Below are 144,179 nucleotides of genomic sequence, written 5' to 3' on the forward strand. Positions count from 1 at the left end.
CCAGGGGAAACCCAACCCCCGAGGAGGATGCGGATACAGCGGGGTCATTTCCACCCTCGCCCTCGTCCATGACAAACACTGGATCCTGCCGACTACGCCAAAAATGTAATGACCAGAGGTCCGAATAAGATCCAGTGAGTCACAAACCAAGACCAAGGCAGAAATCTCCAACGGTATTTACTCAAAGGCAAAATAATCAAGGTAATATGGAGAATATTAAGGCAGATGCACCCCAAAGATACACTAATTCAGCAGCAGCTGAAATCACTGTGCCACTCAAAGGTCTCCTGAGAACTTTGTACTACAACAGACTAGTAAGAAATTTACCTAACAGACAACTAAAAACAGGAACAAGTGTAAATTGAATGTAGTGTTATTAAGGGAGCCCCTGGAATGGCACATTGAGTATAACTTACACAACTCTAATATAAGATACACCTCTAAAGTAACAACTTAACACTCTGAGCAGAGATAGATTTCCTCTCAGGCAGGAATCCGCACAGGCTGTAGCCAGTCCATATCTTCAGCGCCAATAAGTTACAGCAAGCTCCTCTTGTCTTGTCGGCCGATGCCGAGCCCAAACGCCGGGGACTTAGTTAGTGGTCTCACGATGTAGTCTCTGCTTCTGTAGCTCCTAGGAATGGTTCCACGACAATCCGTCCGTCTCTGTATCAGCAGTCTGTCCAGACTTGTTCCTCCACTCAATGCACAGGGAATCCACAGACTTCCAAATTCGTACTGGGTTCTTAGCAAAGTCTCCGTCTTTTCTTAGATAAAGGGTTAGCTCCTCTCCAGGAAACGTTAGCAACACAAGTCTCTCACAGAGTTAAACAAAAGGTTAGCTCTTCTCCAGGGGAACGTTAGCAACAAAGTCTCTCAAAAGCTTCTTTTCCTCCAAAAACACTTGCAGTAAATCCACACAATCTCTTTTTAAGATCTCACAGCAGCCTCTCCTTTTCTTCCCGCCTTTTCTCTCTCAGCTCTCACTTCCTACTTTCACTTTACACTCGAGACACTAGACCCCACCCCGCAGCACACATTGTCTCTGGGAGGTCTGTCCTCTGCTGCAACAGGAAGAAACCACAGGGTCCTAGTGCCCTCTCAGTGGGACTACAGTTCACCCTCTTACAAGCTCAGCCCGTTAGCATACTAATAGGAACTTTATTCATTAGAAAAGGTGGGGGCCAGAAGCACTCCTCTCTGCAGACCTGTGACCAGGAAACAAAATGGAGTCACGCCAATCTCTGTTAGTATGCCCGTTCCAAGATGGCGGCTGTTCCCTCATCACACTGCCGTATCATACAGAACTTCATAACATAATAATGCCTAACTTTGGGAGATTAGATGTTCCCCGTTCCTTAACATGCCTTTCCCCAGGCATGGGACATGGGCAGTAAAAGCTACACATGGCAAAGAAAACAGGTTAAGGCAAATTGGACACAAGTCCACAAAAAAAAAACCAAAATGGGTTGGGCAAAATTTTTGGCACCCTCATCTTAATATTTGATTGCAACCATTGATTTATTTCAATCGCTTCCTATAACCATTAACTACCTTCTTGCACCTCTCATCTGGAATTTTGGACCAGTCATCTTTTGTAAACTGCTCCAGGTCTCGAATATTTGAAGGCGCCTTCTCCCAACAGCAATGTTAATATCTCTCCACAGATCAATGGGATTTGGATCCGTACTCATTGCTGGCCACTAGGGTTGAGCGAAACGGGTCGAGATTTTTCAAAAGTCGCCGACTTTTGGCAAGGTTGGGTTTCATGAAACCCGACCCGACCCCAGTGTGGGGGCGGCCATGAAGTCGGCGATCTTTTGAATCTGGAATCGGAATTCCGATACCGATTCCCGATATGTTTAAGATATCGGGAATTGGTATCGGAATTCAGATTAAAGTGTAAAATAAAGAATTAAAATAAAAAATATCGCAATACTTACCCTCTGACGCTCCCTGGTACTAACCGGCAGTCTTCCTTCCTTAGAATCAGCCTTCCATGACCTGGCGGTGACGTCGCGGCTTGTGATTGGCCGCGCGGCCGCCCATGTGACCGCTCGCGCGACCAATCAGAAGCCGTGACGTCACCGAAGGTCCTTCAAGCGCTGATTCTTAGGAAGGAAGTTTGTCGGAAGGAAGCAGGGCGCTTCCGAGGGTGAGTATATTCCTATTAGGTATATACTCACCCTCGGAAGCGCCCTGCTTCCTTCCGACAGCCTTCCTTCCTAAGAATCAGCGCTTGAAGGACCTTCGGTGACGTCACGGCTTCTGATTGGTCGCGCGAGCGGTCACATGGGCGGCCGCGCGGCCAATCACAAGCCGCGACGTCACCGCCAGGTCCTGGAAGGCTGATTCTAAGGAAGGAAGACTGCCGGTTAGTACCAGGGCGCGTCAGAGGGTAAGTATTGCGATATTTTTTATTTTAATTCTTTATTTTACACTAAAATATGGATCGCAGGGCCTGAAGGAGAGTTTCCGCTCCTTCAGACCCTGGGAACCATGGAAACCCAATGCACTGCATTGGGTTTCGAGTTTCGGACGACCCCGACTTTTTTATAGGATCGGCCGATTTCACTCGACCCGACTTTTGAAAAAGTCGGGTTTCGTGAAACCCGACCCGATCCTATAAAAGTAAAGGTCGCTCATCCCTACTGGCCACTTCAAGAAGCACCCAGAAATGGATGGAAACAAAGTTCTGGAAAGTTCTGAAGTATGTTTGAAGTCATTGTCTTTCTTGCCCTGTGTTAAGGACCGGCGGAACGCACCAAGTATAGATGATATGAAACTAGGTGCGTTCGCAGTCCGAGGTCCACCGTGCAGGTAAAAGACCCTGCTGCTAGTAAGACGGACTATATGGCGGTACTAAGAATACACACATGGGTTAACTTCACCCTGCATGAAGGAAGCGATCCTGTTGCGTCACAGGAGAGCAGTACCGCACATAGTACGCGAGCAAGGAGTCAGCGAACTCAACCCCTACACAGGATTGAAGTCCGATTAGACACTTGCTGGCACAACACCGCAACTGGGTGTGTAAGGAAACTTATTAAATAGAATCTATAGGCACGAGAGTGCGTGCGGTGCCGCACTGACGGACGCCACTAACCACCCAGGCTTGGGTAAGGAAAGCGCAGAGGAAGCGCACGGCGCCGTACTGGCGGACACAGCAACAGGATGCTGTGAAGTGTGTTACGTGCAGATGGCTAGTTGGGCGCTAGATAGCTACCATCATCCGCGAGCAGTCAACAACTCTAGGGAGGGATACTTAGGAGCTTTCATCCATCGACATACATCCATCTACACACACACATAATATCAAGACAATACTAGCGCATGGCCGTGCGGTCATGCGCAGTTTATATAGTTGCTGCACAGGAAGCAGCTACAGAAGTTTTGCCCTTTCAGGATCTGCCAAGAGGACCAATGGGATGTGCTGCAGTGCCTGAGCATGTGACCCTCGATCTCCAACGGGAGATCTTGCCCTGGGCATGCTCAGTGTGTGCAAATAAGGACTTAGTCCCAGAGAAGCCCGCTCGCCGCAGATCAGTGCAGGGTACAACAGGAGAGCCAGAAAAGGCAGCAGTAACCTCCTGCACAGAATCAGTCACAGCAAGAAGCTGGGAGCGATGCCTCCGCTGAGCAGAGCACACTGCGGCCGAAGCAGAATGGGAGACCGCAGCAGACACGGATCGAGATTCCCCCTGTGCAGCAGAGGAAACTCGACTCCTAACATTACCCCCCCTCCTAGGGCCCCCCCCTCCTTGGGCCTCGCTACGCTCGAAGGCAGCAATAAGCTGCGGAGCCCGAATGTGCTCAGCAGGCTCCCAGGACCTATCCTCAGGACCGTAACCCTTCCAGTCCACCCCAAAAAATTTTTTGCCACGTACCACCTTGCACCCCAAGATAGCGTTCACCTCGTAATCGTCCGTAGACGAACCCGATGTCTCGGCAGATGACTCTGAAAACCGGGACATGTATACGGGCTTAAGAAGGGACACATGAAAGGTGTCGGTGATACCAAGGCGTGGAGGAAGGGCCAGACGGTAGACCACAGGATTAACCTGTTCGAGGACCTTGAAGGGGCCCAAGTAGCGAGGAGCAAACTTCGTGGACTCAACACGCAGCCTGATGTTACGGGCGGAGAGCCACACTAAGTCGCCAGGAGCAAAGGTCGGAGCGGGGCGCCGATTAGCATCGGCGGAAGACCTCATTCTCTCCTTAGAGGCCCGAATGGCATCCTGAGTGTGGTCCCAAGTATCCCGTGCCTCCACAGCCCAGTCTGCCACCCTGGAGTCTGCGGAAGACACGGGCATAGGCACAGGTACCCGTGGATGCTGACTATAGTTGAGGAGGAATGGGGTTTGTCCAGTGGAGTCGGCAACGGCGTTGTTCAGCGCAAACTCTGCCCATGATAGCAAGGATGCCCAGTCATCCTGCCTGGCTGAAACAAAATGTCGCAGGTATGTGACCAAGGTCTGGTTGGCCCTCTCTACCAACCCATTCGTCTCGGGATGATAAGCGGAAGAGAGATTCAACTCAATGCTGATAAGACGACACAGCTCTCTCCAGAACCGAGACGCAAACTGGGGACCCCGGTCACTGACAATTTTGTCAGGCATACCATGTAGGCGGAAGATGTGCTTAATGAACAACGCTGCCAAGGCCCGTGCAGAAGGTAACCGTGGTAGCGGCACCAAATGCACCATTTTTGAGAAATGATCGGTGATGACCCAAATGATTGTACAGCCGCGAGACTTGGGTAAACCCACGACAAAGTCCATCCCGACCATCTCCCAGGGCCTATCTGCCACCGGCAAGGGATAGAGCAACCCAGCTGGCCTTTGACGTGGAGATTTATTTTTGGCGCAGGAGACACACGCCAGAATATAATCCCTGACATCCCAGACCATATGCGGCCACCAGTACGTCCTCGCCAGTAGCTCAGATGTCCTTTTTGTCCCAAAGTGTCCACCCACCCTGGACGAATGAGCCCAAGAGAGAACCTCCGGTCGCAAATTAATGGGCACAAAAGTCTTGCCCGGAGGCACAGACTCTAGCGAAACCGGCGCGACGGTTTTCAGGCTCTCAGAAGGGACAATAAGCCGAGGCTCCTCTTCCTCCTCCTCAGTTGACATAAGGGAGCGAGAGAGAGCGTCGGCACGAATATTCTTCTCCCCGGCGAGATAATGCAGAATAAAATGGAACCGGGAGAAAAATAAGGACCATCTGGCCTGACGAGAATTCAGCCGCTGGGCTGTGTGTAAATACACCAAATTTTTGTGGTCCGTGAAAACCTGGAAGGGAAACCGTGCACCTTCCAGAAGATGTCTCCACTCTGAAAAGGCCAACTTCATTGCTAGCAACTCCCTATCCCCGATGGAGTAATTTCTCTCCGCTGATGTGAAGGTCTTAGAGAAGAAGAAGCATGGATGCTTCCGACCTTGAGCGTCCTTTTGATAGAGGACTGCTCCAGCACCAACGGATGAGGCATCCACCTCCATTAGGAATGGCTTATCCACATCGGGGCGATGTAAGATGGGAGCGCCAGCAAAATGAGACTTAACAGAAGTGAAGGCCTTGGAGACCTCTTCTGACCACAATTTGGGATTCGCTCCCTTCTTGGTGAGGGCCACCAAGGGAGCTACCAGAGTTTAGAAGTGGGGAATGAACTGGCGGTAATAATTAATGAACCCCATAAAGCGCTGCACCGCCTTAAGAGAATGGGGTTCCTGCCAGTCCATCACAGCCTGTAGTTTGGCAGGATCCATAGCCAATCCCTGGGCGGAGATGATATAGCCCAGGAACGGTAAAGACTCCTGCTCAAACATACACTTCTCCAACTTTGCATAGAGAGAGTTTGCCCGTAAGAGGTCGAAGACTCTGCCAACATCTCTCCGGTGGGAGTCAATATCTGGAGAAAAGATGAGAATATCATCCAGATAGACTACAACCGAGGTGGAAAGCATATCCCGGAAGATGTCGTTGACAAAGTCTTGGAAAAAGGCTGGGGCATTACAGAGCCCGAAGGGCATCACCAGATACTCATAGTGCCCATCTCTGGTGTTAAACACCGTTTTCCATTCGTCCCCCTCACGGATGCGAATCAGGTTATAAGCACCCCGCAGATCTAATTTAGTAAACACTCTAGCTCCCCGAAGCCTATCGAAGAGCTCGGATATCAAGGGCAAAGGATACTTGTTCTTAACGGTGATAGCGTTAAGACCCCTGTAGTCTATGCATGGACGTAGTTCCCCATTCTTCTTCTGCACGAAGAAGAACCCTGCCCCAGCAGGTGACACTGACTTCCTGATAAACCCTCTTGCCAGATTCTCTTGAATGTACTGAGACATGGCCTCCGTCTCCGGGAGAGATAATGGATAAACTCGACCCCGGGGAGGCTCTGCACCAGGCAAGAGATCGATAGGACAGTCATAAGGGCGATGGGGCGGAAGGGTCTCCGCCGCCTTTTTGGAGAACACGTCTGCATAAGACCAGTATTGCTTGGGGAGAGAGGAAAGATCTGCGGGTACCTCAGTAGTAGCAACCTGAACGCACTCTCGGTGACACCTACCCCCACATGATTCACCCCATCCCAGAATTCTGCCTGAGGACCACTCGATGTGAGGAGAGTGGAACCGTAACCAAGGGATCCCCAACAGGACCTCATCAATCCCCTCGGGAATGATGAGCAGAGATATGATCTCCTGATGGGATGGTGACATGGACAGAGTAAAAGGGATGGTCTGATGTGTTATCTGTGCAGGGAGTGTCGACCCATTCACCACTCGTACCGTTACTGGTTGAGGTAGCATAACCAGGGGTATAGCGTGACGTTGGGCGAAGGCAGAAGACATAAAATTGCCTTCCGCCCCAGAATCCACGCAGAGCTCTACCGAGTGGGAGGATGAGCCAAAAGTTATTGTCCCCTTAAAGGACAATTTGGAGGCAAACGTCGCCGTGTCTAGTGCACCTCCACCTACTACCACTAGACGCTGACGTTTCCTCGACCGCTGGTGACATCTGGTGGCAAGATGTCCTGACTGTTGGCAAACATGGCAAACCTGGAGTGCACGAGCGGTCCGGGACTTAGATCCCGCTCGAGAAACTACCTTAGGTTCATGGGACTCAGGAGCCTGGACTGGAGATTTCAAAGGTTTGGCGAAGGTGGGAGCCAGCCGAAACCTCTGCCTACACTGGGCTCGCTCTAACCTCCGCTCGTGAAAACGGAGGTCAATACGAGTAGACACTGTTATTAATTCTTCCAGTGTGGCGGGAATCTCCCTAGTGGCCAAGGCGTCCTTAACGTGGTCAGCCAGCCCCCTCCAAAATATAGGAATAAGAGGTTTATCCGACCACTCCAGCTCAGATGCTAGAGTGCGGAAGCGGACAGCAAAATGGCTGACCAAGGACGAGCCCTGAGTCAATGCCAACAGTTGGAGCGCCGTATCATGGGTGACACGAGGTCCTAAAAAGACCTGTTTCAGAGTGCTCAGGAATAACGGAGCACTCTGCACCACATGATCGCCACGCTCCCACAGCGGCGTAGCCCACTGCAACGCCCTGTCCGACAGTAATGAAACGATAAAGCCCACCTTAGCCCGCTCTGTAGGGAAATGAGAGGCCAGAAGCTCGAGATGTATTGAGCACTGACTCACGAAACCCCTACAGGACTTACTGTCACCAGAAAATTTCTCTGGTAGCGGGAGGCGAGATAGCGTCGGTACAGGGGCGGCAGTGGACAAGGTAGCTGCAGCCACACTTGCAGCCTGAACAGCGACAGCAGTAACATCCACAGCTGAGGTTGAACGCTCAAGAGCCGCCAACCTTCCCTCCAGCTGCTGGATGTACCGCTGTAAACGCTGATCGTCCGTCATTACTAGCCAGACCTTGGCGCTAGTATTATGTTAAGGACCGGCGGAACGCACCAAGTAAAGATGATATGAAACTAGGTGCGTTCGCAGTCCGAGGTCCACCGTGCAGGTAAAAGACCCTGCTGCTAGTAAGACGGACTATATGGCGGTACTAAGAATACACACATGGGTTAACTTCACCCTGCATGAAGGAAGCGATCCTGTTGCGTCACAGGAGAGCAGTACCGCACATAGAGCGCGAGCAAGGAGTCAGCGAACTCAACCCCTACACAGGATTGAAGTCCGATTAGACACTTGCTGGCACAACACCGCAACTGGGTGTGTAAGGTAACTTATTAAATAGAATCTATAGGCACGAGAGTGCGTGCGGTGCCGCACTGACGGACGCCACTAACCACCCAGGCTTGGGTAAGGAAAGCGCAGAGGAAGCGCACGGCGCCGTACTGGCGGACACAGCAACAGGACGCTGTGAAGTGTGTTACGTGCAGATTGCTAGTCGGGCGCTAGATAGCTACCATCATCCGCGAGCAGTCAACAACTCTAGGGAGGGATACTTAGGAGCTTTCATCCATCGACATACATCCATCTACACACACACATAATATCAAGACAATACTAGCGCATGGCCGTGCGGTCATGCGCAGTTTATATAGTTGCTGCACAGGAAGCAGCTACAGAAGTTTTGCCCTTTCAGGACCTGCCAAGAGGACCAATGGGATGTGCTGCAGAGCCTGAGCATGTGACCCTCGATCTCCAACGGGAGATCTTGCCCTGGGCATGCTCAGTGTGTGCAAATAAGGACTTAGTCCCAGAGAAGCCCGCTCGCCGCAGATCAGTGCAGGGTACAACAGGAGAGCCAGAAAAGGCAGCAGTAACCTCCTGCACAGAATCAGTCCCAGCAAGAAGCTGGGAGCGATGCCTCCGCTGAGCAGAGCCCACTGTGGCCGAAGCAGAATGGGAGACCGCAGCAGACACGGATCGAGATTCCCCCTGTGCAGCAGAGGAAACTCGACTCCTAACACCCTGCGTCCCAAAATCCTTTTTGGCAATGTAATGGCCAAGCTTCAGATTTCATGATGCCTTGCACAGTCGAGGCACCCAGTGCCAGAGGCAGTAGAACAACCCCAAAACATCTTTGAACCCCCACCATATTTGACTGTAGTTACTGTCCTTTGTAGGTCTCATTCTGTTTTCGGTAAACAGCAGAAATAGGTACGTTCTCACCTGTCCAAAAGACGCTTTTCCAGAACGATTTTGGCTTACTCGCATACATTTTGGCAAGCTGCCGTCTGGCTTTTTACATCTTTCAGCAGTGGGGTCCTTGTGGATCTTCAGTCATAGCTTTTCATTTCATTCAAATGTGGATGGATAGTTCATGCTGACACTGATGTACTCCGAGCCTGCAGGTCAGCTTGAATTTCTCTGGAACTTGATTGAGGCCGCTTAATCACCATCCAGACTATCGTGCGTTGCAGCTTTTAGCTATTCTCCCTGGATGTGGAGAGCAGAGAAATTAAAAGGGAACATCAGATCTCCGGAGGTGGCTTGTAACCTTCAGATTGTTAATATTGTTCAAGGGAAGTAGATGACTCTTTGCATTATCTGATTTTTATATTGGCCAGACCTTTTGCTTGCCACAGCTAGTCTGAATAAGCATCATATTTGTTGTTTACCCACAATTTTGGCAAGGTGCCAAAGATTTTGTCCAGCCCTTATTTCGGAGTTTTGTTAAATTATGTCCAATTTGCCTTTTTGTTATACACGTTTGTTTGCTTTTTGTAATGGAATGAACATGTGTAATTGCAATAATTTTCTGGGCACCATTGATGGTTTTTCCAGAAAAATAATCATTTCTCCAACACTTTTTAAAGGGAAGGTACTGCGTTTTGTAGATCATAAATAAAGAAATCAATGTAATGTAGCAGAACATGCTGTTATAACCAAGTTTTGAATGCATATGAAACATATTTTGTGTATTGAGCTTAAAGAAGGCACTAGGCGTTATCTTGTTTTCACAGCAGTAGCAAGACACTATCGGTGTCATAATACGGCACTCCATGGTCATAGGAGATAACAGACCGTGCTGACTCTCTAAGGGTACCGTCACACTATACGATTTACCAACGATCACGACCAGCGATACGACCTGGCCGTGATCGTTGGTAAGTCAGTGTGGTCGCTGGAGAGCTGTCACACAGACAGCTCTCCAGCGACCAACGATGCCGAGGTCCCCGGGTAACCAGGGTAAACATCGGGTTACTAAGCGCAAGACCGCGCTTAGTAACCCGATGATTACCCTGGTTACCAGCGTAAAAAAAACCAAACACTACATACTTACATTCCGGTGTCTGTCCCTTGCCGTCTGCTTCCCGCACTCACTGACTGCCGGCCGTAAAGTGAAAGCACAGCGGTGACGTCACCGCTGTGCTCTGCTTTCACTTTACGGCCGGCAGTCAGTGAGTGCGGGAAGCAGACGGCAAGGGACCTGACGGACACCGGAATGTAAGTATGTACTGTTTGGTTTTTTTTTACATTTACGCTGGTAACCAGGGTAAACATCAGGTTACTAAGCGCGGCCCTGCGCTTAGTAACCCGATGTTTACCCTGGTTACAAGCGAACGCATCGCTAGATCGGTGTCAAACACACCGATCCAGCGATGACAGCGGGAGATCCAGCGACGAAAGAATGTTCCAAACGATCTGCTACGACGTACGATTCTCAGCAGGATCCCTGATCGCTGCTGCGTGTCAGACACAGTGATATCATATGGATATCGCTGGAACGTCACGGATCGTACCGTCGTAGCGACAAAAGTGCCACTGTGTGACGGTTCCCTAACATTGCAGCCGCATTAGCAGTAAACTGGGCACGCCTCTGTGGGCTGCAGTTCACTGCTGTAGGTGTGGCTGGCCGCCATCTTATTATAGCCCAGTGCTATCTGCCGAGCTCCACTTACTCTATCACAGGAGAGAAGCGCTCACTGGAGGATGGAGAGTGCGGGTGATTTACCTCTGTGCTCCTCTGTCCTGTACTCCAGGCACTGCACTGTGCATCCTGAGCAGACATCCTCTGCTCACACGCTGCCCTGTGTGCTTCTCCTACTGTCTCTGCCTCCCACTCAGTCCCAGTGATCTCCGGTAAGGCTACTTTCACATTTCCGTCTTTTGTGTTGCAATCTGTCGATTTTTGAAAATGCAGGATCCTGCAAAAAAATTTGTATTGCCAACGGATCGTGACGTATAGCCACACGTTGCGTCCCTCGTGCACTGGATTGCGTCGGGTTTTCGTGGACTGTTGTCACAGAAAATCGTTCAAGGGAACGTTTTTCTGTAAGTCGCATCCAGTTTTCCCGACTGCGCATGCCCGGCAGACAATAGTGTTCACAAAACAGGGGAGAAAAGTAGCGTGCACACAACAGGGATCATTTATCCTTCCACCATATATCTCCCTCTGTGCCCCCCCCATAGACCAGCACACTGCTCTCCTGAAACACTCTGTGCTCCTGTCACCCTGCTCCTTCCCCCATACATCTCCCTCTGTGACCCTGGAGGCAGGGCCGGACTGGGACTAAAATTCAGCCCTGGCATTTGAAGGTACACGCCCACTTGTCACATGGTGACTGTATAATATATTTGTACACTTGTGTTACACTCCCCTCACTTCTTGTAACCTACAACTATATAACATATAATCACAGCTGTATCCAGCATTACAGCTCGGTCCTATTTATGGCTTTTAGTTGCAGTACCAAGAAAAGCCGCTACTTTACCTACATAACTGGATCTCGTAGATAATGAAGGGATGAGACGACCAAAGGCTATCGACCCTCATTCTGATTCTCCATAAACTTTGCCTACAGCCACTTTTGGTTCCGCTGCGCAGCACGAGACCCGGTGACTCTGAAGAGCGGCCGGTGACATCAGTAACGTCACTGCTCTTCAGGTATTCAGTGTCTTGCGCTGAGCTCGGCGACTGTGAAGAGCGGTATTGTTACTACCGTCACAGCTCTTCAGAGTCGCTGGATCTCGCCAGGTCTGGGCTAGTAGTGGGGGTGTCTGATAGACACCTCTCCATTACTTACACCAGGGATTCATAGCAGCTGACATCAACCCTAAAAATCATTACACATACCAGAATTAAATGCTCTGGCGGCTGGGAAAAGCAGTAGAGTTGGCGCTATTCCCAGGCGCCGGGTGCTAACTACAACTGTCATCATCCTTGCCTGGTCTCCCTGCGAAGCATTTCTGCTGTATTTACATGCGCTGATCTCAGGCCACTAAACGAGTGTGATCGACAATAGTTAAGTCGTTTGCTTGTTTCCCGGCCTCTTCGCACCAACTTAGAAAGAATGAAGGGAACAGAACAATCGCAATTAGATCAATCTGTCACCATACAGTATCATGTTATCAGCAGCACATCTGCAGTTTACACCAGCAATGTGCTGCTGAGAACAAGGATTTCTGTTCCCACATAAACAATCCAATCACTCAATGAATAGGCAGCATTTTGCTTGATTAGTATAATACACCCCATAGTCCTCCATCTATTATAATGTGCACCTCAGTCCTCCATATAGTATAATACACTCCTCAGTCCTCCATATAGTATAATGCACCGCCATAGTCATCCATGTAGTACAATTCACTTCCCATAGTATAATGCACTCCATAGTTCATCATATAGTATAATGTATTCCCCATAGTCCTCAATACAGTATAATATAGTATAATGCAGCCACCCCACAGAATATATTGTAGCCCCGAGTATAATACAGCCCCCTCATATAGTATAATGCAGCCCCTGAATATATAATATATGGTAGCCCCCTCATAGAGCATAATGCAGCCCCCATAGAATACAATGTAACCCCTCCATAGAATACAATGCAGCCCTCCTCATATAGTATAATGCAGCTCCCCATAAAATATAATGTAGCCCCCTCAGAGTATGATGCAATCACCCCTCATAGAATATAATACATTTAATACATAGAATACATTTAACCCCTTCATGACCCAGCCTATTTTGACCTTAAAGGGAACCTGTCACCCCGTTTTTTGAGATTGAGCTATAAATACTGTTAAATAGGGCCTGCGCTGTGTGTTCCTATAGTGTATGTAGTGTACCCCGATTCCCCATGTATGCTGAGAAATAACTTACCAAAGTCGCCGTTTTCGCCTGTCAATCAGGCTGGTCAGTTCGGGAGGGCGTGGTGACATCGCTGGTTCTTCCTCAGCTTTACGTTGGTGGCGTAGTGGCGTAGTGGTGAAGACACAGCGCGCGATCTGCGCTGTCATCCCTTTCGTCGGTGGGGGCGGCCATCTTCCTGGGGCCGCGCGTGCGCAGATCGAGTGCTCTGCTGCACGGGGCTTCAGGAAAATGGCCGCGGGATGCCGCGCGTGCGCATTAGAGATCGCGGCGGCCATTTTCCCAAAGCCGAGATGCAAACGTAAACCACTGTTTGGGCGCACGGCAGGGCTTGGATGGGAAGGAGCGCCATTTGACTTTTTGAATCAAAAATTGGCTCCACTCTTTAGCGGACACCATGTCACGTTTGGAGAGCACCCGTGTGCCTAAAAATTGGAGCTCCCCCACAAGTGACCCCATTTTGGAAACTAGACGCCCCAAGGAACTTATCTAGATGCATAGTGAGCACTTTGAACCCCCAGGTGCTTCACAAATTGATCCGTAAAAATGAAAAAGTACTTTTTTTTCACAAAAAAATTCTTTTCGCCTCAATTTTTTCATTTTCACATGGGCAGTAGGATAAAATGGATCATAAAATTTGTTGGGCAATTTCTCCCGAGTACGCCGATACCTCATATGTGGGGGTAAACCACTGTTTGGGCACTCGGCAGGGCTCGGAAGGGAAGGCGCGCCATTTGACTTTTTGAATGGAAAATTAGCTCCAATTGTTAGCGGACACCATGTCGAGTTTGGAGAGCCCCTGTGTGCCTAAACATTGGAGCTCCCCCACAAGTGACCCCATTTTGGAAACTAGACCCCCCAAGGAACTTATCTAGATGCACATTGAGCACTTTAAACCCCCAGGTGCTTCACAGAAGTTTATAACGCAGAGCCATGAAAATAAAAAATAATTTTTCTTTCCTCAAAAATGATTTTTTAGCCTGGAATTTCCTATTTTGCCAAGGATAATAGGAGAAATTGGACCCCAAATATTGTTGTCCAGTTTGTCCTGAGTACGCTGATACCCCATATGTGGGGGTAAACCACTGTTTGGGCGCACGGCAGGGCTCGGAAGGGATGGCATGCCATTTGGCTTTTTAAATGGAAAATTAGCTCCAATCATTAGCGGACACCATGTCACGTTTGGAGAGCCCCTGTGTGCCTAAACATTGGAGATCCCCCACAAATGACCCAATTTTGGAAAATAGACCCCCAAAGGAACTAATCTAGATGTGTGGTGAGGACTTTGAACCCCCAAGTGCTTCACAGAAGTTTATAACGCAGAGCCATGAAAATTAAAAAAAAAATTATTTTCTCAAAAATGATCTTTTAGCCTGCAATTTTTTATTTTCCCAAGGGTAACAGGAGAAATTTGACCCCAAAAGTTGTTGTCCAGTTTCTCCTGAGTACGCTGATACCCCATATGTGGGGGTAAATCACTGTTTGGGCACATGCCGAGGCTCGGAAGTTAAGTAGTGACATTTTGAAATGCAGACTTTGATGGAATGCTCTGTGGGCGTCACGTTGCGTTTGCAGAGCCCCTGATGTGGCTTAACAGTAGAAACCCCCCACAAGTGACCCCATTTTGGAAACTAGACCCCCAAAGGAACTTATCTAGATGTGTGGTGAGCACTTTGAACCCCCAAGTGCTTCATAGAAGTATATAATGCAGAGCCGTGAAAATAATAAATACGTTTTCTTTCCTCAAAAATAATTATTTAGCCCAGAATTTTTTATTTTCCCAAGGGTAACAGGAGAAATTGGACCCCAATAGTTGTTGTCCAGTTTCTCCTGAGTACGCTGATACCCCATGTGTGGGGGTAAACCACTGTTTGGGCACACGTCGGGGCTCAGAAGGGAAGTAGTGACTTTTGAAATGCAGACTTTGATGGAATGGTCTGCGGGCGTCACATTGCGTTTGCAGAGCCCCTGGTGTGCCTAAACAGTAGAAACCCCCCACAAGTGACCCCATTTTAGAAACTAGACCCCCCAAGGAACTTATCTAGATATGTGGTGAGCACTTTGAACCCCCAAGTGCTTCACAGACGTTTACAACGCAGAGCCGTGAAAATAAAAAATCATTTTTCTTTCCTCAAAAATGATGTTTTAGCAAGCATTTTTTTAGATTCACAAGGGTAACAGGAGAAATTGGACCCCAATAATTGTTGCGCAGTTTATCCTGAGTACACTGATACCCCATATGTGGGGGTAAACCACTGTTTGGGCACACTTCAGGGCTCGGAAGTGAGGGAGCACCATTTGACTTTTTGAATACGAGATTGGCTGGAATCAATGGTGGCGCCATGTTGCGTTTGGAGACCCCTGATGTGCCTAAACAGTGGAAACCCCTCAATTCTACCTCCAACACTAACCCCCCCACACCCCTAACCCTAATCCCAACTGTAGCCATAACCCTAATCACAACCCTAACCACAACCCTAATTCCAACCCTAACCCTAAGGCTATGTGCCCACGTTGCGGATTCGTGTGAGATATTTCCGCACCATTTTTGAAAAATCCGCGGGTAAAAGGCACTGCGTTTTACCTGCGGATTTTCCGCGGATTTCCAGTGTTTTTTGTGCGGATTTCACCTGCGGATTCCTATTGAGGAACAGGTGTAAAAAGCCGCGGAATCCGCACAAAGAATTGACATGCTGCGGAAAATACAACGCAGCGTTTCCGCGCGGTATTTTCTGCACCATGGGCACAGCGGATTTGGTTTTTCATATGTTTACATGGTACTGTAAACCTGATGGAATACTGCTGCGAATCCGCAGCGGCCAATCCGCAGCCAAATCCGCACCGTGTGCACATAGCCTAATTCTAAAGGTATGTGCACACGCTGCGGAAAACGCTGCAGATCCGCAGCAGTTTCCCATGAGTTTACAGTTCAATGTAAACCTACGGGAAACAAAAATCGCTGTACACATGCTGCGGAAAAACTGCACGGAAACGCAGCGGTTTACATTCCGCAGCATGTCACTTCTTTGTGCGGATTCCGCAGCGGTTTTACAACTGCTCAAATAGAAAATCGCAATTGTAAAACCGCAGTGAAATGCGCAGAAAAAAACGCGGTAAATCCGCCATAAATCCGCAGCGGTTTAGCACTTCGGATTTATCAAATCTGCAGCGGAAAAATCCGCAGAGGACCAGAATACGTGTGCACATACCGAAACCCTAACCCTAGCCCTAACCCTACCCCTAACCCTAGCCCTAACCCTAGCCCTACCCCTAACCCTACCCCTAACCCTAGCCCTAACCCTAGCCCTAACCCTAGCCCTAACCCTAACCCTACCGCTAACCCTAACCCTAGCCCTAACCCTAACCCTACCCCTAACCCTAACCCTATTCTAACATTAGTGGAAAAAAAAATTTTCTTTATTTTTTTATTGTCCCTACCTATGGGGGTGACAAAGGGGGGGGGTCATGTATTATTTTTTTTATTTTGATCACTGAGATATAATCTATCTCAGTGATCAAAATGCACTTTGGAACGAATCTGCCGGCCGGCAGATTCGGCGGGCGCACTGCGCATGCGCCCGCCATTTTGGAAGATGGCGGCGCCCAGGGAGAAGACGGACGGGACCCCGGCTGGATCGGTAAGTATGATGGGGTGGGGGGGGACCACGGGGGGGGGATCGGAGCACGGGGGGGGGGATCGGAGCACGGGGGAAGGAATCAGAGCGCGGCAGGCGTGGAACGGAGCACGGGGGGCGTGGAACGGAGCACGGGGGGCTGGAACGGAGCATGGGGGGGTGGAACGGAGCACGGGGGGGTGGAACGGAGCACTGGGGGCTGGAACGGAGCACGGGGGGGTGGAACGAAGCACGGGGGGCGTGGAACGGAGCACGGGGGGTGGAACGGAGCACCGGGGGGGGTGGATCGGAATGCAGGGGGGGGGGGTGATTGGAGCACGGGGGGGTGATTGGAGCACGGGGGGAGCGGACAAGAGCACGGGGGGGAGCGGAGCACAGGACAGAGGGGAGCCGGAGCAGTGTACCGGCTAGATCGGGGGGCTGGGGGGGCGATCGGTGGGGTGGGGTGGGGGCACATTAGTATTTCCAGCCATGGCCGATGATATTGCAGCATCGGCCATGGCTGGATTGTAATATTTCACCCGTTATAATGGGTGAAATATTACAAATCGCTCTGATTGGCAGTTTCACTTTCAACAGCCAATCGGAGCGATCGTAGCCACGAGGGGGTGAAGCCACCCCCCCTGGGCTAAACTACCACTCCCCCTGTCCCTGCAGATCGGGTGAAATGGGAGTTAACCCTTTCACCCGATCTGCAGGGACGCGATCTTTCTGTGACACAGCATATGCGTCACAGGTCGGATTGGCACCGACTTTCATGACGCATACGCTGTGTCACAGGTCGGGAAGGGGTTAATATAGAATATAATAGCCTACCTCCCCATAGATAATGTAGCCCCATAAGAGTATGATGCAATCCTCCCCCATTGAATGTAATACAGCCCCCCCATAGAATGTAATGTAGCACCCCCCCAATAGCCCCACAATCCAGTCATCTCTCATTGATATATTTAAAAAAAAAATACAATCCTCCCCTCTCCTTGTGCCCCGCACTGCTCCTGCCTCCAGTCTCCGGGGCTGCAGTCTTCCCGGAGCAGTCTTCTACAGCAGGTACACGATAATATGACGTCATCGTGCACCCGCAGTGTCAGAGGCAGAGCGGGGAATGATGGGAGCGTCAGCAGACGCTCTCTCCTCTATCATTGCATTCAACTGTATCGGCATCATGGACTCCAGTATAGTTGAATGCGGCGGCGCTGGCAAGGGGGTCAGTCAGTGGGGGAGTCAGCCCAGTGGCCGAGCGTGCAGGGATCGAGCGGCCCACTACTGGCACCGGCCCTTCTGGCATTTGCCAGAAGTGCCCGATGGCCAGTCTGGCCCTGCCTGAAGGTGACTGTCTCTCCCATGTGTGCTCTCCATCCCCCTGTACCTGGTCACTCTCGCTCCTATGCACTCCTCTCCCCGTGTGTCGCTCTCCCCCTATGCCCTCTTCTCCCCCTGCATCTCTCCCCATGTGTTGATCTCCCGCCTATGCACGCCTCTCCCCCTGCATGTGTCGCTCTCCCCCTATGCACTCCTCACCCCCTGCATTTCTCTCCCCATGGGTTGCTCTCCCTCCTCTCCCCCTGCATGTCTCCCCATGTGTCGCTCTCCCTCCTATGCACTCCTCTCCCCCTGCATGCGTGGTGCCCCAGAGTCCTGGTCATCCCAGTAATGTTTCTTTCCTCATGGGGAGAGTGATGTTACGTTTGGAGGCAACGAAGGAGAACTTTGTCAGGTAACACAATACATGCAACATGTTAACGCTCCAGACCAGAAGGGGGAGCTCTAAGCCTGTTTAAGGTGAACTCCCCAATAAGAACATCCTGCTCTGGAGGGAAAGGGTTCAGTTCCTGTCAGAGACAGAGGGAAAGGAAGCAGAGGAGCCGTGTAGCCTGAAGTGTTACAGCTCCTGAAGGAGACATTTCAGTAAGCAGAATACGTTGCAGTGAGTGTGCTGGAAAGCAAAACACAAGAAAGGATACCAGAAGGAGACCAGCCCCGAGCAGGCTGCCTCCTTCTGAGGCGCAGAACCCAAGTAGCCGGAATACCGAGGTAGTAAGGACATCTACGCCTTACTTCAGAGACCGGCAGGACAGCTAATTGCACGTTACTTGTCCGCACCTACACCCAGGAGGCACGGTGGCACCATACCATCTTGCTGCCATAACATCACCCCAGCGGACCCCTTAAAGCAGCATCGGTCACCCTGACTGAGTACCACAGGTGACATCACGAACATAAACCTTATCGCTTTAACGACCTTTCCCTTTTATACGGACGTCCCAGGGCCACGGACAGGGTCAGCCACCGTGACATCCCCCTGTGAACACCAGACACGGTACCGAGTAACCCCTTGCCCTGACAGGGCTCTCCACATGTCTTTCCTCTTTGCACACACAGCTCAGTGCGTGCTGTAACAGGAGCTGCGGGGGTCAGGCTATCACATGTCAGCGTCAGCCTACAGCTGTTAATGACACCCGCGGCAACGCTAATGCGGTACGGTCGGTCACAGCGCTGCGGGATCATGCTGGCAGATGTCAGCTGACTGTGACCTGCAGTAAAAAAGCAGGCGCGGACCAATGAGACTACTGCTTCCATTGGGCTATGTCTGATGGTAGAGTAGTATCTGCCGATAACTGTACTCAGTTTTAAAAAAATTACATTACATACATTCACATAAATAAAAAAAATTATACTCCCGGCGGCGTAGTGATCCACTGCAGAGGGCGATCACCTCCTGTCAGTGTATCGCCGGCTGTCTTTTGAGAGGTCATATCACTGATGTGACTGCTCTCAGTGATCAGGATCATCGTGGGACATTATGGATTATCTTCTCGGTGGGAAGGTGAGGAATATCTGTGGTTTATTTTATTTTTGTTGCTGGAGACGAGGGAGTCAGGGATTATGCGTTCACTAAGTATGGTTTAATTAAGATTAAGAAACGACTTTATTCTGGCTGTCGTTTTTTTTTGTTTTGTTTTTTTACAACTATAGGATTAGTAATGGATAGGTGTCTTATAGACTCCTCTCCATTACTAATAATAGTAAAGGTGACATCAACTCCACAAATATGAACCCCATTTGCCACCGCTATAGGGCAAGTGGGAAGAGCCGGGCAAAGCACCAGAAAAGACACATCTAAAAGATGCGCCATTTCTGGGGCGGCTGAGAGCTGATGTTTTTAGCCTGGGGGGGCAATATCATGGCCCTTTCCAAGGCTATTAATATCATCCCACAGCGGTCTGCAAAGCCTCTGCTGGTTATTAATTATAGGGGGACCCCAAATTTTTTTTCGGGGGGTCCCATTTTAATAGCCAGTAAAGGCTAAGGCTCTCCTGAAATACTGTGCTCCTGTCACCCTGCTCCCCCCATAGACCAGCACACTGCCATATGGATCACACATAATGCCGCCATATCTACTTATCATGTAATACTCCCATAAAGACCACACATTATACCGCCATATATATTATATAGTACTGCCATATAGACCACACTTGATGCCACCAAGAATTGTGTGATCTGTATTATGGTATTGTGTGATCTGTATGGTGGTTTTATGTTTGATCAGTGTGGTGGAATAATGTAAATATATGAATGTGTTTGATGAGAACTACATTGTGGGATTATGTGTGATCTATGTGGCATTATATTAGAATTATATGGTGGTTTTATGTGTGATCTACATGGCGGTATTATATGAGAACACTATGGTGGTGTGATCTATATGACGGTATTATGTGTGATCTATCTGGCGCCATTGCATGATCTATATGGCAGTATTGTGAGAACTATATGATGTTTATAGCCTAGGAAGGGGTTAATACCCTTGGATCTTCCCAGGCGATGAATATCAGCCCGCAGCTTCATATTTAGCCCTTACTGGCTATTAAAATAGGGTGACCCCCCCCCCCCCAAAAAAAAAAAAAAGTGTGGTTCCCCTATAATTAATCAGAAAAGGCTATGCAGACAGCTGCTATTAGCGTAAGAATGGTCCATAGATATTGCCCCCCCCCCCTTCCCTGGCTACAAACACTGGCACTCAGCTGCCCCAGAAATGGCGCATCTCTAAGATGCACCAATGCTGACACTTAGCCCCTCTGTTCCCACTTGCCCTGTAGTGGTGGCAGACGGGGTAATATTTGCAGGGTTGATGTCACCTTTGTATTGTAACGTGACATCAAGCTGGCTTAGTAATGGAGAGGCGTCAATAAGACACCTATCCATTACTAATCCTATAGTTAAGGGGCTAAATAAACACAGCCAGAATAAAGTATTTTAATTAAATAAAACACTTGTTACCCATCTTTATTATTCAGCTAATCCATGCAATGCCCTCGATCTCCTGTTAAAAACAAAAAAACAAAAAAAAAAACCACAGCAGTATACTCCGTTCCCGGACACATACATGCAGATGCACACAGGCCCGCACATAATCACCGCTCAGTCTCCAGCCACACACTCTTCCTCCTCCCTATCTGCAGTGTTTATCGCACGCAACTCCGCAGCAAAACCGCAGATTATTAAACCTGCGGTTTTGCCTGACTCAATGGTAGTAAATGGGTGCAGAAACACTGCAGATCTGCAAAAAGAATGGACATGCTGCGGAAAATAAAGCCCTGCAAATCCGTGCTTATTTTTCCGCAGCATGTGCACAACAATTCTCAATTTCCCATTGACTAGCATTGGTTGTGCACTACACTGCGGATTTGATGCAATTCCGCGCATCCAAAAATGCTGCGGAAAAGCATCAAAATCTGCAACGTGTGCACATAGCCCAAGTGTCTCACGCCTGCTATTCCATGTGTATCTCTCTCCCCATCACTCTCCTTATGTCTCACCCCTGCTATGTGTCTCTCTCCCCATCACTCTCCTTATGTCTCACCCCTGCTACATGTCTCTCTCCCCATCACTCTCCTTGTCTCACCCCTGCTACATGTCTCTCTCCCCATCACTCTCCTTATGTCTCACCCCTGCTACATGTCTCTCTCCCCCCATCACTCTCCTTATGTCTCACCCCTGCTACATGTCTCTCTCCCCCCATCACTCTCCTTATGTCTCACCCCTGCTACATGTCTCTCTCCCCCCATCACTCTCCTTATGTCTCACCCCTGCTACATGTCTCTCTCCCCCCATCACTCTCCTTGTCTCACCCCTGCTACATGTCTCTCTCCCCCCATCACTCTCCTTATGTCTCACCCCTGCTACATGTCTCTCTCCCCCCATCACTCTCCTTATGTCTCACCCCTGCTACATGTCTCTCTCCCCCCATCACTCTCCTTATGTCTCACCCCTGCTACATGTCTCTCTCCCCCCATCACTCTCCTTATGTCTCACCCCTGCTACATGTCTCTCTCCCCCATCACTCTCCTTATGTCTCACCCCTGCTACATGTCTCTCTCCCCCCATCACTCTCCTTATGTCTCACCCCTGCTACATGTCTCTCTCCCCCCATCACTCTCCTTATGTCTCACCCCTGCTACATGTCTCTCTCCCCCCATCACTCTCCTTATGTCTCACCCCTGCTACATGTCTCTCTCCCCCCATCACTCTCCTTATGTCTCACCCCTGCTACATGTCTCTCTCCCCCCATCACTCTCCTTATGTCTCACCCCTGCTACATGTCTCTCTCCCCCCATCACTCTCCTTATGTCTCACCCCTGCTACATGTCTCTCTCCCCCCATCACTCTCCTTGTCTCACCCCTGCTACATGTCTCTCTCCCCCCATCACTCTCCTTATGTCTCACCCCTGCTACATGTCTCTCTCCCCCCATCACTCTCCTTATGTCTCACCCCTGCTACATGTCTCTCTCCCCCCATCACTCTCCTTATGTCTCACCCCTGCTACATGTCTCTCTCCCCCCATCACTCTCCTTATGTCTCACCCCTGCTACATGTCTCTCTCCCCCATCACTCTCCTTATGTCTCACCCCTGCTACATGTCTCTCTCCCCCCATCACTCTCCTTATGTCTCACCCCTGCTACATGTCTCTCTCCCCCATCACTCTCCTTATGTCTCACCCCTGCTACATGTCTCTCTCCCCCCATCACTCTCCTTATGTCTCACCCCTGCTACATGTCTCTCTCCCCCCATCACTCTCCTTATGTCTCACCCCTGCTACATGTCTCTCTCCCCCCATCACTCTCCTTATGTCTCACCCCTGCTACATGTCTCTCTCCCCCCATCACTCTCCTTATGTCTCACCCCTGCTACATGTCTCTCTCCCCCCATCACTCTCCTTGTCTCACCCCTGCTACATGTCTCTCTCCCCCCATCACTCTCCTTATGTCTCACCCCTGCTACATGTCTCTCTCCCCCCATCACTCTCCTTATGTCTCACCCCTGCTACATGTCTCTCTCCCCCCATCACTCTCCTTATGTCTCACCCCTGCTACATGTCTCTCTCCCCCCATCACTCTCCTTATGTCTCACCCCTGCTACATGTCTCTCTCCCCCATCACTCTCCTTATGTCTCACCCCTGCTACATGTCTCTCTCCCCCCATCACTCTCCTTATGTCTCACCCCTGCTACATGTCTCTCTCCCCATCGCTCTCCATATGTCTCACCCCTGCTACATGTCTCTCTCCCCCCATCACTCTCCATATGTCTCACCCCTGCTACATGTCTCTCTCCCCATCGCTCTCCATATGCCTCACTCATCATACTAAATGTCTCTCTCCCATCAGTCTCTCCCCCCTCCACAATGCCTGGCCATTCACTGCAGACCTGGAGCTCCTTCTTATCTTACTGGTGGATGAGTCAGACAGCTCCGCTCTGATAATGCTGCTCCATACACACCACATGTCTTCACTCTTCCTTGGGTCCATGATGCTGCTGAGTCCACCATCTTCTGCTCCTCTGTAAACAAGCTGTGCTTCTGATGCAGTAACTACTGGAGATAGCAGATCACAGGGCAGTCACACACAAAATGGCACTGCCCTGTGATGCTACCCTTCATTCTGCCCCAGGGGTACTAGACCACCCAAAAGAGGAGGGAAATGGTGATGTCAGTAGTTACTGCCCCAATTTTCCAGCTAACAGTAAAGCTGGTAACTCCTCTCTCACATTTCCGTCGGTACGGGCCCGTCGCAATGTGACGGGCTGACATACCGACGGACGTTGTGAATTCTCTGCACGACGTGGGCAGCGGATGGACGCATCCGCTGCCCATTCGGCAGTCCGGGAAGGAGGGGGTAGAGTTTCGGCCGCGCATGCGCGGCTGAAAATGGCGGACCCATCGCACAAAAAGTTGCATTGAACTTTTTTTGTGACAATGGTCCGCCAATTACCGACGCATCCAGTGTACAACGTATGGAACGTGTTTCCATACGTCACGATGTGTCAGTAATTCAAGTCTATGTGCAAAAAACGCATCCTGCGGGCAACATTGCAGGATGCGTTTTTTGCACAGAACGACGCATTGCAACATCTTCAAAAAGACTGAAGTGTGAAAGTAGCCTTAGTCTTACTATAGCTGCTGGAGGTCTAAAACAGAAAATGCTCCCCCTAGTGGTAAATATAGATTTGTAAGAAAATATGTAAGATTTTTCATCTAGAAATGTTTGCAAACGTTGCATTAATATATTTTATTTACTATTTTAACCCCTTAGTGACAGAGCCAATTTGGTACTTAATGACCGAGCCAATTTTTGCAATTCTGACCACTGTCACTTTATGAGGTTATAACTCTGGAACGCTTCAACGGATCCCGCTGATTCTGAGATTGTTTTTTTGTGACATATTGTACTTCATGTTAGTGGTAACATTTCTTCGATATTACTTGCGATTATTTATGAAAAAAACGGAAATATGGCGAAAATTTTTAAAATTTTGCAATTTTCAAACTTTGTATTTTTATGCCCTTAAATCAGAGAGATATGTCACGAAAAATAGTTAATAAATAACATTTCCCACATGTCTACTTTACATCAGCACAATTTTGGAAACAAAATTTTTTTTTGTTAGGGAGTTATAAGGGTTAAAAGTTGACCAGCAATTTCTCATTTTTACAACACCATTTTTTTTTTAGGGACCACATCACATTTGAAGTCATTTTGAGGGGTCTATATGATAGAAAATAATGAAGTGTGACACCATTCTAAAAACTACACCCCTCAAGGTTCTCAAAACCACATTCAAGAAGTTTATTAACCCTTTACGTGCTTCACAGGAACTGAAACAATGTGGAAGGAAAAAATGAACATTTAACTTTTTTTTGCAAACATCTTAATTCAGAACCATTTTTTTTATTTTCACAAGTGTAAAAACAGAAATGTAACCATAAATTTTGTTATGCAATTTCTCCTGAATACGCCAATACCCCATATGTGGGGGTAAACCACTGTTAGGGCGCACCGCAGAACTTAGAAGTGAAGGAGCGCCGTTTGACTTTTTCAATGCAGAATTGGCTGGAATTGAGATCTGACGCCATGTCACGTTTAGAGAGCCCCTGATGTGCCTAAACAGTGGAAACCCCCCACAAGTGACACCATTTTGGAAACTAGACCCCTTAAGGAACTTATCTAGATGTGTGGCGAGCACTTTGAACCCCCAAGTGCTTCACAGAAGTTTATAACGTAGAGCCGTGAAAATAAAAAAATCGCTTTTGTTTACACAAAAATGATCTTTTTGCCCACAAATTCTTATTTTCACAAGGGTAACAGGAGAAATTAGACCACAAAAGTTGTTGTGCGATTTCTCCTGAATACGTCGATACCCCATATGTGGGGGTAAACCACTGTTTGGGCGCACCGCAGAGCTTGGAAGTGAAGGAGCGCCGTTTTACTTTTTCAATGTAGAATTGGCTGGAATTGAGATTGGACGCCATGTCGCGTTTGGAGAGCCCCTGATGTGCCTAAACAGTGGAAACCCCCCACAAGTGACACCATTTTGGAAACTAGACCCCTTAAGGAACTTATCTAGATGTGTGGCGAGTACTTTGAACCCCCATGTGCTTCACAGAAGTTTATAACGTAGAGCCGTGAAAAAAAAAAAATCGCATTTTTTCTACAAAAATGATCTTTTTGCCCACAAATTTTTATTTTCACAAGGGTAACAGGAGAAATTAGACCACAAAAGTTGTTGTGCAATTTCTCCTGAGTACGCTGATACCCAATATGTGGGGGTAAACCACTGCTAGGGCGCACCGCAGAGCTTGGAAGAGAAGGAGTGCCGTTTTACTTTTTCAATGTAGAATTGGCTGGAATTGAGATCGGACGCCATGTCGCGTTTGGAGAGCCCCTGATGTGCCTAAACAGTAGAAATCCCCCACAAGTGACCCCATTTTGGAAACTAGACCCCCCATGGAACTTATCTAGATGTGTGGTGAGAACCTTGAATGCCCAAGTGCTTCACAGAAGTTTATAATGCAGAGCCGTGAAAATAAAAAATATTTTTTTTTTCCACAAAAAAGATATTGTAGCCCCCAAGTTTTTATTTTCACAAGGGTAACAAGAGAAATTGGACCCCAAAAGTTGTTGTCCAATTTGTCTTGAGTATGCTGGTACCCCATATGTGGGGGTAAACCACTGTTTGGGCGCACGGCAGAGCTCGGAAGGAAGGAGCGCCGTTTTGGAATGCAGACTTTGATAGAATGGTCTGCGGGTATTATGTTGCATTTGCAGAGCCCCTGATGTACCTAACCAGTAGAAACCCTCCACAAGTGACCCCATTTTGGAAACTAGACCCCCCAAGGAACTTATCTAGATGTGTGGTGAGAACTTTGAATGCCCAAGTGCTTCACAGAAGTTTAGAATGCAGAGTCGTGAAAATAAAAAATATTTTTTTTTTCACAAAAAAGATTTTGTAGCCCCCAAGTTTTTATTTTCACAAGGGTAACAGGAGAAATTGGACTGCAATAGTTGTTGTCCAATTTATCCCGAGTACGCTGATGTGCCATATGTGGGGGTAAACCACTGTTTGGGCGCACGGCAGAGCTCGAAAGGGAAGGAGCGCCTTTTTGGAATGCAGACTTTGATAGAATGGTCTGTGGGCATTATGTTGCGATTGCAGAGCCCCTGATATACCTAAACTGTAGTAACCCCCCACAAGTGACCCCATTTTGGAAACTAGACCCCCCAAGGAACTTATCTAGATGTGTGGTGAGAACTTTGAATGCCCAAGTGCTTCACAGAAGTTTAGAATGCAGAGTCGTGAAAATAAAAAATATTTTTTTTTTTCACAAAAAAGATTTTGTAGCCCCCAAGTTTTTATTTTCACAAGGGTAACAAGAGAAATTGGACCCCAGAAGTTGTTGTCCAATTTATCCCGAGTACGCTGATGCCCCATATGTGGGGGTAACCCACTGTTTGGGCGCACGGCAGAGCTCAGAAGGGAGGGAGCACCATTTGACTTTTTGAGCGCAAAATTGGCTGTCGTGTTTGGAGACCCCCTGATGTACCTAAACAGTGGAAACCCCCCAATTCTAGCTCCAACCCCTAACCCTAATCCCAACCTGATCCATAATCCTAATCACTAACCCTAACCATAATCACAACCCTTACCCCAAAACAACCCTAATGTCAACCCTAACCATAACCCTAATCAAAACCCTAAATCCAACACACCCCTAATCCTAATCTCAACCCTAACCCTAATCCCAATACACCCCTAATCACAACCCTAACCTTAACCCTAATCCCAAACCTAACCCTAATCCCAAGCGTAACCCTAATGCCAACCCTAACCCTAATACCAACCCTAATCCAAACCCTAAACCTAATCCCAGCTCTAACCCTAACTTTAGCCCCAACCCTAGCCCTAACTTTAGCCCCAACCCTAACCCTAGCCCTAAGGCTACTTTCACACTTGCGTTGTTTGGCATTCCGTCGCAATCCGTCGTTTTGGACAAGAAACTGATCCTGCAAATGTGCCCGCAGGATGCGTTTTTTGCCCATAGTATTGCCGACGGATCGTGACGGATGGCCACACGTCGCGTCCGTCGTGCACTGGATCAGTTGTGTTTTGGCGGAGCGTCGGCACAAAAAAACGTTCAATGAAACGTTTTTTTGTACGTCGCATCCGCCATTTCTGACCGCGCATGCGTGGCCGTAACTCCGCCCCTCCTCCCCAGGACATAGATTGGGCAGCGGATGCGTTGAAAAACTACAGCTGCTGCCCACGTTGTGCACAATTTTCACAACGTGCGTCGGTATGTCGGGCCGACGCATTGCGACGGCCCCGTACCGACGTAAGTGTGAAAGAAGCCTAACCCTAAATTTAGCCCCAACCCTAACCCTAAATTTAGCCCCAACCCTACCCCTAACCTAACCCTACCCCTAACCCTACCCCTAACCTAACCCTACCCCTAACCCTAACCTAACCCTACCCCTAACCTAACCCTAGCCGTAACCCTACCCCTAACCTAACCCTAGCCCTAACCCTACCCCTACCCTAACCCTACCCCTAACCCTACCCCTAACCCTACCCCTAACCCTACCCCTAACCCTACCCCTAACCCTAACCCTACCCCTAACCCTAATTTTAGCCCTAACTGCTGTTCTCCTGCCGGCCGGCAGATGGAGACAGATGGCGGGCGCACTGGGCATGCGTCCGCCATGTTCTTCTGCCGGCGGCCAGGAGGAGCAGCAAGAGGATCCAGGGACCTAGGTGAGTATGCTAGGGTCCCCGAATCCCCCTATTTCTCTGTCCTCTGATGTGCGATCACATCAGAGGACAGAGAATTACACTTTACTTTTTTTTTTTTTTTTTTGCGGTCGCCGGTAAACAGTTAATTACCGGCGATCGCAAAACAGGGGTCGCTAAAACCGACCCCCGATCATGCTCTTTGGGGTCTCGGCTACCCCAGGCAGCCGAGACCCCAAAGATTCTCCCGGTGCCGGCCGGCGGGCACACTGCGCATGCGCCCGCCATTTTGAAGATGGCGGTGCCCACCGGGAGACACGAGGAGCATCGGGGGAGCTAGGTGAGTATTGGGGGGCCACCTGGGACCCCTTTTCTCTGTCCTCCGATGTGCGATCACATCGGAGGACAGAGAAATTAAAAAGGGATCGCTTTTTTTTTTTTTTTTTGCGATCGCCGGTAAACGGTTAATTACCGGCGATCGCAAATGCGGGGAGGGTTAAAAACCCCCCGAATCATGTTCTCTGGGGTCTCGGCTACCCTCGGCAGCCGAGACCCCGGAGAAAATCGGCCTGTGGGGGGCGCTATACACTTTTTCCACAGCGCCGTTAATTAACGGCGCTGTGGTTTAAGTACCCTTAGCGGCCGCCGTTAAAAGGCGTATCGGCGGTCGCTAAGGGGTTAAGCTTAATTGCACAAAAAACAAACTACAAGAAAACTGGTGGCACCTTCCCTTTAACAGTAAAACACAATGCTTAAAGGGAACCTGTCACCCCGTTTTTTGAGATTGAGCTATAAATACTGTTAAATAGGGCCTGCGCTGTGTGTTACTATAGTGTATGTAGTGTACCCCGATTCCCCACCTATGCTGAGAAATAACTTACCAAAGTCGCCGTTTTCGCCTGTCAATCAGGCTGGTCAGGTCGGAAGGGCGTGTTCACAGCGCTGGTTCTTCCTCAGCTTTACGTTGGTGGCATAGTGGTGAACAAGCAGCGCGCGATCTGCGCTGTCATCCCTTTCGTCGGTGGGGGCGGCCATCTTCCTGGGGCCGCGCGTGCGCAGATCGAGTGCTCTGCTGCACGGGGCTTCAGGAAAATGGCCGCGGGATGCCGCGCGTGCGCATTAGAGATCGCGGCGGCCATTTTCCCAAAGCCGAGATGCAAACTCGGCTTTGGGAAAATGGCCGCCGCGATCTCTAATGCGCACGCGCGGCATCCCGCGGCCATTTTCCTGAAGCCCCGTGCAGCAGAGCACTCGATCTGCGCACGCGCGGCCCCAGGAAGATGGCCGCCCCCACCGACGAAAGGGATGACAGCGCAGATTGCGCGCTGCTTGTTCACCACTACGCCACTACGCCACCAACGTAAAGCTGAGGAAGAACCAGCGCTGTGAACACGCCCTCCCGACCTGACCAGCCTGATTGACAGGCGAAAACGGCGACTTTGGTAAGTTATTTCTCAGCATAGGTGGGGAATCGGGGTACACTACATACACTATAGTAACACACAGCGCAGGCCCTATTTAACAGTATTTATAGCTCAATCTCAAAAAACGGGGTGACAGGTTCCCTTTAAGTGTACTAGCAAAGAACTGAAGGGGCCTAGAATGTGTCTCAGAATAGGGGACACCATTTATAGTGTGGGGCCCAAGAGGAAGGGACATTACAGAGGTGCCAACCACAAATGATCTGTCTTAAGTTTTTACTGCTTATTGCTTTTTTTAAATTTTTTTTTAACATGCTTTCTTTTAGGGTTTACATAGCTTAGAGTAAAAATACCAAAACCCCCTAGCATCTTTTAGACGCATCGTGAGCAGGAGATTTCCAGAAATGGGTCCACTTTTCTTAACCAACTTGGGGTGTGTTCACATGTAACGAAAATGGTGTTTTGTTTTTTTTTTAAAGAAATTCTGCTGCCTTTAATTGACAAAGCAAAGTGCGTGTGATTTCATGAAGATTGCACCCACACTACCCCAAATGGCACTGCTGAACTGTGGGGGGGAAAAAAAAAGCATTAAAACTGCAAGCACGTATAGTCACTGTACATACGCCCACCATAACTGATGCCAACATGGCGGATCATCTAATAATGTACCATCCGCAGATTAGAGTTTGTGGAGACAAGAGGTCAGCACAATAACCAAGATGGTGCAAAATTACAGTCTCACTCATCTGCTGGCTCGCCAGTATTAGAGCAGCTGCAGCTTCAGAGCTTTCAGGGCCGCCTGCCCCCACCTGTGACACTCTGCTTTTAAGGGGGCATCCACAGAGAGGGTAACAAGAAGCTTAGGAAGCTGACACTATTGAGGCACATAGCCAGGTGACCAGATGTTCACAACCTGCCTCTCTGAAGGTGACCGGTGGGTCCCAATCTTGGCTTCTCCAAACATATCCATAGGACCAAATGCCTGCAAGGTCCCAATCCTGGCTTCCTCAAATGTATCTCGATCCCCCGCCAGGGCCGTGGGGTACTCGGTACCGGGTCCAGTACTTAAAGGGATGTGTCACAGTGGCGGTGACCTGGTCCGTGGCCCTGGGCGCCCAAGTAAAAGGGAAAGGTCTTTAAAGGGGTTTGAATAAAGTTTGTGTTCGTAACTCCACCTGTGGTTCTTGGTCAGAGGTGACCCACGCTGCTTAAAGGGGTCCTCTGAGGTAGTGTTGTGGCAGCAGAGCTGGTATGGCTTCCTACAGGTGAAGCTGGGTCCCCAGGGCTCCCGGTGTATAAAGATGGTGAATGATGTAGCGAGACTGCAAACCTGTGTCCTCCATTTCTTTTTACCTGGTTAACTGAAGGATTCAGACCGCCACAGTATAGGGCAGGGGTGTCAAACTGCATTCCTCGAGGGCCGCAAACCATGCGTGTTTTCAAGATTTCCTTAGCTTTGCACAAGGTGCTGTAATTATGTGTGTAGGTGATTAAATTATCACCTGTGCAGTACAAGGAAATCCTGAAAACATGACCTGGTTGCAGCCCTTGAGGAATGCAGTTTAACACCCCTGGTATAGGGTACTGGATCACAGGTGCAGGTATGGGCCGGCTTGGAGGCGAGTTTGGAGTCCCCCTTACCAGGTGGGGTTAGAAGCCTTCCCTCTAGCGCTGTGGTGTAGTCCCTTGCTGCCTTAAGCCTCTCACAAGGTCCTCATGTTCTGTCCTCCAGGTTGGTAGGACACTACCCGTACAACAGGTAACTCAAGGCTTTTTACATGGTGTCTATCACGACCCAGGCTTTATACGCTACTGTGTCCTCAGTTTTAAGGGCGCATTGGTGACTTGTTATCCAGCTGTCCTGCTGGTTTCTGCTGTGAGGCGTGAAGTCCTTCACAACCCCGGTCTTATGGCTACCGGTGTCTGCGCTCAGTAGGGAGGTAGCCCAGTCGCAGCAAACTCGACATCGGCTGTGACAAGAATTGTATCATGGTCCACAAAGATGCCATCGACCCTCGACAGGACGTCTTTCACATACGATGGCAGAGTCTCAACCAATGGTTTAAGGTAATAGTCAATAAATTGACAAACGGGATCGCAGATCCTTTTGATCCCAGACACAATGGGACGCCTCGGGGGGTCGAGAGCATCCTTGTGGACTTTAGGTAGCAAATAAAATGTTGGGACCCTACTTGACCATCAATCCGTCAAATACCAGTTTAGTGATATTTCCCTCGAAGGCCCCAACAAGAATGTTTTGTAATTCCCGCAAAAAAGGGACCGTGGGATTGGAGGACAGCCTGAGGTATGTGTTGGAATCCTTGAGCTGACGGAAAGCTTCCTGCTCATATTTCACACACGGCCAGACCACCACGTTTCCCCCCCTTGTCCGCCGGTTTAAATACAACATCTTTCAAAGATTGCAATTGCTTTATGGCTTGACGTTGCCTAGATGTCAAATTGTCATATGTCCGCCGAGAGGATAGTTTTTTTGAAATCCTCACCCACCAATTTGGTAAAGACTTCTATTGCTGGGGACAGGAACAAGGGGGGGAACCTGGTAGACCTCCGGCGAGTGGAAGGCGGGAACTTACTTAAATCAGATGTATGTTGTTCTTCAAGCAGGTCCTCTAAGTCAGAGTGTCTCCCTTTCGATATCGCTCATCTCCTCAGCGGCAATTCTACTGGTATGAGGCTTCTTAAGGATTAATTTGCGGGAAAACAAATGGAGGTCCTTCAATGCTGCGAAGTAATCTAAAGAGTAGGAGAGAAGGTCATGCCCCTACTAAGGACACCCATCTGATCCTCCGAAAGAACATGTGCAGAGAGGTTTAACACCTGTAAACCCCCCCCCTGTGTACCTACCTGGGCAGTCCTCCCTCCTGGTGTTTTGGTGTATTGTCTCGTGGCCATTCTTTTGTTAGTGGACCCTGAGGTAGAAGGACCACCAAATTGAGAGGTAGTGATAACATCATCATCGCAGGTAGATCTATTGGAGCGTGTAGAGGTGGATCTAGACCTGGATTGGTAAGTGTTCCTGGATCTAGCATGAGATCGTCCAAATGGATTTTGCCGTCTATAAACTCTGGAGAGTTGTTTATCCTGAGCGTCTCGCTGAAATTTCTTTGCTTTGGTGGATTGGATATCGCTAGCCCATTTCTGGAGCTCAGCATCAACCTCATCATTCAATTTTTTTAAGGGCATCACCTGTCATATCTTTTTGTAAAATAACCTGTAAACCATCAATTTCTGTCTCAATAGACTCCAATGACTTGTGATTCATCTGTTTAAGAAGGATCATGAAACCCTTTGAACAGGTATTGGTTAAGTCTTCCCATTTACCCTTAAAATCCTCATCATATATAGGAAATGAAGGAAAGACCTGTATATGGAGTCCCCTTGGGATAAGGTCTTTTGAATGTACTTATCCAAAAATTCATAGTTCCACCAAATGCGCGTTCTTTCGCGCAATAAGTCCTAAAAAACATGCAATAACCTCCTGTAGTTCTGTTGGGCCCATCATTGCCCCCTTCTGTATGATCATGGAACACCTCGTTAAGTTGTGCACGCCAAGTGCGATCACGTGCATGAAAATCCATAGTTATAATGGGATAAACTGTGAAACACACAGAAACAATTGGTAATAACAAAGATCCCGAAGTCATGTCAACAGTCTGGGTGAAAGCATATTAGCATACACCGATTGTTCAATAACCCTGCTTCCCTGTCCTCCAAAGATGGTAACACAATAACTGTAGGAGCTGATATGAGGTAAACGACAATCCTTCATCAATTCCGAGAGTCAATTTAAGACTCACATGACAAGTCTATGGCACTTGACCCACTGAAGAAAAACACATAAATTCAAGTCAACGCTCCGACGATAGCCTAGGTTTCCTGGACTACTGAAAATGAACGTCTGGCATAATTAAGATTAAAGGTTATGTTGTCACAGGGTTCAGTAAGAAAAAAGCTGCTTTGGTACAGGCCCACGCTAATCTGTAGGCCACAGGTCTAAGGCTATTAGGAATTTCTGGTGCGGATTCTGCCTCTCCTGGCAGAAAACGCACCTGTGGATTTGTCGCGTTTTTTGTGTGGCTCCGCAGCCTTTTTTGTGCGTTTTTGCTGCGGTTTTCTTGCAGATTTGCTGTGTTTTTTACCCCTGCGGTTTTCTATAATGGAATGGGTACAAAAATGCTGCAGATTCACAAAAGTGACATGCTACTTCTCTTAAACCGCAGCGGATTTTCTGCAGTGTGCACAGCATTTTTTTTTTCTCATTGATTTACATTGTACTGTAAATTAATTGCGGATCTGCAGCATTTCTGCACCGCAAAAAACGCTGCGGATCCACAGAGAATCTGCAACGTGTGCACATACCTGACAGTAACCTGCAGTCTTAAAAACAAAGTTTGGGGCATGCACAAAACACCAGCGACCTGACGCGAGCAGCGCAATGGCATCACTTGTATTTTTGCTGCACAAAAAAACACCGCATCTTATCCCAGCAGAGTGGATGGGATTTAGAAATCTCATGGCCACTTTTTTTTTTTTTTCCACACAGCGTAAACTGAAATCTGCAACACGAAAATTTCTCTTGAGTACACAGCATTGTGTGGTTTGTCCCCAGGGCTGCCACTAGAAATTTCGGGGCCCCATACTGGCAAAATTTTCAGGGTGCCCTTGAGACTCCGCCCAGGCTCCACCCCAGCCCCGCCTCCATGCTCCACCCCTCAAACTGTCCACAGTCCCACCGCTCTCTCTTGGAAAAACTCCACTTCTCACCTATCACACATTAACAGTTCCCATCACCAGATCACACATATTGCCGACCGCTTTTGTTTTGGCCAAAAGATTTTTTTTAAGCCGCCACCATAACACGGTAGACACTTTTGGCTGGGCCCTACTCTTCTGTAACCTATTAAATATTTGTTAAAATATGCAATACAATTTAGATATATTTTTATTTATGATGATGTGTGCAAAACTGTAAAGCGCTGTGGAATATGTTAGTGCTATATAAAAATAAAGATGTATTTATTTTTCAATTTTTAAAATGACCAATAATATCACATCCAAGGAACAAATACCGCAACACCATGTCCAGATCACATATTACCACCAGTGACCGAATAATATCACATACAAGGAACAAATACCACCGCACCATGACCAGACCACATATTACCACCACATAGTGACTGAATACTACAATTCTGATCAGTAATAAAAAAAAAAAAAAAAAAAGCACCATACTATCACCATAAGTACCAGTATTCACAGGAGATCTGTACTTTAGTATGCAGTGTCTGTGTACAGATAATACAGTGATCACTGGTGACATTATATACAGGAGCTCTGTATTTAGTATACAGTGGATAGTGTCAGTGTATAGGTAACACTGACTCACCAGTGACGTCTCTAGGTGAAGTCCTTCATCTTTCATCCAGCACAGACCGCCATCACTTCATCCAGCCAGGACTCGTCTCTGCAGGAAATAACAGTTATCTCGAGCTCCGCTTGCAGAACACATTACTTAATTTTTCACAACTTCTACATTACACCACATGAAGAAAAAAAGGCGACATAGTGTCACTCTACACAGTAACAGGACCGCCCCCTCATTTAAAACCGTATCCTCAAAAAATAAAATACATCACTGCAGTAATAATATCCCTAAATTAGTCCCTATGGTAATAATAATCCCCATCCTGGCCCCGTGTATCTCATTCCTGGCGTCCGCCATATGTTCTCCCATCCTGCCCTCATGAGTATCCATTCTGCCCCATATGATCTCCCCATCCTGACCCATGATCCTGCATGATCTGTCTCCAATTCTGCCCCCAGTGTCTCCAATCATGCCCCCATGTCTGCAATCCTGCCACTTGTCTCCAATCATGCCTCCTGTGTCTCCATTCTTCCCCATCTGTCTCCCATCCTTCCCCCATGTCCTTCATCATATCCCGTATCTCCATTTTGCCCCAGCGTGTCCAGCATCTCTGCCCCAGCGTGTCCAGCATCTCTGCCCCAGCGTGTCCAGCATCTCTGCCACTGTGTAGCATACTGCCCCTGTGTCCAGCTTTCTGCCCCTGTGTCCAGCATCTCTGCCCCAGCGTGTCCAGCATCTCTGCCCCAGCGTGTCCAGCATCTCTGCCCCAGCGTGTCCAGCATCTCTGCCCCAGCGTGTCCAGCATTCCGCCCCAGGCCCCCCCTCCCGATCGCCGCTCTCAAAAAAAAAAAAGAGTCCTTACCTTGCCATACTCCCGCGGCGGGCGAAGCTCACTTCCTCCATGCAGTGACGCAGGTGAAGGACGCACTCGCCGGCGGCTGACAATGACGTCAAACGCCGGCGAAGTGCGACTGCGCACTGCGGCCGCTCAAGTCCGCTGCCAGCCTCTGACTGGCTGGCGGCGGCTGTTAACTATTGATGTGCGGGCACGGGCCCGCACGTCAATAGTGTGCCGCAGCGCCTGCAGGGGGGGCCCGGTGAGCAGATGAGACGGGGCCCGATGCGGGCCCCCTCTGCCCACCGAGCCCCATACGCCAGTCATGGCTGTTATGCCCTGATGGCGGCCCTGTTTGTCTCTACAGAAATGTACCCGATGCAGAAAATCTGCAGGTAAGAAAACAAACATCCATCCACACATGACTGTATACATAGTTTTGTCAAATACCAGGAGATATTAACCCCTTCATGACCCAGACTATTTTGAACTTGATGACCTGGCCGTTTTTTGCAATTCTGACCAGTGTCCCTTTATGAGGTGATAACTCAGGAACGCTTCAACGGATCCTAGCGGTTCTAGATTGGTTTTTTTTTCGTGACATATTGGGCTTCATGTTAGTGGTAAATTTAGGTCGATAATTTTTGCGTTTATTTGTGAAAAAAATGGTAATTTTCCGAAAATTTTGAAAATTTTGCAGTTTTCAAACTTTGAATTTTTATTCTGTTAAACCAGAGAGTTGTGACACAAAATAGTTAAATAACATTACCCACATGGCTACTTTTACATCAGCACAATTTTGGAAACAAATTTTTTTCTTTGCTAGGAAGTTTAAGGGTTAAAATTTGACCAGCAATTTCTCATTTTTACAACAAAATTTACAAAACCAAATGTGAGGTGGGCCCTAAAAAAATGAAGTCAGTTTGAGGGGTCTATATGGCTGAAAATACCCAAAAGTGACACCATTCTAAAAACTGCACCCCTCAAGGTGCTCAAAACCACATTCAAGACGTTTATTAACCCTTCAGGTGCTTCACAGCAGCAGAAGCAACATGGAAGGAAAAATGGAACATTTAACTCTTTAGTCACAAAAATGAACTTTTAGCAACAATTTTTTTCCCAAGGGTAAAAGGAGAAACTGGACCCCGAAAGTTATTGTACAATTTGGCCTGAGTACGCCGATACCCCATATGTGGGGAGGAACCACTGTTTAGGCGCATGATAGGGCTCGAAAGGGAAGGAGCGCCATTTGACTTTTTGAAAAAAATTGGCTCCAATCTTTAGCGGACACCATGTCGCGTTTAGAGTGCCCCTGTGTGCCTAAACATTGGAGCTCCCCCACATGTGACCCATTTTGGAAACTAGACCCCACCCCCAAGGAGCTTATCTAGATGCATAGTGAGCACTTTGATCCCCCAGGTGCTTCACAAATTGATCCGTAAAAATGAAAAAGTACTTTTTTTTTCCACACAAGTTTTTTTTTTAGCCTCAATTTTTTTTTTTCATTTTCACATGGGCAACAGGATAAAATGAATCCTAAAATTTGTTGGCCAATTTCTCCTGAGTACACCGATATCTCACATGTGAGGGTAAACCACTGTTTGGGGACACGACAAGGCTCGGAAGGGAAGGAGCGCTATTTGACTTTTGAATGAAAAATTAGCTCCAATCGTTAGCGGACACCATGTCGCGTTTGGAGAGCCCCTGTGTGCCTAAACATTGGAGCTTCCCCACAAGTGACCCCATTTTGGAAACTAGACCCACCAAGGAACTTATCTAGGTGTGGTGAGCACTTTGAACCCCCAAGTGCTTCACAGAAGTTTATAACACAGAGCCCTGAAAATAAAAAATCATTTTTCTTTCCTCAAATTATTTTTTAACAAGCAATTTTTGAATTTCACAAGGGTAACAGGTGAAACTGGACTCAAAAAGTTGTTGTCCAGTTTGTCCTGAGTACGCTGATACCCCATATGTGAGGGTAAACCACTATTTGGTCACACGTCGGGGCTCGGAAGGGAAGTAGTGACGTTTTGAAATGCAGACGTTGATTGAATGGTCTGCGGGTGTCATGTTACGTTTGGAGAGCCCCTGATGTGCCTAAACAGTAGAAACCCCCCACATGTGACCCCCGTTTTGGAAAATGGACCCCCTAAGGAACTTATCTAGATGTGTGGTGAGCACTTTGAACTCCTAAGTGCTTCACAGAATTTTATAACGTAGAGCCATGAAAATAAAAAATCATTTTTTTTCCCACAAAAATAAATTTTTAGCCCCCAATTTTTTATTTTCCCAAGGGTAACAGGAGAAATTAGACCACCAACGTTGTTCTGCAATTTATCCTGAGTACGCTTATGCCCCACATATTTGGGTAAACCATTGTTTGGGCGCACGTCAGGGCTAGGAAGGGAGGGAGCATCCTTTGACTTTTTGAACGCAAGATTGGCTGGAATCAATGGTGGCGCCATGTCGCATTTGGGACCCCCTGATGTGCCTAAACAGTGGAAACTCCTCAATTCTAACCCCAACACATCCCTAATCCCAACCCTAACCACAACCCTAACCCCAACACACCCCAAACCCTCGTTTTAACTCTAATTCCAACCCTAAGGCTATGTGCCCACGTTGCGGATTTGTGTGCTGATTTTTCCACACCGTTTTTGAAAAATCCGCATGTAAAGCACACTGCAGTTTACCTGCGGATTTCCTGTGGTTATACACCTACGGATTCCTATTGAGGAGCAGGTGTTAAAACGCTGCGGAATCTGCAAAAGGCCATGTTCACACAGTGCGTTTTTTACCGCGGAACCGCGGCGGTTTTGCCGCTGCGGTTCCGCAGCTGTTTTCCATGCAGGGTACAGTACACTGTACCCTATGGAAAACAGGACACACTGTGCACATGGTCCGGAAATTGTAAAAAAAAAGCCGCGCTGAATAGCTCCCGGAAAAAAGAAGGAGCATGTCAATTCTTCTTCCTGAACCGCAGCGGTTCTGCACCCATAGACCTCCATTGTGAGGTCAAAATCGCAGTAAAACCCGCAGATCAAAAATATATCTGCGGGTTTTACTGCGATTTGATGTGCAGAACCGCTGCAGCAGGAAGTGCGGGGGAGCGGGCGGAAGTGCGTGGGCGGAGTGTGGCTGCCCCCCCGTGCTCCGATCCCGCCCCCCCGTGCTCCGATGCCCCCCCCCCGTGCTCCGATGCCCCCCTCCAGTGCTCCGATGCCCCCCCGTGCCCTAATCTCCCCCCCTTATACTTACCCGGCGTCCTGGTGTCCGTCCGGCCGTCTTCTCCCTGGGCGCCGCCATCTTGCAAAATGGCGGGCGCATGCGCAGTGCGCCCGCCGAATCTGCCGGCCGGCAGATTCGCTCCAAAGTGCATTTTGATCACTGAGATATAACCTATCTCAGTGATCAAAATAAAAAAATAGTAAATGACACCCCCCCCACTTTGTCACCCCCATTGGTAGGGACAATAAAAAAATTAAGAATTTTTTTTTTTTTTTTTCACTAAGGTTAGAATAGGGGTAGGGTTAGGGGTAGGGTTAGGGTTAGGGGTAGGGTTAGGGTTAGGGGTAGGGTTAGGGTTAGGGGTAGGGTTAGGGGTAGGGGTAGGGTTAGGGGTAGGGTTAGGGTATTTTCAGCCATTTTAGCCCTAAAAAGCTTCCTAGGAAACACACAGTAAAAAAAGGATAAAAAAACGCATCAAAAAACGCATCAAAAACGCATCAAAAAAGGACAAAAAAAGGACCTGCGTTTTCTGCCAAGAGCTGCAGTTTTTTAAAAAAACTGTCCTGAAAAAAAAAGGATGGAAATCCTGAACGTGTGAACATACCCAAAGAGTTGACATGCTGCGGAAAATACAACTCAGCGTTTCCGCGCTGTATTTTCCGCACCATGGGCACAGCGGATTTGGTTTTCCATAGGTTTACATGGTACTGTACAACGCATGGAAAACTGCTGCGGATCCGCAGCTAAATCCGCACCGTGTGAACATGCCCTAATTCCAACCCTAACCCTAGTGGAAAAATAAATATTTTATTATTTTCCCTACCTGTGGGGGTAATAAAGGGGGGGGAGGTTTATTTACATTTTTCTTTATTTTGATCACTGTGATCAAAATGTACCTCGGGAATGAATGAATCGGCCGGCAGATTCGGCGGGCGCACTGCGCATGCGCCCGCCATTTTAGAACCTGGTGGCGACCATCGCTGAAGACCGCGGGCACCGAGTGGGAGGCCAGGACTTGGGAGGCACAGAGGGGGTGAGATCGGACATCAAAAACTCACCAAATATTTGTCTGTTAGGCGTCGTTCCCACAATAAATATCACCAGGCCATAACCAAATATTACCAGTATATACAGTAGTGATAAAACCGCCATACTGACAATTATTCTCAGCCCCCATACTGGGACTCGTGTTACTGCCAAACAGTGACCACATACTGGTTGAATCATGTCTACACCAGTGCTCTGCAGAGAAATATAGGGATAGTGCAACGCCTAAGAATTGACTTATGACATTACATCTGTAGTTAGGTGAGTAGTGACGACTGGATAGAGACTGGAGGAGATGAGAGGAAATGGGGTCAGTAGAGCATGTATCCGAACAAGAAGAAGAGAGGAGCCTGGAGACTTCTTCTTCTGTGATGGGATCAAATGCGGAGTGATATGTATTGGACATTTTACAATGGCTCAGAAACTGGCAAATCCTTGCAGCTCAGTGCGTGTCCTGGGGGGTTCTAAGGCCTGCAGTCACACAGAATGACAAAGTGACTGAAGACTTTTCATTTTAGACTGGACAGTATAGTCGTCCATGCACCACATAGTCCTCCATACAGAATTATGGGCACCACATAGTCCTCCATACAGAATTATGGGCACCACATAGTCCTCCATACAGACTTATGGGCACCACATAGTCCTCCATACAGAATTATCGGCACCACATAGTCCTCCATACAGAATTATGGGTACCACATAGTCCTCCATACAGAATTATGGGCACCACATAGTCCTCCATACAGAATTATGGGCACCACATAGTCCTCCATACAGAATTATGGGCACCACATTGTCCTCCATACAGAATTATGGGCACCACATACTTCATACAGTATTACGGGCACCATATGGTCCTCTATACAGTATGATGGGCACCACAGTATTTCAGACAGTATAATTGGTCCTATATTTTTGCTCCATACATGAAAAATAATCAAATACCTCTCCCAATGCCCCCGCTGCTCCTGTCTTCAGTCTACTGACTCTCTGCACTGCTTCGCACAGATAGCGTGCTGTAGTGAGTCCATCTCGTCCTCTGCGCTGAGGCGTGAGAGAATGAGAAGGCGACAGAGACCAAAGCAAAGGGTGAATGGGGAGAGGGGAGTATTTGAAACAGTTGAGGGAGCAGGGGACGGTGCCAGCGCTGGCCCTTGGTGCCCCAACGTACGGGTCCCATAGCATGCCGGTGTCCCGGATGGCGAGTGGGCCCCCCTGTTTGTCCAGGGCCCCAGCACTTGTCTGAGTGCGCCGCTTGGGGACCCCATCCCGGAGTTTGGTACATACCAGGTTATCCGGTGGACAGTCCGATCTTGTCTGGTCTGTGTAGAGATTTCTTTTTAGTAACGGCATGGCCAGGTACTGAGGTTCCTACACCGTTACACCTGCGATCTAATCTAGACTATAGATCTAGTCTCTCCTTTTTATAGAAGGTGCAGAACACTTCTTGCCCCCATTCTTCTTGCATATCGACACCTACAGTCCGATATCAACCGATCCTCTTATCACGCAGTGGAGGACTGGTTATCGGAGCCGCAGACATCTCACTACACAACTGGACAGATGTCGCTGCAGGTTATAACAGCCATAAGGGGATTAGTGTCGTACACTGCTGGGTGAGGAGCCCTGTGAGGACAAACATCGAGCTTTGCTCCAGTTTAGAATTTCCATTGTTCTGTGCGCAGATGGCGACTTTCACTTTCACTTGCTCAGTTTATAGTTATCTTCCTACTTCTAAGAAATGGGAAATTCCCTGAAACTCCCAGAGAAACCTGAACTATTACATGGCAGGAGGGTGGAGGAGACCTGACGTCACCGGTCATACTGAACCCCATAATTATGGCTTCCCTGCTGTCCCTGATCTTTAAGGGAAACTATTACGTTACATAATCCTGGAATCTGAATATAAACGTAGGGAGAACCAGTCAGACACGTCGGGATCAGGGGCGGTGATGTGGATGACGGTGACATCTGTAGGTGCCGCTGGTGGGACAAGGGGGCGGACAGCGCTGAATGTGCTCATGGGAGGACGCACGATGCCTCTTTGAGCACCGCAGCTCCTAGGTCTGGGGTCCCTAAGGCTACGTTCACATTTGCGTTGTTGTGTGTTGCGTCGGCGACGCAACGCATGCAAAAACGCATGTTTTTGTGACGCATGCGTCCATTTTTGGCTTGCTGTGTCCTCTGCGCCCTGACGCTTGCGCCAAAAAAGACGCATGCGTTACAAAACGCAAAACAACGCATGTCCATGCACCCCCATGTTAAATATAGGGGCGCCCGACGCACCGCTAATGTGAACGTAGCCTAATACAGCTCCAGCGGTGCCCAGGGGATTGTGGGAACTGACAGCCCCCCCATGTTCATGCTTTAATTTAAATGTGAAGTCGTTACTAATGGAATAGAAGGAATCTGTGCTGATGTTGTGTTCTGTGTTTCACTTCCATTTTATTGGCGCAATTGCATAAATGTCTACAGAAGTCTGTGGTGGGAAATAGAAACTTAAAAAATGCAAAAACTGAATAATAGAGAAAATCTAATACAGGTCCTTCTCAAAAAATTAGCATATAGTGTTAAATTTCATTATTTACCATAATGTAATGATTACAATTAAACTTTCATATATTATAGATTCATTATCCACCAACTGAAATTTGTCAGGTCTTTTATTGTTTAAATACTGATGATTTTGGCATACAACTCCTGATAACCCAAAAAACCTGTCTCAATAAATTAGCATATCAAGAAAAGGTTCTCTAAACGACCTATTACCCTAATCTTCTGAATCAACTAATTAACTCTAAACACATGCAAAAGATACCTGAGGCTTTTATAAACTCCCTGCCTGGTTCATTACTCAAAACCCCCATCATGGGTAAGACTAGCGACCTGACAGATGTCAAGAAGGCCATCATTGACACCCTCAAGCAAGAGGGTAAGACCCAGAAAGAAATTTCTCAACAAATAGGCTGTTCCCAGAGTGCTGTATCAAGGCACCTCAATGGTAAGTCTGTTGGAAGGAAACAATGTGGCAGAAAACGCTGTACAACGAGAAGAGGAGACCGGACCCTGAGGAAGATTGTGGAGAAGGACAGATTCCAGACCTTGGGGAACCTGAGGAAGCAGTGGACTGAGTCTGGTGTGGAAACATCCAGAGCCACCGTGCACAGGCGTGTGCAGGAAATGGGCTACAGGTGCCGCATTCCCCAGGTAAAGCCACTTTTGAACCATAAACAGCGGCAGAGACGCCTGACCTGGGCTACAGAGAAGCAGCACTGGACTGTTGCTAAGTGGTCCCAAGTACTTTTTTCTGATGAAAGCAAATTTTGCATGTCATTCGGAAATCAAGGTGCCAGAGTCTGGAGGAAGACTGGGGAGAAGGAAATGCCAAAATGCCTGAAGTCCAGTGTGAAGTACCCACAGTCAGTGATGGTGTGGGGTGCCATGTCAGCTGCTGGTGTTGGTCCACTGTGTTTCATCAAGGGCAGGGTCAATGCAGCTAGCTATCAGGAGATTTTGGAGCACTTCATGCTTCCATCGGCTGAAATGCTTTATGGAGATGAAGATTTCATTTTTCAGCACGACCTGGCACCTGCTCACAGTGCCAAAACCACTGGTAAATGGTTTACTGACCATGGTATTACTGTGCTCAATTGGCCTGCCAACTCTCCTGACCTGAACCCCATAGAGAATCTGTGGGATATTGTGAAGAGAAAGTTGAGAGACGCAAGACCCAACACTCTGGATGAGCTTAAGGCCCCTATTGAAGCATCCTGGGCCTCCATAACATCTCAGCAGTGTCACAGGCTGATTGCCTCCATGCCACGCCGCATTGAAGCAGTCATTTCTGCCAAAGGATTCCCGACCAAGTATTGAGTGCATAACTGAACATTATTATTTGTTGGTTTTTTTGTTTGTTATTAAAAAACACTTTTATTTGATTGGATGGGTGAAATATGCTAATTTATTGAGACAGGTTTTTTGGGTTATCAGGAGTTGTATGCCAAAATCATCAGTATTAAAACAATAAAAGACCTGACAAATTTCAGTTGGTGGATAATGAATCTATAATATATGAAAGTTTAATTGTAATCATTACATTATGGTAAATAATGAAATTTAACACTATATGCTAATTTTTTGAGAAGGACCTGTATTTATCGTCTATCTAATATCAGCTTTCAAATTCAAAGAAGCTTTATTGGCAGCAACAAATGCACATTTAGTTTTGCTAAAGTGAGTGCAGTGGGAAATTGGGACTGTGTAGAAACGATGGGGGAACATCTAGGGTGGGAGCTATGGAAGTGCATGGCATATCATAGTTCTTTCTCCTATGGCTGCGCCCACACACTGCGCTGTTCTCTCCCCACGCTCGCTGCGCCGCTCTCTCCCCCGCGCTCTCCCCGTCGCTCACACGCTGCGCCGCTCTCTCCCCCGCGCTCACACGCTGCGCCGCTCTCTCCCCCACGCTCACACGCTGCGCCGCTCTCTCCCCCACGCTCACAAGTTGCGTCGCTCTCTCCCCCGCGCTCGCACGCTGCGCCGCTCTCTCCCCCGCACGCTACGCCGCTCTATCCCCTGCGCTCGCATGCTGCGCCGCTCTCTCCCCCGCGCTCACACGCTGCGCCGCTCTCTCCCCCGCGCTCACACGCTGCGCCGCTCTTTCCCCCACGCTCACAAGCTGCGTCACTCTCCCCCGCTCGCACGCTGCGCCGCTCTCCCCCGTGCTCGCACGCGTCGCTTTCTCCCCCGCGCTCGCACGCTGCGCCGCTCTCCCCCCGCACGCTACGCCGCTCTCTCCCCTGCGCTCGCATGCTGCGCCGCTCTCTCCCCTGCGCTCACACGCTGCGCCGCTCTCTCCCCTGCGCTCACACGCGCCGCTCTCTCCCCTGCGCTCACACGCTGCGCCGCTCTCTCCCCTGCGCTTGCATGCTGCGCCGCTCTCTCCCCTGCGCTGACACGCTGCGCCGCTCTCTCCCCTGCGCTGACACGCTGCGCCACTCTCTCCCCCGCGCTCGCACGCTGCGCCGTTCTCTCCCCCACGCTCGCACGCTGCGCCGCTCTCTCCCCCGCGCTCACACGCTGCACCGCTCTCTCCCCCGCGCTCACACGCTGCCTGTGATGAGCTGTTATGGGGGGCCTGGTTTGGGTGAGCAGTACCAGTGGGCCTGGTCCACCTACATGTAGGGCTTTATGGTGAAGCTCGGACTGCTATGATGTAGTTACACCCACAATGACGGCGCCCTCTTCTGAGTGAGGTGCAGCGGAACGGCCCAGCTCCGCCACACGAGCGCTATAGAATTCCTGCTGACTGACGTGTGCTTTCTATGACTTTGTTGGAAGGTATACAGTACAGACACATTTAGGTGCCGGCCTCAGTGAATTCTCTGTCCATATTGTGTATATACGACCAGCCTAGATGATAATGATAAAACTAATTAAAAAAAAAATCTTTATTTTTATATAGCGCTCACATATTCCGTAGTGCTTAAGGCTATGTGCACACGTTCAGGATTTCTTGCAGAAATTTCCTGAGCAAAACGACATTTTCTGCAAGAAATCCACATGCGGTTTTTTTTGCTTTTTTTTCCAGAGCTTCCCAATGCATTAAATAGCGTGAAAAATCTGCAAAATTAATGAACGTGCTGCGTTTCTTACCGCCATGCGATATTTTTTTTTCGCAGAAAACACATCATGTGCACAAAAATTGTGGAATGCATTCTAAATGATGGGATGCATAATGTATGCGTTTTTATAGCAAAAAAATGTGTGCACACAGCCTTACAGTTTTCAGACATTATCGTCGCTGTCCCCAATGGGGCTCACAATGTAGATTCCCTATCAGTATGTCTTTGGAATGTGGGAGGAAACCGGAGTGCCCGGAGGAAACCCACGCAAACACGGGGAGAACATACAAACTCCTCGCAGATGTTGTCCTTGGTGGGACAGACAGACTGCAGACATGTCCCAGGGTCGGGCAGAGGCCAGGTACAGTAATGCGCCGGCCTGTTTATACCGGCAGGACGGAATAAGATCTGCTCGGTTCGGCTTTCACTGGTAAATCTCTCCTATAAATACATTGTGGCTACTGGCAGACGGCAGCGTCCACCACCGGAGCCACGTACAACCCCACGGGGTAACCTATACAGAGGTCGGCTGTGAGCTGTTCCCCAAACACGACCCTCCCGTCCCATCACTGGCTGCCACAGTGTCCACCTTTACTACCAATTGTCTGTACTATCAGTTTAGAGGTCATAGATTAGAGGATAAAGAAAAGGTGCAAGTTATGGTGCAAGTGCTGATCATCCCCACCGATACTGCAGAGACGACATCCATCATTCACGTGCCCAAAGCTGCTGAACTGATCCGGAGTTATATCCTGTATTATACTCCAGAGCTGCACTCACTATTCTGCTGGTGCAGTCACTGTGTACATACATTACATTACTGATCCGGAGTTATATCCTGTATTATACTCCAGAGCTGCACTCACTATTCTGCTGGTGCAGTCACTGTGTACATACATTACATTACTGATCCTGAGTTACAGCCTGTATTATACTCCAGAGCTGCACTCACTATTCTGCTGGTGCAGTCACTGTGTACATACATTACATTACTGATCCTGAGTTACAGCCTGTATTATACTCCAGAGCTGCACTCACTATTCTGCTGGTGCAGTCACTGTGTACATACATTACATTACTGATCCTGAGTTACATCCTGTATTATACCCCAGAGCTGCACTCACTATTCTACTGGTGCAGTCACTGTGTACACACATTACATTACTGATCCTGAGTTACATGCTATATTATACCCCAGAGCTGCACTCACTATTCTGCTGGTGCAGTCAGTGTACATACATTACATTACTGATCCTGAGTTACCTCCTGTATTATACTCCAGAGCTGCACTCACTATTCTGCTGGTGCAGTCAGTGTACATACATTACATTACTGATCCTGAGTTACCTCCTGTATTATACTCCAGAGCTGCACTCACTATTCTGCTGGTGCAGTCACTGTGTACATACATTACATTACTGATCCTGAGTTACAGCCTGTATTATACTCCAGAGCTGCACTCACTATTCTGCTGGTGCAGTCACTGTGTACATACATTACATTACTGATCCTGAGTTACATCCTGTATTATACCCCAGAGCTGCACTCACCATTCTGCTGGTGCAGTCACTGTGTACATACATTACATTACTGATCCTGGGTTACATCCTGTATTATACCCCAGAGCTGCACTCACTATTCTACTGGTGCAGTCACTGTGTACACACATTACATTACTGATCCTGAGTTACATGCTATATTATACCCCAGAGCTGCACTCACTATTCTGCTGGTGCAGTCAGTGTACATACATTACATTACTGATCCTGAGTTACCTCCTGTATTATACTCCAGAGCTGCACTCACTATTCTGCTGGTGCAGTCAGTGTACATACATTACATTACTGATCCTGAGTTACCTCCTGTATTATACTCCAGAGCTGCACTCACTATTCTGCTGGTGCAGTCACTGTGTACATACATTACATTACTGATCCTGAGTTACAGCCTGTATTATACTCCAGAGCTGCACTCACTATTCTGCTGGTGCAGTCACTGTGTACATACATTACATTACTGATCCTGAGTTACATCCTGTATTATACCCCAGAGCTGCACTCACTATTCTGCTGGTGCAGTCACTGTGTACATACATTACATTACTGATCCTGGGTTACATGCTATATTATAGTCCAGAGCTGCACTCGCTATTCTGCTTTCCTCTCATATGACACTATTTCTGCAGTGTCATGATCAGCTCTGCTACATTGTAATGTATAAAGGGAAGTAGTTGCAGGGAGTGATGGCCAATGAGAAGCTGCCAGACACGGAGCGCCTCCTGTATGATGCGGGGGGGCCGGGCCGGTGTCGGTGCTGCGTTCTGTGATGTCTCCTGTAATTGCTCCGGGAAGTATCAGACAAAAGTGAAAGCAGGAAGGAGCCGGCGCTGAGACTGGACAGCGGCAGACAGACACGTAGGTGGCGGCGTTCCATTGTGCATAGTCGCGGTGCTCGTCCCGTATGTGCAGCACGTTGTGCGCTGCGGCCTCTTACAGGGCTCCGGCTCTAATGTATTTGCTGTAAATGTATGCGGTGCTGTGACCTTGTGTCAGGATAGTTATCTCCGTCCTGAGAGGGAATCCGTCACCAGGTTTTTGCCACCTAATCTGAGTGCAGAATATTGTACAGACTAAAGTCATCACTTACTGGGCTGCTTGCCGTAGTTTTGATAGTAAGTTTAATTAGCAGGAGATTATCACTAGAGGTCTCCCAGTTAGTTGTCCATAATCATGATCTGTATATAACCCTGTCCCCACCACTGACTGCTTTCTGCCTATGCACAGTGTACATGGAAAGTAGCCAATCAGTGGTTTGGTTGGGGTCATACAGAGCTCCGCATTGGAGAAGTGCTAGATCTGCAGCAGGGAAAACTGATTGCATCAAAGCTGCCGCAAGCAGCCCAGTAAGTGATCCATCGCTGGAGTCAGGGTCTCTGTCCCTCCATCATACTGCTCTCAGATTACACAGCAAAAACCTACTGACAGATCAAGAATGTCACTTACTAGTACGAACACTGCAGTTGGGTCCAGAAATATTTGGACAGGAACACAAGTTTTGTCATTCTAGCTGTTTACAGAAACATATTCAAGATAGTTATATCATCTATAGGGTCTTAAAGTGGCAACTCTCAGCTTTACCGTATTTTTCTGACTAGAGTACAGATCTTACCATAAGACGCACACCAGGTTTAGACAGCAGAAAATAGGAAAAACATATTTTTTATTAATTAAACTTACCTGGCCGTGTAAAGTGGAGGGGTCAAGATCACTAATTTGAATGTACTAGGATAGAATAGGGAGGTAGTAAATTATTCTCTCTGCAGTGTTATACACAACACAGCTCTGCTACATGCACATATAGAAACCTACTACTCCTGCCACATTGACAAAGACACACAGCTCTGCTACATGTACATATAGATGCATACTACTCAAGCCACATGGACCTATAAACACACAGCTCTGCTACATGTGCATACAGTATATACATATGTACACACAGCTCTACTGCGTGCACATAGACACACAGCTCTATCTGCACATAGACACGCACAGCCCTGCTACGTGCACATATGGACACACACAGCTCTGCTACGTGCCCATGCAGACAGGCACATCTCTGCTACCTGTTGTGAATTCTGCTTTTGGGCTCCCTCCGGTGGTTGTAGGTGGTAATGCAGTTGTCCCTGGGCTGCAGTCTTGGACAGGTGTATCTGCTGATTGCAATTCTGACTGGGGTATTTAGGTTTGCAGGACTCATTAGTCCTTTCCAGTTGTCAATGTTTCTTGGGAAGTGTTGGATCTCTCCTGGCTTCTCCTGCTTAGCTGCCAATTCAGCAAAGATAAGTGTCTGTTTCTTTTTCTGTGGCACACAAGCTGTGTGCTTATATTCAGTGCTACTCATTTGTTTTCTCTTGTCCAGCTTAGACTGTGTCAGTGTTTTCTCAGTCTTGTTGGATTCTCTGGAGTTGCAGATATACGCTCCACATCTTTAGTTAGATGGTGGAGTTTTTGTATTTTCTGCTGTGGATATTTTTGGAAGGATTTTAATACTGGCCGCTTAGTATCCTGTCCTATCCTTTCCTATTTTAGCTAGCGTGTGCCTCATTTGCTAAATCCTGTTTCCTGCCTGCGTGTGTTTTTTTCCTCTACTACTCACAGTCAATATTTGTGGGGGGCTGCCTATCCTTTGGGGTTCTGCTCTGAGGCAAGATAGTTTTCCTATTTCCATCTTTAGGGGTATTTAGTCCTCCGGCTGTGTCGAGGTGTCTAGGTTTTGTTAGGCACACCCCACGGCTACTTCTAGTTGCGGTGATACGATCAGGATTTGCGGTCAGTATAGTGACCATCTACTCCAGTGAAAGTTTTCATGCTGCTCCAAGGTCACCTGATCATAACAGCTACCCTATGCTCTACTATGCTTATATACACATACACACTACCACATTCTGCAGTTCCTGATCAGGACCTGTATAGACTGCAGCAGCAGAGCATTTGAAGGACATTCCACTTGATGAACTCTAGCACTATTTAGTCACATCACCTGAAAGGTCCTGGAATTACTGGTAGAAAAGGTCCTGCAGCTTCCGTTCAGTTCCGGCAGCTTCCTCTGATAACCTAGATCGGTGTCGGACACGAGGAGAGAGAGCAGCTCTCTGTAATCGGGAAGGACACCGTGTCATTGTTCCCCATCACGGGAAGCTGCCTGCGGACTATAATATGCAAGCGTTTTAACGTTTCTTGTTAAAAAAAAAAAAAAAAAAATGCGTTTAAGGTTATTCATATACTAATTGTAGTAAGGATTAAAGAGAAGCTGTCAGCAGGATTTTGCTAAGTAAACTACAGACACTGTCAGGTTGCCGCTGTTATACTAATTAAAATGAAACCTGGGGCGAAGAAATCTGTCTTGTGGTTCTTGTGTAATCCGTGTTAGAAGTTTTCAGTTAATGAGATGACCGTGCTCCGGGGCGGGACTGTAGGCAGAGTCTCATCTTCCTGCTCTAAGCCAGAGAAACCAAGGAAAGACCTGCAGCAAAGCATTTGAAGGACCTTCCGTTTGGTTAACCTTAAAGTCATGTGATCGCTGGGCATGGTCATGGGGAACAGAAAAGGGCCTTCTCCAAACTGTTGCCACAAAGATGGAGGCTACAACTGCCCATAATGTCTTGTGCCGAAGCATTAAGATTTCCCTTCACTGCGACTGAGATGTCAGGGTCAAGCCCTGGAATCAAGGCCCTAGCATCAGACAGGAGGTAACGTCCTCCAAACCCAGACTCCTCCATCAGGCGCAGATAAAGAAGTGCGATCCGTCACTGCACAGAACACGTCTCCTCCAGAATCCAGTGGTGGCAGCTTTACACCACTCCATTTGACGCTCCAGCATTGTGCTTGGTGATGTACGGCTGCATGCAGCTGCTCCGCCATGAAGCTCCTGGCGAGGATGGAGTGCTTGTGCTGATGTTATAACATCTGATGTCTCGATCAGTCTGTGACAAAGGAGAAGATTCTATAATCCTTATGTATTAGTAAATGCCACAATCATGTCCTCAATATATCTGTGAAACTGAAGATAAATTGGACAACCCCTTTAAGCATAGGCAGATTCAAAATGAAGTCCTCCTATTTTAGCCCATTAACCTCTATTGGTGAGCATTGGAAGAACAACCTGCCCACCTCCACCAGGTAGACACAGATTGCCTTACATCAGAAGGAATCTGCAGGTTTACTGCTCTTACAGTAAAGAATCCTGAACAATCCTGCACTGTATAAACGTGTCATCCCACCTTAGTGGCTTCACCTTGCATTTAATTTCATTTACCATTTCCAACGTCTCCAAATTCTGCTGTATAATGAAATGTTCCTCTTTTGCTTTAAACAATGCTGAAAGTTTTTATGAAGACAGCCCCATAAGGTGCAACAATCCCACCCAAGGTAGTTAAAGGGGTTGTTTCAGGACTTTGCATTGGACCCGCTGCATTCTTGTGGTGATTGGAACATCACACTGTGTAGTGGCTGTTTTCAGGACCTGCAGCTCAGCTCTGTTCCCCTTTAATGGCTGCTAAGCTGCATTGTCCCAAGATGGATCAGAAGAAGTGTCCTTCTAGCCACCATGACACCTAGCAGCTGAGCAATAGGGGGCCCAGATGCCGTACTCCCACCAATATGATACAGAAGACCTGTTGTAAGGATGGGTCATTAAAGGTTATGGTATCCTTTTGGATCCATTAAATCATTTAAAGGGGCTATCCGGGACTGTGATACTAAAAGATGTTGCCGCCTTCATGGACACCTTTTGTCTGTGACGTATATGCAACAGTGCCACTTGTGGTGCATGTGCCCAGATGTCTTCTGTGATGTATGTGCCCCCCAACCTGTCCTGTGATGTATTTGTTTTCAGCCCCTGCTGTGATGTATATTCCCCCCGCATCTCCTGTGATTCATATGCCCCCAGTGTGTCCTGGGATGCGTGTGCCCCGGCATCTCCTGCTATCCATGTCCCCCAGGGTCTCCAGCGATATATATGTGCCTCTATGATGTAGGTGCCCCTCCATCTCTTGTGAAATGTAAATATAGTAGCCTGTGTCTCCCGTGTAATGTCTATAGAGCACTCTGTGTCTCCTATGTGATGTATATAGAACAGTCTGTGTCTATGTGTTGTATATACTGCAGACCTCCCACTACTTGAGTTTCAGGAATGTTACATGAGCAGTGGTGAACTTCCTCCTGCGAGGAGACCTGCAGTATGTGTTCATTTTGTATCCAAATCCGGTTTTAAACTTCTCCACAACAGTATCACGGACCTGCCTGTTGTGTTCCTTGGTCTTCATGATGCTCTCTGTGCTTCAAACAGAACCCTGAGACTATCACAGAGCAGGTGCATTTATACGGAGACTTGATTACACACAGGTGGATTATATTTATCATCTTTAGGCATTTAGGACAACATTGGATCATTCAGAGATCCACAATGAACTTCTGGAGTGAATTTGCTGCACTGAAAGTAAAGGGGCCGAATAATATTGCACGCCCCACTTTTCAGTTTTTGCATTTCCACAAAAATGTAAAATAACCAATAAATTTTGTTCAACTTCACAATTGTGTTCCACTTGTTGTTGATTCTTCACTAAAAACGTACATTTGGTATCTTTGTTTGAAGCATGATATGTGGGAAAAGGATGAAAAGTTCCAGGGGGCCGAATACTTTCGCAAGGCACTGTAACTCTCTAATTTAATCCTCTCAATATGTAGTGTGCTGGAGGAAACTACTCTTATTTTACATCACTGATGCCATCATGCTCAGTGACACGTATCTCCCCTCTATCTCTGTCATGCTTGCTAATGCCTAGAGTGAAGCATGGTGGTGGCTTAGTGATGCCTACAGTGAACCATGAGGGTGGCTTGATAACGCCTACAGTGAAGCATGATCATGGTTCTGTTACTCTGGGGCTGCTTTGCTTTCTCTGGTACTGGAAACCTGCATTGTGTGGAGGGAAAAGATGGAGTCAATGGGAAAATGATCCTAAGCATTCCTCAAAATCTACTAAGTCTTGGATCCTGAAGAAAATTCTTGAGTGGTCATCAGTCGCTTTGACAGTCTAGGTAAACTCCATAAAAAATGTTTTTAGCTGGATTTCAAAAAGGCAGTTGCAGCAGCAAGTCAAGAATATTAGCGAACTGGAGGCCATTGCCCTTGAGAAGAGGGCTAAGAGTCCACAGGAACACTACCAGAAGCTGCTGTCTGGCTATTTATCACATTTGTATCAGGTCATAACAGCCAGAGGAGCTCAAAGTACTAAAGACTCTTGTCATGAAGACCTGAATAATTCTGAGAATACAGTAAGTCAAGAAGGGTCCGATAACACACTTCTGATTTCTGAACTGATGGACAGAATTTGTTTTCTGACCCCGCTGACTTTTTCTCTTTACTTTTTTAGGGTGAATAATGGGTTTTGCAGAGGACAAGTTCATGGATTATTTGCGAAGGAATCTGACTCGTATTGAGAACATAAGAATTGATGAGCTTTTACTTCCTCTCTCGGCGTGCCTCACCTCAACTACTGTGGTAAGAGTCATTCCAGTGTGATTATCAATATCCGGGTCATTTTCTACTCTTGCACTTAATAGGTTGTCCTATTGATCTTCAGCTCCAGAGCTGCATTCAAACTTCTGCTAGTTTCCAGTAAGCCCTAACTTAGCATCTACCAACATCTTCATGATGCGTCTGTAAAGAGTATACTGTGGTTTATTGAGTACTACATATCCCAGAATCCAGAGCAACTTAATAGTAGGAGGAGGCATAGGAGCCCAGCTACCAATGACACATCGGCTCAGATTCTGAATAGCAGAATGATAAATGCAGCTTTGGATGTAACTGGAGTATAAAATATCTGTTCTACATTTTGAAAAATTGACTTAACATTATACAGTGTATATATTTGGAAGTGTCCAGATAATCTGGGGTACTGTATAGTTGTGACTGCTGTTTATCAGTGCTTTGGAGTGTACAAACTATCACCCAGCACTACATGGTGACAAAATAAATAATACCGTAATGTATCCTGATCAGTAGGGCATACAGCATGGAAATAATGCGGTCATGTAGATCACGTTATACCTGCTCACTCTTCCTGTAGGGACAAAGACCTAACGCATTTCCTATGGCGAGACAAAGACCCGCCCGCTCTTTCTATAGCGAGACAAAGACCCGCCCCTTCATCCTATGGCGAGACAAAGACCCGCCCGCTCTTTCTATAGCGAGACAAAGACCCGCCCCTTCATCCTATGGCGAGACAAAGACCCGCCCCCTCTTTCTATAGCGAGACAAAGACCCGCCCCTTCATCCTATGGCGAGACAAAGACCCGCCCCCTCTTTCTATAGCGAGACAAAGACTCGCCCCTTCATCCTATGGCGAGACAAAGACCCGCCCCCTCTTTCTATAGCAAGACAAAGACCCGCCCCTTCATCCTATGGCGAGACAAAGACCCGCCCGCTCTTTCTATAGCGAGACAAAGACCCGCCCCTTCATCCTATGGCGAGACAAAGACCCGCCCCCTCTTTCTATAGCGAGACAAAGACCTGCCCCCACTTCCTATAGCGAGACAAAGACCCGCCCCCTCTTTCTATAGCGAGACAAAGACTCGCCCCTTCATCCTATGGCGAGACAAAGACCCGCCCCCTCTTTCTATAGCGAGACAAAGACCCGCCCCTTCATCCTATGGCGAGACAAAGACCCGCCCCCTCTTTCTATAGCGAGACAAAGACCTGCCCCCACTTCCTATAGCGAGACAAAGACCCGCCCCCTCTTTCTATAGCGAGACAAAGACTCGCCCCTTCATCCTATGGCGAGACAAAGACCCGCCCCCTCTTTCTATAGCGAGACAAAGATGCACCCCCAGGTCCTGTAGAGCAGGGGTGTCAAACTGCATTCCTCGAGGGCCGTAAACCATGCGTGTTTTCAAGATTTCCTTAGCTTTGCACAAGGTGCTGTAATCATTATGTGTGTAGGTGATTAAATTATCACCTGTGCAGTACAAGGAAATCCTGAAAACATGACCTGTTTGCAGCCCCCGAGGAATGCAGTTTGACACCCTTGCTGTAGAGTGATGAAGACTAGTGATGAGCGAGAGTACTCGTTGCTCGGGTTTTCCTGAGCACGCTCGGGTGACCTGAGTATTTGACTGCTTAGAGATTTAGTTTTCATCCCGGCAGCTGAATGATTTACATCTGTTACATGTGGGGGTTGCCTGGTTGTTAGGGAATCCCCACATGTAATCAAGCAGGATAATAGCTGTAAATCATTCAGCTGTGGCGATGAAAACTAAATCTCCGAGCACTTAAAAATACTCAGAGGACCCCCGAGCATGCTCGGGAAAACCAGAGCAATGAGTATATTCGCTCATTACTAATGAAAACTTGTCCCCACTTCAAGGGCAGAGACAAAGAACCACCGCTGCTTCCTGTAAAAAGGCAAAGATGAGACCCCACTTCCTAAGGAAACACAAAAACACGCCCCTACTTCCTGTTGAGACAAAGACCCGCCTTCATCCGCTGTATAGAGAGAAAGAACTACTAACACTTCCTGTAAAGTGACACAGCCTCGTCCCCACTTCCTGTAGAGATATAGAATCTCCTTTGCTTTCTGTAGACAAACACACAACCTATCCTTCCTGTAGAAAGACAAAAATCCCCCCTCCCTGCTAACTGTAGAGAGATTAAGGCCTGCCTATCCTTACTGTAGAGATTAAGGCCTGCCTATGCTTACTGTAGAGATTAAGGCCTGCCCATGCTTACTGTAGAGATTAAGGCCTGCCTATCCTTACTGTAGAGATTAAGGCCTGCCTATGCTTACTGTAGACATTAAGGCCTGCCTATGCTTACTGTAGAGATTAAGGCCTGCCTATGCTTACTGTAGAGATTAAGGCCTGCCCATGCTTACTGTAGAGAATAAGGCCTGCCCATGCTTACTGTAGAGAATAAGGCCTGCCCATGCTTACTGTAGAGATTAAGGCCTGCCTATGCTTACTGTAGAGATTAAGGCCTGCCCATGCTTACTGTAGAGATTAAGGCCTGCCCATGCTTACTGTAGAGATTAAGGCCTGCCTATGCTTACTGTAGAGATTAAGGCCTGCCCATGCTTACTGTAGAGATTAAGGCCTGCCCATGCTTACTGTAGAGATTAAGGCCTGCCTATGCTTACTGTAGAGATTAAGGCCTGCCCATGCTTACTGTAGAGATTAAGGCCTGCCCATGCTTACTGTAGAGATTAAGGCCTGCCCATGCTTACTGTAGAGATTAAGGCCTGCCCATGCTTACTGTAGAGATTAAGGCCTGCCCATGCTTACTGTAGAGATTAAGGCCTGCCCATGCTTACTGTAGAGATTAAGGCCTGCCCATGCTTACTGTAGAGATTAAGGCCTGCCCATGCTTACTGTAGAGATTAAGGCCTGCCCATGCTTACTGTAGAGATTAAGGCCTGCCCATGCTTACTGTAGAGATTAAGGCCTGCCCATGCTTACTGTAGAGATTAAGGCCTGCCCATGCTTACTGTAGAGATTAAGGCCTGCCCATGCTTACTGTAGAGATTAAGGCCTGCCCATGCTTACTGTAGAGATTAAGGCCTGCCCATGCTTACTGTAGAGATTAAGGCCTGCCCATGCTTACTGTGATACCTAGACCTGCCTTCCCTTCCTGTAGAGACAAAAACCCACCCCCAATTCCTGTTTACTATAAGTGAAGGCAGGTCTTTGTATAGAGTAAAAAAGACTTCTTTCTGTAGAGACACTAGCCTTCACCTCCTGTAGAGACAAAGGCCCAACTCAACCTGGAGAGACCAGGCCCTTCCCTCACTTCCTGTAGAGAGGCAAAGAATCACTTTCACTTCCTGTAGCAAGATAAAGACCCGCCCCCTACTTCCTGTAAGGCTTCTTTCACATTTCTGTCTTTTTTCACAAACCAACGTATTTTGACGTGTGGAGAAACAGGATCCTGCAAATTTGTATGCAGGATCCTGTTTTTTCCCATTGACTTGTATTAGCGACGTATGGGCACATGTTATGTCCGTTGTGCACTGGATCCTGTGCATTTTGGCGGACCGTCGTCTGCTAAAAACGTTCAAGGGAACGTTGGATCCTGTGTTTCCTACTGAGCATGCCTGGCAGGAAATCTCTCTCTCCTCCCCGGGATTTTACACTTTACCTTCCCGGACAGCGGACCCGTTGAAACACTGCATCCACTGCGCACGTTATCCACTATTTCACAAACGTCTGCGGTACATTGCGCCGACGCTTTGACAGCAGACTACTGGCAGAAATGTGAAAGAAGCTTTAGGCCTCTTTCACACTTGCGTCGGTACATGTCTGTCGCTATGCGTCGGGCCGACGCACGTTGTGAAATTTGTGCACGACGAGGGCAGCGGATGCAGTTTTTCAATGCATCCGCTGCCCATTCTGAAGAGGAGGAGGGGGCGGAGTTTTGTCCGCGCATGCGCGGTAGAAAATGGCGGACGCGACGGACAAAAAAGTGTTCACTTGAACGTTTTTTTTCGTGCCGACGGTCTGCCAAAATATGACGGATCCGTTGTACGACGGACGCGACGTGTGGCCATCTGTCGCGATCTGTCGCTAATACAAGTCTATGGGTAAAAAACGCATCCTGCGAGCACATTTGCAGGATCCGTGTTTTCCCAAAACGACGGATTGCTAAAAACGCAAGTGTGAAAGTAGCCTAACCCGCCGTGGCTGTCTCTGCTGCTAGAGATGAATTACACTTTAACAGGCCGCGTAGAGCAGGTTACACAGAAGGGGCACACCTAGTGTCAAGGTGTCTGAAAGTACAGCAACCATTTAACCCCTTTTTAAAAGAGGTATTTTTGGTTTTGCATTGTCAATTTTTGCTCCTCTTCTTCCCAGAGAAATAACTTTTATTTTTTCCCCGTCAATATGGCCATGTGAGGGCTTATTTTTTGCGGGACGAGTTGTACATTTCAACAACAACATTGGTTTTAGCATGTCGTGTACTAGAAAATGGTGAAAAATTCTAAGTGCGGTGAAACTGCAAAAAAGTGCAATCCCACACTTTTTTTGTGTTTTGGCTTTTTTGCTAGGCTCACTAAATGCTAAAACTGACCTGCCATTGTGATTCTCCAGGTCATTACGAGTTCAAAGACACCAAACATGTCTAGGTTCTTTTTTTTTTTTTTTATCTGAGTGGTGAAAACCAATACCAAACTTTGTTAAACAAAAAATTCCGCCATTTTCCGATACCTGTATCGTCTCCTTTTTTCGTGATCTGGGGTCGGATGAGGGCTTATTTTTTTGCGTGCCGAGCTGATACTTTTAATGATACCATTTCGGTGCAGAGTCGTTCTTTTGATCGCCCCTTATTGCATTTTAATGCAATTGTCACGGAGACCAAAAAAAGTAATTCTGGCGTTTTGACTTTTTTTTTTTTTTTCCCACTGCTGGGGCCCACATCAAAGGGAGTGACTCTGACATCAGTGTAAACTTACGACCAACATCTGAGAGGGGTTAAAGTTCTGTCACAAAAAAACAAAACCTTGATTTCTTTTATTCCCATGACAGGGGTGCTAAGTAACCAATAAAAATCAAGCTATCATTTTCCTAGCAGGGAAAAAAAGGAATAAAAAAATTTGGATTTTCATTATGACAATACTAATAAGCTGTCTGAGCAGAGAACCTGCAAGTTTTGTCATGGGGATTTACAGGAGCTTCTCACAAAATTAGAATATCATCAAAAACTTAAATTATTTCAGTTCTTAAATACAAACAGTGAAACTCCTATATTATTATATAGTCATTACACACAGAGTGATCTATTTCATGTGTTTTTCTGTTACTGTTGATGATTATGGTTACAGCCAATGAATACCCAAAAGTCATCATCTCAGTAAATTAGAAAACTTTATAACACTTGCATTAATGATTTTAAAATCTGAAATGTTGTCCTACTGAAATGTATGTTCAGTAAATGCCCTCAATACTTGGTCGGGGCTCCTTTTGCATCAATTAATGCAGCGTGGCATGGAGGCGATCAGCCTGTGGCGCTATGGAAGCCACAAAATCAGGACTATAAGGTCATGGACTTCTTGTCATGTACATCCTCCAACGTGGTGTACATGATGCAATGTACCAGGTGCCCTGGAAGTATATTGGGGAAACTGCAAAAACTACAGACTAGGATGAATCTACAGACACACAATCAGGAATAATAATAATAATTTTTATTTATATAGCGCCAACATATTCCGCAGCACTTTACAATTAAGCGGGGACATGTACAAACAATAAATTCGGTACGAGTTAAGACAATTTAAACAGTGACATTAGGGGTGAGGTCCCTGCTCGCAAGCTTACAATCTACAAGGAAATGGTGGGACACAATAGGTGAAAAGTGCTTGTTATTTCAGGTCTGGCAATTATAATAAATAGGGATTTTCATACAAAGCTGCATGATCCGGTCATCAGCCCGTGTGTTTAAGTGCAATAGTCAAGTACCAAGTGCAGTTATCATGTGCATGGAGGGTGTGGAGACAGATGAATAGTAGGTGCAGATTCACATGCAGATAATATTTGGAAGGAGAGAACAGGACAAAGTTAGTTTACTGAGTGGTTGATGTGGTAGGCTTGTTTGAAGAGATGGGTTTTTAAAGCGCGCTTGAATAGGTCGGGGCTAGGTATCAGTCTGATCGTCTGGGGAAGTGCATTCCAGAGAGCTGGCGCAGCACGAGAGAAGTCTTGGAGACGGAGGTGCGAGGTTCGGATTACGGGGGATGTTAGTCTTAGGTCATTTGTACAACGGAGGGCACATGTAGGGCGATAGACGGAGATGAGAGAGGAGATATAAGGCGGTGCAGAACTGCGGAGAGCTTTGTGGGTGAGAGAGATGAGTTTATACTGGACCCTGTAGCGAATGGGTAGCCAGTGTAATGACTGGCACAAGATGGAGGCATCGGTGAAGCGGCTGGACAGAAATATGACTCTGGCTGCCGCATTCAAGATGGATTGGAGAGGAGAAAGTTTTGAAAGAGGGAGACCGATCAGAAGAGAGTTGCAGTAGTCCAGACGGGAATGAATAAGAGCGACAGTAAGAGTCTTAGCAGTTTCAAAGGTGAGAAAAGGTCGGATTCTGGAGATGTTTTTAAGATGCAGGTGACAAGAGCGAGTGAGTGATCGGATATAGGGAGTAAAGGAAAGTTCGGTGTTGAATATGACCCCAAGACAGCGGGCATGCTGCTGGGGAGTTATGGTTGAACCCTCCAGGGTAATTTCGATGTTGGGTAGAGTGAGGTTAGTAGAAGGGAGAAACACAAGTATTTCAGTTTTGGAGAGATTTAGTTTTCAGATAGAGGGAGCACATGATGTTAGAGACAGCAGACAGACAATACTTGGTATTTAGAATTAGGGTAGGGGTGATGTCAGGGGAAGAAGTGTATAATTGGGTGTCGTCAGCATAGAGATGATACTGGAACCCAAATCTGCTGATTGTTTGTCCAATAGGGGCAGTATACAACGAGAAGAGGAGGGGGCCTAGGACTGAGAAGGAATGAGGAATGAAATGGACACACCAGTGGGAAAACATTTCTCTGGACCTGGACACAGTATGACAGATTGAAAAGTCTTTTGTATTCCCAAATTTTTCTTTCCCTGTGGTCCTTAAAACTACCTTTTAGTACTAACTAATGAATGTTTAATTCTTTGAGGACTCATTTTAACACCTGGATTTGAGTCACTACATGGATACAATTCACACCTCCACCAGATGCACTCAGGATAACTAAGAACATTAGTCCCACTGCCTCTCCATTTGTAAGAAAATGCCTAATTTTATTACCTTGGCTTATCTTTAGGACTCGTCACACTTTCCAACCCCCTGAACAAATGTCCTGCTGTACTATTCTTTAAATGTTGTGCTTATTTCTTATTAATCTATTTGTAATCTCGCCTAAAGAAGGAGCCACTGTGCTCCTAAAGCTGCAAACATATTTTCTGGTTAGCCAATAAAGGTATCGCTCCTAGAATACTTTCGTCATCATTGGGCAGAAAAGTATTCACATCAAAGTAATGGTAAAAAATGGAAACTTGGTAACAGACTTATAAAAAAACAAAAAAAACACCTTACATCCACAAATTTCAGAGAAGGAGATTATTCCCCAAAATGAAATGCCTTTAATAGAGCTAAAAACCACACACAACGTGACTTATTGGGTAGTTAAACCAGGTAAAAACAAGGGCACTAGTGAGAGATGTGTTCAATTTTAAGCACAGCCCTAATGATATTTTGAGACGAGCAATAAACAGAAATTGGCATTTATTGGAAAATGACAAGGATCTCAACAATCTAGCAAGAGACCAATTGTATCATTAAAACTTTGTCAAAATATTGGGGACTTATTAATAAAACACAATTTCTCCTGATATTAATAACTGGCTGGGTAGATCTCGTCCCAAAGATCATTTGAAATGCAGAAATTGCTCTTTTTGCGATAATCATGCAATACAGGGCCCATTTTCAGTGGATTACTAGTTAAATGATGAAGTCAGGGATTTTATAACTTGCAGATCAAAATGGAGTCGGGAAGCCAAACCTCCGACTCCTCAATTTCCATGACTCAGACTCCGACTTCACCAAATGGACTCCGACTCCACAGCCCTGATTGTATGTTATTTTTTGCCCTTGCGGTTACTTTTATATAGGCAAAGCAATTTGTCTCTTATTTATCCGTTTCAGGGAACACTTACACTCGTTACTAAGAAAGGCTCCTGCAGGTTAATTGGTCATGTAGTGGAACAGCACAGTGCTGATCCAAGCACCTTGCTGTTTGCAGGCATTGAAAAATGAATTGTCCAGTGAGAGGTGGAAAACCTAAGTGCCTCTTACAAAGAGAAGCAAAATGAATCATTAACACAAATGCCAATGGCCCACTGGGGCTAAATGACATCTCTGAAGTCTGTTTTTTATTAAAAAAAATAAATAAAAATTTGTCAGCTGATTGAATTATGACATCTAGCACATGTGCCAGGTGTAAGGGAGGTGGTTGCTCGTCTCAGTATGTTTGGACCCACAGAAGAAGCTGGGATAGGCGCGAAACGGCTGCTGTCCTCCTTCACTTCCCAGCTCCCCCTGCATGTTTTCCTTTTCTCAATATTGAAACCTTTGCAGGTGTTTTTTAATTATTCTAATTTACTGAAATAATGACTTTTGGGTTTTCATTGGCTGTAAGCCATAATCATCAACATTAACAGAAATAAACACGTGAAATAGATCCCTCTGTGTGTAATGACTCTATAGAATATAGGAGTTTCACTTTTTGTTTTGAAGAACTGGAATAAATTCACTTTTTGATATTCTAATTTTGTGAGATGCCCCTGTACTTGTATGTATCGCCCATTAACAGTGACCAGTCTATGTATGTTTTACAGGAGAGACTGAACACTTATGTGAGAAATCAGGGCAATCGGAGCACGGTGCTGGATTTCTACCTAGACCTGAGCAGAAGTGACGACTGGGTGAACCATTTCATAAACGCCCTACAATACTGCGGATATGTGGAACTGGCCGAAAAGTTTCAAAGGGAATATTCTTCTCATCGTCCTCGATGTAAGTAAAACTATCAAAACATGTGAAGGTGGCGGCGAAATTCTGCATCTCTTGACAGAAAATGCAGTCGAAAAAAAACTCTTGGTTTGTACTTGCGTTTTTGGTGCAGAGTTTTCCCCACTTATTACTAGGGGTGAAATCTGCAGCAAAAATGCTGAAAATTGACATGCTGCCCCAAATAAGCAACGTGTGCACGAGACCCCAGGACTCTCATTGACATTGCTGGGACTAGGAATTCCTTCAGGGTTTGTGTCAAATTTGTGCGGAAAAAATGCGCACAGCCTCGGGCTACGGTCGCACCTTGAGTATCTGCAGCAGATTTTTCTGCTCCAAATAAACAGCTGCATAACGATAACGTGAACGCTCTTCTGAAACCTTTTCACTTGAGTTTTTTTTTTTTTTTTACCCCGTTCACTTGAAGGAGTGAAAAACACTACAAAAAATGCTGAATACTTATGACTGTGATATTTCAGTTTTTCTTTTTTAATAAATTTGCAAAAATTTCCACTGTGTGTATATAAATAATATATATTACAGTCATGGCCGAAAGTGTTGAAAAGTTTGAAATTGTTCCAGAAAATGAAGTACCTTATTTTCTGGATTATAAGACTTGGGGGTGAAATGGGGGGTGTCTTATAATCTGAATGTAGCTTACCGGCTTTGGTGGATCGGGGTCCCAAGGTCACTGTTAGAGGAAGATTCTGGCGGAGGCAGGAGTGGGACGATTCTGTATTGGAACAATACAAATAAACAGAGAAAAAAAGGCAAATTGGACACAAGTCCAAACAAAACCAGAAAAATAAACCAGAGAAAATTGTTGGCACTCAACTTAATTGGTTGCACATAAATTGGAATGAATGATTGCAATAAATCGCTTCCTATAACTGAAAACAAGCTCCTAGTTCTTACACCTCTCAGCTGGGATTTTGGATGACTCTTCTTTTGCAGACCGCTCCAGGTCTCTCAGATTTGAAGGCGTCTTCTCCCAATAGCAATTTTAAGATCTCTCCACAGGTGTTCAATAGCATATAGATTTGGACTCATTGCTGGTCACTTCAGAACCCTCCAGTGCTTTGTTTCCATCCATTTCTGGGGGCTTCTTGAAGTATGTTTGGGATCATTGTCCTGCTGGAAGGTCCATGACCTAGGATTCAAACCCAGCATTCTGAAACTAGACACTACCAAAAGATTTTTGGTCACAATGTAATCTTAAGATTTGATCTTGCAAAAAGTCAAGGCACCCATAGGCAGAAAGACATCCCCCAAAACATCTTTGAACTTCCACTATATTTGATTGTAGGTACTGTGTTCTTTTCTTTTGAAGGTCTCGTTCTGCTTTTGGTAAACAGTAGAATGATTTGCTTTACTTAAAAGCTCTATTTTTGTCTTATCTGTCCACGAGACGCTTTCCCAGAAAGGATTTTGACTTGTGTACATTTTAGCAAACTGCTGTATAGCTTTGTCTGTCAGCAGTGGTGTCCTCTGGGGTCTCCTGCTATAGCAGGATGGATAGTGTGCGCTAACACTGATGCACCCTAAGCCTGCAGAACAGCTTGAATTTCTTTGGAACTTGATTGGGGCTGCTTTTTCACAATGCAGACTATCTCTCATTGCAACCTTTCATTAATTTTTCTCTGCCGTCCACTTCCAGGGAGATTAGCTACAGTGCCATGACTTGTAAGTTTCCTGATTATGTTGTACACGGTGGACAAAGGAACATCAAGATCTCTTCAGATGAACTTGAAAAATATCAACAATCTGAAAGGTTCCAACAATTTTGGTTCTCAAATCCTCAGTTCTTCTCCTCTTCCTGTTCATGCTTAGTGCGACACACACACATACACACACACACACACACTCTTCTCTCTTTTTTTATCTGGTTTCAGGTGCAATTTCCATATGTTACACCACGCCTGTTACTTGCCACAGATGAGTTTGAACGAGCATCATATGCTTGAGACAAAGTTGTTTACCCACAAGTTTTGAAGGTGCTAACAATTTTGTCCTGCCCATTTTATGAGGTTTTGTGAAATTATCCAATTTGCCATTTTTTCGTCGTTTATTTATTTTTGTGTATTGGAACAACAGTGTGTGTGTGTGTGTATGTATGAAAACTTGTATTTCTCCCAGAAAACGATTGCAAAAACACATCATTTTCTGAAACAATTTTAAGGGTGCCAACACTTTCGGCCGTGATTGTATATATTTATCTTATTTTTGCAGCTCTAGTCTCTTCTCCTCGATCACTTCCTCCATCTTCGAGTGATCGCAGCAAACAACCATCACAGGAAAATCCACAATGCACCTCCAGCCTCCCAGGACCGATGCTCCCATCATCCCATGACACACAGCCAGGTCCATCACCAAAACCAGGTCAACCAGAGCTGGAGAGGAGTCAGAGTTCAGCATCCGGTCATAACCATGAGTTTAGAAGCCTTCCTCCACTTCCATATGATCCACCGGCTCCCACCAGACCCACTCTTAGCCACAGTGTTTCTGAACCTATGCAGTCGGACAGAAGAACATTAGAAGATAAGATGTCCAAAAACCCAGTCCCAGAAACGGCCCAATATCAGGCCAAACCCTATAAGGATGATAATGGGGCTTTTCAGAAGGTAGGTATTTCCACACCCCATTATTTGAAGAACAGATCACTGCAAAGTTGTGTACCCGTTATATAAAATGACAGGAGTATAGGTGGTGGCAAGGCTGCAATCACACAAAGGCTCCGGTGACTCTAGCACCTTCTATTCAGTGAGGATGATCTATTGAAGGATAATGGCCGCCTGTTCCACTCATTGAAGTCTTCAAACAGAGGCTGGACAGACCTCTCTGAGATGGTTTAGTGAATCCTTCATTGAGCAGGGGGTTGGACGAGATGACTCAGGAGGTCCCTTCCAAATCTACCATTCTATGAGTCTATAATTCTACAGGCTTACATATACAGTGTAACAAGTAGCAAACTGAGCTATACTCACAACGGCAGGTTCAGCGGTCTTTGTGCTGCTATGGTACCAAGACAGTCAAAATGAGACTGCTAAGTGATTGGCTGCAGTGGTCATTAACATTACAATTATTATGTTATCTCTGTAGCCTGTCAAAGACTGTATGCAGAGGGTCTTATGGGGTATTCCTCATATATGGTAGTTCTTCAGAGGTATTCCTGGAATATGGCGGGTCTTGTGGGGTGTTCCTGGTATACTCTAGTTCTTGTGGGTTGTTCCTAGTCTATGGGAGGATTCGTGGGATTTTTTTTTTCGATAGACAGTAGGTTTTGTTCAGTTTTGCCAACTCATGGCATTTCTTGTAGGGTCTTTCTTGGTAGATGGCAGGTCTTGTAGGACCTTAGCATATGCTGGCAGCATGCCACAAGACATTCTGTGTAATAGCAAGTCTTATGGGGTGTTCCTCGTGTACCGCAGGTCTTGTTGGATTTTCCCATTTTATGAAAGGTTCCTGGTATACGCCATATTGTATACAGAGAACACCTCACATTTGCCAAGTGATATCGGTGTTCCCAGTGTACAATAGATCTCGTACAGTTTTCCTGTACGGCAGATGTTGTAGGGTGTTCTAGTATATGGTAGGTCTTGTGGTGTGTTCCTGATATATGCCAAGTCTTGTAAGGTGTTATCAGTTTACAGCAGGTGTTGTAGGACATTCCCATTATACACTAGGTAGTGTGGGGTGTTCTAAATATACTGTAGGTCTTGTAGGGTGTTCCCAGTATATGGCGGGCCTTGTGGGGAGTTCCCGGCATACAGCGGATCTTGTAGGGTGTTTCTGGTATATGGCATGTCTTTTGGCGTGTTTCTGTTAAGTCTTGTGAGATGTTCCTAGTACATAGCAACACAATACAAGATCTAGGATCTTCTAGGATTTTCAACATATACAGTGGTTAGTACGTACCAATACTGGTGACCTGGTCATTGGCACATGTAGGAAACAAAGGGTAGCCCATCTGGTCCCAGAGAACTTCTGTAGCGGAGTAGACCAGTTGTGGTGCACTTGTAGATCCATGTCCATTACAGTAAGCACCTGCAATGGAGCCTTGATCATCAGAACTGTGCCATGAAGTAACAAAGGTGGCCGAGTCTGGTAGATCATGTCTCGGCTTACAAGGTCCATGTCTCATCACATGATGGCTGTAGTGGAGGCAAATACATATTTCCTGATTAAATCTGTAAACACAGCACAAAGAAAAGGTATTGTGAGTGTGCACCCCAGGTATGAAGTAGTTATGTAATGCTATGTTCATTCTTCCTAATAAGGTTCCAGAGAATGGCACTTATAGTCCTACAAGCGGTGACCGAGGGGCTGGCAACAGGAGACGTCATCCTGCCCAGGACGAGAGAGACGCATTTCCATCCCAGGTCTGGTATTTTCTTTGTGGTTTTAGGGTTTCCTCATTACATATTTAACTGATCACAAAGTTTACCTGCTAGGACCTCCGGTGATTGAATAAAATCTAGGGTAGAACCTGGAAGTGTTTCGTTTCCCTGCAGCACCACCACAGGAGAAACGAAGTATTACACAATGTCTACTAAACTCAATGGTTGTGTAATGCAGGACATGAGGTCCTCCAGAGAGAGGGACGGTCTTTTTTTTTTTTTTTTTTTTCTCAAATAAATTTTTATTAATTGACATGTTACATTCTCATTTTCAATACAAAGTTGTTGTTTTTTCCCCCTTCAAACAACCCCCTTCAATCCCAACACCCCCCACCCCCACCCAACAAAGCAGCTCACCTTGCTTAGCACCTCCATCATTAAAACAATAGAATAACTAATCCCTCAGCCAATAATGTAAGTCACATTTTACATTGCCATTAATTAGGGACCTTAATTCACTCAATTTCTATAACACCCCTATCCCACGGCAATCCACGGAGACCACAGTTTATTGAACATTTCAATTTTCCCTCTCTTCTTATAAATCCCCTTTTCCAGTGTCAGGCCTTGCTTCACATACTGGAGGAACTCTCCTCTTGACGGCGGTTCTTCCCTGATCCAATTTCGAGCTATTACCTTCCTAGCCATGTATAACAATCTGGCAATAGGTATCTTTAGGTTGTTATCCACTCCAATCTCATCCACGCATCCCAAGCAGCACACAATTGGATCCCTTGACACCATGCATCCATACGCACCTTCCATACGACTCAAAACTACCAACCAAAAGGCAGCCAGTCTCGGACACGTCCACATCATATGAAATACTGTATATCAGCGTCTGTAGATTTACACCTCGGGCATTCCGAGTCATCCCGCAAACCAGCCTTATATAGCACCATCGGTGACTTATAAACCCTGTGTATCACATAGAGCTGTGACAGTCTATACAGTTCGCTCAGTGACAGTCTTGGGACCCATTCCAGCACCGACTCCCAAGTCTCGTTATCCATTGGACCCAGATCCCTCTCCCACTTAGCTCTCACCATTATCGGAAACCCCAACAGGAAAGTGTATAGCAGGTCTTTATACAAAGTAGATATGACTCCCCCAGTAGTCCCTTCATTACACACATACTCCAGTACTATATCCCTTTGAATTCTAATACCTCCTTTCCTATTCTGAGCTCCAAAAGCATGCCTCATCCGCAAATATTGATACTCCCCTGCGGTCCCAAGACCAAATTCCGCCTGCAATTGGGAAAATGATTTCAACTCATCTCGCTCAATTATTTGATACACGTACTGAATCCCTTTGACCTGCCATTCTGTCAGTACCCCCAGTGCCTCAAACTCCTGTAAATTATTGTTATGCCATAGCGGTGAGAATCTAGTCAAATCCGTGACCCCCCATATATGTCTCAGCCTACCCCACAGCCTACATATCAACAACAGTCGGGTATAATTTCCCCAGAGCCCCCAGGGATCCATCCTCCAAACATTGTACTACTGGCCTTCTTTTTGTCACCACTTCCATCAACCGCTGTTCCGCTCCAGATGACCCCTCAAGTGCCCATCCCTTTAGATGCTGACTTTGGGCTGCAAGAAAATATATTTCAGGGTTAGGCAGTGCCAGGCCCCCATCTTCCTTGGGTCGCTGAAGTGTCTCCAGTTTGATACGCGGATATTGTCTCCCCCATATTAAATTCCTAAACAGAGAGTTAATCTGTCTAAATTTCCCGCGCGTTATCCAAACTGGCACATTATGAAGAATATATAGTATTTTCGGCATCAGAATCATTTAGATAAGACTTACTCCAGTTTATCCTAAGCCCCGACACCGATCCGAATCGTTCAATAATCCCAATGGCTCCCTCCAAGGACACAACCGGGTCAGCCAGAAATAGCAGAATGTCATCCGCATACAGCACCACCCTTTCTTCCCAATGGCTCCCTCCAAGGACACAACCGGGTCAGCCAGAAATAGCAGAATGTCATCCGCATACAGCACCACCCTTTCTTCAATCATCCCATATTTAAACCCAGTCCCCTCATCAGACCGTCGAAGCTTAGCAGCCAGTGGTTCCACAGCCAGAGCAAACAAAAGAGGAGAGAGCGGACACCCCTGCCTCGTCCCTCTAGCCAGTTGTATGGTCCGTGATAACTCCCCATTCACCCTGATTCTGGCCATCGGCATCGAGTACATCAGCCGAATCCAAGATATGAACTGCGGTCCAAACCCCATACTCCGCAACACCTGCCAGAGATACCCCCACTCCACACTATCGAACGCCTTATGGGCGTCTAAAGATGCAATAACTCTCTGACCACAGTTATCGGATCTGAGTTGCAAATTCATATACAGCCTTCGTAAGTTAATTGCAGTGGACCTATCAGGCATAAAGCTAGACTGGTCTGAGTGCACCAGGCCGGAAATAACACTTGTCAACCTCATCGCCAATACCTTAGCCAGGAGTTTAACATCTATAGTGAACAAGGAGATTGGCCGATATGAATCCGGCTGTTTCGAGTCCTTCCCCTCCTTAGGAATCACCACAATTATGGCCTCTCGCATAGATGCCGGCAGACTTCCTCTATTCCTAGCCTCCTCCAGGACCGCCTTTAATCTAGGGATCAGCACTTCCCCCAAGTTTTTAAGAGGGACGGTCTTTAGAACCAAGAGATAATGATTCGAATAATGATCCATTATTAACTCAGATGTCCCTGTTGGATAGAGGTTTTCCAAACTGGACAACCACTTTTTAAGAAGATTGATAGCCATTATTTAAAAATAAGATTTGACTGGTCCAATGGGGGAGCCAAGGATTCTCTTCTCAGCCTGGCATGTCCCACGAGGTCACCCGACTCCGAAGCTAACCTCTAGAGGACTCGGTTTTGCCAATCCAGCAATAAAACGATTGTGAATATACCTAAAATGCTCAGCAGGTTGTATTATTATATTAAGGGGAACTATGCAACAGGCCCTAATATTGAAGTCTACCTCCCATCCCTCACCATCCCTTTACATTTAGAAATTTGCCCCAAACATTCTTCTACCTGAGCTTTCAGCTGCTATAAAAGGTGAACTTTAGACCACCACGGGCTCCAAGAGACAATGCAGCTCAGCTGGAGTCAATGGTTATAGTTGGGTTTTCATGAAGAGCTAAAACTCATTTTGCAAAAGGAGCGAACAGGCATTATGTTTCTATCCTTTCTTTTTATGTAGGCAGCAAACCATCAAAATCAGCCTGTGTCCCTTCCACTTTCCGAAGTATGCCAAGATGCACAGTCAGCATATCCGGCGGTGAGTTTGTGTTCTGCTTATGATACGAACGGTTCTTTTTTCTTTAGGAATAGTAAAATTATTTTAAAAAAAAACAAACAAAAAAACATGATTTGTGATACTGTCGGGAGACATTGATGCTTTAAGTGTTTTCTATGTGGCCACCCAACGGTTGAGATGTGGTTTGTAGCCTGTCAAGATACCGTAATTTGAGTTTGCTTTGTGATAAATTGTAGTTTAACCAGAATGTTGACGGACACATCTGTAATAGCCATGTTGAGGGAGGATCTAAATTGATCCTTCACGGTTGACTCAGTGATTTCCAAATTAATCTAAAGGGCGTTGCCGGCAACTGAAAATGACCAGACGGAGACTCATGCCTCTGTGTGGGGGATCGAGCAGATCTCTGGCCCCCATTTATTGTGTATGAGTTTTCATAGTCATAGAAATTATACTTCAACCAATCAGCATAAGAATACGCTCACAGTTCTTAACCTATAAGAATACAGGAAAAACTTAACCCATGAGGATACAGGAAAAATGGAAACTACAGATATGGTCATGTCTTTTTGGCATTGAAAAACATATTAACAGATGTCTCAGTCTTGTATAGCGATACCCCCACGAGTCTCTTATCTGGCTCACTCGAGTTAGAATACTCAAGGTCTTTATACCAATTATGAACCATAGACTAGCTGAATAACAAAATGTTATCTTCGTGAGAAACAGGACAGAATTTATCTTTAACCCCTTTACCCCCAAGGGTGGTTTGCACGTTAATGACCAGGCCAATTTTTACAATTCTGACCACTGTCCCTTTATGAGGTTATAACTCCGAAACGCTTCAACGGATCCTGGTGATTCTGACATTGTTTTCTCGTGACATATTGTACTTCATGATAGTGGTAAAATTTCTTTGATAGTACCTGCGTTTATTTGTGAAAAAAACGGAAATTTGGCGAAAATTTTGAAAATTTCGCAATTTTCAAACTTTGAATTTTTATGCAATTAAATCACAGAGATATGTCACACAAAATACTTAATAAGTAACATTTCCCACATGTCTCCTTTACATCAGCATAATTTTGGAACCAATTTTTTTTTTGTTAGGGAGTTATAAGGGTTAAAAGTTGACCAGCAATTTCTCATTTTTACAACACCATTTTTGTTTAGGGACCACGTCTCATTTGAAGTCATTTTGAGGGGTCTATATGATAGAAAATGCCCAAGTGTGACACCATTCTAAAAACTGCACCCCTCAAGGTGCTCAAAACCACATTCAAGAAGTTTATTAACCCTTCAGGTGTTTAATAGGAATTTTTGGAATGTTTAAATAAAAATGAACATTTAACTTTTTTACACAAAAAATTTACTTCAGCTCCAATTTGTTTTATTTTACCAAGGGTAACAGGAGAAATTGGACCCAAAAAGTTGTTGTCCAATTTGTCCTGAGTACGCTGATACCCCATATGTGGCAGTAAACCACTGTTTGGGCGCATGGGAGAGCTCGGAAGGGAAGGAGCGCTATTTGACTTTTCAATGCAAAATTGACAGGAATTGAGATGGGACGCCATGTTGCGTTTGGAGAGCCACTGATGTGCCTAAACATTGAAACCCCCCACAAGTGACACCATTTTGGAAAGTAGACCCCCTAAGGAACTTATCTGGATGTGTGGTGAGCACTTTGACCAACCAAGTGCTTCACAGAAGTTTATAATGCAGAACCGTAAAAATAAAAAATCATATTTTTTCACAAAAATTATATTTTTGCCCCCAATTTTTTATTTTTCCAAGGGTAAGAGAAGAAATTGGACCTCAAAAGTTGTTGTCCAATTTGTCCTGAGTACGCTGATACCCCATATGTGGCAGTAAACCACTGTTTGGGCGCATGGGAGAGCTCGGAAGGGAAGGAGCGCAGTTTGACTTTTCAATGCAAAATTGACAGAAATTGAGATGGGACGCCATGTTGCGTTTGGAGAGCCACTGATGTGCCTAAACATTGAAACCCCCCACAAGTGACACCATTTTGGAAAGTAGACCCCCTAAGGAACTTATCTGGATGTGTGGTGAGCACTTTGACCCACCAAGGGCTTCACAGAAGTTTATAATGCAGAGCCATAAAAATAAAACAAAATTTTTTCCCCACAAAAATTATTTTTTAGCCCCCAGTTTTGTATTTTCCCTAGGGTAACAGGAGAAATTGGACCCCAAAAGTTGTTGTCCAATTTGTCCTGAGTACGCTGATACCCCATATGTGGGGGGGAACCACCGTTTGGGCGCATGGGAGGGTTCGGAAGGGAAGGAGCGCCATTTGGAATGCAGACTTAGATGGAATGGTCTGCAGGCGTCACATTGCGTTTGCAGAGCCCCTAATGTACCTAAACAGTAGAAACCCCCCACAAGTGACACCATTTTGGAAAGTAGACCCCCTAAGGAACTCATCTTGATGTGTTGTGAGAGCTTTGAACCCCCAAGTATTTCACTACAGTTTATAACGCAGAGCCATGCAAATGAAAAATATTTTTTTTTCCACAAAAATTATATTTTAGCCCCCAGTTTTGTATTTTTCCAAGGTTAGCAAGAGAAATTGGACCCTAAATGTTGTTGTCCAATTTGTCCTGAGTACGCTGATACCCGATATGTGGGGGGGAACCACCGTTTGGGCGCATGGGAGGGCTCGGAAGGGAAGGAGCATCATTTGGAATGCAGACTTAGATGGATTGGTCTGCAGGCGTCACATTGCGTTTGCAGAGCCCCTAATGTACCTAAACAGTAGAAACCCCCCACAAGTGACCCCATATTGGAAACTAGACCCCTCAATGAACTTATCTAGATGTGTTGTGAGAACTTTGAACCCCCAAGTGTTTCACTACAGTTTATAACGCAGAGCCGTGAAAATAAAAAATCTTTTTGTTTTCCCACAAAAATTATTTTTTAGCCCCCAGTTTTGTATTTTCCCAAGGGTAACAGGAGAAATTGGTCCACAAAAGTTGTTGTCCAATTTGTCCTGAGTACGCTGATACCCCATATGTTGGGGTAAACCCCTGTTTGGGCACACAGGAGAGCTCGGAAGGGAAGGAGCACTGTTTTACTTTTTCAACGCAGAATTGGCTGGAATTGAGATCGGACGCCATGTCGTGTTTGGAGAGCCCCTGATGTGCCGAAACAGTGGAAACCCCCCAATTATAACTGAAACCCTAATCTAAACACACCCCTAACCCTAATTCCAACGGTAACCCTAACCACACCTCTAACCCTGACACACCCCTAACCCTAATCCCAACCCTATTCCCAACTGTAAATGTAATCTAAACCCTAACCCTAACTTTAGCCCCAACCCTAACTGTAGCCCCAACCCTAACCCTAGCCCTAACCCTAGCCCTAACCCTAGCCCTAACCCTAACCCTAGCCCTAACCCTAGCCCTAACCCTAGCCCTAACCCTAGCCCTAACCCTAACCCTAACCCTAACCCTAACCCTAACCCTAGCCCTAACCCTAGCCCTAACCCTAGCCCTAACCCTAGCCCTAGCCCTAACCCTAGCCCTAACGGGAAAATGGAAATAAATACATTTTTTTTTATTTTTCCCTAACTAAGGGGGTGATGAAGGGGGGTTTGATTTACTTTTATAGCGAGTTTTTTAGCGGATTTTTATGATTGGCAGCCGTCACACACTGAAAGACCCTTTTTATTGCAAAAAATATTTTTTGCAATACCACATTTTGAGAGCTATAATTTTTCCATATTTTGGTCCACAGAGTCATGTGAGGTCTTGTTTTTTGCGGGACGAGTTGACGTTTTTATTGAAAACATTTTTGGGCACGTGACGTTTTTTGATCGCTTTTTATTCCGATTTTTGTGAGGAAGAATGACCAAAAGCCAGCTATTCATGAATTTCTATTGGGGGAGGCGTTTATACCGTTCCGCGTTTGGTAAAATTGATAAATCAGTTTTATTCTTCGGGTCAGTACGATTACAGCGATACCTCATTTATATCATTTTTTTATGGTTTGGTGCTTTTATACGATAAAAACTATTTTACAGAAAAAATAATTATTTTTGCATCGCTTTATTCTCAGGACTATAACTTTTTTATTTTTTTGCTGATGATGCTGTATGGGGGCTCTTTTTTTGCGGGACAATATGACGCTTTCAGCGGTACCATGGTTATTTATATCTGTCCTTTTGATCGCGTGTTATTCCACTTTTTGTTCGGCGGTATGATAATAAAGTGTTGTTTTTTGCCTCGTTTTTTTTTTTTTTTTCTTACGGTGTTTACTGAAGGGGTTAACAAGTGGGACAGTTTTATAGGTTGGGTCGTTACGGACGCGGCGATACTAAATATGTGTACTTTTATTGTTTTTTTTTTTTTATTTAGATGAAGAAATGTATTTATGGGAATAATATTTTTTTTTTTTTTTCATTATTTTGGAATATTTTTTTTTATTTTTTTTACACATTTGGAAAAATTTTTTTTTACTTTGTCCCAGGGGGGGACATCACAGATCAGTGATCTGACAGTTTGCACAGCACTCTGTCAGATCACTGATCTGACATGGAGCGCTGCAGCCTTCACAGTGCCTGCTCTAAGCAGGCTCTGTGAAGCCACCTCCCTCCCTGCAGGACCCGGATCCGCGGCCATCTTGGATCCGGGGCTCGAGCAGGGAGGGAGGTGAGGAGACCCTCGCAGCAACGCGATCACATCGCGTTGCTGCGGGGGGCTCAGGGAAGCCCGCAGGGAGCCCCCTCCCTGCGCGGTGCTTCCCTGCACCGCCGGCACATCGCGATCATCTTTGATCGCGGTGTGCCAGGGGTTAATGTGCCGGGGGCGGTCCGTGACCGCTCCTGGCACATAGTGCCGGATGTCAGCTGCGATAAGCAGCTGACACCCGGCCGCGATCGGCCGCGCTCCCCCCGTGAGCGCGGCCGATCGGCTATGACGTACTATCCCGTCCAGGGTCAGATAAGCCCAGGGCACCTCGACGGGATAGTACGTCTAAGGTCACAGAGGGGTTAACCAACAACAAAATGGAGTCAAAGCACAAAATGGAGAATCTTTCATAATTTGTTCCTTCACAGCCATAATCCATACCGATAATTTGGACTACCGGGCTTTTAGTTTGTCACGGATTTCCACCCTCCACTTCTGAAATCACCTGTTAATATGTATGTTCTCCCTCCTACTATCCATGGTGCCGTAAAAGTCGTAATAATGTAAATCTTATTATTTTTATATAGGCAGTAAATCATTCAGAGCAGCCTGCGTCCTCTCCACCCGCTCACTCGATCAAGGAGGAGGATTCCACAGTACAGCAGGATGCACAGCCCGCACAGCAGGATGCACAGCCCGCACAACATGCGGTGAGTTTGTGTTCTGCACGTGTTGGTAACAGTTTTTTTTTTTTTTTTCAAAACTTTACTCTTGTTTTTGTTTAACACAATATAATGGTATAATACAATCTAAATAATAATGGCCTCACGGTGGCTCAGTGGTTAGCAGTGATCCTTTTAGCACTTGGGTTCTGGGTTCAAATCCCACCAAGAACAACATCTGCAAGGAGAGTGTATGTTCTCCCGTCTTTGCGTGGGTTTCCTCCCACACTCCAAAGACATACTGATAGGAAATTTAGACTGTCAGCCCCAGTGGGGACAGTGATCATGTCTGTAAAACACTGAGGAATTAATAGCGCTATATAAGCAAGTACAATAAATAAATATCATAATACCAAATTATCACAACCAAGAAGAAAACCCTGAATGTCTTCCCAAACCGAAAAAAAGAAAAAAATCCTATTGTTCTAACTCTACACAGACTGAATCAAGAGACCCAACAACATCCAACTTTTATTTAGCGTTGTCATTGATATGTGCCTTTTCTTACCTTTTTTCTTGATTTTTAAACTTGTCCTGAGATGAGTGACGCAAGAGGAGCAGCTGTAGAAAATATAAAAATTGTGGTACTCTGTCAGGAGATGTTTATACTATGTGCATTTGTGGCCATCCAGTGGTTGTAATGGGAATTGCAGCCTGATGAGTTTTCCTAGAAGTTGTTTCATATGGAATCGTTGTTCTTTACAATCTCCTTGGTAACTTCCCCTCAACCACAAAGTGCATTCATTGAAGGCCTGTCTGGCCCAGTTCTCGTCACCATGTCCTGGCAGCCCCAGTTATCAGTCCGTATACAGACAGTGATGTCACCAGAGCTGCGGTATACTGCCATATATACCAGATAATGGTTGTACATACCAGTGTAAAGCATGGGGGAGGGAGAAAGCAGAAGCCCGAGTCTTTGATTAGATTGAAGGTAAATTTCAGACCACCTCGGACTCCAACAGACCATAGAGTGAGGCTGGAGTCACTGGTTATAGCTGTGTCCTAATAAAGAGGAGCAAAAATGCACAGTGCAGAAAGTAATTACTGAGTTGTCATTATCTAAGCTTTATGTCAATTCTATGTAGGCAGGAAACCGTCCAGAGCAGCCTGCGTCCCCTCCACCTGCTCGCTCGGTCAGGAGGAAGGTGGCTTCCGAAGAACCGAACTATTCGCAGTTCGCACGTCATCCGGTGAGTTTGTTCTGCACATGTGGGTAACAGCACTGATTTATACTGGTAGATATTCAGTGTCTTTAAAAGGTATTCATACCCTGTGAACTTTTCAACATTTTTTCCACGTTACACAATGCTCTGATCTAAATGAGTACTCCCCCCTCCCAGTCACGTTTTCAGGATTTCCTTAGGTGAAAGAACTCCTGATGCCTTGAGAATACTTCCACCACCTGTGCAATACTAAGGCAATCCTAGAAATCTGACCTGTTGGAGGCCGTGAGGACTGGAGCTTGGGAGACACTGATCTAAACCCCTCATTGTAGCTCTTTGTAGCAGGATGTTTGGGGTCGTTGTCCTGCTGGAAGATGAACTTACACTCCAATCTCTAGTCTTGTGCAGACCCTAACAGGTTTTCATCTAGGATTACACTGTATTTAGCTCCATTCATCTTTCCATCATCTCTGACCAGCTTCCCTGCCCCTGCTGAAGAAATGTCTCCCCACAGCATGATGCTGCCACTACCATGTTTGCCGGTGGGGATGGTGTTAACAGGGGGAGGTGTTTTGTAGTAGTTAGTTTTCCACCCACACATAGTGATTAGCCCCAAAAGTTCTACTTTGGTCTCATCTGACCAGAGAACCTTCTTCCACATTTACGCTGTGTCCCCTAAATGGCTTTTTGCAATCTGCCAACTGGTCTTCTTATGGCTTGCTTTCAAAAATTGCTTTCTTCTTTGCAATCTTCCATAAAGGCCAGGTTTGTGGAGTATGCGACTAATTGTCCTACCGGAGATGTGGATCTCCACATCTCCTCCAGAGTGACCTTGGGCCTATTGGCTGCTTCTCTAATAAGTACCTTCCTTGCTTGGGATGTCCGTTTAGGTGCTCGGCCATGTTTTGGTACGTTTTTCAAGTTGTGCCATACTCCCTTTTCTTTTTTTGAATGATGGAATGAAGAGTGATGTGTGAGATGTTTAGAGCTTCAACTATTTTTCTTTTTATCACTTAACCCTGCTTTACTCTTCTACACAACTTTATCCCTGACCTGTCTGGTGGGTTCCTTGGTTTTCATGATGCTGTTTGATCCTAAAGGTACCTTCACACTCAGCGACGCTGCAGCGATACCGACAACGATGTCGATCGCTGCAGCGTCGCTGATTGGTCGCTGGAGAGCTGTCACACAGACAGCTCTCCAGCGACCAACGATCCCGAGGTCTCCGGGTAACCAGGGTAAACATCGGGTTACTAAGCGCAGGGCCGCGCTTAGAAACCCGATGTTTACCCTGGTTACCAGCGTAAAAGTAAAAAAAAGAAACACTACATACTTACTTACCGCTGTCTGTCCCCGGCGCTCTGCTTCTCTGCACTCCTCCTGCACTGGCTGTGAACACAGCGGCCGGAAAGCAGAGCGGTGACGTCACCGCTCTGCTTTCCGGCTGACCGACGCTCACAGCCAGTGCAGGAGGAGTGCAGAGAAGCAGAGCGCCGGGGACAGACAGCGGTAAGTAAGTATGTAGTGTTTGTTTTATTTACTTTTACGCTGGTAACCAGGGTAAACATCGGGTTACTAAGCGCGGCCCTGCGCTTAGTAACCCGATGTTTACCCTGGTTACCAGTGAAGACATCGCTGGATCGGTGTCACACACACCGATCCAGCGATGTCTGCAGGGAGTCCAGCGACGAAATAAAGTTCTGGACTTTCCTCAGCGACCAACGATCTCCCAGCAGGGGCCTGATCGTTGGTCGCTGTCACACAGAACGATTTCCTTAACGATATCGTTATGTGTGAAGGTACCTTTAATGTTCTCAAAGCTCTGAGACCTTCTCACTATAACTACAACTGTTCTGTGAAGAAGTTACACACAGGTGGATGCAATGTACTGATTCTGTGACTTCTAGAAGCGATTGATAATTGTGAGGTGCATTTGTATTCAGTTGCCTGTAGTCTGATACCCCTAAATAAAATCCTCAGTGACCAGAGTCCGCACCAGTCTCTCCAAAAAAATAGTTTGAATCGTTAGTTTCATGTTATTATAACTGTGTAATAATATAAAAACGTCATAATAAAATATAATATAATGGCAATTGAATATTATAATAAAATATAATACAATAACTTAAGAACATAACACAATAAAAATATAAAATACTATTACTAATTATATACATAAATAAAAAGGAATAAAATATAATATGTAAATTAAATACGAGTAATATATAATACAATAATAAATTAATAGCAACACAATACAAATATAATATACAAATGTAATCACAAAATATAATATAATGTCAATTAAATAGCATGCATAATATAATAACCATATAATAAAATACAATAACAATAATATAAAAATAATAAAATATAATATCTCTACTCGATCTAACCCTGAAATCTCACGCATATGTCAATGAGATACATATGTGTGGAAGTGAGTCAGCAGTATTACACAGCTGGCACCTGCCTCTAACAGCAGCAATCAGATTTAGCGCCGATGACTACCGATTTAACAGTTTAGATACCGCTGGCAATATTTTACAGTGGCATTACAATGGTTTAAAGCAGTGCAGGTGTCCATTCAGTTTACAATCAGCCCTCACCAGCTTCACAATCACAGGGTACCTTAGGGCTACCATGCCATCAACAACTTACTGAAAATTAAATATTGTCCCCCAATGGAGGCTAGCCCCTTTAATATCAGGCCTGGCAGGCAGGACCACTACAGCGAAGGAGCTGGAACAATAAGTGATTTACCAGGTCGGTATAAGGTTTTTCACGTATCCTCAGCTCTTTGGCCATTTTTCAAAAATACACCAGGGAAGCAGAAATTAAGAAATCATCGATATTGCTGTACATCAAGGAAGATGGTATTAAACCCTTCACTACTTTAGGCCATCTTTGCTAAGCTATACCACTAGGGAATAAGAAATTAATCTTTCCTTTTACCGAGGCCACCAAGAATCATGTAATAACCCCCAACCACATTGAACCACCTCATAAGTATTGCCTTCTCTAACCCCTTAGACTACCAGGAATCGGGTACTAATGCCCACTACTGTACCTTAAACCACCACGTGTTGATTCCTCTATAACCCTAGACCGCAAGTGAAGCAGAAATTAATCTTTCAGCTACATTAGCCCAACAGAAATCCAATAGTAAGGCCTACTACATCAAACCACCAGACAAGTATTGACTCCTCTATAACCGAAGATCAAGAGGAAAGCAGAAATGAATTCTTCCTTTATCCTAAACCTCCAGGAATCAGTCCTAAGACCCACTACATCAACCACAGAAGTATTGACTCCTTTACAATCCGAAACCAAGAGGGAAGCAATAATTTATCTATCTGCAACCCTAGACCATCAGGAATCAAGTACTAATAGCTACTACAGCAAACAACCATATTGCCTCCTCTATTGCTCCAGACCACCAAGGAAGCGGAAATTAATCTTTGTCACCATACAGCATCAGAAGTATTATCTCCTCAACAACTTGGGTTTTTTTTTCTTTTCACTGTCCACATAGAAATGTGTATGATGGTCTTGACAAAGTACGATGACTCCAAAGTCTTCTGTTTTGCTTTCTAATTTTATACTGTTGATTTTGGATTGATGTTTAATTCCATTTGTTGTTTTTTTCTCTTAATTGTTTGGATTACGTTTCTTTATTTCTAGGTTCCTTCTGGTTCTTCTTGTAGACCACTTCAAAACAATGATGAAGAATATTTCAGCAAACCTGGAGTACTGAACTCTACACCAGGGGTTGGAGATGGCTCAAATGAAGTTGGAGTGTTATCGGAAACGTCTGTTCATGTGTTACAAATAAGCGACTGCTCTGAGAGAAGTGAATCAAGTAACACCGGCCAACGATCTTCTCCTACATCCTCCATACAGGGGAAAGTTCCACATGGAAGCACTCCAAATCACAGAAGTATGCAGATAACAGACCAAAGAAGTCCCGAGGAGAATGACTTCATGTTCGAAAGATCAAACACTAGTTCACCCAAGTCCAGCTCAGCGGGTAACCGGCGGCTTGATCAGTCCTCATCGAAGCAGCCGGAAGAGAATAGCTTTGGAAGTAGAGGCGAAAGTCACTATAGACTTGATTTCAGTGAGGATCCCTTCGCAGAGCTCTTGGAAGGCAATGACAATGGGTTGAAGAACCGATCAAGAAAAATTCCAAATTCCAAGGAGACAGATGATCAGAGCATGGAGCAAACACGTAGCACAAGAAGGGATCGTGAAAGAACGGTCCTAATTACAATCACCGTTATTTCTGTATGTCTGTCTGTATTTCTTCTATTGAAAAATCGACGTAACTAGGTCTAGTGGCTCTTTAAGGGTCACTTATTTAAAGAACCAAGGAGCTGTTGATGTCGTTTGCACATATGTATGTATGTAAATGTTCAGTTATGGGGATTAAGCCACCATTATTGTAGAAAAAAAGTTTGCTTTTATTTTCTGCTGGGAATCCAACATAAGCTATGTTTTTTAAAATTTAACCAGAAATGGCTCCAAAATGAGAACAGTTAAAACCCAAAATGCCTGATCTTTCTATAACCTGCAGTTGTGTTGTTTTTTTGTTTTTTGCTCAAATGGTCACTTCTGAAGCCCTGAAATCACAATTTCTCGCTAGACTAAAGAGTCTACATGCTTCGACTTAAGAGGACATATATAATGTGCTAGTTGCCAAGATGGGCACCAACAAGCCATGCTGTCAATGCCTATTTACTTACAGGACGAGCGATATGTACTAAGTATTGGCCTAGATCAAGAGAAGCTGATCTATGACTCTGCATCACACCTACTCTGCAAATCTACAATTCTGCAGCACTTCATGTCTTCCACTTCAGATACATTACTTCTCTACACTGAAAACCCTTGTTTAAGTAGCTATCTGGCATAAACTTTATTTTGTACCTTTCTATAATTCTTATAAATCTGCTGTTTCTAAATAAAACAAATATAAATTTCCATTTTAGTTTTAATACTTTTCCTCAACTGATGGCCCAACACTGACTAATCAATGGATTTACTCAAAATGATGTTTTCAGTGTGAAAAAAATCAAAATTGCATAGAAATGTCGATCACTAGGTTTCCGTCGTCTGTCAAAATTATACTGCACGGACTGTTGTAAAGTGTAATCCGTCTGTAGCAACAAAGACACCATGGTGGATTACAGGAAAGGGTGATGGGTCTTTATCTCTATACCGGAAGTGGGGGTGGATCTTTGGCTCTCTACAGGAAGTGGGGGCGGGTCTTTGGCTCTCTACAGGAAGTGAGGGCGGGTCTTTGGCTCTCTACAGGAAGTGGGGGCGGGTCTTTGGCTCTCTACAGGAAGTGAGGGCGGGTCTTTGGCTCTCTACAGGAAGTGGGGGCGAGTCTTTGGCTCTCTACAGGAAGTGGGGCGGGTCTTTGGCTCTCTACAGGAAGTGGGGGCGGGTCTTTGGCTCTCTACAGGAAGTGGGGGCGAGTCTTTGGCTCTCTACAGGAAGTGGGGGCGGGTCTTTGGCTCTCTACAGGAAGTGGGGGCGAGTCTTTGGCTCTCTACAGGAAGTGGGGCGGGTCTTTGGCTCTCTACAGGAAGTGGGGGCGGGTCTTTGGCTCTCTATGCTATAAGTGTCTGCAGGTCTCTGCTCATGATTACCAGTCTCTCAAACTGCTTTCACACACAACATACAGTTGGACTTTCAGTTCAGACTTTGGGGAGCCACTGGACAATGACAGGATCAATGCATGAGGCAAAATGCGGAAAACAAGTTCTCAGAGATCATTGGCCTGATTGTTGGTCTCTAGCTCTATATCACCATCATAACCAATACATCAGTCCAGTCTTCATTTAGAGGTTCACGTAACTGGAGCTCGAAGTTGCAGCATTATCTACTAGACATTTAATTCATGGAGTCCTTTGAACTATGATGCAGATGAAGAAAAATCATGGGGTGGATGAGCTGTAGAAGAATATCATGAAGGACAGAAGACTTCTTGTTTCTGGTACTGAAGATGGTGCTACTTACACAACTAGACCTTATGCTTCCTGTTTCGACTACAGCTTAATATACAGTACAGATCAATAACCATGTTTGTGATATTTTGACTGATTGTTTCTTGTTCCTCAATTTTTAGGACTTCCCCATTTTCTGATGGTAAAAAATAAGTTTCTAGTGTGATTTCGACAGAGCACAGCCTTGACGTCTCCTACTCAGTCCTGGGTCCAGCTCCTCTCTAATTGTGAAGACATGCTTATCAGCCATATCATTAAGTACAGTAAATAACATGGATTATCTCATGACTGCACCTGTAAAATGGTGGGATATATTAGGCAGCAAGTGACCAGACAGTTCTTACAAATGATGTGGGTGATGGAAGCAGGAAAATGGGTGTTATGGGCTCATCTCATGAGATAGATTCTCTATGCCATAGTTCAGGTTGAGCAGCATGAACTGAAGGCAATGGTGCAAGAGTCTTGTTAGACTGCACATACTGTAGATCAGCAATGACCAGAACAGAGGGTCCTGGAAGTGGAGCAGGAAGCACCAGATAAAGCTTAGGCAGGTATGGGAATAAACCTGTGTAAATTAGATTTATAGGCAGAGATTTGGTTACCCACAGGAATAGTATTTCTATGGGCAGTTTTGTAACTTGCTTGCAGAGATTCAGTTACACACAAAAATATTTGCAAAGGCAGTCAGGTTACTTGCTTGCAGAGATGTGGTTACCCAAAGGAATAGCTTTTGTATGTATAGTTTAGTAACTTGCTTGCAGATATTCGGTTACACACAAGAATAGTATTCGCATAGGTAGTCAGGCTGCTTGCTTGAAGAGATTTGGTTACACACAGGGTTAATAGATGCAATTAATAATCAGTTACCTTGTTTGCAGATATAAGATGTGAATAGCGTAATAGCAGAGATGAATCCTTTAACAATTGTCTGTAGCAGCAGATATGAGTGCAATAGCAGCAGGATCAAGCTAGGTAGCAGTTGCAGATAGCTGGATAAGGCCGGAGTCACACTTAAGGTATGGAAAATCGGTTTGATTTTCTCGGCCGAGAGTTGCACAAGTATTCTCCATATGGTCATCCGTGTGTAATGCGATGATGCGATTTCCTCCCATCTATGTATCCATATGGCATCCGTATGACATGCCTATGGCGTTACATTTCTCACTGCTTTTCCCCAATGTATTTAATGGCTCAATGGGCTGAAATTAAGAAAAGGCGTGGGTATTTCTCGCAAGTCACACTGATGGTCTGCGTGGTGGTTTATTATTTTTTTTTCTCGCACCCATACTTGCATTGGCAAGACTCTGGCGATATACTCATACAATCGCAGCATGGTGTGATTTCATTCACTCGTATAATACGCCCAAGGAAAAAAAAACTGATAGCAGCTGCCCCATAGATTAACAGTGGTCTGAGTGCTATGCAATGTTTTCTCGCATAGCACTCGTCCGCCAGTGCGACTCCAGCCTAACAAACATGAGTATGCTAGTGAAATGAGTAGACGCCTGGCTGAAAATGAGTGAAGTAGATGATGCATGGAAACTGGGAGCCATGCTTCCTAAAACGGTGAGAGCCAGCCTCACGGAATGGAGCAAGGGCTCCGACAGATGAGTAACAGTGTGCCAGGATCTGAGCGACACCTACAAGGACCAGATTGTGATGTCTAGATTATATTAGGGCATCTTCAAAAGGACAGGTAATGTGGATGGCTTGCTTTTTTGTAATCCACCTACCAAGTACTACTGGTGTAATTATTATTATAGCGCCATTTATTCCATGTGAGGGGTATACATAATATAAACCAGTACAGTAATCTTAAACAATACAAGTCACGACTGGTACAGGAGGAGAGAGGATCCTGCCCGTGAGGGTAATAGTGTTTTACATTAATTGAATGGGGACCCATGAATGTGTGGCTTCTGGGGTTCTGACGGCGAGCACCATGCCATTTTGCCGCGATTAGCTTTACTCAGGAATTGTGATGATCAAACACCAAAATTCTCGAGTGCTTGGTACTCAAACTGAGCAGATCGTATGCTCGGACGGGCTCAAATCGAGGAGAGAGTATAATGGAAACCAATAGGAAACTCAGGCAATTTTCCGGCAGACTCCCCCGGAAGAAGGCGGACGCAGCCGAAACGCGCGTAGGGGACGTGGCACCATTAGACCTGAGGTAAGGGAGGTACTGTTTTGTTTTGTTTTACTATGCCATCTTTTTTGTCTCACTATCGGCGGGTACTGTTAGAGCAGACCTTATTGGCGCCACAGACTATGGCACGATCGGTGTAGACTATATAGGAGGCTTTGAAAATTATGTATGATACATACCTCAGGTCTATGGTGTCTTTTATGACTGGTTTTTGTGCACCATCAATGGTGGTCTCTTTTAAATATATGTCTCAATAAAATTTGATATTTTTGTTCATATCTTGAGGTCTGTTTCAGTACTTTTTCTGTAGGTTTATATAATTTTCCGGCAGACCCTAACTGGAAAGCAGAATAATAGCTGAAATGGGTGGAAACGGCGCTTAAATTGACGGGAACGACATGAAGACACATCTCTGACAACATTGTTTCTAGCAGCGATCTGGGAGTCAGAGTATTATGCAACTTTTACAGACTGAGAATAAAGCATATAAAACTAAAGATTTTACAGGAAAAAATGAAAACTATTTTCCGTATAATGACTTGTATAAAAGCCAAAATTAAAAAAAAAAAAAATCCTCCTCTACCCCTTAATAGCCGGGCCATCTCTCGATGCATTTCACCTTCTATAATTCTAGTAGAATGGAAAATAAAACTACACCACCGGTAAATGAAACTTTAACATTTTACTACCTTATTATCTGGACATGTGGTGTGTGTGACTAAACCAACTAACTAAATTGGTAATAAAAGAGGGCAGTATTATATAACCGACACCAGAACCAAAAAAACTACCCTTATCAAAATTCTCATTAATTAATCGAACATAGAAAATTACAAAAATAACAAAAAATTCATTAAAAACATCCCAAAATAAGGGACATATCAGCCTGGGATTCTGGGCAGCGGCCCATGAAGGGAGACGAAAAAAAAAACAATATGCCTCGCCTGTCCCTAGTAGGCCCTAAGATCTGATAGCCTTCCAGTCAGTGGAGGTTGGCACCCTAATTTGCGATGTGGCGCCCCCGCTCCACGGCGGCTGTCCCTTCAATCCCTGAATCTATCAATACCACAAAGAACAATTGAATACAGATTGAAAATTGATTTCTTGTTTAGCACTTATAATCTATAATAACTGGACCCTCACGCTCCAATAAGTGATATATCCAATAATATGTTGTTGATACTAGATAGATCTCAAATGGGTCAAAGATGTAAAATGATTAAAAAAAATTCTAGAATGACCGCTAAAATATAATATCTTGTCACTATTAAATGGGACTTTAAATGGAACTGGTCACCCCGTTTTTTCAAGAAGAGCTAAAAATAGCGCTAAATAGGGGCAGAGCTGTGCTTTACATTAGTGTATTTTGGAGCCTTTATTCCCCACCTATGCTGCCGAAATACCTTTGTAAAGTCGCCGTTTTGGGCTGTCACTCACGCTGGTCAGGTCATATTGGCGTGGTGACAGCGCTGTTTCTCCCCCAGATCTCCGTTGGTGGCGTAGTGGTGTGCGCATGTCCAAGTGGCGAATCCACTGCGCAGCTTGAAGGAAAATAGCGCGATCTGCGCTATTCAGCCGTTTATCGGTGGGCGCGGCCATCTTTGTGAGGCCGCACGTGCGCAGATGGTTCTTCTCGGCTTTCCGGGGCTTCAAGAAAATGGCCGCGGGATGCCGCGCGTGCGCAGATGGCGATCTCGGCGGCCATTTTCCTGAAGCCAAGTTCGCATCTGCCGCGGTCCTCAAAATCAATATCACCAGAGATATAATAAACTGCTGAATGTGCAGATAAAGTGCAAATTGCCTCTTCAGAGAAAAAGAGGACTTGAACTCTATAGCGCCACCTATAGTGCTACCTATAGCGCTATAGAGTTCAAAAAGTTAAAAAATCAAATCAATATGCAAAAATTAGTAAAAACAGGATATTAGATATCACTATACACAATGGCCAAATTTCACATGCCAAAACCTTCTATTGCCCTAAAGGTTGCTACTATCCAGAGAAAAACAAATAATACTCCCGATAATATTGTTATAATGAACATATCAGGCTTTCAGTGTTTCCTCTCATGGGTAAAAAAATCACCAACATGGCTAAATGAAGCTGGAAAACGTCAACTGTTCATTGACCTCCTTTGGCTGGACCGTATCCATCCAAAAGATCCACCTAGTTTCTCTCTGCAAAATTTTTCGGTCCCAATCACAATGACGGACCGATGGTTCCACCACTTAAAGGTTATGGACCCTGCATCTCCCCCCATGTTGAGCATTCACATGGCGAGCCAGTGGTGTATCTCTCTTGTTTCGCACATCACCCAGATGCTCGCCGATATGAACTTTTAATTGTCTCTTAGTCTTGCAAATGTAATTCAATGGACAGGTACATGTACAAAGGTAGATCACTCCAGTAGTTATTATTATTATTATTTATTTATATAGCACCATTGATTCCATGGTGCTGTACATGAGAAGGGGTTACATACAAGTTACAAATATCACATACAGTAAACAAACTAACAATGACGGACTGATACAGAGGGGCGAGGACCCTGCCCTTGCTGGCTTACATTCTACAGGATTATGGGGAAGGAGACAGTAGGTTGAGGGTTGCAGGAGCTCCGGTGTTGGTGAGGCGGTAGCTCCGGTGTTGGTGAGGCGGTAGCTCCGGTGTTGGTGAGGCGGTAGCTTCGTTGGTGATGAGGCAGCAGCGGTGTCAGTGCAGGCTGTAGGCTTTCCTGAAGAGATGAGTTTTCAGGTTCCGTCTGAAGGATCCGACTGTGGTTGATAGTCGGACGTGTTGGGGCAGAGAGTTCCAGAGGATGGGGGATATTCGGGAGAAGTCTGTAGTTGGCAAAGTGTTATTATACGTCCTGTTGGTCACTACACTAGTGGTGTTCGATGGAGACACGTAGTGTCAATAACTAAAGGTGCCAACTGACCTGTTGTCCATCCAGGTCCCCTTTTTTAGGTGGGGCAAAATGACTGTTGACAAGATTGTCCTTGATAGACTTCGCTCTCCAAAACGTCACCGAGGGTCTTGGCGTAATCCATTTAGCAATATCAGAATCAGTTCTAAGGATATTCCAGTGTTTCTTGAGAATATGCATAATTCTGGATTTTGATCATCAAATGTGCCTATCAATCTTGTAACCGTGTCAAAATCGTGCACTTTTTTTTGGTGTCAAAAGAGATGTTCTATTAGTGTCAAGCGCATTATGATATGTTCTTTTAATAACCGATTTGGGGTACCTACGCTATTTAAATCTCTGAGTGAGATCCTGTGCCTTATTACAAAAATCTGCTGACCCTGAACAATTCCTTCTGAGTCGCAGAAATTGTCTCTTAGGGTACCGTCACACAGTGCAATTTTGATCGCTACGACGGCACGATTCGTGACGTTCGAGCGATATAGTTACGAGATCGCAGTGTCTGACATGCTCCTGCGATCAGGGACCCCGCTGAGAATCGTACGTCGTAGCAGATCGTTTGAAACTTTCTTTCGTCGTCTAGTGTCCCGCTGTGGCGGCATGATTGCATGGTGTAACATATATCGTATACGATGTGCGCATAGTAACCAACGGCTTCTACATCGCACATATGTCATGAAATTATCGCTCCAGCGTCGTAGATTGCAAAGTGTGACAGCAGTCTACGACGCTGGAGCGATATTGTTACGACGCTGGAGCGTCACGGATCGTACCGTCGTAGCGATGAAAATTGCACTGTGTGACGGTACCCTTAGGAATTCCCCATTTCTGGGGGGGTCTGGGTGGTAAATTTCCATCTCAGCAGTTTATTGGTAGCAGTGGGTTTGCGAAAAATTGATGTCTTCAAGGTACCATCCATCTGTATGGCAATGGTCACATCAAGGAAAGCAATCTTGCTCCCCCCTACCTCATATGTGAATTTCAACCCCAAATCGTTCACATTAAGGTGTTGTACAAAGGTAATAAACATATCAACACCTCCTGTCCATAGGTGGAGGTCATCTATATATCGGCCCCAAAATTGAATATGGGGTCCCCAGATGACATCCCTGTCCCTAAACACCACAGCATCCTCCCACCGGCCTTGAAGCAAATTAGCATGTGGTGTGTGTGTATGACATGGTCAGACACAACCTGATTAATTTATGAAGGAGGGACGCTGAAAATCACAAAGCCTATGTGGACAATACAAGAACTGCCAATAATTGGAAGGAAGAGGGACTCCGATACACCCTGTCTTACAAAGAACGGCCTCATATACGTCTGTTACAATTGTTAGCTAGTCTATGCACTAAGTGCAAGGGCTGCCAAAAATTATGAGGAACTGCAATGCACCCTAAAGACATGTACAGGAGGGCATCAGAAATTTTTTCCCCCCCATTTTTAAGGAGTGGGACTCCTAGACTGGTAAAGTCTATCCACTAAGTGCAAAGGCTGCCAAAAATTAGAAGGGACTGCCATACACCTTGGAAGACAAAAACGAATGAACGTGTGCTGCATTGTGACCCTCTAAAAATTTGGAGAGCCTGCAGCATAATGACCCTCTCGAAATTTGGAGAGAGCGCCATATAATGACCATCTAAACATTTAGAGAGTGTTGCATAATGACCATCTAAAAAAATTGAACAAGTGCCGTATGATGACCCTCTAAAAATTTGGAGAGAGCGCGGCATAATGACGGTCATAGAAAATATTAAGATGAACCACACCTCTCTCTTTTCACATAAAAAAAAGAGCTGACATTCTAAACCTCTTGATGTAGAATTACACATATGGTGGAGTGAGGAATCCTAATGCCAAGCGGGATGTCTATTGTGAGGAAGACTGGGATTTAGAGATTGCAGAGGAAGAGCAGCAGGAAATCTTAACACATTTAGGAGGAACTATTATTCCTCCAGGATGAGCTGCCTTTCATTGAAAAATCTTTGGAAGTCAGCCCGACTCCAGATAGAGATATTGGGTTTTGTATAGTTCCGATTGTGATGGGACATACATTTTCAACTTCAGGACTAATTGGGAAAGAAAATGCATATTTTTGTCATAACTGTGACACCTGCCTATAAGCCCCAAATCAATAGTAGCCAGATCGCACACACCAGCCATGTCATGTTTACTATCTACGGAAAAGTAAAATCGCGACAAAAAATATGGCAGCGATCTCGAACTTCTGCAGTGTATATAATTTTGGAAATATCATGAAATCCTTAAGGGTTGAGAACATCTCACAACCCGGTCAACATGAGGTCAGCAAGGGGGGGGGGTGTGGGTCTAACTCAGGTGCTGAGGTCAAAGCGAATTATGATCTGTGTTCAACGCTTTGTAAGATACATACAGTGGGGCAAAAAAGTATTTAGTCAGTCAGCAATAGTGCAAGTTCCACCACTTAAAAAGATGAGAGGCGTCTGTAATTTACATCATAGGTAGACCTCAACTATGGGAGACAAACTGAGAAAAAAAAATCCAGAAAATCACATTGTCTGTTTTTTTAACATTTTATTTGCATATTATGGAGGAAAATAAGTATTTGGTCAGAAACAAAATTTAATCTCAATACTTTGTAATATATCCTTTGTTGGCAATGACAGAGGTCAAACGTTTTCTGTAAGTCTTCACAAGGTTGCCACACACTGTTGTTGGTATGTTGGCCCATTCCTCCATGCAGATCTCCTCTAGAGCAGTGATGTTTTTGGCTTTTCGCTTGGCAACACGGACTTTCAACTCCCTCCAAAGGTTTTCTATAGGGTTGAGATCTGGAGACTGGCTAGGCCACTCCAGGACCTTGAAATGCTTCTTACGAAGCCACTCCTTCGTTGCTCTGGCGGTATGCTTTGGATCATTGTCATGTTGAAAGACCCAGCCACGTTTCATCTTCAATGCCCTTGCTGATGGAAGGAGGTTTGCACTCAAAATCTCACGATACATGGCCCCATTCATTCTTTCATGTACCCGGATCAATCGTCCTGGCCCCTTTGCAGAGAAACAGTCCCAAAGCATGATGTTTCCACCACCATGCTTTACAGTAGGTATGGTGTTTGATGGATGCAACTCAGTATTCTTTTTCCTCCAAACACGACAAGTTGTGTTTCTACCAAACAGTTCCAGTTTGGTTTCATCAGACCATAGGACATTCTCCCAAAACTCCTCTGGATCATCCAAATGCTCTCTAGCAAACTTCAGACGGGCCCGGACATGTACTGGCTTAAGCAGTGGGACACGTCTGGCACTGCAGGATCTGAGTCCATGGTGGCGTAGTGTGTTACTTATGGTAGGCCTTGTTACATTGGTCCCAGCTCTCTGCAGTTCATTCACTAGGTCCCCCCGCGTGGTTCTGGGATTTTTGCTCACCGTTCTTGTGATCATTCTGACCCCACGGGGTGGGATTTTGCATGGAGCCCCAGATCGAGGGAGATTATCAGTGATCTTGTATGTCTTCCATTTTCTTATTATTGCTCCCACTGTTGATTTCTTCACTCCAAGCTGGTTGGCTATTGCAGATTCAGTCTTCCCAGCCTGGTGCAGGGCTACAATTTTGTTTCTGGTGTCCTTTGACAGCTCTTTGGTCTTCACCATAGTGGAGTTTGGAGTCAGACTGTTTGAGGGTGTGCACAGGTGTCTTTTTATACTGATAACAAGTTTAAACAGGTGCCATTACTACAGGTAATGAGTGGAGGAAAGAGGAGACTCTTAAAGAAGAAGTTACAGGTCTGTGAGAGCCAGAAATGTTGATTGTTTGTTTCTGACCAAATACTTATTTTCCACCATAATATGCAAAAAAAAATGATAAAAAAAAACAGACTGTGATTTTCTGGATTTTTTTTTCTCACTTTGTCTCCCATAGTTGAGGTCTACCTATGATGTAAATTACAGACGCCTCTCATCTTTTTAAGTGGTGGAACTTGCACTATTGCTGACTGACTAAATACTTTTTTGCCCCACTGTATCAGTGTCGGCCAGATCCCGTTAACCAGACGTTTTCAATCGAATTGCTTCCATCTGCTAACTGAGCCATCTCTGTGATCAGTTTAGTAAGTTCTCTGTTAATCCATTTTATTCTATGTAACTGTATAGTTTTGTCCCCTTAAAATCTTTTGTATATTTTTATAAATGCTTCCTATTGTTCTAGATTAAATATAAAATGTACCGTATTTTGTGGATTATAAGACACACCGGATTATAAAACGCACCCTAAATTTTGAGAAAAATAGGAACAAAACTTTTTTTTTTTTAATAAAATGGTGGTACTCCTTATAACTCATGCATCTTATTGCCTTCTGGGGGTGGTGGCTGCGGTGAAGCAGGGTCCCAGGGTCGCCGCTGGAGGAGGCAAGAGTGGAGCGTTGCTGCAGGCTGTGATGTGGAGGTGTTCGGATGTGCAGTGCGGCATGTTGCTGCTGGTGTCCCGCAGTGACATGGTTTCCTAATTTTGGGGAAAAAAGGGCATATTATAATCCGAAAAATATGGTAATCGTTCTGTTTTTTATTCTGCAAACCGCACCTCGAAGTCATGCGCTACCAAAACCAGGCGTCCAGTCAGCCTGTATAAAAACTGGTGGTGGCAGTGAGTAGTTCTTGGCTTATCGTGTAGCTAGCACTGACTGGACTGGGGGTATATACACGTATTCCATGCATGGGAATCAGATGTGTATATACCAAATGCTCACTGTTAAGGCTCCTTCACACTCAGCAACTTTGCAACGAGAACGACAACAATCCGTGACGTTGCAGCGTCCTGGATAGCGATCTCGTTGTGTTTGACACGCAGCAGCGATCAGGATCCCGCTGTGACATCGCTGGTCAGCTCTAGAAGTCCCGAACTTTATTTGGTCGTCAGGTCGGCGTGATTATTCCTGTTTGACAGCAAAAGCAACGATGCCTGCAATGTTTTTTCATGGAGCGAACAACCAGTGAGAACAATAAGTCCGTCACTGGATCGCTCCTGCATCGTTCTGGTGTTGCCGTGTTTGACGTCTCTACAGCGACCTAAACAGTGACGTTCCAGCGATCGGCTCATTGTCTATATCGCTGCAGCGTCGCTTAATGTGATAGTACCTTTAGTTTCCAGTGGCCTTACTGTAAACAGGCGCAGCCTCCTCCATTAATGACCCTCAATTGTGTAATTGTCTGGACGATAAGGGTACCGTCACACTGAAACGACGCTGCAGCGATACGACAACAATGTCGATCGCTGCAGCGTCGCTGTTTGGTAGCTGGAGAGCTGTCACACAGACAGCTCTCCAGCGACCAACGATCCCGAGGTCCCCGGTAACCAGGGTACACATCGGGTTACTAAGCGCAGGGCCGTACTTAATAACCCGATGTTTACCCTGGTTACCATTGTAAGAGTAAAAAAAAAAAAACCACTACATACTTACATTCCGTGTCTGTCCTCCGGCGCCATCTCCTCCATACGTCTCTGACCAGATCTCTGGCCCGGTCCATCTCCTCCGTATGTCTCTGACCAGATCTCCGACCCGGTCCATCTCCTCCGTACGTCTCTGACCAGATCTCCGACCCGTACCATCTCCTCCGTACGTCTGTGACTAGATCTCCGACCCGGCCCATCTCCTCCGTACATCTCTGACCAGATCTCCGACCCGTACCATCTCCTCCGTACGTCTGTGACCAGATCTCCGACCCATACAATCTCCTCCGTAGTCTCTGACCAGATCTCCGACCCGTACCATCTCCTCCATACGTCTCCGACCAGATCTCCGACCCGTACCATCTCCTCCATACGTCTCTGACCAGATCTCAGGCCTGGCCCATCTCCTCTGTATGTCTCGGACCAGATCTCGGGCCTGGCCCATCTCCTCCATACATCTCTGACCAGATCTCCAGCCCAGACCATCTCCTCCGCACGTCTTTGACCAGATCTCGGGCCCAGACCATCTCCTCTGTACTTCTCTGACCAGATCTCGGGCCTGGCCCATCTCCTCCGTACATCTCTGACCAGATTTCGGGCACAAACCATCTCCTCTGTACGTCTCTGACAAGATCTCGGGCCCGGCCCATCTCCTCCGTACGTCTCTGACCAGATCTCCAACCCAAACCATCTCCTCCATACGTCTCTGACCAGATCTCCGGCTCATCTCCTCCATACGTCTCTGACCAGATCTCCGGCCCGGTCCATCTCCTCCGTACGTCTCTGACCAGATCTCCGACCCGTACCATCTCCTCCGTACGTCTGTGACCAGATCTCCGACCCGGCCCATCTCCTCCGTACATCTCTGACCAGATCTCCGGCCCATCTCCTCCATACGTCTCTGACGAGATCTCCGTCCCGGCCCATCTCCTCCATACGTCTCTGACCAGATCTCCGACCCGGACCATCTCCTCCGTACATCTCTGACCAGATCTCTGGCCCATCTCCTCCATACGTCTCTGACCAGATCTCCGTCCCGGCCCATCTCCTCCATATGTCTCTGACCAGATCTCCGTCCCGGCCCATCTCCTCCTCCTCTGCCTCACCAACACCGGAGCTACCGCCTCACCAACACTGGAGCTACCGCCTCACCAACACCGGAGCTACCGCCTCACCAACACTGGAGCTACCGCCTCACCAACACCGGAGCTACCGCCTCACCAACACCGGAGCTCCTGCAACCCTCAACCTACTGTCTCCTTCCCCATAATCCTGTAGAATGTAAGCCCGCAAGGGCAGGGTCCTCGCCCCTCTGTATCAGTCCATCATTGTTAGTTTGTTTACTGTATGTGATATTTGTAACTTGTATGTAACCCCTTCTCATGTACAGCACCATGGAATCAATGGTGCTATATAAATAAATAATAATAATAATAATACGTCTCTGACCAGATCTCCGACCCGTACCATCTCCTCCGTACGTCTCTGACCAGATCTCCGACCCGTACCATCTCCTCCATACGTCTCTGACCAGATCTCCGGCTCATTTCCTCCATACGTCTCTGACCAGATCTCCGGCCCATCTCCTCCATACGTCTCTGACCAGATCTCCGACCCGTACCATCTCCTCCATACGTCTGTGACCAGATCTCCGGCCCATCTCCTCCGTACGTCTGTGACCAGATCTTCGGCCCGGCCCATCTCCTCCGTACGTCTCTGACCAGATCTCCGACCCGGCCCATCTCCTCCATACGTCTGACCAGATCTCCGACCCGGCCCATCTCCTCCGTACGTCTCTGACCAGATCTCCGGCCCGGCCCATCTCCTCCATACGTCTCTGACTAGATCTCCGGCCCATCTCCTCCATACGTCTCTGACCAGATCTCCGGCCCATCTCCTCCATACGTTTCTGACCAGATCTCCGGCCCGGCCCATCTCCTCCATACACCTCTGACCTGTACCATCTCCTCCATACGTCTCTGACCAGATCTCCGACCCGTACCATCTCCTCCATACGTCTCTGACCAGATCTCCGGCCTGGCACATCTCCTCCGTACGTCTGTGACCAGATCTCCGGCCCATCTCCTCCGTATGCCTCTGACCAGATCTCCGACCCGTACCATCTCTCCATACGTCTCTGACCAGATCTCCGACCCGGCCCATCTCCTCCATACATCTCTGACCAGATCTCCGGCCCATCTCCTCCATACGTCTCTGACCAGATCTCCGGCCCGGCCCATCTCCTCCATACGTCTCTGACCAGATCTCTGACCCGGCCCACCTCCTCCATACGTCTCTGACCAGATCTCCGCCCCGGCCCATCTCCTCCATACGTCTGTGACCAGATCTCCGACCCGGCCCATCTCCTCCGTACATCTCCGACCCGGCCCACCTCCTCCATACGTCTCTGACCAGATCTCCGGCCCTGCCCATCTCCTCCATACGTCTCTGACCAGATCTCCGGCCCATCTCCTCCATACGTCTCTGACCAGATCTCCGGCCCATCTCCTCCATACGTCTCTGACCAGATCTCCGGCCCATCTCCTCCATACGTCTCTGACCAGATCTCCGGCTCGGCCCATCTCCTCCATACATCTCTGACCAGATCTCCGGTCCATCTCCTCCATACGTCTCTGACCAGATCAACGACCCGGCCCATCTCCTCCGTACGTCTCTGACCAGATCTCCGACCCGTACCATCTCCTCCATACGTCTGTGACCAGATCTCCGGTCCATCTCCTCCATACGTCTCTGACCAGATCTCCGGCCCGGCCCATCTCCTCCATACGTTTCTGACCAGATCTCCGGCCCGGCCCATCTCCTCCATACGTCTGTGACCAGATCTCCGGCCCATCTCCTCCATACGTCTCTGACCAGATCTCCGGCCCGGCCCATCTCCTCCGTACGTCTGTGACCAGATCTCCGGCCCGTCTCCTCCATACGTCTCTGACCAGATCTCCGGCCCATCTCCTCCATACGTCTGTGACCAGATCTCCGACCCGGCCCATCTCCTCCGTACGTCTGACCAGATCTCCGACCCGGCCCATCTCCTCCATACGTCTGTGACCAGATCTCCGGCCCATCTCCTCCGTACGTCTGTGACCAGATCTTCGGCCCGGCCCATCTCCTCCGTACGTCTCTGACCAGATCTCCGACCCGGCCCATCTCCTCCGTACGTCTGACCAGATCTCCGACCCGGCCCATCTCCTCCGTACGTCTCTGACCAGATCTCCGGCCCGGCCCATCTCCTCCATACGTCTCTGACTAGATCTCCGGCCCATCTCCTCCATACGTCTCTGACCAGATCTCCGGCCCATCTACTCCATACGTTTCTGACCAGATCTCCGGCCCGGCCCATCTCCTCCATACACCTCTGACCTGTACCATCTCCTCCATACGTCTCTGACCAGATCTCCGACCCGTACCATCTCCTCCATACGTCTCTGACCAGATCTCCGGCCTGGCACATCTCCGTACGTCTGTGACCAGATCTCCGGCCCATCTCCTCCGTATGCCTCTGACCAGATCTCCGACCCGTACCATCTCTCCATACGTCTCTGACCAGATCTCCGACCCGGCCCATCTCCTCCATACATCTCTGACCAGATCTCCGGCCCATCTCCTCCATACGTCTCTGACCAGATCTCCGGCCCGGCCCATCTCCTCCATACGTCTCTGACCAGATCTCCGACCCGGCCCACCTCCTCCATATGTCTCTGACCAGATCTCCACCCCGGCCCATCTCCTCCATACGTCTGTGACCAGATCTCCGACCCGGCCCATCTCCTCCGTACATCTCCGACCCGGCCCATCTCCTCCATACGTCTCTGACCAGATCTCCGGCCCTGCCCATCTCCTCCATACGTCTCTGACCAGATCTCCGGCCCATCTCCTCCATACGTCTATGACCAGATCTCCGGCCCATCTCCTCCATACGTCTCTGACCAGATCTCCGGCCCATCTCCTCCATACGTCTCCGACCAGATCTCCGGCTCGGCCCATCTCCTCCATACATCTCTGACCAGATCTCCGGTCCATCTCCTCCATACGTCTCTGACCAGATCAACGACCCGGCCCATCTCCTCCGTACGTCTCTGACCAGATCTCCGACCCGTACCATCTCCTCCACACGTCTGTGACCAGATCTCCGGCCCATCTCCTCCATACGTCTCTGACCAGATCTCCGGCCCGGCCCATCTCCTCCATACGTTTCTGACCAGATCTCCGGCCCGGCCCATCTCCTCCATACGTCTGTGACCAGATCTCCGGCCCATCTCCTCCATACGTCTCTGACCAGATCTCCGGCCCAGCCCATCTCCTCCGTACGTCTGTGACCAGATCTCCGGCCCATCTCCTCCATACGTCTCTGACCAGATCTCCGGCCCATCTCCTCCATACGTCTCTGACCAGATCTTCGGCCCATCTCCTCCATACGTCTCTGACCAGATCTCCGGCCCGGCCCATCTCCTCCATACGTTTCTGACCAGATCTCCGGCCCGGCCCATCTCCTCCATACGTCTGTGACAAGATCTCCGGCCCGGCCCATCTCCTCCATACACCTCTGACCAGATCTCAGGCCCGGCCCATCTCCTCCATACGTCTGTGACCAGATCTCCGGCCCATCTCCTCCATACGTCTCTGACCAGATCTCCGGCCCATCTCCTCCATACGTTTCTGACCAGATCTCCGGCCCATCTCCTCCATACGTCTGTGACCAGATCTCCGGCCCATCTCCTCCATACGTCTCTGACCAGATCTCCGGCCCATCTCCTCCGTACGTCTCTGACCAGATCAACGACCCGGCCCATCTCCTCCGTACGTCTCTGACCAGATCTCCGACCCGTACCATCTCCTCCATACGTCTCTGACCAGATCTCCGACCCATCTCCTCCATATGTCTCTGACCAGATCTCTGGCCCGGCCCATCGCCTCCATACGTCTCTGACCAGATCTCCGACCCGGCCCACCTCCTCCATACGTCTCTGACCAGATCTCCGCCCCGGCCCATCTCCTCCATACGTCTGTGACCAGATCTCCGACCCGGCCCATCTCCTCCGTACATCTCCGACCCGGCCCATCTCCTCCATACGTCTCTGACCAGATCTCCGGCCCCGCCCATCTCCTCCATACGTCTCTGACCAGATCTCCGGCCCATCTCCTCCATACGTCTCTGACCAGATCTCCGGCCCATCTCCTCCATACGTCTCTGACCAGATCTCCGGCCCATCTCCTCCATACGTCTCTGACCAGATCTCCGGCTCGGCCCATCTCCTCCATACATCTCTGACCAGATCTCCGGTCCATCTCCTCCATACGTCTCTGACCAGATCAACGACCCGGCCCATCTCCTCCGTACGTCTCTGACCAGATCTCCGACCCGTACCATCTCCTCCATACGTCTGTGACCAGATCTCCGGCCCATCTCCTCCATACGTCTCTGACCAGATCTCCGGCACGGCCCATCTTCTCCATACATTTCTGACCAGATCTCCGGCCCGGCCCATCTCCTCCATACGTCTGTGACCAGATCTCCGGCCCATCTCCTCCATACGTCTCTGACCAGATCTCCGGCCCGGCCCATCTCCTCCGTACGTCTGTGACCAGATCTCCGGCCCATCTCCTCCATACGTCTCTGACCAGATCTCCGGCCCATCTCCTCCATACGTCTCTGACCAGATCTCCGGCCCATCTCCTCCATACGTCTCTGACCAGATCTCCGGCCCGGCCCATCTCCTCCATACGTTTCTGACCAGATCTCCGGCCCGGCCCATCTCCTCCATACGTCTGTGACCAGATCTCCGGCCCGACCCATCTCCTCCATACACCTCTGACCAGATCTCCGGCCCGGCCCATCTCCTCCATACGTCTGTGACCAGATCTCCGGCCCATCTCCTCCATACGTCTCTGACCAGATCTCCGGCCCATCTCCTCCATACGTTTCTGACCAGAGCTCCGGCCCATCTTCTCCATACGTCTGTGACCAGATCTCGGGCCCATCTCCTCCATACGTCTCTGATCAGATCTCCGGCCCGGCCCATCTCCTCCATACGTCTCTGACCAGATATCTGGCCCATCTCCTCCATACGTCTCTGACCAGATCTCTGGCCCATCTCCTCCATACGTTTCTGACCAGATCTCCGGCCCATCTCCTCCATACGTGTTTGACCAGATCTCCGGCCCATCTCCTCCATACGTCTCTGACCAGATCTCCGGCCCATCTCCTCCATACGTCTCTGACCAGATCTCCGGCCCATCTCCTCCATACGTCTCTGACCAGATCTCCGGCCCATCTCCTCCATACGTGTTTGACCAGATCTCCGGCCCATCTCCTCCATACGTCTCTGACCAGATCTCCGGCCCATCTCCTCCATACGTCTCTGACCAGATCTCCGGCCCATCTCCTCCATACGTGTTTGACCAGATCTCCGGCCCATCTCCTCCATACGTGTTTGACCAGATCTCCGGCCCATCTCCTCCATACGTCTCTGACCAGATCTCCGGCCCATCTCCTCCATACGTCTCTGACCAGATCTCCGGCTCGGCCCATCTCCTCCATACATCTCTGACCAGATCTCCGGTCCATCTCCTCCATACGTCTCTGACTAGATCAACGACCCGGCCCATCTCCTCCGTACGTCTCTGACCAGATCTCCGACCCGTACCATCTCCTCCATACGTCTGTGACCAGATCTCCGGCCCATCTCCTCCATACGTCTCTGACCAGATCTCCGGCCCGGCCCATCTCCTCCATACGTTTCTGACCAGATCTCCGGCCCATCTCCTCCATACGTCTGTGACCAGATCTCCGGCCCATCTCTCCATACGTCTCTGACCAGATCTCCGACCCGGCCCATCTCCTCCATACATCTCTGACCAGATCTCCGGCCCATCTCCTCCATACGTCTCTGACCAGATCAACGACCCGGCCCATCTCCTCCGTACGTCTCTGACCAGATCTCCGACCCGTACCATCTCCTCCATACGTCTCTGACCAGATCTCCGACCCATCTCCTCCATATGTCTCTGACCAGATCTTCGGCCCGGCCCATCTCCTCCATACGTCTCTGACCAGATCTCAGACCCGGCCCACCTCCTCCATACGTCTCTGACCAGATCTCCGCCCCGGCCCATCTCCTCCATACGTCTGTGACCAGATCTCCGACCCGGCCCATCTCCTCCGTACATCTCCGACCCGGCCCATCTCCTCCATACGTCTCTGACCAGATCTCCGGCCCGGCCCATCTCCTCCATGCGTTTCTGACCAGATCTCCGGGCCGGCCCATCTCCTCCATACGTCTGTGACCAGATCTCCGGCCCATCTCCTCCATACGTCTCTGACCAGATCTCCGGCCCGGCCCATCTCCTCCGTACGTCTGTGACCAGATCTCCGGCCCATCTCCTCCATACGTCTCTGACCAGATCTCCGGCCCATCTCCTCCATACGTCTCTGACCAGATCTCCGGCCCATCTCCTCCATACGTCTCTGACCAGATCTCCGGCCCGGCCCAACTCCTCCATACGTCTGTGACCAGATCTCCGGCCCGGCCCATCTCCTCCATACACCTCTGACCAGATCTCCGGCCCGGCCCATCTCCTCCATACGTCTGTGACCAGATCTCCGGCCCATCTCCTCCATACGTCTGTGATCAGATCTCCGGCCCATCTCCTCCATATGTCTCTGACCAGATCTCCGGCACATCTCCTCCGTACGTCTCTGACCAGATCAACGACCCGGCCCATCTCCTCCGTACGTCTCTGACCAGATCTCCGACCCGTACCATCTCCTCCATACGTCTCTGAACAGATCTCCGACCCATCTCCTCCATATGTCTCTGACCAGATCTCCGGCCCGTCCCATCGCCTCCATACGTCTCTGACCAGATCTCCGACCCGGCCCACCTCCTCCATATGTCTCTGACCAGATCTCCGCCCCGGCCCATCTCCTCCATACGTCTGTGACCAGATCTCCGACCCGGCCCATCTCCTCCGTACATCTCCGACCCGGCCCATCTCCTCCATACGTCTCTGACCAGATCTCCGGCCCCGCCCATCTCCTCCATACGTCTCTGACCAGATCTCCGGCCCATCTCCTCCATACGTCTCTGACCAGATCTCCGGCCCATCTCCTCCATACGTCTCTGACCAGATCTCCGGCTCGGCCCATCTCCTCCATACGTCTCTGCCCAGATCTCCGGCTCGGCCCATCTCCTCCATACATCTCTGACCAGATCTCCGGCCCATCTCCTCCATACGTCTGTGACCAGATCTCCGGCCCATCTCCTCCATACGTCTGTGATCAGATCTCCGGCCCATCTCCTCCATATGTCTCTGACCAGATCTCCGGCACATCTCATCCGTACGTCTCTGACCAGATCAACGACCCGGCCCATCTCCTCCGTACGTCTCTGACCAGATCTCCGGCCCGGCCCATCGCCTCCATACGTCTCTGACCAGATCTCCGACCCGGCCCACCTCCTCCATACGTCTCTGACCAGATCTCCGGCCCATCTCCTCCATACGTCTCTGACCAGATCTCCGGCTCGGCCCATCTCCTCCATACGTCTCTGCCCAGATCTCCGGCTCGGCCCATCTCCTCCATACATCTCTGACCAGATCTCCGGCCCATCTCCTCCATACGTCTGTGACCAGATCTCCGGCCCATCTCCTCCATACGTCTGTGATCAGATCTCCGGCCCATCTCCTCCATATGTCTCTGACCAGATCTCCGGCACATCTCCTCCGTACGTCTCTGACCAGATCAACGACCCGGCCCATCTCCTCCGTACGTCTCTGACCAGATCTCCGGCCCGGCCCATCGCCTCCATACGTCTCTGACCAGATCTCCGACCCGGCCCACCTCCTCCATATGTCTCTGACCAGATCTCCGCCCCGGCCCATCTCCTCCATACGTCTGTGACCAGATCTCCGACCCGGCCCATCTCCTCCGTACATCTCCGACCCGGCCCATCTCCTCCATACGTCTCTGACCAGATCTCCGGCCCCGCCCATCTCCTCCATACGTCTCTGACCAGATCTCCGGCCCATCTCCTCCATACGTCTCTGACCAGATCTCCGGCCCATCTCCTCCATACGTCTCTGACCATATCTCTGGCTCGGCCCATCTCCTCCATACGTCTCTGCCCAGATCTCCGGCTCGGCCCATCTCCTCCATACATCTCTGACCAGATCTCCGGTCCATCTCCTCCATACGTCTCTGACCAGATCAACGACCCGGCCCATCTCCTCCGTACGTCTCTGACCAGATCTCCGACCCGTACCATCTCCTCCATACGTCTGTGATCAGATCTCCGGCCCATCTCCTCCATACGTCTCTGACCAGATCTCCGGCCCGGCCCATCTCCTCCATACGTTTCTGACCAGATCTCCGGCCCGGCCCATCTCCTCCATACGTCTGTGACCAGATCTCCGGCCCATCTCCTCCATACGTCTCTGACCAGATCTCCGGCCCGGCCCATCTCCTCCGTACGTCTGTGACCAGATCTCCGGCCCATCTCCTCCATACGTCTCTGACCAGATCTCCGGCCCATCTCCTCCATACGTCTCTGACCAGATCTCCGGCCCATCTCCTCCATACGTCTCTGACCAGATCTCCGGCCCGGCCCATCTCCTCCATACGTTTCTGCCCAGATCTCCGGCCCGGCCCATCTCCTCCATACGTCTGTGACCAGATCTCCGGCCCGGCCCATCTCCTCCATACACCTCTGACCAGATCTCCGGCCCGGCCCATCTCCTCCATACGTCTGTGACCAGATCTCCGGCCCATCTCCTCCATACGTCTCTGACCAGATCTCCGGCCCATCTCCTCCATACGTTTCTGACCAGATCTCCGGCCCATCTCCTCCATACGTCTGTGACCAGATCTCCGGCCCATCTCCTCCATAGGTCTCTGATCAGATCTCCGGCCCATCTCCTCCATACGTCTCTGACCAGATCTCTGGCCCATCTCCTCCATACGTCTCTGACCAGATCTCTGGCCCATCTCCTCCATACGTCTCTGACCAGATCTCCGGCCCGGCCCATCTCCTCCATACACCTCTGACCAGATCTCTGGCCCATCTCCTCCATACGTCTTTGACCAGATCTCCGGCCCATCTCCTCCATACGTCTCTGACCAGATCTCCGGCCCATCTCCTCCATACGTCTCTGACCAGATCTCCGGCCCATCTCCTCCATACGTCTCTGACCAGATCTCCGGCCCATCTCCTCCATACGTGTTTGACCAGATCTCTGGCCCATCTCCTCCATACGTCTCTGACCAGATCTCCGGCCCGGCCCATCTCCTCCATACACCTCTGACCAGATCTCCGGCCCATCTCCTCCATACGTTTCTGACCAGATCTCCGGCCCATCTCCTCCATACGTCTGTGACCAGATCTCCGGCCCATCTCCTCCATACACCTCTGACCAGATCTCCGGCCCAGCCCATCTCCTCCATACGTCTGTGACCAGATCTCCGGCCCATCTCCTCCATACACCTCTGACCAGATCTCCGGCCCATCTCCTCCATACGTTTCTGACCAGATCTCCGGCCCGGCCCATCTCCTCCATACGTTTCTGACCAGATCTCCGGCCCGGCCCATCTCCTCCATACGTTTCTGACCAGATCTCCGGCCCGGCCCATCTCCTCCATACGTCTGTGACCAGATCTCCTCCATACGTTTCTGACCAGATCTCCGGCCCATCCATACGTTTCTGACCAGATCTCCGGCCCATCTCCTCCATACGTTTCTGACCAGATCTCCGGCCCATCTCCTCCATACGTCTGTGACCAGATCTCCGGCCCATCTCCTCCATACGTCTCTGACCAGATCTCCGGCCCGTACCATCTCCTCCATACGTCTGTGACCAGATCTCCGGCCCATCTCCTCCATACGTCTATGACCAGATCTCCGGCCCATCTCCTCCATACGTGTGACCAGATCTCCGGCCCATCTCCTCCATACGTTTCTGACCAGATCTCCGGCCCATCTCCTCCATACATCTCCGGCCCGGCCCATCTCCTCCATACGTCTGTGACCAGATCTCCGGCCCATCTCCTCCATACACCTCTGACCAGATCTCAGGCCCATCTCCTCCATACGTCTGTGACCAGATCTCCGGCCCATCTCCTCCATACGTCTGTGACCAGATCTCTGGCCCATCTCCTCCATACGTCTCTGACCAGATCTCCGGCCCATCTCCTCCATACGTCTGTGATCAGATCTCCGGCCCATCTCCTCCATATGTCTCTGACCAGATCTCCGGCACATCTCCTCCGTACGTCTCTGACCAGATCAACGACCCGGCCCATCTCCTCCGTACGTCTCTGACCAGATCTCCGACCCGTACCATCTCCTCCATACGTCTCTGACCAGATCTCCGACCCATCTCCTCCATATGTCTCTGACCAGATCTCCGGCCCGGCCCATCGCCTCCATACGTCTCTGACCAGATCTCCGACCCGGCCCACCTCCTCCATACGTCTCTGACCAGATCTCCGCCCCGGCCCATCTCCTCCATACGTCTGTGACCAGATCTCCGACCCGGCCCATCTCCTCCGTACATCTCCGACCCGGCCCATCTCCTCCATACGTCTCTGACCAGATCTCCGGCCCCGCCCATCTCCTCCATACGTCTCTGACCAGATCTCCGGCCCATCTCCTCCATACGTCTCTGACCAGATCTCCGGCCCATCTCCTCCATACGTCTCTGACCAGATCTCCGGCCCATCTCCTCCATAAGTCTCTGCCCAGATCTCCGGCTCGGCCCATCTCCTCCATACATCTCTGACCAGATCTCCGGTCCATCTCCTCCATACGTCTCTGACCAGATCAACGACCCGGCCCATCTCCTCCGTACGTCTCTGACCAGATCTCCGACCCGTACCATCTCCTCCATACGTCTGTGACCAGATCTCCGGCCCATCTCCTCCATACGTCTCTGACCAGATCTCCGGCCCGGCCCATCTCCTCCATACGTTTCTGACCAGATCTCCGGCCCGGCCCATCTCCTCCATACGTCTGTGACCAGATCTCCGGCCCATCTCCTCCATACGTCTCTGACCAGATCTCCGGCCCGGCCCATCTCCTCCGTACGTCTGTGACCAGATCTCCGGCCCATCTCCTCCATACGTCTCTGACCAGATCTCCGGCCCATCTCCTCCATACGTCTCTGACCAGATCTCCGGCCCATCTCCTCCATACGTCTCTGACCAGATCTCCGGCCCGGCCCATCTCCTCCATACGTTTCTGCCCAGATCTCCGGCCCGGCCCATCTCCTCCATACGTCTGTGACCAGATCTCCGGCCCGGCCCATCTCCTCCATACACCTCTGACCAGATCTCCGGCCCGGCCCATCTCCTCCATACGTCTGTGACCAGATATCCGGCCCATCTCCTCCATACATCTGTGACCAGATCTCCGGCCCATCTCCTCCATACGTTTCTGACCAGATCTCCGGCCCATCTCCTCCATACGTCTCTGACCAGATCTCCGGCCCATCTCCTCCATAGGTCTCTGATCAGATCTCCGGCCCGGCCCATCTCCTCCATACGTCTCTGACCAGATCTCTGGCCCATCTCCTCCATACGTCTTTGACCAGATCTCCGGCCCATCTCCTCCATACGTCTCTGACCAGATCTCCGGCCCATCTCCTCCATACGTCTCTGACCAGATCTCCGGCCCATCTCCTCCATACGTGTTTGACCAGATCTCCGGCCCATCTCCTCCATACGTCTCTGACCAGATCTCCGGCCCATCTCATCCATACGTCTCTGACCAGATCTCCGGCCCATCTCCTCCATACGTCTCTGACCAGATCTCCGGCCCATCTCCTCCATACGTTTCTGACCAGATCTCTGGCCCATCTCCTCCATACGTCTCTGACCAGATCTCCGGCCCATCTCCTCCATACGTGTTTGACCAGATCTCCGGCCCATCTCCTCCATACGTCTCTGACCAGATCTCCGGCCCATCTCCTCCATACGTCTCTGACCAGATCTCCGGCCCGGCCCATCTCCTCCATACGTTTCTGCCCAGATCTCCGGCCCGGCCCATCTCCTCCATACGTCTGTGACCAGATCTCCGGCCCGGCCCATCTCCTCCATACACCTCTGACCAGATCTCCGGCCCGGCCCATCTCCTCCATACGTCTGTGACCAGATCTCCGGCCCATCTCCTCCATACGTCTCTGACCAGATCTCCGGCCCATCTCCTCCATACGTTTCTGACCAGATCTCCGGCCCATCTCCTCCATACGTCTGTGACCAGATCTCCGGCCCATCTCCTCCATAGGTCTCTGATCAGATCTCCGGCCCATCTCCTCCATACGTCTCTGACCAGATCTCTGGCCCATCTCCTCCATACGTCTCTGACCAGATCTCTGGCCCATCTCCTCCATACGTCTCTGACCAGATCTCCGGCCCGGCCCATCTCCTCCATACACCTCTGACCAGATCTCTGGCCCATCTCCTCCATACGTCTTTGACCAGATCTCCGGCCCATCTCCTCCATACGTCTCTGACCAGATCTCCGGCCCATCTCCTCCATACGTCTCTGACCAGATCTCCGGCCCATCTCCTCCATACGTCTCTGACCAGATCTCCGGCCCATCTCCTCCATACGTGTTTGACCAGATCTCTGGCCCATCTCCTCCATACGTCTCTGACCAGATCTCCGGCCCGGCCCATCTCCTCCATACACCTCTGACCAGATCTCCGGCCCATCTCCTCCATACGTTTCTGACCAGATCTCCGGCCCATCTCCTCCATACGTCTGTGACCAGATCTCCGGCCCATCTCCTCCATACACCTCTGACCAGATCTCCGGCCCAGCCCATCTCCTCCATACGTCTGTGACCAGATCTCCGGCCCATCTCCTCCATACACCTCTGACCAGATCTCCGGCCCATCTCCTCCATACGTTTCTGACCAGATCTCCGGCCCGGCCCATCTCCTCCATACGTTTCTGACCAGATCTCCGGCCCGGCCCATCTCCTCCATACGTTTCTGACCAGATCTCCGGCCCGGCCCATCTCCTCCATACGTCTGTGACCAGATCTCCTCCATACGTTTCTGACCAGATCTCCGGCCCATCCATACGTTTCTGACCAGATCTCCGGCCCATCTCCTCCATACGTTTCTGACCAGATCTCCGGCCCATCTCCTCCATACGTCTGTGACCAGATCTCCGGCCCATCTCCTCCATACGTCTCTGACCAGATCTCCGGCCCGTACCATCTCCTCCATACGTCTGTGACCAGATCTCCGGCCCATCTCCTCCATACGTCTATGACCAGATCTCCGGCCCATCTCCTCCATACGTGTGACCAGATCTCCGGCCCATCTCCTCCATACGTTTCTGACCAGATCTCCGGCCCATCTCCTCCATACATCTCCGGCCCGGCCCATCTCCTCCATACGTCTGTGACCAGATCTCCGGCCCATCTCCTCCATACACCTCTGACCAGATCTCCGGCCCATCTCCTCCATACGTCTGTGACCAGATCTCCGGCCCATCTCCTCCATACGTCTGTGACCAGATCTCCGGCCCGGCCCATCTCCTCCATACACCTCTGACCAGATCTCCGGCCGGCCCATCTCCTCCATACGTCTGTGACCAGATCTCCGGCCCATCTCCTCCATACGTCTCTGACCAGATCTCCGGCCCATCTCCTCCATACGTCTCTGACCAGATCTCCGGCCCATCTCCTCCATACGTCTGTGATCAGATCTCCGGCCCATCTCCTCCATATGTCTCTGACCAGATCTCCGGCACATCTCCTCCGTACGTCTCTGACCAGATCAACGACCCGGCCCATCTCCTCCGTACGTCTCTGACCAGATCTCCGACCCGTACCATCTCCTCCATACGTCTCTGACCAGATCTCCGACCCATCTCCTCCATATGTCTCTGACCAGATCTCCGGCCCGGCCCATCGCCTCCATACGTCTCTGACCAGATCTCCGACCCGGCCCACCTCCTCCATACGTCTCTGACCAGATCTCCGCCCCGGCCCATCTCCTCCATACGTCTGTGACCAGATCTCCGACCCGGCCCATCTCCTCCGTACATCTCCGACCCGGCCCATCTCCTCCATACGTCTCTGACCAGATCTCCGGCCCCGCCCATCTCCTCCATACGTCTCTGACCAGATCTCCGGCCCATCTCCTCCATACGTCTCTGACCAGATCTCCGGCCCATCTCCTCCATACGTCTCTGACCAGATCTCCGGCCCATCTCCTCCATACGTCTCTGCCCAGATCTCCGGCTCGGCCCATCTCCTCCATACATCTCTGACCAGATCTCCGGTCCATCTCCTCCATACGTCTCTGACCAGATCAACGACCCGGCCCATCTCCTCCGTACGTCTCTGACCAGATCTCCGACCCGTACCATCTCCTCCATACGTCTGTGACCAGATCTCCGGCCCATCTCCTCCATACGTCTCTGACCAGATCTCTGGCCCGGCCCATCTCCTCCATACGTTTCTGACCAGATCTCCGGCCCGGCCCATCTCCTCCATACGTCTGTGACCAGATCTCCGGCCCATCTCCTCCATACGTCTCTGACCAGATCTCCGGCCCGGCCCATCTCCTCCGTACGTCTGTGACCAGATCTCCGGCCCATCTCCTCCATACGTCTCTGACCAGATCTCCGGCCCATCTCCTCCATACGTCTCTGACCAGATCTCCGGCCCATCTCCTCCATACGTCTCTGACCAGATCTCCGGCCCGGCCCATCTCCTCCATACGTTTCTGCCCAGATCTCCGGCCCGGCCCATCTCCTCCATAGGTCTGTGACCAGATCTCCGGCCCGGCCCATCTCCTCCATACACCTCTGACCAGATCTCCGGCCCATCTCCTCCATACGTCTGTGACCAGATCTCCGGCCCATCTCCTCCATACGTCTGTGACCAGATCTCCGGCCCATCTCCTCCATACGTTTCTGACCAGATCTCCGGCCCATCTCCTCCATACATCTGTGACCAGATCTCCGGCCCATCTCCTCCATAGGTCTCTGATCAGATCTCCGGCCCGGCCCATCTCCTCCATACGTCTCTGACCAGATCTCTGGCCCATCTCCTCCATACGTCTTTGACCAGATCTCCGGCCCATCTCCTCCATACGTCTCTGACCAGATCTCCGGCCCATCTCCTCCATACGTCTCTGACCAGATCTCCGGCCCATCTCCTCCATACGTGTTTGACCAGATCTCCGGCCCATCTCCTCCATACGTCTCTGACCAGATCTCCGGCCCATCTCCTCCATACGTCTCTGACCAGATCTCCGGCCCATCTCCTCCATACGTCTCTGACCAGATCTCCGGCCCGGCCCATCTCCTCCATACGTTTCTGCCCAGATCTCCGGCCCGGCCCATCTCCTCCATACGTCTGTGACCAGATCTCCGGCCCGGCCCATCTCCTCCATACACCTCTGACCAGATCTCCGGCCCGGCCCATCTCCTCCATACGTCTGTGACCAGATATCCGGCCCATCTCCTCCATACATCTGTGACCAGATCTCCGGCCCATCTCCTCCATACGTTTCTGACCAGATCTCCGGCCCATCTCCTCCATACGTCTCTGACCAGATCTCCGGCCCATCTCCTCCATAGGTCTCTGATCAGATCTCCGGCCCGGCCCATCTCCTCCATACGTCTCTGACCAGATCTCTGGCCCATCTCCTCCATACGTCTTTGACCAGATCTCCGGCCCATCTCCTCCATACGTCTCTGACCAGATCTCCGGCCCATCTCCTCCATACGTCTCTGACCAGATCTCCGGCCCATCTCCTCCATACGTGTTTGACCAGATCTCCGGCCCATCTCCTCCATACGTCTCTGACCAGATCTCCGGCCCATCTCATCCATACGTCTCTGACCAGATCTCCGGCCCATCTCCTCCATACGTCTCTGACCAGATCTCCGGCCCATCTCCTCCATACGTTTCTGACCAGATCTCTGGCCCATCTCCTCCATACGTCTCTGACCAGATCTCCGGCCCATCTCCTCCATACGTGTTTGACCAGATCTCCGGCCCATCTCCTCCATACGTCTCTGACCAGATCTCCGGCCCATCTCCTCCATACGTCTCTGACCAGATCTCCGGCCCGGCCCATCTCCTCCATACGTTTCTGCCCAGATCTCCGGCCCGGCCCATCTCCTCCATACGTCTGTGACCAGATCTCCGGCCCGGCCCATCTCCTCCATACACCTCTGACCAGATCTCCGGCCCGGCCCATCTCCTCCATACGTCTGTGACCAGATCTCCGGCCCATCTCCTCCATACGTCTCTGACCAGATCTCCGGCCCATCTCCTCCATACGTTTCTGACCAGATCTCCGGCCCATCTCCTCCATACGTCTGTGACCAGATCTCCGGCCCATCTCCTCCATAGGTCTCTGATCAGATCTCCGGCCCATCTCCTCCATACGTCTCTGACCAGATCTCTGGCCCATCTCCTCCATACGTCTCTGACCAGATCTCTGGCCCATCTCCTCCATACGTCTCTGACCAGATCTCCGGCCCGGCCCATCTCCTCCATACACCTCTGACCAGATCTCTGGCCCATCTCCTCCATACGTCTTTGACCAGATCTCCGGCCCATCTCCTCCATACGTCTCTGACCAGATCTCCGGCCCATCTCCTCCATACGTCTCTGACCAGATCTCCGGCCCATCTCCTCCATACGTCTCTGACCAGATCTCCGGCCCATCTCCTCCATACGTGTTTGACCAGATCTCTGGCCCATCTCCTCCATACGTCTCTGACCAGATCTCCGGCCCGGCCCATCTCCTCCATACACCTCTGACCAGATCTCCGGCCCATCTCCTCCATACGTTTCTGACCAGATCTCCGGCCCATCTCCTCCATACGTCTGTGACCAGATCTCCGGCCCATCTCCTCCATACACCTCTGACCAGATCTCCGGCCCAGCCCATCTCCTCCATACGTCTGTGACCAGATCTCCGGCCCATCTCCTCCATACACCTCTGACCAGATCTCCGGCCCATCTCCTCCATACGTTTCTGACCAGATCTCCGGCCCGGCCCATCTCCTCCATACGTTTCTGACCAGATCTCCGGCCCGGCCCATCTCCTCCATACGTTTCTGACCAGATCTCCGGCCCGGCCCATCTCCTCCATACGTCTGTGACCAGATCTCCTCCATACGTTTCTGACCAGATCTCCGGCCCATCCATACGTTTCTGACCAGATCTCCGGCCCATCTCCTCCATACGTTTCTGACCAGATCTCCGGCCCATCTCCTCCATACGTCTGTGACCAGATCTCCGGCCCATCTCCTCCATACGTCTCTGACCAGATCTCCGGCCCGTACCATCTCCTCCATACGTCTGTGACCAGATCTCCGGCCCATCTCCTCCATACGTCTATGACCAGATCTCCGGCCCATCTCCTCCATACGTGTGACCAGATCTCCGGCCCATCTCCTCCATACGTTTCTGACCAGATCTCCGGCCCATCTCCTCCATACATCTCCGGCCCGGCCCATCTCCTCCATACGTCTGTGACCAGATCTCCGGCCCATCTCCTCCATACACCTCTGACCAGATCTCCGGCCCATCTCCTCCATACGTCTGTGACCAGATCTCCGGCCCATCTCCTCCATACGTCTGTGACCAGATCTCCGGCCCGGCCCATCTCCTCCATACACCTCTGACCAGATCTCCGGCCGGCCCATCTCCTCCATACGTCTGTGACCAGATCTCCGGCCCATCTCCTCCATACGTCTCTGACCAGATCTCCGGCCCATCTCCTCCATACGTCTCTGACCAGATCTCCGGCCCATCTCCTCCATACGTCTGTGATCAGATCTCCGGCCCATCTCCTCCATATGTCTCTGACCAGATCTCCGGCACATCTCCTCCGTACGTCTCTGACCAGATCAACGACCCGGCCCATCTCCTCCGTACGTCTCTGACCAGATCTCCGACCCGTACCATCTCCTCCATACGTCTCTGACCAGATCTCCGACCCATCTCCTCCATATGTCTCTGACCAGATCTCCGGCCCGGCCCATCGCCTCCATACGTCTCTGACCAGATCTCCGACCCGGCCCACCTCCTCCATACGTCTCTGACCAGATCTCCGCCCCGGCCCATCTCCTCCATACGTCTGTGACCAGATCTCCGACCCGGCCCATCTCCTCCGTACATCTCCGACCCGGCCCATCTCCTCCATACGTCTCTGACCAGATCTCCGGCCCCGCCCATCTCCTCCATACGTCTCTGACCAGATCTCCGGCCCATCTCCTCCATACGTCTCTGACCAGATCTCCGGCCCATCTCCTCCATACGTCTCTGACCAGATCTCCGGCCCATCTCCTCCATACGTCTCTGCCCAGATCTCCGGCTCGGCCCATCTCCTCCATACATCTCTGACCAGATCTCCGGTCCATCTCCTCCATACGTCTCTGACCAGATCAACGACCCGGCCCATCTCCTCCGTACGTCTCTGACCAGATCTCCGACCCGTACCATCTCCTCCATACGTCTGTGACCAGATCTCCGGCCCATCTCCTCCATACGTCTCTGACCAGATCTCTGGCCCGGCCCATCTCCTCCATACGTTTCTGACCAGATCTCCGGCCCGGCCCATCTCCTCCATACGTCTGTGACCAGATCTCCGGCCCATCTCCTCCATACGTCTCTGACCAGATCTCCGGCCCGGCCCATCTCCTCCGTACGTCTGTGACCAGATCTCCGGCCCATCTCCTCCATACGTCTCTGACCAGATCTCCGGCCCATCTCCTCCATACGTCTCTGACCAGATCTCCGGCCCATCTCCTCCATACGTCTCTGACCAGATCTCCGGCCCGGCCCATCTCCTCCATACGTTTCTGCCCAGATCTCCGGCCCGGCCCATCTCCTCCATAGGTCTGTGACCAGATCTCCGGCCCGGCCCATCTCCTCCATACACCTCTGACCAGATCTCCGGCCCATCTCCTCCATACGTCTGTGACCAGATCTCCGGCCCATCTCCTCCATACGTCTGTGACCAGATCTCCGGCCCATCTCCTCCATACGTTTCTGACCAGATCTCCGGCCCATCTCCTCCATACATCTGTGACCAGATCTCCGGCCCATCTCCTCCATAGGTCTCTGATCAGATCTCCGGCCCGGCCCATCTCCTCCATACGTCTCTGACCAGATCTCTGGCCCATCTCCTCCATACGTCTTTGACCAGATCTCCGGCCCATCTCCTCCATACGTCTCTGACCAGATCTCCGGCCCATCTCCTCCATACGTCTCTGACCAGATCTCCGGCCCATCTCCTCCATACGTGTTTGACCAGATCTCCGGCCCATCTCCTCCATACGTCTCTGACCAGATCTCCGGCCCATCTCCTCCATACGTCTCTGACCAGATCTCCGGCCTATCTCCTCCATACGTCTCTGACCAGATCTCCGGCCCATCTCCTCCATACGTTTCTGACCAGATCTCTGGCCCATCTCCTCCATACGTCTCTGACCAGATCTCCGGCCCATCTCCTCCATACGTGTTTGACCAGATCTCCGGCCCATCTCCTCCATACGTCTCTGACCAGATCTCCGGCCCATCTCCTCCATACGTCTCTGACCAGATCTCCGGCCCATCTCCTCCATACGTGTTTGACCAGATCTCCGGCCCACCTCCTCCATATGTCTCTGACCAGATCTCCGCCCCGGCCCATCTCCTCCATACGTCTGTGACCAGATCTCCGACCCGGCCCATCTCCTCCGTACATCTCCGACCCGGCCCATCTCCTCCATACGTCTCTGACCAGATCTCCGGCCCCGCCCATCTCCTCCATATGTCTCTGACCAGATCTCCGGCCCATCTCCTCCATACGTCTCTGACCAGATCTCCGGCCCATCTCCTCCATACGTCTCTGACCAGATCTCCGGTTCGGCCCATCTCCTCCATACGTCTCTGCCCAGATCTCCGGCTCGGCCCATCTCCTCCATACATCTCTGACCAGATCTCCGGTCCATCTCCTCCATACGTCTCTGACCAGATCAACGACCCGGCCCATCTCCTCCGTACGTCTCTGACCAGATCTCCGACCCGTACCATCTCCTCCATACGTCTGTGATCAGATCTCCGGCCCATCTCCTCCATACGTCTCTGACCAGATCTCCGGCCCGGCCCATCTCCTCCATACGTTTCTGACCAGATCTCCGGCCCGGCCCATCTCCTCCATACGTCTGTGACCAGATCTCCGGCCCATCTCCTCCATACGTCTCTGACCAGATCTCCGGCCCGGCCCATCTCCTCCGTACGTCTGTGACCAGATCTCCGGCCCATCTCCTCCATACGTCTCTGACCAGATCTCCGGCCCATCTCCTCCATACGTCTCTGACCAGATCTCCGGCCCATCTCCTCCATACGTCTCTGACCAGATCTCCGGCCCGGCCCATCTCCTCCATACGTTTCTGCCCAGATCTCCGGCCCGGCCCATCTCCTCCATACGTCTGTGACCAGATCTCCGGCCCGGCCCATCTCCTCCATACACCTCTGACCAGATCTCTGGCCCGGCCCATCTCCTCCATACGTCTGTGACCAGATCTCCGGCCCATCTCCTCCATACGTCTCTGACCAGATCTCCGGCCCATCTCCTCCATACGTTTCTGACCAGATCTCCGGCCCATCTCCTCCATACGTCTGTGACCAGATCTCCGGCCCATCTCCTCCATAGGTCTCTGATCAGATCTCCGGCCCATCTCCTCCATACGTCTCTGACCAGATCTCTGGCCCATCTCCTCCATACGTCTCTGACCAGATCTCTGGCCCATCTCCTCCATACGTCTCTGACCAGATCTCCGGCCCGGCCCATCTCCTCCATACACCTCTGACCAGATCTCTGGCCCATCTCCTCCATACGTCTTTGACCAGATCTCCGGCCCATCTCCTCCATACGTCTCTGACCAGATCTCCGGCCCATCTCCTCCATACGTCTCTGACCAGATCTCCGGCCCATCTCCTCCATACGTGTTTGACCAGATCTCTGGCCCATCTCCTCCATACGTCTCTGACCAGATCTCCGGCCCGGCCCATCTCCTCCATACACCTCTGACCAGATCTCCGGCCCATCTCCTCCATACGTTTCTGACCAGATCTCCGGCCCATCTCCTCCATACGTCTGTGACCAGATCTCCGGCCCATCTCCTCCATACACCTCTGACCAGATCTCCGGCCCAGCCCATCTCCTCCATACGTCTGTGACCAGATCTCCGGCCCATCTCCTCCATACACCTCTGACCAGATCTCCGGCCCATCTCCTCCATACGTTTCTGACCAGATCTCCGGCCCGGCCCATCTCCTCCATACGTTTCTGACCAGATCTCCGGCCCGGCCCATCTCCTCCATACGTTTCTGACCAGATCTCCGGCCCGGCCCATCTCCTCCATACGTCTGTGACCAGATCTCCTCCATACGTTTCTGACCAGATCTCCGGCCCATCCATACGTTTCTGACCAGATCTCCGGCCCATCTCCTCCATACGTTTCTGACCAGATCTCCGGCCCATCTCCTCCATACGTCTGTGACCAGATCTCCGGCCCATCTCCTCCATACGTCTCTGACCAGATCTCCGGCCCGTACCATCTCCTCCATACGTCTGTGACCAGATCTCCGGCCCATCTCCTCCATACGTCTATGACCAGATCTCCGGCCCATCTCCTCCATACGTGTGACCAGATCTCCGGCCCATCTCCTCCATACGTTTCTGACCAGATCTCCGGCCCATCTCCTCCATACATCTCCGGCCCGGCCCATCTCCTCCATACGTCTGTGACCAGATCTCCGGCCCATCTCCTCCATACACCTCTGACCAGATCTCCGGCCCATCTCCTCCATACGTCTGTGACCAGATCTCCGGCCCATCTCCTCCATACGTCTGTGACCAGATCTCCGGCCCATCTCCTCCATACGTCTCTGACCAGATCTCCGGCCCATCTCCTCCATACGTCTGTGATCAGATCTCCGGCCCATCTCCTCCATATGTCTCTGACCAGATCTCCGGCACATCTCCTCCGTACGTCTCTGACCAGATCAACGACCCGGCCCATCTCCTCCGTACGTCTCTGACCAGATCTCCGACCCGTACCATCTCCTCCATACGTCTCTGACCAGATCTCCGACCCATCTCCTCCATATGTCTCTGACCAGATCTCCGGCCCGGCCCATCGCCTCCATACGTCTCTGACCAGATCTCCGACCCGGCCCACCTCCTCCATACGTCTCTGACCAGATCTCCGCCCCGGCCCATCTCCTCCATACGTCTGTGACCAGATCTCCGACCCGGCCCATCTCCTCCGTACATCTCCGACCCGGCCCATCTCCTCCATACGTCTCTGACCAGATCTCCGGCCCCGCCCATCTCCTCCATACGTCTCTGACCAGATCTCCGGCCCATCTCCTCCATACGTCTCTGACCAGATCTCCGGCCCATCTCCTCCATACGTCTCTGACCAGATCTCCGGCCCATCTCCTCCATACGTCTCTGCCCAGATCTCCGGCTCGGCCCATCTCCTCCATACATCTCTGACCAGATCTCCGGTCCATCTCCTCCATACGTCTCTGACCAGATCAACGACCCGGCCCATCTCCTCCGTACGTCTCTGACCAGATCTCCGACCCGTACCATCTCCTCCATACGTCTGTGACCAGATCTCCGGCCCATCTCCTCCATACGTCTCTGACCAGATCTCCGGCCCGGCCCATCTCCTCCATACGTTTCTGACCAGATCTCCGGCCCGGCCCATCTCCTCCATACGTCTGTGACCAGATCTCCGGCCCATCTCCTCCATACGTCTCTGACCAGATCTCCGGTCCGGCCCATCTCCTCCGTACGTCTGTGACCAGATCTCCGGCCCATCTCCTCCATACGTCTCTGACCAGATCTCCGGCCCATCTCCTCCATACGTCTCTGACCAGATCTCCGGCCCATCTCCTCCATACGTCTCTGACCAGATCTCCGGCCCGGCCCATCTCCTCCATACGTTTCTGCCCAGATCTCCGGCCCGGCCCATCTCCTCCATACGTCTGTGACCAGATCTCCGGCCCGGCCCATCTCCTCCATACACCTCTGACCAGATCTCCGGCCCGGCCCATCTCCTCCATACGTCTGTGACCAGATATCCGGCCCATCTCCTCCATACGTCTGTGACCAGATCTCCGGCCCATCTCCTCCATACGTTTCTGACCAGATCTCCGGCCCATCTCCTCCATACGTCTCTGACCAGATCTCCGGCCCATCTCCTCCATAGGTCTCTGATCAGATCTCCGGCCCGGCCCATCTCCTCCATACGTCTCTGACCAGATCTCTGGCCCATCTCCTCCATACGTCTTTGACCAGATCTCCGGCCCATCTCCTCCATACGTCTCTGACCAGATCTCCGGCCCATCTCCTCCATACGTCTCTGACCAGATCTCCGGCCCATCTCCTCCATACGTGTTTGACCAGATCTCCGGCCCATCTCCTCCATACGTCTCTGACCAGATCTCCGGCCCATCTCCTCCATACGTCTCTGACCAGATCTCCGGCCCATCTCCTCCATACGTCTCTGACCAGATCTCCGGCCCATCTCCTCCATACGTTACTGACCAGATCTCTGGCCCATCTCCTCCATACGTCTCTGACCAGATCTCCGGCCCATCTCCTCCATACGTGTTTGACCAGATCTCCGGCCCATCTCCTCCATACGTCTCTGACCAGATCTCCGGCCCATCTCCTCCATACGTCTCTGACCAGATCTCCGGCCCGGCCCATCTCCTCCATACGTTTCTGCCCAGATCTCCGGCCCGGCCCATCTCCTCCATACGTCTGTGACCAGATCTCCGGCCCATCTCCTCCATACACCTCTGACCAGATCTCCGGCCCGGCCCATCTCCTCCATACGTCTGTGACCAGATCTCCGGCCCATCTCCTCCATACGTCTCTGACCAGATCTCCGGCCCATCTCCTCCATACGTTTCTGACCAGATCTCCGGCCCATCTCCTCCATACGTCTGTGACCAGATCTCCGGCCCATCTCCTCCATAGGTCTCTGATCAGATCTCCGGCCCATCTCCTCCATACGTCTCTGACCAGATCTCTGGCCCATCTCCTCCATACGTCTCTGACCAGATCTCTGGCCCATCTCCTCCATACGTCTCTGACCAGATCTCCGGCCCGGCCCATCTCCTCCATACACCTCTGACCAGATCTCTGGCCCATCTCCTCCATACGTCTTTGACCAGATCTCCGGCCCATCTCCTCCATACGTCTCTGACCAGATCTCCGGCCCATCTCCTCCATACGTCTCTGACCAGATCTCCGGCCCATCTCCTCCATACGTCTCTGACCAGATCTCCGGCCCATCTCCTCCATACGTGTTTGACCAGATCTCTGGCCCATCTCCTCCATACGTCTCTGACCAGATCTCCGGCCCATCTCCTCCATACACCTCTGACCAGATCTCCGGCCCATCTCCTCCATACGTTTCTGACCAGATCTCCGGCCCATCTCCTCCATACGTCTGTGACCAGATCTCCGGCCCATCTCCTCCATACACCTCTGACCAGATCTCCGGCCCAGCCCATCTCCTCCATACGTTTCTGCCCAGATCTCCGGCCCGGCCCATCTCCTCCATAGGTCTGTGACCAGATCTCCGGCCCGGCCCATCTCCTCCATACACCTCTGACCAGATCTCCGGCCCATCTCCTCCATACGTCTGTGACCAGATCTCCGGCCCATCTCCTCCATACGTCTGTGACCAGATCTCCGGCCCATCTCCTCCATACGTTTCTGACCAGATCTCCGGCCCATCTCCTCCATACATCTGTGACCAGATCTCCGGCCCATCTCCTCCATAGGTCTCTGATCAGATCTCCGGCCCGGCCCATCTCCTCCATACGTCTCTGACCAGATCTCTGGCCCATCTCCTCCATACGTCTTTGACCAGATCTCCGGCCCATCTCCTCCATACGTCTCTGACCAGATCTCCGGCCCATCTCCTCCATACGTCTCTGACCAGATCTCCGGCCCATCTCCTCCATACGTGTTTGACCAGATCTCCGGCCCATCTCCTCCATACGTCTCTGACCAGATCTCCGGCCCATCTCCTCCATACGTCTCTGACCAGATCTCCGGCCCATCTCCTCCATACGTCTCTGACCAGATCTCCGGCCCATCTCCTCCATACGTTTCTGACCAGATCTCTGGCCCATCTCCTCCATACGTCTCTGACCAGATCTCCGGCCCATCTCCTCCATACGTGTTTGACCAGATCTCCGGCCCATCTCCTCCATACGTCTCTGACCAGATCTCCGGCCCATCTCCTCCATACGTCTCTGACCAGATCTCCGGCCCATCTCCTCCATACGTGTTTGACCAGATCTCCGGCCCACCTCCTCCATATGTCTCTGACCAGATCTCCGCCCCGGCCCATCTCCTCCATACGTCTGTGACCAGATCTCCGACCCGGCCCATCTCCTCCGTACATCTCCGACCCGGCCCATCTCCTCCATACGTCTCTGACCAGATCTCCGGCCCCGCCCATCTCCTCCATACGTCTCTGACCAGATCTCGGGCCCATCTCCTCCATACGTCTCTGACCAGATCTCCGGCCCATCTCCTCCATACGTCTCTGACCAGATCTCCGGTTCGGCCCATCTCCTCCATACGTCTCTGCCCAGATCTCCGGCTCGGCCCATCTCCTCCATACATCTCTGACCAGATCTCCGGTCCATCTCCTCCATACGTCTCTGACCAGATCAACGACCCGGCCCATCTCCTCCGTACGTCTCTGACCAGATCTCCGACCCGTACCATCTCCTCCATACGTCTGTGATCAGATCTCCGGCCCATCTCCTCCATACGTCTCTGACCAGATCTCCGGCCCGGCCCATCTCCTCCATACGTTTCTGACCAGATCTCCGGCCCGGCCCATCTCCTCCATACGTCTGTGACCAGATCTCCGGCCCATCTCCTCCATACGTCTCTGACCAGATCTCCGGCCCGGCCCATCTCCTCCGTACGTCTGTGACCAGATCTCCGGCCCATCTCCTCCATACGTCTCTGACCAGATCTCCGGCCCATCTCCTCCATACGTCTCTGACCAGATCTCCGGCCCATCTCCTCCATACGTCTCTGACCAGATCTCCGGCCCGGCCCATCTCCTCCATACGTTTCTGCCCAGATCTCCGGCCCGGCCCATCTCCTCCATACGTCTGTGACCAGATCTCCGGCCCGGCCCATCTCCTCCATACACCTCTGACCAGATCTCTGGCCCGGCCCATCTCCTCCATACGTCTGTGACCAGATCTCCGGCCCATCTCCTCCATACGTCTCTGACCAGATCTCCGGCCCATCTCCTCCATACGTTTCTGACCAGATCTCCGGCCCATCTCCTCCATACGTCTGTGACCAGATCTCCGGCCCATCTCCTCCATAGGTCTCTGATCAGATCTCCGGCCCATCTCCTCCATACGTCTCTGACCAGATCTCTGGCCCATCTCCTCCATACGTCTCTGACCAGATCTCTGGCCCATCTCCTCCATACGTCTCTGACCAGATCTCCGGCCCGGCCCATCTCCTCCATACACCTCTGACCAGATCTCTGGCCCATCTCCTCCATACGTCTTTGACCAGATCTCCGGCCCATCTCCTCCATACGTCTCTGACCAGATCTCCGGCCCATCTCCTCCATACGTCTCTGACCAGATCTCCGGCCCATCTCCTCCATACGTGTTTGACCAGATCTCTGGCCCATCTCCTCCATACGTCTCTGACCAGATCTCCGGCCCGGCCCATCTCCTCCATACACCTCTGACCAGATCTCCGGCCCATCTCCTCCATACGTTTCTGACCAGATCTCCGGCCCATCTCCTCCATACGTCTGTGACCAGATCTCCGGCCCATCTCCTCCATACACCTCTGACCAGATCTCCGGCCCAGCCCATCTCCTCCATACGTCTGTGACCAGATCTCCGGCCCATCTCCTCCATACACCTCTGACCAGATCTCCGGCCCATCTCCTCCATACGTTTCTGACCAGATCTCCGGCCCGGCCCATCTCCTCCATACGTTTCTGACCAGATCTCCGGCCCGGCCCATCTCCTCCATACGTTTCTGACCAGATCTCCGGCCCGGCCCATCTCCTCCATACGTCTGTGACCAGATCTCCTCCATACGTTTCTGACCAGATCTCCGGCCCATCCATACGTTTCTGACCAGATCTCCGGCCCATCTCCTCCATACGTTTCTGACCAGATCTCCGGCCCATCTCCTCCATACGTCTGTGACCAGATCTCCGGCCCATCTCCTCCATACGTCTCTGACCAGATCTCCGGCCCGTACCATCTCCTCCATACGTCTGTGACCAGATCTCCGGCCCATCTCCTCCATACGTCTATGACCAGATCTCCGGCCCATCTCCTCCATACGTGTGACCAGATCTCCGGCCCATCTCCTCCATACGTTTCTGACCAGATCTCCGGCCCATCTCCTCCATACATCTCCGGCCCGGCCCATCTCCTCCATACGTCTGTGACCAGATCTCCGGCCCATCTCCTCCATACACCTCTGACCAGATCTCCGGCCCATCTCCTCCATACGTCTGTGACCAGATCTCCGGCCCATCTCCTCCATACGTCTGTGACCAGATCTCCGGCCCATCTCCTCCATACGTCTCTGACCAGATCTCCGGCCCATCTCCTCCATACGTCTGTGATCAGATCTCCGGCCCATCTCCTCCATATGTCTCTGACCAGATCTCCGGCACATCTCCTCCGTACGTCTCTGACCAGATCAACGACCCGGCCCATCTCCTCCGTACGTCTCTGACCAGATCTCCGACCCGTACCATCTCCTCCATACGTCTCTGACCAGATCTCCGACCCATCTCCTCCATATGTCTCTGACCAGATCTCCGGCCCGGCCCATCGCCTCCATACGTCTCTGACCAGATCTCCGACCCGGCCCACCTCCTCCATACGTCTCTGACCAGATCTCCGCCCCGGCCCATCTCCTCCATACGTCTGTGACCAGATCTCCGACCCGGCCCATCTCCTCCGTACATCTCCGACCCGGCCCATCTCCTCCATACGTCTCTGACCAGATCTCCGGCCCCGCCCATCTCCTCCATACGTCTCTGACCAGATCTCCGGCCCATCTCCTCCATACGTCTCTGACCAGATCTCCGGCCCATCTCCTCCATACGTCTCTGACCAGATCTCCGGCCCATCTCCTCCATACGTCTCTGCCCAGATCTCCGGCTCGGCCCATCTCCTCCATACATCTCTGACCAGATCTCCGGTCCATCTCCTCCATACGTCTCTGACCAGATCAACGACCCGGCCCATCTCCTCCGTACGTCTCTGACCAGATCTCCGACCCGTACCATCTCCTCCATACGTCTGTGACCAGATCTCCGGCCCATCTCCTCCATACGTCTCTGACCAGATCTCCGGCCCGGCCCATCTACTCCATACGTTTCTGACCAGATCTCCGGCCCGGCCCATCTCCTCCATACGTCTGTGACCAGATCTCCGGCCCATCTCCTCCATACGTCTCTGACCAGATCTCCGGTCCGGCCCATCTCCTCCGTACGTCTGTGACCAGATCTCCGGCCCATCTCCTCCATACGTCTCTGACCAGATCTCCGGCCCATCTCCTCCATACGTCTCTGACCAGATCTCCGGCCCATCTCCTCCATACGTCTCTGACCAGATCTCCGGCCCGGCCCATCTCCTCCATACGTTTCTGCCCAGATCTCCGGCCCGGCCCATCTCCTCCATACGTCTGTGACCAGATCTCCGGCCCGGCCCATCTCCTCCATACACCTCTGACCAGATCTCCGGCCCGGCCCATCTCCTCCATACGTCTGTGACCAGATATCCGGCCCATCTCCTCCATACGTCTGTGACCAGATCTCCGGCCCATCTCCTCCATACGTTTCTGACCAGATCTCCGGCCCATCTCCTCCATACGTCTCTGACCAGATCTCCGGCCCATCTCCTCCATAGGTCTCTGATCAGATCTCCGGCCCGGCCCATCTCCTCCATACGTCTCTGACCAGATCTCTGGCCCATCTCCTCCATACGTCTTTGACCAGATCTCCGGCCCATCTCCTCCATACGTCTCTGACCAGATCTCCGGCCCATCTCCTCCATACGTCTCTGACCAGATCTCCGGCCCATCTCCTCCATACGTGTTTGACCAGATCTCCGGCCCATCTCCTCCATACGTCTCTGACCAGATCTCCGGCCCATCTCCTCCATACGTCTCTGACCAGATCTCCGGCCCATCTCCTCCATACGTCTCTGACCAGATCTCCGGCCCATCTCCTCCATACGTTTCTGACCAGATCTCTGGCCCATCTCCTCCATACGTCTCTGACCAGATCTCCGGCCCATCTCCTCCATACGTCTGTGATCAGATCTCCGGCCCATCTCCTCCATATGTCTCTGACCAGATCTCCGGCACATCTCCTCCGTACGTCTCTGACCAGATCAACGACCCGGCCCATCTCCTCCGTACGTCTCTGACCAGATCTCCGACCCGTACCATCTCCTCCATACGTCTCTGACCAGATCTCCGACCCATCTCCTCCATATGTCTCTGACCAGATCTCCGGCCCGGCCCATCGCCTCCATACGTCTCTGACCAGATCTCCGACCCGGCCCACCTCCTCCATACGTCTCTGACCAGATCTCCGCCCCGGCCCATCTCCTCCATACGTCTGTGACCAGATCTCCGACCCGGCCCATCTCCTCCGTACATCTCCGACCCGGCCCATCTCCTCCATACGTCTCTGACCAGATCTCCGGCCCCGCCCATCTCCTCCATACGTCTCTGACCAGATCTCCGGCCCATCTCCTCCATACGTCTCTGACCAGATCTCCGGCCCATCTCCTCCATACGTCTCTGACCAGATCTCCGGCCCATCTCCTCCATACGTCTCTGCCCAGATCTCCGGCTCGGCCCATCTCCTCCATACATCTCTGACCAGATCTCCGGTCCATCTCCTCCATACGTCTCTGACCAGATCAACGACCCGGCCCATCTCCTCCGTACGTCTCTGACCAGATCTCCGACCCGTACCATCTCCTCCATACGTCTGTGACCAGATCTCCGGCCCATCTCCTCCATACGTCTCTGACCAGATCTCCGGCCCGGCCCATCTACTCCATACGTTTCTGACCAGATCTCCGGCCCGGCCCATCTCCTCCATACGTCTGTGACCAGATCTCCGGCCCATCTCCTCCATACGTCTCTGACCAGATCTCCGGTCCGGCCCATCTCCTCCGTACGTCTGTGACCAGATCTCCGGCCCATCTCCTCCATACGTCTCTGACCAGATCTCCGGCCCATCTCCTCCATACGTCTCTGACCAGATCTCCGGCCCATCTCCTCCATACGTCTCTGACCAGATCTCCGGCCCGGCCCATCTCCTCCATACGTTTCTGCCCAGATCTCCGGCCCGGCCCATCTCCTCCATACGTCTGTGACCAGATCTCCGGCCCGGCCCATCTCCTCCATACACCTCTGACCAGATCTCCGGCCCGGCCCATCTCCTCCATACGTCTGTGACCAGATATCCGGCCCATCTCCTCCATACGTCTGTGACCAGATCTCCGGCCCATCTCCTCCATACGTTTCTGACCAGATCTCCGGCCCATCTCCTCCATACGTCTCTGACCAGATCTCCGGCCCATCTCCTCCATAGGTCTCTGATCAGATCTCCGGCCCGGCCCATCTCCTCCATACGTCTCTGACCAGATCTCTGGCCCATCTCCTCCATACGTCTTTGACCAGATCTCCGGCCCATCTCCTCCATACGTCTCTGACCAGATCTCCGGCCCATCTCCTCCATACGTCTCTGACCAGATCTCCGGCCCATCTCCTCCATACGTGTTTGACCAGATCTCCGGCCCATCTCCTCCATACGTCTCTGACCAGATCTCCGGCCCATCTCCTCCATACGTCTCTGACCAGATCTCCGGCCCATCTCCTCCATACGTCTCTGACCAGATCTCCGGCCCATCTCCTCCATACGTTTCTGACCAGATCTCTGGCCCATCTCCTCCATACGTCTCTGACCAGATCTCCGGCCCATCTCCTCCATACGTGTTTGACCAGATCTCCGGCCCATCTCCTCCATACGTCTCTGACCAGATCTCCGGCCCATCTCCTCCATACGTCTCTGACCAGATCTCCGACCCGGCCCATCTCCTCCATACGTTTCTGCCCAGATCTCCGGCCCGGCCCATCTCCTCCATACGTCTGTGACCAGATCTCCGGCCCGGCCCATCTCCTCCATACACCTCTGACCAGATCTCCGGCCCGGCCCATCTCCTCCATACGTCTGTGACCAGATCTCCGGCCCATCTCCTCCATACGTCTCTGACCAGATCTCCGGCCCATCTCCTCCATACGTTTCTGACCAGATCTCCGGCCCATCTCCTCCATACGTCTGTGACCAGATCTCCGGCCCATCTCCTCCATAGGTCTCTGATCAGATCTCCGGCCCATCTCCTCCATACGTCTCTGACCAGATCTCTGGCCCATCTCCTCCATACGTCTCTGACCAGATCTCTGGCCCATCTCCTCCATACGTCTCTGACCAGATCTCCGGCCCGGCCCATCTCCTCCATACACCTCTGACCAGATCTCTGGCCCATCTCCTCCATACGTCTTTGACCAGATCTCCGGCCCATCTCCTCCATACGTCTCTGACCAGATCTCCGGCCCATCTCCTCCATACGTCTCTGACCAGATCTCCGGCCCATCTCCTCCATACGTCTCTGACCAGATCTCCGGCCCATCTCCTCCATACGTGTTTGACCAGATCTCTGGCCCATCTCCTCCATACGTCTCTGACCAGATCTCCGGCCCATCTCCTCCATACACCTCTGACCAGATCTCCGGCCCATCTCCTCCATACGTTTCTGACCAGATCTCCGGCCCATCTCCTCCATACGTCTGTGACCAGATCTCCGGCCCATCTCCTCCATACACCTCTGACCAGATCTCCGGCCCAGCCCATCTCCTCCATACGTCTGTGACCAGATCTCCGGCCCATCTCCTCCATACACCTCTGACCAGATCTCCGGCCCATCTCCTCCATACGTTTCTGACCAGATCTCCGGCCCGGCCCATCTCCTCCATACGTTTCTGACCAGATCTCCGGCCCGGCCCATCTCCTCCATACGTTTCTGACCAGATCTCCGGCCCGGCCCATCTCCTCCATACGTCTGTGACCAGATCTCCTCCATACGTTTCTGACCAGATCTCCGGCCCATCCATACGTTTCTGACCAGATCTCCGGCCCATCTCCTCCATACGTTTCTGACCAGATCTCCGGCCCATCTCCTCCATACGTCTGTGACCAGATCTCCGGCCCATCTCCTCCATACGTCTGTGACCAGATCTCCGGCCCATCTCCTCCATACGTCTCTGACCAGATCTCCGGCCCGTACCATCTCCTCCATACGTCTGTGACCAGATCTCCGGCCCATCTCCTCCATACGTCTATGACCAGATCTCCGGCCCATCTCCTCCATACGTGTGACCAGATCTCCGGCCCATCTCCTCCATACGTTTCTGACCAGATCTCCGGCCCATTTCCTCCATACATCTCCGGCCCGGCCCATCTCCTCCATACGTCTGTGACCAGATCTCCGGCCCATCTCCTCCATACACCTCTGACCAGATCTCCGGCCCATCTCCTCCATACGTCTGTGACCAGATCTCCGGCCCATCTCCTCCATACGTCTGTGACCAGATCTCCGGCCCGGCCCATCTCCTCCATACACCTCTGACCAGATCTCCGGCCGGCCCATCTCCTCCATACGTCTGTGACCAGATCTCCGGCCCATCTCCTCCATACGTCTCTGACCAGATCTCCGGCCCATCTCCTCCATACGTCTCTGACCAGATCTCCGGCCCATCTCCTCCATACGTCTGTGATCAGATCTCCGGCCCATCTCCTCCATATGTCTCTGACCAGATCTCCGGCACATCTCCTCCGTACGTCTCTGACCAGATCAACGACCCGGCCCATCTCCTCCGTACGTCTCTGACCAGATCTCCGACCCGTACCATCTCCTCCATACGTCTCTGACCAGATCTCCGACCCATCTCCTCCATATATCTCTGACCAGATCTCCGGCCCGGCCCATCGCCTCCATACGTCTCTGACCAGATCTCCGACCCGGCCCACCTCCTCCATACGTCTCTGACCAGATCTCCGCCCCGGCCCATCTCCTCCATACGTCTGTGACCAGATCTCCGACCCGGCCCATCTCCTCCGTACATCTCCGACCCGGCCCATCTCCTCCATACGTCTCTGACCAGATCTCCGGCCCCGCCCATCTCCTCCATACGTCTCTGACCAGATCTCCGGCCCATCTCCTCCATACGTCTCTGACCAGATCTCCGGCCCATCTCCTCCATACGTCTCTGACCAGATCTCCGGCCCATCTCCTCCATACGTCTCTGCCCAGATCTCCGGCTCGGCCCATCTCCTCCATACATCTCTGACCAGATCTCCGGTCCATCTCCTCCATACGTCTCTGACCAGATCAACGACCCGGCCCATCTCCTCCGTACGTCTCTGACCAGATCTCCGACCCGTACCATCTCCTCCATACGTCTGTGACCAGATCTCCGGCCCATCTCCTCCATACGTCTCTGACCAGATCTCTGGCCCGGCCCATCTCCTCCATACGTTTCTGACCAGATCTCCGGCCCGGCCCATCTCCTCCATACGTCTGTGACCAGATCTCCGGCCCATCTCCTCCATACGTCTCTGACCAGATCTCCGGCCCGGCCCATCTCCTCCGTACGTCTGTGACCAGATCTCCGGCCCATCTCCTCCATACGTCTCTGACCAGATCTCCGGCCCCGCCCATCTCCTCCATACGTCTCTGACCAGATCTCCGGCCCATCTCCTCCATACGTCTCTGACCAGATCTCCGGCCCATCTCCTCCATACGTCTCTGACCAGATCTCCGGCCCATCTCCTCCATACGTCTCTGCCCAGATCTCCGGCTCGGCCCATCTCCTCCATACATCTCTGACCAGATCTCCGGTCCATCTCCTCCATACGTCTCTGACCAGATCAACGACCCGGCCCATCTCCTCCGTACGTCTCTGACCAGATCTCCGACCCGTACCATCTCCTCCATACGTCTGTGACCAGATCTCCGGCCCATCTCCTCCATACGTCTCTGACCAGATCTCCGGCCCGGCCCATCTACTCCATACGTTTCTGACCAGATCTCCGGCCCGGCCCATCTCCTCCATACGTCTGTGACCAGATCTCCGGCCCATCTCCTCCATACGTCTCTGACCAGATCTCCGGTCCGGCCCATCTCCTCCGTACGTCTGTGACCAGATCTCCGGCCCATCTCCTCCATACGTCTCTGACCAGATCTCCGGCCCATCTCCTCCATACGTCTCTGACCAGATCTCCGGCCCATCTCCTCCATACGTCTCTGACCAGATCTCCGGCCCGGCCCATCTCCTCCATACGTTTCTGCCCAGATCTCCGGCCCGGCCCATCTCCTCCATACGTCTGTGACCAGATCTCCGGCCCGGCCCATCTCCTCCATACACCTCTGACCAGATCTCCGGCCCGGCCCATCTCCTCCATACGTCTGTGACCAGATATCCGGCCCATCTCCTCCATACGTCTGTGACCAGATCTCCGGCCCATCTCCTCCATACGTTTCTGACCAGATCTCCGGCCCATCTCCTCCATACGTCTCTGACCAGATCTCCGGCCCATCTCCTCCATAGGTCTCTGATCAGATCTCCGGCCCGGCCCATCTCCTCCATACGTCTCTGACCAGATCTCTGGCCCATCTCCTCCATACGTCTTTGACCAGATCTCCGGCCCATCTCCTCCATACGTCTCTGACCAGATCTCCGGCCCATCTCCTCCATACGTCTCTGACCAGATCTCCGGCCCATCTCCTCCATACGTGTTTGACCAGATCTCCGGCCCATCTCCTCCATACGTCTCTGACCAGATCTCCGGCCCATCTCCTCCATACGTCTCTGACCAGATCTCCGGCCCATCTCCTCCATACGTCTCTGACCAGATCTCCGGCCCATCTCCTCCATACGTCTCTGACCAGATCTCCGGCCCCGCCCATCTCCTCCATACGTCTCTGACCAGATCTCGGGCCCATCTCCTCCATACGTCTCTGACCAGATCTCCGGCCCATCTCCTCCATACGTCTCTGACCAGATCTCCGGTTCGGCCCATCTCCTCCATACGTCTCTGCCCAGATCTCCGGCTCGGCCCATCTCCTCCATACATCTCTGACCAGATCTCCGGTCCATCTCCTCCATACGTCTCTGACCAGATCAACGACCCGGCCCATCTCCTCCGTACGTCTCTGACCAGATCTCCGACCCGTACCATCTCCTCCATACGTCTGTGATCAGATCTCCGGCCCATCTCCTCCATACGTCTCTGACCAGATCTCCGGCCCGGCCCATCTCCTCCATACGTTTCTGACCAGATCTCCGGCCCGGCCCATCTCCTCCATACGTCTGTGACCAGATCTCCGGCCCATCTCCTCCATACGTCTCTGACCAGATCTCCGGCCCGGCCCATCTCCTCCGTACGTCTGTGACCAGATCTCCGGCCCATCTCCTCCATACGTCTCTGACCAGATCTCCGGCCCATCTCCTCCATACGTCTCTGACCAGATCTCCGGCCCATCTCCTCCATACGTCTCTGACCAGATCTCCGGCCCGGCCCATCTCCTCCATACGTTTCTGCCCAGATCTCCGGCCCGGCCCATCTCCTCCATACGTCTGTGACCAGATCTCCGGCCCGGCCCATCTCCTCCATACACCTCTGACCAGATCTCTGGCCCGGCCCATCTCCTCCATACGTCTGTGACCAGATCTCCGGCCCATCTCCTCCATACGTCTCTGACCAGATCTCCGGCCCATCTCCTCCATACGTTTCTGACCAGATCTCCGGCCCATCTCCTCCATACGTCTGTGACCAGATCTCCGGCCCATCTCCTCCATAGGTCTCTGATCAGATCTCCGGCCCATCTCCTCCATACGTCTCTGACCAGATCTCTGGCCCATCTCCTCCATACGTCTCTGACCAGATCTCTGGCCCATCTCCTCCATACGTCTCTGACCAGATCTCCGGCCCGGCCCATCTCCTCCATACACCTCTGACCAGATCTCTGGCCCATCTCCTCCATACGTCTTTGACCAGATCTCCGGCCCATCTCCTCCATACGTCTCTGACCAGATCTCCGGCCCATCTCCTCCATACGTCTCTGACCAGATCTCCGGCCCATCTCCTCCATACGTGTTTGACCAGATCTCTGGCCCATCTCCTCCATACGTCTCTGACCAGATCTCCGGCCCGGCCCATCTCCTCCATACACCTCTGACCAGATCTCCGGCCCATCTCCTCCATACGTTTCTGACCAGATCTCCGGCCCATCTCCTCCATACGTCTGTGACCAGATCTCCGGCCCATCTCCTCCATACACCTCTGACCAGATCTCCGGCCCAGCCCATCTCCTCCATACGTCTGTGACCAGATCTCCGGCCCATCTCCTCCATACACCTCTGACCAGATCTCCGGCCCATCTCCTCCATACGTTTCTGACCAGATCTCCGGCCCGGCCCATCTCCTCCATACGTTTCTGACCAGATCTCCGGCCCGGCCCATCTCCTCCATACGTTTCTGACCAGATCTCCGGCCCGGCCCATCTCCTCCATACGTCTGTGACCAGATCTCCTCCATACGTTTCTGACCAGATCTCCGGCCCATCCATACGTTTCTGACCAGATCTCCGGCCCATCTCCTCCATACGTTTCTGACCAGATCTCCGGCCCATCTCCTCCATACGTCTGTGACCAGATCTCCGGCCCATCTCCTCCATACGTCTCTGACCAGATCTCCGGCCCGTACCATCTCCTCCATACGTCTGTGACCAGATCTCCGGCCCATCTCCTCCATACGTCTATGACCAGATCTCCGGCCCATCTCCTCCATACGTGTGACCAGATCTCCGGCCCATCTCCTCCATACGTTTCTGACCAGATCTCCGGCCCATCTCCTCCATACATCTCCGGCCCGGCCCATCTCCTCCATACGTCTGTGACCAGATCTCCGGCCCATCTCCTCCATACACCTCTGACCAGATCTCCGGCCCATCTCCTCCATACGTCTGTGACCAGATCTCCGGCCCATCTCCTCCATACGTCTGTGACCAGATCTCCGGCCCATCTCCTCCATACGTCTCTGACCAGATCTCCGGCCCATCTCCTCCATACGTCTGTGATCAGATCTCCGGCCCATCTCCTCCATATGTCTCTGACCAGATCTCCGGCACATCTCCTCCGTACGTCTCTGACCAGATCAACGACCCGGCCCATCTCCTCCATACGTCTCTGACCAGATCTCCGACCCGGCCCACCTCCTCCATACGTCTCTGACCAGATCTCCGCCCCGGCCCATCTCCTCCATACGTCTGTGACCAGATCTCCGACCCGGCCCATCTCCTCCGTACATCTCCGACCCGGCCCATCTCCTCCATACGTCTCTGACCAGATCTCCGACCCATCTCCTCCATATGTCTCTGACCAGATCTCCGGCCCGGCCCATCGCCTCCATACGTCTCTGACCAGATCTCCGACCCGGCCCACCTCCTCCATACGTCTCTGACCAGATCTCCGCCCCGGCCCATCTCCTCCATACGTCTGTGACCAGATCTCCGACCCGGCCCATCTCCTCCGTACATCTCCGACCCGGCCCATCTCCTCCATACGTCTCTGACCAGATCTCCGGCCCCGCCCATCTCCTCCATACGTCTCTGACCAGATCTCCGGCCCATCTCCTCCATACGTCTCTGACCAGATCTCCGGCCCATCTCCTCCATACGTCTCTGACCAGATCTCCGGCCCATCTCCTCCATACGTCTCTGCCCAGATCTCCGGCTCGGCCCATCTCCTCCATACATCTCTGACCAGATCTCCGGTCCATCTCCTCCATACGTCTCTGACCAGATCAACGACCCGGCCCATCTCCTCCGTACGTCTCTGACCAGATCTCCGACCCGTACCATCTCCTCCATACGTCTGTGACCAGATCTCCGGCCCATCTCCTCCATACGTCTCTGACCAGATCTCCGGCCCGGCCCATCTACTCCATACGTTTCTGACCAGATCTCCGGCCCGGCCCATCTCCTCCATACGTCTGTGACCAGATCTCCGGCCCATCTCCTCCATACGTCTCTGACCAGATCTCCGGTCCGGCCCATCTCCTCCGTACGTCTGTGACCAGATCTCCGGCCCATCTCCTCCATACGTCCCTGACCAGATCTCCGGCCCATCTCCTCCATACGTCTCTGACCAGATCTCCGGCCCATCTCCTCCATACGTCTCTGACCAGATCTCCGGCCCGGCCCATCTCCTCCATACGTTTCTGCCCAGATCTCCGGCCCGGCCCATCTCCTCCATACGTCTGTGACCAGATCTCCGGCCCGGCCCATCTCCTCCATACACCTCTGACCAGATCTCCGGCCCGGCCCATCTCCTCCATACGTCTGTGACCAGATATCCGGCCCATCTCCTCCATACGTCTGTGACCAGATCTCCGGCCCATCTCCTCCATACGTTTCTGACCAGATCTCCGGCCCATCTCCTCCATACGTCTCTGACCAGATCTCCGGCCCATCTCCTCCATAGGTCTCTGATCAGATCTCCGGCCCGGCCCATCTCCTCCATACGTCTCTGACCAGATCTCTGGCCCATCTCCTCCATACGTCTTTGACCAGATCTCCGGCCCATCTCCTCCATACGTCTCTGACCAGATCTCCGGCCCATCTCCTCCATACGTCTCTGACCAGATCTCCGGCCCATCTCCTCCATACGTGTTTGACCAGATCTCCGGCCCATCTCTTCCATACGTCTCTGACCAGATCTCCGGCCCATCTCCTCCATACGTCTCTGACCAGATCTCCGGCCCATCTCCTCCATACGTCTCTGACCAGATCTCCGGCCCATCTCCTCCATACGTTTCTGACCAGATCTCTGGCCCATCTCCTCCATACGTCTCTGACCAGATCTCCGGCCCATCTCCTCCATACGTCTGTGATCAGATCTCCGGCCCATCTCCTCCATATGTCTCTGACCAGATCTCCGGCACATCTCCTCCGTACGTCTCTGACCAGATCAACGACCCGGCCCATCTCCTCCGTACGTCTCTGACCAGATCTCCGACCCGTACCATCTCCTCCATACGTCTCTGACCAGATCTCCGACCCATCTCCTCCATATGTCTCTGACCAGATCTCCGGCCCGGCCCATCGCCTCCATACGTCTCTGACCAGATCTCCGACCCGGCCCACCTCCTCCATACGTCTCTGACCAGATCTCCGCCCCGGCCCATCTCCTCCATACGTCTGTGACCAGATCTCCGACCCGGCCCATCTCCTCCGTACATCTCCGACCCGGCCCATCTCCTCCATACGTCTCTGACCAGATCTCCGGCCCCGCCCATCTCCTCCATACGTCTCTGACCAGATCTCCGGCCCATCTCCTCCATACGTCTCTGACCAGATCTCCGGCCCATCTCCTCCATACGTCTCTGACCAGATCTCCGGCCCATCTCCTCCATACGTCTCTGCCCAGATCTCCGGCTCGGCCCATCTCCTCCATACATCTCTGACCAGATCTCCGGTCCATCTCCTCCATACGTCTCTGACCAGATCAACGACCCGGCCCATCTCCTCCGTACGTCTCTGACCAGATCTCCGACCCGTACCATCTCCTCCATACGTCTGTGACCAGATCTCCGGCCCATCTCCTCCATACGTCTCTGACCAGATCTCCGGCCCGGCCCATCTACTCCATACGTTTCTGACCAGATCTCCGGCCCGGCCCATCTCCTCCATACGTCTGTGACCAGATCTCCGGCCCATCTCCTCCATACGTCTCTGACCAGATCTCCGGTCCGGCCCATCTCCTCCGTACGTCTGTGACCAGATCTCCGGCCCATCTCCTCCATACGTCTCTGACCAGATCTCCGGCCCATCTCCTCCATACGTCTCTGACCAGATCTCCGGCCCATCTCCTCCATACGTCTCTGACCAGATCTCCGGCCCGGCCCATCTCCTCCATACGTTTCTGCCCAGATCTCCGGCCCGGCCCATCTCCTCCATACGTCTGTGACCAGATCTCCGGCCCGGCCCATCTCCTCCATACACCTCTGACCAGATCTCCGGCCCGGCCCATCTCCTCCATACGTCTGTGACCAGATATCCGGCCCATCTCCTCCATACGTCTGTGACCAGATCTCCGGCCCATCTCCTCCATACGTTTCTGACCAGATCTCCGGCCCATCTCCTCCATACGTCTCTGACCAGATCTCCGGCCCATCTCCTCCATAGGTCTCTGATCAGATCTCCGGCCCGGCCCATCTCCTCCATACGTCTCTGACCAGATCTCTGGCCCATCTCCTCCATACGTCTTTGACCAGATCTCCGGCCCATCTCCTCCATACGTCTCTGACCAGATCTCCGGCCCATCTCCTCCATACGTCTCTGACCAGATCTCCGGCCCATCTCCTCCATACGTGTTTGACCAGATCTCCGGCCCATCTCCTCCATACGTCTCTGACCAGATCTCCGGCCCATCTCCTCCATACGTCTCTGACCAGATCTCCGGCCCATCTCCTCCATACGTCTCTGACCAGATCTCCGGCCCATCTCCTCCATACGTTTCTGACCAGATCTCTGGCCCATCTCCTCCATACGTCTCTGACCAGATCTCCGGCCCATCTCCTCCATACGTGTTTGACCAGATCTCCGGCCCATCTCCTCCATACGTCTCTGACCAGATCTCCGGCCCATCTCCTCCATACGTCTCTGACCAGATCTCCGGCCCGGCCCATCTCCTCCATACGTTTCTGCCCAGATCTCCGGCCCGGCCCATCTCCTCCATACGTCTGTGACCAGATCTCCGGCCCGGCCCATCTCCTCCATACACCTCTGACCAGATCTCCGGCCCGGCCCATCTCCTCCATACGTCTGTGACCAGATCTCCGGCCCATCTCCTCCATACGTCTCTGACCAGATCTCCGGCCCATCTCCTCCATACGTTTCTGACCAGATCTCCGGCCCATCTCCTCCATACGTCTGTGACCAGATCTCCGGCCCATCTCCTCCATAGGTCTCTGATCAGATCTCCGGCCCATCTCCTCCATACGTCTCTGACCAGATCTCTGGCCCATCTCCTCCATACGTCTCTGACCAGATCTCTGGCCCATCTCCTCCATACGTCTCTGACCAGATCTCCGGCCCGGCCCATCTCCTCCATACACCTCTGACCAGATCTCTGGCCCATCTCCTCCATACGTCTTTGACCAGATCTCCGGCCCATCTCCTCCATACGTCTCTGACCAGATCTCCGGCCCATCTCCTCCATACGTCTCTGACCAGATCTCCGGCCCATCTCCTCCATACGTCTCTGACCAGATCTCCGGCCCATCTCCTCCATACGTGTTTGACCAGATCTCTGGCCCATCTCCTCCATACGTCTCTGACCAGATCTCCGGCCCATCTCCTCCATACACCTCTGACCAGATCTCCGGCCCATCTCCTCCATACGTTTCTGACCAGATCTCCGGCCCATCTCCTCCATACGTCTGTGACCAGATCTCCGGCCCATCTCCTCCATACACCTCTGACCAGATCTCCGGCCCAGCCCATCTCCTCCATACGTCTGTGACCAGATCTCCGGCCCATCTCCTCCATACACCTCTGACCAGATCTCCGGCCCATCTCCTCCATACGTTTCTGACCAGATCTCCGGCCCGGCCCATCTCCTCCATACGTTTCTGACCAGATCTCCGGCCCGGCCCATCTCCTCCATACGTTTCTGACCAGATCTCCGGCCCGGCCAATCTCCTCCATACGTCTGTGACCAGATCTCCTCCATACGTTTCTGACCAGATCTCCGGCCCATCCATACGTTTCTGACCAGATCTCCGGCCCATCTCCTCCATACGTTTCTGACCAGATCTCCGGCCCATCTCCTCCATACGTCTGTGACCAGATCTCCGGCCCATCTCCTCCATACGTCTCTGACCAGATCTCCGGCCCGTACCATCTCCTCCATACGTCTGTGACCAGATCTCCGGCCCATCTCCTCCATACGTCTATGACCAGATCTCCGGCCCATCTCCTCCATACGTGTGACCAGATCTCCGGCCCATCTCCTCCATACGTTTCTGACCAGATCTCCGGCCCATCTCCTCCATACATCTCCGGCCCGGCCCATCTCCTCCATACGTCTGTGACCAGATCTCCGGCCCATCTCCTCCATACACCTCTGACCAGATCTCCGGCCCATCTCCTCCATACGTCTGTGACCAGATCTCCGGCCCATCTCCTCCATACGTCTGTGACCAGATCTCCGGCCCGGCCCATCTCCTCCATACACCTCTGACCAGATCTCCGGCCGGCCCATCTCCTCCATACGTCTGTGACCAGATCTCCGGCCCATCTCCTCCATACGTCTCTGACCAGATCTCCGGCCCATCTCCTCCATACGTCTCTGACCAGATCTCCGGCCCATCTCCTCCATACGTCTGTGATCAGATCTCCGGCCCATCTCCTCCATATGTCTCTGACCAGATCTCCGGCACATCTCCTCCGTACGTCTCTGACCAGATCAACGACCCGGCCCATCTCCTCCGTACGTCTCTGACCAGATCTCCGACCCGTACCATCTCCTCCATACGTCTCTGACCAGATCTCCGACCCATCTCCTCCATATATCTCTGACCAGATCTCCGGCCCGGCCCATCGCCTCCATACGTCTCTGACCAGATCTCCGACCCGGCCCACCTCCTCCATACGTCTCTGACCAGATCTCCGCCCCGGCCCATCTCCTCCATACGTCTGTGACCAGATCTCCGACCCGGCCCATCTCCTCCGTACATCTCCGACCCGGCCCATCTCCTCCATACGTCTCTGACCAGATCTCCGGCCCCGCCCATCTCCTCCATACGTCTCTGACCAGATCTCCGGCCCATCTCCTCCATACGTCTCTGACCAGATCTCCGGCCCATCTCCTCCATACGTCTCTGACCAGATCTCCGGCCCATCTCCTCCATACGTCTCTGCCCAGATCTCCGGCTCGGCCCATCTCCTCCATACATCTCTGACCAGATCTCCGGTCCATCTCCTCCATACGTCTCTGACCAGATCAACGACCCGGCCCATCTCCTCCGTACGTCTCTGACCAGATCTCCGACCCGTACCATCTCCTCCATACGTCTGTGACCAGATCTCCGGCCCATCTCCTCCATACGTCTCTGACCAGATCTCTGGCCCGGCCCATCTCCTCCATACGTTTCTGACCAGATCTCCGGCCCGGCCCATCTCCTCCATACGTCTGTGACCAGATCTCCGGCCCATCTCCTCCATACGTCTCTGACCAGATCTCCGGCCCGGCCCATCTCCTCCGTACGTCTGTGACCAGATCTCCGGCCCATCTCCTCCATACGTCTCTGACCAGATCTCCGGCCCCGCCCATCTCCTCCATACGTCTCTGACCAGATCTCCGGCCCATCTCCTCCATACGTCTCTGACCAGATCTCCGGCCCATCTCCTCCATACGTCTCTGACCAGATCTCCGGCCCATCTCCTCCATACGTCTCTGCCCAGATCTCCGGCTCGGCCCATCTCCTCCATACATCTCTGACCAGATCTCCGGTCCATCTCCTCCATACGTCTCTGACCAGATCAACGACCCGGCCCATCTCCTCCGTACGTCTCTGACCAGATCTCCGACCCGTACCATCTCCTCCATACGTCTGTGACCAGATCTCCGGCCCATCTCCTCCATACGTCTCTGATCAGATCTCCGGCCCGGCCCATCTACTCCATACGTTTCTGACCAGATCTCCGGCCCGGCCCATCTCCTCCATACGTCTGTGACCAGATCTCCGGCCCATCTCCTCCATACGTCTCTGACCAGATCTCCGGTCCGGCCCATCTCCTCCGTACGTCTGTGACCAGATCTCCGGCCCATCTCCTCCATACGTCTCTGACCAGATCTCCGGCCCATCTCCTCCATACGTCTCTGACCAGATCTCCGGCCCATCTCCTCCATACGTCTCTGACCAGATCTCCGGCCCGGCCCATCTCCTCCATACGTTTCTGCCCAGATCTCCGGCCCGGCCCATCTCCTCCATACGTCTGTGACCAGATCTCCGGCCCGGCCCATCTCCTCCATACACCTCTGACCAGATCTCCGGCCCGGCCCATCTCCTCCATACGTCTGTGACCAGATATCCGGCCCATCTCCTCCATACGTCTGTGACCAGATCTCCGGCCCATCTCCTCCATACGTTTCTGACCAGATCTCCGGCCCATCTCCTCCATACGTCTCTGACCAGATCTCCGGCCCATCTCCTCCATAGGTCTCTGATCAGATCTCCGGCCCGGCCCATCTCCTCCATACGTCTCTGACCAGATCTCTGGCCCATCTCCTCCATACGTCTTTGACCAGATCTCCGGCCCATCTCCTCCATACGTCTCTGACCAGATCTCCGGCCCATCTCCTTCATACGTCTCTGACCAGATCTCCGGCCCATCTCCTCCATACGTGTTTGACCAGATCTCCGGCCCATCTCCTCCATACGTCTCTGACCAGATCTCCGGCCCATCTCCTCCATACGTCTCTGACCAGATCTCCGGCCCATCTCCTCCATACGTCTCTGACCAGATCTCCGGCCCATCTCCTCCGTACGTCTCTGACCAGATCTCCGACCCGTACCATCTCCTCCATACGTCTGTGACCAGATCTCCGGCCCATCTCCTCCATACGTCTCTGATCAGATCTCCGGCCCGGCCCATCTACTCCATACGTTTCTGACCAGATCTCCGGCCCGGCCCATCTCCTCCATACGTCTGTGACCAGATCTCCGGCCCATCTCCTCCATACGTCTCTGACCAGATCTCCGGTCCGGCCCATCTCCTCCGTACGTCTGTGACCAGATCTCCGGCCCATCTCCTCCATACGTCTCTGACCAGATCTCCGGCCCATCTCCTCCATACGTCTCTGACCAGATCTCCGGCCCATCTCCTCCATACGTCTCTGACCAGATCTCCGGCCCGGCCCATCTCCTCCATACGTTTCTGCCCAGATCTCCGGCCCGGCCCATCTCCTCCATACGTCTGTGACCAGATCTCCGGCCCGGCCCATCTCCTCCATACACCTCTGACCAGATCTCCGGCCCGGCCCATCTCCTCCATACGTCTGTGACCAGATATCCGGCCCATCTCCTCCATACGTCTGTGACCAGATCTCCGGCCCATCTCCTCCATACGTTTCTGACCAGATCTCCGGCCCATCTCCTCCATACGTCTCTGACCAGATCTCCGGCCCATCTCCTCCATAGGTCTCTGATCAGATCTCCGGCCCGGCCCATCTCCTCCATACGTCTCTGACCAGATCTCTGGCCCATCTCCTCCATACGTCTTTGACCAGATCTCCGGCCCATCTCCTCCATACGTCTCTGACCAGATCTCCGGCCCATCTCCTTCATACGTCTCTGACCAGATCTCCGGCCCATCTCCTCCATACGTGTTTGACCAGATCTCCGGCCCATCTCCTCCATACGTCTCTGACCAGATCTCCGGCCCATCTCCTCCATACGTCTCTGACCAGATCTCCGGCCCATCTCCTCCATACGTCTCTGACCAGATCTCCGGCCCATCTCCTCCATACGTTTCTGACCAGATCTCTGGCCCATCTCCTCCATACGTCTCTGACCAGATCTCCGGCCCATCTCCTCCATACGTGTTTGACCAGATCTCCGGCCCATCTCCTCCATACGTCTCTGACCAGATCTCCGGCCCATCTCCTCCATACGTCTCTGACCAGATCTCCGGCCCGGCCCATCTCCTCCATACGTTTCTGCCCAGATCTCCGGCCCGGCCCATCTCCTCCATACGTCTGTGACCAGATCTCCGGCCCGGCCCATCTCCTCCATACACCTCTGACCAGATCTCCGGCCCGGCCCATCTCCTCCATACGTCTGTGACCAGATCTCCGGCCCATCTCCTCCATACGTCTCTGACCAGATCTCCGGCCCATCTCCTCCATACGTTTCTGACCAGATCTCCGGCCCATCTCCTCCATACGTCTGTGACCAGATCTCCGGCCCATCTCCTCCATAGGTCTCTGATCAGATCTCCGGCCCATCTCCTCCATACGTCTCTGACCAGATCTCTGGCCCATCTCCTCCATACGTCTCTGACCAGATCTCTGGCCCATCTCCTCCATACGTCTCTGACCAGATCTCCGGCCCGGCCCATCTCCTCCATACACCTCTGACCAGATCTCTGGCCCATCTCCTCCATACGTCTTTGACCAGATCTCCGGCCCATCTCCTCCATACGTCTCTGACCAGATCTCCGGCCCATCTCCTCCATACGTCTCTGACCAGATCTCCGGCCCATCTCCTCCATACGTGTTTGACCAGATCTCTGGCCCATCTCCTCCATACGTGTTTGACCAGATCTCTGGCCCATCTCCTCCATACGTCTCTGACCAGATCTCCGGCCCATCTCCTCCATACACCTCTGACCAGATCTCCGGCCCATCTCCTCCATACGTTTCTGACCAGATCTCCGGCCCATCTCCTCCATACGTCTGTGACCAGATCTCCGGCCCATCTCCTCCATACACCTCTGACCAGATCTCCGGCCCAGCCCATCTCCTCCATACGTCTGTGACCAGATCTCCGGCCCATCTCCTCCATACACCTCTGACCAGATCTCCGGCCCATCTCCTCCATACGTTTCTGACCAGATCTCCGGCCCGGCCCATCTCCTCCATACGTTTCTGACCAGATCTCCGGCCCGGCCCATCTCCTCCATACGTTTCTGACCAGATCTCCGGCCCGGCCCATCTCCTCCATACGTCTGTGACCAGATCTCCTCCATACGTTTCTGACCAGATCTCCGGCCCATCCATACGTTTCTGACCAGATCTCCGGCCCATCTCCTCCATACGTTTCTGACCAGATCTCCGGCCCATCTCCTCCATACGTCTGTGACCAGATCTCCGGCCCATCTCCTCCATACGTCTCTGACCAGATCTCCGGCCCGTACCATCTCCTCCATACGTCTGTGACCAGATCTCCGGCCCATCTCCTCCATACGTCTATGACCAGATCTCCGGCCCATCTCCTCCATACGTGTGACCAGATCTCCGGCCCATCTCCTCCATACGTTTCTGACCAGATCTCCGGCCCATCTCCTCCATACATCTCCGGCCCGGCCCATCTCCTCCATACGTCTGTGACCAGATCTCCGGCCCATCTCCTCCATACACCTCTGACCAGATCTCCGGCCCATCTCCTCCATACGTCTGTGACCAGATCTCCGGCCCATCTCCTCCATACGTCTGTGACCAGATCTCCGGCCCGGCCCATCTCCTCCATACACCTCTGACCAGATCTCCGGCCGGCCCATCTCCTCCATACGTCTGTGACCAGATCTCCGGCCCATCTCCTCCATACGTCTCTGACCAGATCTCCGGCCCATCTCCTCCATACGTCTCTGACCAGATCTCCGGCCCATCTCCTCCATACGTCTGTGATCAGATCTCCGGCCCATCTCCTCCATATGTCTCTGACCAGATCTCCGGCACATCTCCTCCGTACGTCTCTGACCAGATCAACGACCCGGCCCATCTCCTCCGTACGTCTCTGACCAGATCTCCGACCCGTACCATCTCCTCCATACGTCTCTGACCAGATCTCCGACCCATCTCCTCCATATATCTCTGACCAGATCTCCGGCCCGGCCCATCGCCTCCATACGTCTCTGACCAGATCTCCGACCCGGCCCACCTCCTCCATACGTCTCTGACCAGATCTCCGCCCCGGCCCATCTCCTCCATACGTCTGTGACCAGATCTCCGACCCGGCCCATCTCCTCCGTACATCTCCGACCCGGCCCATCTCCTCCATACGTCTCTGACCAGATCTCCGGCCCATCTCCTCCATACGTCTCTGACCAGATCTCCGGCCCATCTCCTCCATACGTCTGTGATCAGATCTCCGGCCCATCTCCTCCATATGTCTCTGACCAGATCTCCGGCACATCTCCTCCGTACGTCTCTGACCAGATCAACGACCCGGCCCATCTCCTCCGTACGTCTCTGACCAGATCTCCGACCCGTACCATCTCCTCCATACGTCTCTGACCAGATCTCCGACCCATCTCCTCCATATATCTCTGACCAGATCTCCGGCCCGGCCCATCGCCTCCATACGTCTCTGACCAGATCTCCGACCCGGCCCACCTCCTCCATACGTCTCTGACCAGATCTCCGCCCCGGCCCATCTCCTCCATACGTCTGTGACCAGATCTCCGACCCGGCCCATCTCCTCCGTACATCTCCGACCCGGCCCATCTCCTCCATACGTCTCTGACCAGATCTCCGGCCCCGCCCATCTCCTCCATACGTCTCTGACCAGATCTCCGGCCCATCTCCTCCATACGTCTCTGACCAGATCTCCGGCCCATCTCCTCCATACGTCTCTGACCAGATCTCCGGCCCATCTCCTCCATACGTCTCTGCCCAGATCTCCGGCTCGGCCCATCTCCTCCATACATCTCTGACCAGATCTCCGGTCCATCTCCTCCATACGTCTCTGACCAGATCAACGACCCGGCCCATCTCCTCCGTACGTCTCTGACCAGATCTCCGACCCGTACCATCTCCTCCATACGTCTGTGACCAGATCTCCGGCCCATCTCCTCCATACGTCTCTGACCAGATCTCTGGCCCGGCCCATCTCCTCCATACGTTTCTGACCAGATCTCCGGCCCGGCCCATCTCCTCCATACGTCTGTGACCAGATCTCCGGCCCATCTCCTCCATACGTCTCTGACCAGATCTCCGGCCCGGCCCATCTCCTCCGTACGTCTGTGACCAGATCTCCGGCCCATCTCCTCCATACGTCTCTGACCAGATCTCCGGCCCCGCCCATCTCCTCCATACGTCTCTGACCAGATCTCCGGCCCATCTCCTCCATACGTCTCTGACCAGATCTCCGGCCCATCTCCTCCATACGTCTCTGACCAGATCTCCGGCCCATCTCCTCCATACGTCTCTGCCCAGATCTCCGGCTCGGCCCATCTCCTCCATACATCTCTGACCAGATCTCCGGTCCATCTCCTCCATACGTCTCTGACCAGATCAACGACCCGGCCCATCTCCTCCGTACGTCTCTGACCAGATCTCCGACCCGTACCATCTCCTCCATACGTCTGTGACCAGATCTCCGGCCCATCTCCTCCATACGTCTCTGACCAGATCTCCGGCCCGGCCCATCTACTCCATACGTTTCTGACCAGATCTCCGGCCCGGCCCATCTCCTCCATACGTCTGTGACCAGATCTCCGGCCCATCTCCTCCATACGTCTCTGACCAGATCTCCGGTCCGGCCCATCTCCTCCGTACGTCTGTGACCAGATCTCCGGCCCATCTCCTCCATACGTCTCTGACCAGATCTCC

The 144,179-nt window shown here is 50.5% G+C and overlaps 1 protein-coding gene across 1 annotated transcript; it reads left to right on the plus strand.

Moving 5' to 3' along the window:
* The first annotated feature begins 48,059 nt into the window (after positions 1-48,059).
* MAVS (mitochondrial antiviral signaling protein) lies at positions 48,060-82,075 on the plus strand. Its single transcript, XM_069745147.1, has 9 exons — positions 48,060-48,184; positions 53,704-53,831; positions 62,708-62,885; positions 65,109-65,500; positions 67,157-67,258; positions 70,502-70,579; positions 75,795-75,917; positions 77,015-77,119; positions 80,777-82,075. The coding sequence occupies exons 2-9, from the start codon at positions 53,712-53,714 to the stop codon at positions 81,422-81,424; spliced, it is 1,746 nt and encodes a 581-aa protein (XP_069601248.1). The 5' UTR covers positions 48,060-48,184; positions 53,704-53,711; the 3' UTR covers positions 81,425-82,075.
* Positions 82,076-144,179: the final 62,104 nt, after the last annotated feature.

The sequence above is a fragment of the Ranitomeya imitator genome, chromosome 1 (genome assembly GCF_032444005.1).
Source record: "Ranitomeya imitator isolate aRanImi1 chromosome 1, aRanImi1.pri, whole genome shotgun sequence".
NCBI lineage: Eukaryota > Metazoa > Chordata > Amphibia > Anura > Dendrobatidae > Ranitomeya > Ranitomeya imitator.

What these genes read in the sequence shown, in the direction of transcription:
- MAVS (XM_069745147.1), top strand. Translation starts at nt 53,712, where the DNA reads ATGGGTTTTGCAGAGGACAAGTTCATGGATTATTTGCGAAGGAATCTG. An exon ending in GAGACGCATTTCCATCCCAG is followed by an intron (nt 67,259 to 70,501) that starts GTCTGGTATTTT and finishes CTTTTTATGTAG; the next exon opens with GCAGCAAACCATCAAAATCA. An exon ending in CGCAGTTCGCACGTCATCCG is followed by an intron (nt 77,120 to 80,776) that starts GTGAGTTTGTTC and finishes CTTTATTTCTAG; the next exon opens with GTTCCTTCTGGTTCTTCTTG.